At 41.2% G+C, this 144179-nt stretch overlaps 2 protein-coding genes across 2 annotated transcripts; one reads left to right on the top strand and one right to left on the bottom strand.

Moving 5' to 3' along the window:
* Positions 1 to 38091: 38091 nt before the first annotated feature.
* On the bottom strand, positions 38092 to 93584 carry LOC126185045 (spermidine synthase). Its single transcript, XM_049927799.1, has 6 exons — positions 93165 to 93584; positions 92417 to 92537; positions 92084 to 92330; positions 77464 to 77693; positions 38382 to 38537; positions 38092 to 38277 (listed from the first exon to the last, which is right to left on the bottom strand). The coding sequence occupies exons 1-5, from the start codon at positions 93293 to 93295 to the stop codon at positions 38382 to 38384; spliced, it is 885 nt and encodes a 294-aa protein (XP_049783756.1). The 5' UTR covers positions 93296 to 93584; the 3' UTR covers positions 38092 to 38277.
* Positions 93585 to 93662: 78 nt separating this feature from the next.
* Positions 93663 to 133800, top strand: LOC126185044 (zinc transporter ZIP3-like). The gene is made up of 3 exons (XM_049927798.1): positions 93663 to 93930; positions 115342 to 115421; positions 132543 to 133800. Exon 3 carries the CDS (start codon positions 132599 to 132601, stop codon positions 133598 to 133600), a length of 1002 nt encoding a protein of 333 aa, XP_049783755.1. The 5' UTR covers positions 93663 to 93930; positions 115342 to 115421; positions 132543 to 132598; the 3' UTR covers positions 133601 to 133800.
* The last annotated feature ends 10379 nt before the right edge of the window (positions 133801 to 144179 follow it).

Below are 144179 nucleotides of genomic sequence, written 5' to 3'. Positions count from 1 at the left end.
ATTGAGGAAGAGTCTTTGGTGATATTTTCCATATTTCATGATCTGTAGACCACTTTTGCAAGATTTAACTCTCTGTACGCTGTGACTGCTGCATGTTTCTTTCGATCTGTACAAAATAGTTCTTCTGCTGAAAGTCTCGTAATTTGTCCGTCTGCAGAAAATGGTGGACAGTGGTCCCACACTGGCAGCAGCAGCAGTTTGGCGGGTTAATTCAGTAAGAATCAATCAGAGTGATCCCTTCACAGGAAGTTCCATGGTGTCAGGGAGTCACAAGACATCCTTTGTGTTGGGCATAGGAGCCTCTACAGACTGGTTTGAACAAAACAGGGGCGAGGTACCTATGGGAAGTTCTGTGACATCTGAGAGTCATGAGATGTCTTCTCTTCAAAGACAAGTCCAAGCAGTCCATCGTCCTCTGGTCTGCATGGGCGGGGATGCTGTCCCGCCCTCTCACCATTGTGGCTTGAAAGCATCTCCAGATCAGCGGTTGTAGGACATCGAAAATTCGCCAAAAATTCCAGGCCTTTTTCTCGTCTGTAGGACAGTGCGTCGAATTCTGAGGTCATCAGTCCCCTAAAACTTAGAACTACTTAAACCTAACTAACCTAAGGACATCACACACATCCATGCCCGAGGCAGGATTCGAACCTGCGACCGTAGCAGTCGCGCGGATCCACACTGAAGCCCCTAGAACTGCTCGGCCACACCGGCCGGCAAATGTCAATCGTTCTGGCACACAGGCTGTTACCGCCATGCCGCAACAGGCAGAATCTTCCCAGCAAAACAACCACATTTTTTTAAACTGTACTTACAGTTAAATATTACGATTGCAGCTTCAATCTGATGAAGTTCAACAATGAACAGAGTGTCAGCAATACCCCCAGCTGATGGTTGAGGCTCTGGAAATATGAAAATCTGTACCATTCCTATGAATGGACATAATTTTCCACGTAAAATCTTTCACCCCCTTATAGTTATCACAATTTTCCACGTCAAACCCTTAATTCCCCTTACGGTGTTGCGTGCCGTTTGTGGCGAAATAACGACTTAATAAACTTTTGTAATCGTAAGTTTTCAGTGCGTTGAAGTCGTTTAGTAAATTTCGTCCTTTAGTTTTCAACTGACGTTTATTATTGTTTCTAGTGAAATATTTCAGTGTTTTAACTTCGCTTAGTGTTACAGTGGCCGTTTGAATTTTTTGGTTTTACCTAATAATTTTGTGAAGTTTTGTTGGTATTGGCTGTGTTGTAGTAGTATTAATACAAGTAGTTGCTTTCTTAGTAGGCAGAGAATTTCGAGACCATTATTGTTAGTTCTTAAATAGTTCTACTGGTGCAACTGGACTTTGGTAACATAGACGTATAGGTTTTTTTTCAGTAACTGTAAAATTTTACCACGAATGAGAAGTGTGGGCTCTGTCGTAGGTTAGTGAGTAGTGGATTACGGTGTGGGATTTGTTCAAAGTATTTTCATTGGGAGGAATGCAATGGGGAAGCCAGTAGTCATTTTAGTGAGATCCTCTCCTGGGAATGTAGAATCTGTAGTAGAAACAAGTTGATAGAGGAGCAGGAGCATAAGATCTGTGCCCTTCAGGTGCAGTTACAATGCGCAAAGGAGGAACTAGATAGGTTGAGGAGGGTGAAGGGTGGTGGGGAATGGGAACTGCAGTTGGCAAGAAGGCAGCTAGGAAGAGGAGGTATTCAGACAGTTTTACTTTGCATATATGAAATAGATACGACCAACTGTCAGAGTTGAGTGGCGAGGAGCCTCGTGTAGCTGTAGATGTAGGGAACTTGCAGCAGTCCTCAGCAATTAGGAGGCCTAGGTTAGTTGCAAAGTCTAGCAGAAAGAAGGTTCTGCTGCTAGGTAGTTCCCATGGTAGAGGTGTGGGACAGCAGTTGCAGGAAGTGTTGGGGAGTGAGTACCAGGTCACCAGCATTGTGAAGCCCAGTGCCGGGTTGGCTGAGGTGACTGAAAGCATAGGGGAGTTATGTAAGAATTTTACAAAGGAGGATCAGGTAGTGATAGTGGGTGGAGCAGGGAACAGTCTCGATAGGGACGCCGAATACGATGTAGGTGGTGACGTGGTAAAAATAGCTACAAACACTGGTGGCACTAATGTGGATTTCGTGCAACTGTTTCAGCATCATGATCGACCTCACCTTAACGCGGCTGTAAGGCGCGTTAATGTGGGGCTGGGGAGGGCACTGATAGCAGAGGGCATGGATCACATCTCAGTGGTGCCAGTTGGGTCTATCAGTAAATCGGGTTTCACTAGGCATGGCCTGCACCTCAATGGGTATGGGAAGGGGAGGCTGGCTAAGTTTATGGGTGACAGTGTAGTGGGTGGTGGTGGTGGTGTCACTCATGGAAAAATTCCTGTAGTAGTTGGGGTTAGAGCTGCACCTTTTTTAGATTGAAGTCAGGTGATAGGTATACCTGCTTAAAGGAATTCCCTCTAACTAAGGGCTCACCTTCAGAGGATGTAATGTTTCCAAGTAGAGAAGGAATTAGCATATTTCATCAAAATATAAGAGGTATTAGAAATAAAGTTAGTGAACTGATAATAGATGTTGGCTCTGAAATTATTGGTATATCAGAGCACCACTTAAATAATTTGATAATTCAGAGGCTTCCTTTACCAGGCTATAGATTAGCTGGCTGTTTCTCAAGGAGTTCCTTGGGGGTAGGGGAGTGGCTCTGTAGGTAAAAAACAGTATTCTATTTGAGTCCATAGGCGTATCATGACACTGCATTGAACAGATGTTTGAAACTTGTGCAGCATTAGTTGAATTTAGCGAAACTAAACTTCTTATTGTTGTTGTTGTTTATAGGTCCCCTAACTCCGACTTCAGAGCATTTTTGCTCAAGCTACAGAGGGTTCTTGATTCACTTTGTAGGAAGTACCAGAAAGTAGTTATATGTGGTGACTTCAATATTAATTTTTTATATGATTGTGCAAGAAAAAGGATGTTGGTAGATCTCCTAAATTCATATGATTTGATGCAAACTGTGCTTTTTCCAACTAGGGTGCAGGGGAACAGTAGCACAGTCATAGACAATATTTTTATTCATTCTTCATTACTAGATGGGCATTCTGTTAGTAAAAGCGCGAATGGCCTTTCAGACCATGATGCACAAATTTTAACACTAAAAGGCTTTTGTACTCAAACCAAAGTCATATTTAATTACGAACTATGTAGGAAAGTTAATCCAACAGCAATAGAGAGTTTTTTAAAACTTGTCAAGGAACAAGAGTGGCAGGATGTTTATAGTGCCGATAATATAGATGATAAATACAATGCTTTCCATAACACATTTCTCTTGCTCTTTGAGAGTTGCTTTCGATTAGAACATTCTAAACGGGGTACTAGCAGTAATGGACAGCCCGGGTGGCTGACTAGTGGGATAAGGATATCATGTAGAACAAAGCGGGAATTATATCAAAATGTTAGAAATAGTCACAATCAAGCTACAGTAGCTCATTACAAACAGTATTGTAAGGTGCTTAAAACGTTATTAGGAAGGCAAAAAGTGTGTGGTATGCAAATAGAATAGCTAATTCACAGGATAAAATTAAAACCATATGGTCATTTGTGAAGGAAGTGTATGGACAGCAGCACAAGTTCGGCGATAAAAAGTGAGTTTTCAATAAAAGTATTTCTTTTACTGATAAATCAGATATGTGTACAGTATTTAACAATAATTTTCTGAGCATTGCTGGTGAATTAATAAAAATTTAGTTTCTACAGGAAATCATATAACTTTCTTGGCAAATGCCTTTCCGAGATTGATGTCTGAAATACTCCTCTGTGATACAGACAAGAGGGAGATTGCGTCAATAATTAAATCACTGAAGACTAAGAACTCTCATGGTTATGATGGAGTGTCTAAAGTACTGTGCTGCACATGTTAGCCCTTTATGTAGCTATATTTGTAATTTTTCCTTTAGGAATGGTCAGTTTCCTGAGCGATTAAAGTACTCAGTAGTAAAGCCGCTTTATAAAAAGGGAGAAATGCATTTAATGCGAATAAAAGACTTATCTAAAATCTTCCTAATGGTTCATTCCTGCCCACCAACTTCCAATCCGGCTGTCCTGTAAAGAGCTATCACAATGAGAAAAACAGCACACTTACTTATACAGGAGGAAATTGACAACCATGCATAGTATACAAGGACTGCACAAAGAAATTCAAAAGCATAACACTTACAATTCATTGATATCCAATGATAGTCCATAAACATCCCTCTGTACATGTATTGGTCCCCTGTAGCAGGCATCCAGTGATCAAAGTCATTTCCACAGACCTGTGTGGAATTTTGTCGCCTGTACTGGAGGAAGACTATATCCGACAGACTATCAAACACAATACAGGTTCTTCCATTGATTTTTGTTGTAACACAGCGAAGCAGTTATGACTACAGCTGTGGACAGAGACATACATTTTGTCTTCCCATCATGACTTTGAAGTCTGTGTCCAGTGCTAATCCGACATTAACACCTTTCGATCCATTGGCTCACACAGAAAGCTGGCATGGCATGGTGTAAATTAAGCTGTTTCCACAACACACAGGATGGTTGAAATAAAAGATAGAGGCGGTGTTTCTTACTGACAAAAATGTGGAAGACATTGAAACATACACTCCTGGAAATTGAAATAAGAACACCGTGAATTCATTGTCCCAGGAAGGGGAAACTTTATTGACACATTCCTGCGGTCAGATACATCACATGATCACACTGACAGAACCACAGGCACATAGACACAGGCAACAGAGCATGCACAATGTCGGCACTAGTACAGTGTATATCCACCTTTCGCAGCAATGCAGGCTGCTATTCTTCCATGGAGACGATCGTAGAGATGCTGGATGTAGTCCTGTGGAACGGCTTGCCATGCCATTTCCACCTGGCGCCTCAGTTGGACCAGCGTTCGTGCTGGACGTGCAGACCGCGTGAGACGACGCTTCATCCAGTCCCAAACATGCTCAATGGGGGACAGATCCGGAGATCTTGCTGGCCAGGGTAGTTGATTTACACCTTCTAGAGCACGTTGGGTGGCACGGGATACATGCGGACGTGCATTGTCCTGTTGGAATAGCAAGTTCCCTTGCCGGTCTAGGAATGGTAGAACGATGGGTTCGATGACGGTTTGGATGTACCGTGCACTATTCAGTGTCCCCTCGACGATCACCAGTGGTGTACGGCCAGTGTAGGAGATCGCTCCCCACACCATGTTGCCGGGTGTTGGCCCTGTGTGCCTCGGTCGTATGCAGTCGTGATTGTGGCGCTCACCTGCACGGCGCCAAACACGCATACGACCATCGTTGGCACCAAGGCAGAAGCGACTCTCATCGCTGAAGACGACACGTCTCCATTCGTCCCTCCATTCACGCCTGTCGCGACACCACTGGAGGCGGGCTGCACGATGTTGGGGCGTGAGCGGAAGACGGCCTAATGGTGTGCGGGACCGTAGCCCAGCTTCATGGAGACGGTTGCGAATGGTCCTCGCCGATACCCCAGGAGCTACAGTGTCCCTAATTTGCTGGGAAGTCGCGGTGCGGTCCCCTACGGCACTGCGTAGGATCCTACGGTCTTGGCGTGCATCCGTGCGTCGCTGCGGTCCGGTCCCAGGTCGACGGGCACGTGCACCTTCCGCCGACCACTGGCGACAACATCGATGTACTGTGGAGACCTCACGCCCCACGTGTTGAGCAATTCAGCGGTACGTCCACCCGGCCTCCCGCATGCCCACTATACGCCCTCGCTCAAAGTCCGTCAACTGCACATACGGTTCACGTCCACGCTGTCGCGGCATGCTACCAGTGTTAAAGATTGCGATGGAGCTCCGTATGCCACGGCAAACTGGCTGACACTGACGGCGGCGGTGCACAAATGCTGCGCAGCTAGCGCCATTCGACGGCCAACACCGCGGTTCCTGGTGTGTCCGCTGTGCCGTGCGTGTGATCATTGCTTGTACAGCCCTCTCGCAGTGTCCGGAGCAAGTATGGTGGGTCTGACACACCGGTGTCAATGTGTTCTTTTTTCCATTTCCAGGAGTGTATGTTAACTGAAAGAGTATGCAGCATTGTGGAGCGTTTCCAAGCAGCTGTCTGAAGGTGATACCCTCCACATTTAATCTCATCTTCCGCAATGAAGGGGTAGCAGGTGTATCAGTGTTCTATTTTCAAAGAGACCCAGATCATTGATTCCTCATATTGGTGGTGCATATTGCACCAAGGTATACGATCGCCGCTTCGGTGTCCTACATGGTAGTCATCTTGACCTTCAAATCTTTGGGCACTGTGTCTTTCATTTTTATGACTTACAATGCATGACCAAATGTGGAACAAGATGGTGTGCTGCAGGACTTAAAGCAATAGAGCACACATAATATGCATCATCAGTTTTCAATTCCACTGGTGGAGGAATGGAATAATTTTATATGCCCAGGCAAACATTTAAGTACCCTTATCCACCCACAATTTTGTCTATTTCCGTCAACTTTACGTATTTTCAATCTATTTTCGTAAATTTACCATGTTTTCTGTAATTTACCCGCATTTTACCCAATTGCTCGAGGTCCAAACCACCACTCTCGACGAGTTGTCACGTCAGTAAAACGGCTTTTAATGTCGATCTCATGATGCTATCAGCCAATGACATTGCAACATGGTTCTGGATTTCTGCGTCGTTGCTAAACCACCCCCTCCATTACTTTACGAGGGTCATATACATGTGGACATGTCGCAAACCCTGTTACACTGTCTACATCATATGAAACAAACACTTTTTCTTAGTGTAGGAAATAGCCACCAGCTGAGAGGAGGTGCAAAAACTAAGTTTGTTAGCCAGAACACTTTATATATTCAGAAATATTTTATTACATATTTGCCATCTCACCCTAAGTGGATGGGAGTCACAAAGTATTCCCACATTCATAAGATAAAGTTGGAGAGTGAAAGATCTCACCAGCACCAACAAGCGAATCACATCCATAGCAACACTCTGCCCTGTATTTAGAAATGAGCTGCCCTTCGGTCTCCAAATTTCGCCATGTGCTGTGTCATACATGATCTCTCTAGATGCGTGCATGCTGAAGAGGCAAGTGCTCCTTATTGGTGTATAGTATATATGAGCCTGATACATTTGAGAACATCACGGTGATATAACAGACGATTAAGAAGAAGAAAAAATGTATGGTTTATGCATGAGGGATCTCCATATGGAAGGAGATGAAACATTTTACATAAATCACTTGTGCTATCAGTTGTGTAGTATTCTTGTAGTACTTCGATCCCATACCAAAAAGGTACTGGGAAGAGAGAAATGATCATAGAGCATAAACACACACTCCTAAGGCTACAAAGTTTTGCAATTAAGCCTGCTATAATGTGAAAGTTTAATTTCTGATATTTCAGTCATGTGGAATGAAACCCTGTTAATACTCCAAAGCAGAAAATATATTTCCAACGCCTGACAGATATTCACCCCTCATGTTTTCTGTCACACTCACTATGGTAAGCACCTTTAAGATGATACAACTGCTACCTTCTTCTACACCAAAGGAAAAAAATTGATTCTTTGTTATATATGCATTATACGGCTTTCCAGAGATGTATAGCACCCACTGTTCACATCCTATTATGGTTCAGAAATTGTGCAATGCTCACATCTGTCCTATAAAATGATCGTCAGAGACGGAAAATGCACGAAACAACGATATCTTATGAGGTAATAGACAAATGCATAGCAGCGGTGCTTGGCACATCGAATTACTAGCCATGCTGCACGAACTCCATGAACAGAATACAGTCCCTTCCACACACGTCTATCAGGCAGACATATACACAGGGATTGCAGTACCTCACAAATCCCTGTCACTAACTTAGAATCACCACAGTTATGAAACTGAAGACTCAAGTTATGTCCAAGCTGTGGCAGGGAAATTGAGTACCTCGCTTACATAGATTTCCCATCTGCTTGATGGACATGTTTCATTACACATGCGCTGCAAGTCCTGTGCTGACTGCAATATGGAGCGGTTTGCTATTAATGACAAGTAGTAGATAGCACTCTGAGTCACAACAGAACACAGAATTGTATATGAGTCGCAGTAGTAGGGTAGTGGTGGCATCAGGACAATTTTGATATCAAATTGATAAGCAAATTAATTAAATTGATCAGTTAACCACTCCCACCCCCCAGCCCCGGTCACGCCCACCCCCTCCCTCTGGATGACATCACATGTTTTCCCAGCTGCGTCCCCCCCTCCCCTTTCAACCTACCCTTTTGGCGAGATGTTCAAATTTTGGTGGGAAGAACGGTCAATTGGGCTACCTCCACTAACCTAAGAAAATGGCGGGAAAAGGTCTCAGCCTGTTCTGAGCTGCTGGAGAGAGGAAGAAGTGTACTTTATTTATTTTTGGAACAATTTATTTAGGGACTGATTTCACATAGTTTATTTATTATGTTGATACAAAACACTCACCATGGCCTTGTTTGGTGTCACAATATACAGTTTACAGACCTGGAGACTACTCGTAAATCACCGAAATAATGCAGTACACTGATGTACAGACACGAAAACAATTCGTAAATTACCGAAATAGTGCATGGCACAGCCTAAAGACATGTTCACCAAATAATGCAGTACACTGATGTGCAGACACCTTCCTGCACATAAAATTATCAATATAATGATGCATGTATAACACTCTGCAAGCACGCTCACAACGCTTAAACAGCCGAAGTAATGCAGTGCGCAAACACTCACTGCATGTAGAAACACTTTCGAACTATCGTTAACAAATTCAACCACAACGTATCAGCGATCTGTTTCCTACAGAAGTCCAAGGCGGAATGATGACCGACTGTGTCAGGCGCACACGCCAGCCCTGCCTGTCCACAGGTGAGACGAGTCTGGGTGTGCACACCTGAGAGGGTGGTATCGTGTTTACCTGGCCACCATGGCTGGCTCATTGATGCATCACCTTTGTACCTGTGGGTACAGCATGGGTTAGTGCCAACACTAGGAGACACGCTCCTCTAATTGCTATGCATGCCAGCCTGTCCCACAAAAAATGGTTCAAATGGCTCTGAGCACTATGGGACTTAACATCTGAGGTCATCAGTCCCCTAGAATTTGGAACTACTTAAACCTAACTAACCTAAGGACATCACACACATCCATGCTCGAGGCAGGATTCGAACCTGCGACCGTAGCAGTCGCGTGGTTCCGGACTGCAGCGCCTAGAACCGCACCGCCACCGCGGCCGACGCCTGTCCCACAGGCGCGACGCATCGTGACGAGAACGACGACCCATCGAGAGGTTCTATACGTGACAGCTCTATGACACGGCCTAATTGCCGAGTGAGATGTTTACCTAGCGACCCACCCTTGCAGTCATGGCGGAAAGGTTGTCAGTGTTATACTGACATCTCATGTCTATTTAAATAACAGCCAAGACTTCCTCTGGACATGCTACAGAAATCTCTTGCACTGCTTTCAGAAACTGTTTACAAAAATATCACAGAATAGCACAGGACCCATTCTTCCTAGCGATCCTGACGTGACAGCCTGTCCATTACATATCACCCCGTCCCATAAATCATAAAGTGCTGCAGAAATAGTTAATGATCGCTTTTGTTGTAGGAGCTTTCGTGACGTCCCAGCTTGTCTGCATGGAAATTCCTGCCTTCGAGGAACAAAAGCATGTCACTGCTAAAAGGTTGTCAATGTTAAGATGACAGTCAAATGTCCCTTTGGACAGATGCATGCTACAGAAATCTTTTGAACTGCTTTCGGAAACTGTTTACGAAAATATCCCAGAATAACAATGACTGGATTCTTCCCAATGGTACTAGCAAGACACCACGTGTTCCCTTCCTGGAAATCGTCATGTCGTGTTGTCAACATATGTCTCAGAAACGTTAAACGTTCTCACCGCTAAAAGCCTTCATAACTGTGCACGCTCGCGGAAACACCATTAATGATAAAAACATTCTTGTTACTTGTAGAGAGAGAGAGAGAGAGAGAGAGAGAGAGAGAGAGAGAGAAAGAGAGAGAGAGAGAGAGGCGATCGTCGCATCAAGCCCTTCCAGAAATAGTGACGTTAGATAAAAGCTTCTAATTGGCTGTCCATTCAAATGAAGCTCTCTCTTTGGTCGCCTCGGTCTATATATAAATCCACGACCAACCTCGATCGTCCTCAGTCCCCTGCTGTCCGCCTGGTTGTGCGTTCCATCATGTCTGTGTGTTTACTTTTTCTTTTCTCTCCACAATATGAAGAGAGGTATCTGCAAACAACGCTTGAGTGCAGCGGCAAGAGGCTTAGAGTTCTGGAGACAGGATTTCCAAGTGAGTAAATAATTTCTATTTTCAGTCTAAATTTTCGTATTTATTATAAATTCGCCTTATTAATTCCGTCTTCTTGTTATAGTAGAACTCCAGGATTTCGTCTTGGTGTGTGAGGAGAGACAGGAGGGGGCTGGTCCGCAGCAGACTCTGGAAGTCCAGCCTTCTGTGTTGGGTTCACAGCTAAAATTGCCTTGTGAGTATAATTTTCATTTTAATTTGTTCTTGTGTAGTAGCGATTCAAAATTTTCTTATTTCATACCTCTTTTTTTTTTCTAGATCACTTAAAGCAAATGCAAATTGAGCTGGAGGCAGAGCTTGGGGTTGAAACCAATTATCTACTACAGCAACAGCAACGCTACATGGAACAGCTGCCAGCTGTGGATAACCCACAACAGCAGCCACGTAAGTATAGAAAAAATTTCCATGTGCGACCTTTCAGTGTAACTCGACATTCAAAATAAATAAAATTATGTCTCGTCCTGTTACAGAAACAGCTCTAGAGGACTTGGATCTGTTGGACGCGCAGCTGGAGGCTGTTCATCAGCAGATGCAGGAAGAGCCTCCAGCAAATAATGAGTTGCCCAGGCAGCATACTTGTAAAAAGTAGTAATGATAGTAGCACAGGAATGTTTTTTTCTGTAACAAATCGGTTTATATATCTTGTTTGTTGTTGTTGTTGTAGGCGAGACAGACAAGGACCGACAAAGGCGCTCAGATCTGGCTCTACTAGATGATAATTATGATGACTTTTTTGAGGGTGCAGTGGAGACGCCCGATCAATTCTTTATGCCCTGGAGCCATAGAGAAAAAGGTAATTACTCACTCTGCTTATAACCGTGTGATCGTCAGAATTCTTACTTTCACCGCACCAGCAACGGTAAACATTGTACTTAACTATTATTTATTTTATCTCTTCTTCTACAGCGGTCGCGTCTGAACGCAGTGTGGCGCGCATACTGCTGGCGGCTAAACCGTCTTCCTCACCAAAGCAGCGCCCGGTTAGGCCGACACCGACTCAAAGGAAGGCCTCGGCGCTTGTTCGTGACGTCACGTCAGCTAGGCACGAGGCCAACGAGAAAGTCTTTCTCGTTGGCCTCGAGCTAGGCACGGCGAACGCCAGGTCTGTTGCAGACATACTCATAATGGTGGTGTCTCCCTCTCTGACACAGGAAAATGTGAAACTATTGGCGGTAGTTGACCAACACACATTGTTCTGAGAGATTTCTGCAATCAATTAATTGCGCAATTCATTGCACTTCTTAACAAATAGTGTACTCCTGAACTTAAATTTCCACCTGTTTTAAGGACTGACATACAAAAACAACTTCATGGTCCAGCAGCAACAGAATTCGTGCTTCTGTACCTTATTTGTAAATCTGAGGAAGTACGTTTGTACTGGGTTGCTTTTACAAGAAACTGTGAACATACTGGTGCTCTTCTTAGGTATCTTGGTTGACTATGGGGTGAGAAGCACTGAATGTTAATGAAATATCTTGCGATTGTACACGTTGGGGCAGGGGGTGGGGGACAGATGAAGAGGCAAAAGAGAGATACTTGATTTATCAAATAAAATTTTTTTGTCTTATAAAGTTTCTGCTTTCAGTTGCAGGAGGGGAATATTTATCTTTTCTAAGGTGCATGTTTAAAAAAGTTTAAGCTCAGCAGTATTTTCGATGTATGAACCTATTTTGTTTCCTGTTTAGAATTCCTTTCGTTGAAAACGACTGTAATCTATTGACTGGCAACAGTTGGACATTTACACATGTAAATTAGTTCACATTTCCAGTGACGATGTCAAACGAAAATAAATAAATAAATAAATAAATAAATAAATAAAAGAAACGAGTTAATTGTAAGGGAGTTGGGGTAAGTTTCGATAACAAAATGGATCTACATCTACATCTACATCTACATCTACATTTATACTCCGCAAGCCACCCAACGGTGTGTGGCGGAGGGCACTTTACGTGCCACTGTCATTACCTCCCTTTCCTGTTCCAGTCGCGTATGGTCGCGGGAAGAACGACTGTCTGAAAGCCTCTGTGCGCGCTCTAATCTCTCTAATTTTACATTCGCGATCTCCTCGGGAGGTGTAAGTAGGGGGAAGCAATATATTCGATACCTCATCCAGAAACGCACCCTCTCGAAACCTGGCGAGCAAGCTACACCGCGATGCAGAGCGCCTCTCTTGCAGAGTCTGCCACTTGAGTTTGTTAAACATCTCCGTAACGCTATCACGGTTACCAAATAACCCTGTGACGAAACGCGCCGCTCTCCTTTGGATCTTCTCTATCTCCTCCGTCAACCCGATCTGGTACGGATCAAGTAAATATAGTTACTTGAATGTAAAATTTCCGAAGCTTGCAATGGGGCAAAGCGTCTTCTCATATTGATCTACGCTTGTTTCGACAGGATTCAGTAATACAGAACTATGATCTTCATTTGTAGCTTTACGATAGTAAGAAAATCTTTCATGTAAATAAAACTGCAGAATCCAAAACAATACCAGCATTTTGTCCAAAAATAAGAGATTTCTAGTGATAAGCACGACCAGGCGTTTCTGCCTGCAACAGGCCTGGCGTTCGCCGTGCCTAGCTGACGTGACGTCACGAAGAAGCGCCGAGGCCTTCCTTTGAGTCCGTGTCGGTAAGGCACGCCTCGCCTATAATGGCGCCGCTACTCGCTGCGCCGAAGCCACTGTCGCTGCCGCCGCCCCGACATCGCCGCTCTGGCGTCCGTGTGCAGAACAACGAACCACCACACCTCAAGTCACCGGGTTGGGTCTACAACAGCATCGGGAGCCATCGCTGCAGCCTGGCTGTTCACATCGCACTGACCCGGTAACATCGTAACATCCTCCTCCGTCATCATCATCATCTTTGTATGAGCCTTGTCGTAATTGACGTACATGCAAGGTATGTATACCTAGACGCATACCCCTCCCACCTGAAGGCGCCTCATCCCCAGCGCCCTCATCCACCGGCTGGACGCAGTCGTAACCTAGTTGTAGTATTATTAAGGGGCTCCGGAAAGGCTCAAAATCATGAAAAGTTCAATTTTTACTTTTTTGCGTTTTCTGAATCTGCAGATTATTACCTTTTAATAGATATATAACTTATTTAATTCCGAAGACTACAACTATTTTTAAATTTTTTTTGAAATGTGTTCTACATGGGCGTGACCCACTGTGGCGCTGTTAAACTGCTGTCAAATGGTGTTATTATTAACGTCCGTGTTCATCAGGTACATTTTAGTGATGTGAGATAAAGTATGTGTTGTGGCTAACCTGTGATGGTTCAATATATATCGCTGGTGTGATTGTCGATTGTTTCATGTTTATTTACTCTGTCGTTATCTCGAAAATATTCGTAATTAATTCTGTTTCTTGAGTCTCTGTTTTGTTGAAGTATAATAATGAATAAAAGTAAAGTTTTTAGAAATACACAAAGTGTGGACGAAATGAAGAAGGCTGTTTGGGCTCTTTTTTTTCATACTTCTTCAACCGATGAAAATCCCCAACATAGCTTGTGTCCCAAAGAAGAAGACAGTTGGTGTAAATATAACAAAGGATTGCTAACTGGTGAAGTGTACACTCATAAGCATAGTCTGCCTCATGCAATAATGGAGGTGATAAAACCTATTTTCAGAGACTTAGCAGCACCTGAACTGTTGAAAAAGTGTATTCACGGAAAAACTCAAAACCCCAATGAAAGTGTAAATAGTGTTATATGGTCGAGAATCCCCAAGACTGTATTTGTTGGAATAGAAACACTTCACTTTGGTGTGTATGATGCTGTTGCGACTTTCAATGATGGCAACATTGTAAGGTGCAAGGTATTTAGAAATATGGGAATGAAGATAGGTTCTAACATGGTACGAGCGATGCTTGCTTTAGACAAGGAACGCCTTCGGGCTGCAGACAGGGCTGTAAAGAGTCTAGAAATACAAGCAAGAGTAAACAGGAGGAGGAACAAGAGAAAGCTGGAGGAGGAGTTTGCAGAGGATGAAGATAATCCATCCTATGGACCTGGAATGCACTAAAAAGTTAATGCAATCTTTGTCGCTCGATTCCCAAAACTTTTATTTTCTCATACTAATGACATGTTTTCTAAGGATCTTCCAAACATATTTATTTCAAACTTACAGTAAATGTTTCACAGTACCTTCTGCATAATTTAACACAGCCTTTTTCCAAAAAACTGTATATTTTTGAGTATATAAATAAAAAATTGCAAAGAAATGTTGTGAATTTTCATTACAATTGAAAAAAAAATCATCTTTAATAACTGAACTAAAATTTTGTAAAATCCCTGTGTTAAGTTGTAGCCCATATTCCAATAAATAATCTGTAAAAAGTTCAACTTCCTACCTCAAATACTTTGTGAGGAAAGATGTAATTTATAAGCGTTATTTTAACATTGCAAGTATAGGGCGTTCCGGAGCCCATTAATGATAATGAAGCTGTGGCTAGCGGTAGTGCTCTATCCCGCCCTGGTAGTGAAGGATATTAGATTAGCGGCGTCACGACCCCTCTAGAATACTCGGTGGTTTCTGGGGACTTTGAGGAGCGTATCTCATTTAACAGAATAGAGAATCCGGCTGGGGTGTATCGTGACCCAGCCAGGTTTTTAGAAGCATGCCTCCCGGTGTTAGTGGCGGCGCTCCTGAAAGCCCTAGACCAGGGGCGGGCAGGAATTCTGCACGTGTGCGGTGCACATGCACGTGTGCAGTTAACAGGTGTTCTGCGCGCACACAGGGGCAAGCTGGCCACCCGCTTCTCACCCCTCCTCACCATACCGTCTCTCCGCTTCTTCCCCTGTAATGCGTTTTGTTTCCTGGCCTGGTTTATTAAATGAAGGAATAAGGTTAGTAGGAGTGTTTGAAAGTAATCGTGGTTTGAAAGAGTACGTATTACCTACGATACGTTTTGTTTAATTATCACAGGTGCAGCTTACAATACGTTTAATGTCTGGAACAAAATTTCTACATACAGACAAACGCAAACAGTTACGTAAATTTTCATTACTGTTGTTTGCTCTTAACCGAGAGTTATTAATTTTCATAACAGAAAGAAATCTCTCACAAAAATATGTCGAGCCCAACATTGACTATCTTCAAGGCTTCACGATGGAGACGAGGAAACTCTTGCTGTGGAAAGTCGTGATAAAGATCTATTACACGCCTTGCCAAAAGGAACTTAACTCTCAGACGAGAATTACACTGTAGATCTATTAATTCCATTTGCAAACTGAGATGAATATCATCTACAGAAACCAGATTCTCTCGAGAACTATTCAAAACCTTGGGATAAGTAAGATATAGCCCCAAATCGCTTGAGAAATACCTCTTTTATTGCACTAAGAACGGCAACATACTGAAATTTTTATTATAATGGCGTTCAATATTAAACTTCCGCTCACCAGCGAGAATACTGTCACATATTATACATTTCCAATTTTCACGTTTTTCCACAGAGAACAAATGATTCTCCCATTCCTTTTTAAAAGATAGCAAATCCCCAATTCTCCGTTTCCTTGATTCACTTTGCATTTTCCGGTTATTGAAATACAACGTTCACTGCGTAGTGGTCGCTTCGCTTCAACGTCCGTAGCTTAACCTGGTACTACACTGCCGCAACCTGCAGGCTGTCGGCACTGTCCCGTTCGACGCTTGCACGCGAGCAGCACACGTGCAGCGCTGTTTGCTCATGAGCCGCGTGCAACGTTTGCCCGCCCCTGCCCTAGACGATCCGAGATATATTGCCATTAAATGTAATGCAGTGCTCTGCTGCGAATTGACCCACCCACCGAAACAGCAGGGTGCTGCTCAGGAGAAAACCTTACATTACATCTGGGGTGATAATAGCGTCGTATCTTGGAGTATATCAATCACCGAGTGGTATCGCGAATCCATCTTGGGTGCTATACTGGCCTGGTTTTCTGAGATGGAAGTAAGAGGATCAGCTGAAGCACTCAGCCAAATACCACACCTCCTCATCCATATTCATGTCTATGTTCCGTTAAATGAAGCTTTCAGTTATATCGACCTCCCTGAGGATATTAAGAAGAAGCGGACTTGCATTAACGTTCAAAATGAAAAAGATAATGCTTGTTTTGCACGGTCAATCCTGGATTGTAAAAGAAAAATTAAACAGCATACCTAACTCACATCTCGATACAGAATAGATCTTAACATTCGTGGATGTTATAACTTTGATGGTATCGAGTTCCCCATAAAGATTCAGAATGTACCAAAATTTGAGGCGCAAAATCTCGCAATATCGGTTCACGTTTATAGCCTGAAGAAGAAGCAGAAAAGCAAGCCAGATGAGCGGGACAAGCATACTAAAGTTGTACCACTCCATTTTTCGAAATATTCAGGTGGGCGTGATCTTCATATAAACATTCTATCTTCTCTGAAGCTGATAATCTGCATTATGTATGGATCAAAGACATGTCCCGCCTCCTTTACAGCCAATTGTCGAAACACGAACATTAAAAACACATTTGCTTCAGATGTCTAAATACCTTTTCAGAAGAAAGGTATTTAGAAAGACATCTGGTGGACTGTGAATCCAAGAAACCGGTTCGTGTTGTTAACCCTACAGAAGAAAACAAGTTCATTAAATTCAAGAATGCTCACCACCAGGAACGATGTCCAATTGTTGTATACGCAGACTTTGAATGTCTCCTTGCCCCTATTACCAGCTGTGAAGGGAACTTTTTAGCCTCACATACCACATTCATGTAAAAGCTCATACCATATCCAGCAGCATACCAAATTGCATGTTCGTATGATTCAAGTCTTAACCACTATGAATCTTATGTCAGGGATCGGTTGCTCACTGAGCTTCAGAAACTCTCATGGGACGCTGATAGGCTGTAAAGCACCAATATCCCCATGACTGAATTGGTGGAGAGTAAAAAATTATACAATGATAGAGTTAACTGTCATATTTGTGGGCTGCCATTAGATAGAAAAGCTGAAACTCCGCATAGAGATCATTCTCATCTTACAGGGAAGTACCGCGGTGCAGCTCACAGTGCATGCAATTTAAGTATCCGTTACCACGACACATACCTGTTTTGTTCCATAACTTAAGTAGGTGTGATGCTCGCTTTTTAGTTGAGCAACTGGTTAATTTCAGTTGGGAGAAAGGTCAGTGTCCTGCCTGAGAGTGTTGAGAAGTATATTTCATTCTCCAAACGAATGACGCCAAAAATTACGCTCCGCTTCCTTGACATGCTACTTTTTATACGGGCGCCACTCCAGAAACTCATTGAAACTCTACCTCGAGAGGATATGCACATAACCCAATCTGCTTACCCCGACAAGGAATAGTTTCAGCGTGTGAATATGAAAGGAGTTTTCCCTTGTGAATATCTGGATAATAAGGCGAAATTCGACGAATCCAGGCTACCCGACATTTGTGCATCTACCAGTACTCTCACAGGCGATGCCATAACTACTGTAGATTATTAGCATGCCGTGAATGTCTGATGGGAATTCAACATTCCAAATTTGGATGAATACGCAAGTCTATAAATGGACACTAACATGCGCTTGCTTGTGGATGTTTTTGAAAAGTTCCGGAGTTTATGTATGGCCACGTACTCTCTGGATCCTGCGTTTTATTACCACAGCACCTGGGTTGTCCTGGGATGCAATGCTCAAGAAAACGAGGTGCAACATCGAACTTTTGACTGATGCCGATATGCTTCTTTTCTTTGAGCGCAGGATCTGTAGAGAACTTTGCCAGTGTGTCCATAGACACGCCAAGGCAAATAATCCACGTATGGGCGCGGGTTTTAACGCATCTCTCGATTCAGTTTATATTCTATATTTGGATGTGAATAAATTATGTGGACACGCCATAATGCAGCCACTGCCAGTTGGTGGGTTTCAATGGGTGCCCGAAAACGAATTAGAGGGATTAGGTGGGAAAATATTGGGTCTGGCGGCTGATTCTGATGTAGGGTACCCTGTTAGTTCGCATGAAGTGACAAGCGACTTGCCGTTATGTCCAGAGCAACAAGTTCCATGAGGAAAGACTATCCCTAAACTGATGACTACTGTTTGACACAAGCAAAGGTATGTAATTTATCATCGTAATCTCCAGCAGTGTCTCAGCTATTTCCTTCAATCAGTCCCCCTGGTTGAAGGAGTATATTGAATTAAATACCGAAAAGAGGGCGGTTGCGACTACTGATTTCGAAAAAGACTTACAAATTAATGAATAATTCCATTTTCGGTAAAACCATGCAGAATGTGAGAAATGAACGCGATATTTTGATTAGGACCAAATGGGATGGGCGTTGGGGCATAAGATACTGCATCGCCAGCCCAAATTTTAAGCGTGTCACAATTTTCAATGAGAACTTTGTTGCTGTGGAGATGTCGAAGCTTTCAGTAGCGTTTACGAAACCAATCTATTTGGATATTTGTATACTGGACATCTCCAAACTCCACATGTACCGATTCCACTATTTGTTTGCTAAAACTCATTTTGTGGAGCCAAAGTTACTTTATATGGATACAGATAGCTTCATCTACTGGGTGAAGAATTGTGATCCATATGAAATAATTAGGTGTCATGGTAATGAATTCGACACATGGGGATATGCGGCCGATAATCCTTACAGTATTGTTCCTCAGAACAAGAAGGTTATCAGGTTGTGAAAGATGAGGCAGGTGGATTGCCGATTGTGGAGTTTTTGGGTCTAAGATCCAAAATGTATGCATGTTGTACAATATATGGAGCCACCCAGAGGTAGGCTAAGGGTATGCAACGTGCGGCATCACGTGCTCTCATGGTCGAAGACTACTTGCAGTGCTTGTACGGCGGAGTTCGCAGTGCTCCGCCACAACCGCCACATTTGGTACAGCAAACATCGATTGCGAGGTCACGAGGTGTACACTGTGCTGCAATCTAAAGTCAGATTATCATCTCATCATGATAAAACAGCCATTTCTGATGACAGGATCGAAACTCTCCTGTACTCACATTATTTACTTGAAGCATGAGAGGGGGTGGGGAACTCTGACAGTGCGAATGAGAGAGAGGAGTGAGTGATTGAGTGAGCTGAGTGAGAGCTTGTACCTAACGGCATGGCTCTTTTATCACAGTTTAAATATTGGATGTGTGATGTATGACATGCCTGAATGTGTGAGTGCTTATGTGTGTCTATTTGTAGCTTGCGAGTGCGCTTGAGTGTGGATATCTGTGTAAATATGTATACCTGTGTGTGAATATATATATATATATATATATATATAAATCACGGAATAATGTAGATAGACAGGTATAAATTCACACACATGCTTGGAATGACATGGGGTTTTATTAGAACCAAAAAAATATAAAAGTTCAAAAAATTTCCGACAGATGACGCTTCATCTGGTCAGAATAGTAATAATTAGCATAACAAAGTAAGACAAAGCAAAGATGATGTTCTTTACAGGAAATGCTCAATATGTGCACCATCATTCCTCAACAATAGCTGTTGTCGAGGAATAATGTTGTGAACAGCACTGTAAAGCATGTCCGGAGTTATGGTGAGGCATTGGCGTCGGATGTTGTCTTTCAGCATCCGTAAAGATGTCGGACGATCACGATACACTTGCGACTGCAGGTAACCCCAAAGCCAATAATTCCCCGGTCTGAGGTCTGGGGACTGGGAGGCCAAGCATGACGAAACTGGCGGCTGAGCACACGATCATCACCAAACGACGCGCGCAAGACATCTTTCACGCGTCTAGCAATATGTGGTGAAGCGCCATCCTGCATAAACATCGTACGTTCCAGCAGGTGTTTATCAGCGAGGCGGGGGTGATGCGATTCTGTAACATATCAGCTACCCCTCACCCGTCACGGTAGCAGTTTTGCTGTCCAGCGCCATCTGTCGGACATTTTGTGAACTTTTTTTGTTCTAATAAAACGCCATGTCATTCCAAGCATGTGTGTCAATTTTTACCTCTCTATCTACATTATTCCGTGGTTTATTAAGTTTTCAAATTTATACTGACTTTTTGATCACCCTGTATATACACTCCTGGAAATTGAAATAATAACACCGTGAATTCATTGTCCCAGGAAGGGGAAACTTTATTGACACATTCCTGGGGTCAGATACATCACATGATCACACTGACATAACCACAGGCACATAGACACAGGCAACAGAGCATGCACAATGTCGGCACTAGTACAGTGTATATCCACCTTTCGCAGCAATGCAGGCTGCTATTCTCCCATGGAGACGATCGTAGAGATGCTGGATGTAGTCCTGTGGAACGGCTTGCCATGCCATTTCCACCTGGCGCCTCAGTTGGACCAGCGTTCGTGCTGGACGTGCAGACCGCGTGAGACGACGCTTCATCCAGTCCCAAACATGCTCAATGGGGGACAGATCCGGAGATCTTGCTGGCCAGGGTAGTTGACTTACACCTTCTAGAGCACGTTGGGTGGCACGGGATATATGCGGACGTGCATTGTCCTGTTGGAACAACAAGTTCCCTTGCCGGTCTAGGAATGGTAGAACGATGGGTTCGATGACGGTTTGGATGTACCGTGCACTATTCAGTGTCCCCTCGACGATCACCAGTGGTTTACGGCCAGTGTAGGAGATCGCTCCCCACACCATGATGCCGGGTGTTGGCCCTGTGTGCCTCGGTCGTATGCAGTCCTGATTGTGGCGCTCACCTGCACGGCGCCAAACACGCATACGACCATCATTGGCACCAAGGCAGAAGCGACTCTCATCGCTGAAGACGACACGTCTCCATTCGTCCCTCCATTCACGCCTGTCGCGACACCACTGGAGGCGGGCTGCACGATGTTGGGGCGTGAGCGGAAGACGGCCTAACGGTGTGCGGGACCGTAGCCCAGCTTCATGGAGACGGTTGCGAATGGTCCTCGCCGATACCCCAGGAGCAACAGTGTCCCTAATTTGCTGGGAAGTCGCGGTGCGGTCCCCTACGGCACTGCGTAGGATCCTACGGTCTTGGCGTGCATCCGTGCGTCGCTGTGGTCCGGTCCCAGATGTACTGTGGAGACCTCACGCCCCACGTGTTGAGCAATTCGGCGGTACGTCCACCCAGCCTCCCGCATGCCCTCTATACGCCCTCGCTCAAAGTCCGTCAACTGCACATACGGTTCACGTCCACGCTGTCGCGGCATGCTACCAGTGTTAAAGACTGCGATGGAGCTCCGTATGCCACGGCAAACTGGCTGACACTGACGGCGGCGGTGCACAAATGCTGCGCAGCTAGCGCCATTCGACGGCCAACACCGCGGTTCCTGGTGTGTCCGCTGTGCCGTGCGTGTGATCATTGCTTGTACAGCCCTCTCGCAGTGTCCGGAGCAAGTATGGTGGGTCTGACACACCGGTGTCAATGTGTTCATTTTTCCATTTCCAGGAGTGTATATTCTAAATAAGTACCGTACCATAATATCTAGTCAGGACTATATATAAGCAGTATATGCTAGGAAAAAATTATAAAAAATTAAAAATGTGCAATGTATATAAAAGATTTAAAAATTGTACCAAAATCATCAAAAAAGTTAAAAAAATGTAAATTAAGGAAAAAGTATTTACCTTATTATTTCTCGCTTTTGAACTTCATGTGCGTGTGTGAGTGGATGACTGCATGTGTAAATACATTAATTTTTAAGTTTCACCTACCGCTAAGCTATCCAAGTCATACTAGTTTTAAGTGTGAGTTACACCCAGTTCATTTTAGTGCAGCTGTTTGGGATGAACATTTTAGGGCCATCTGCTTCATTGTATTATTAAATTATTTCAGCTGCTTGACGTGGAAAATGTTTAGAGCCACCCAGTTCAAAGCAAAAATTAAGTCTACTGTTTGGGTGGAATTTCACTAGTAGCAGTACTAGTGTAAGAGAAACTATGCCTCTGTAATGGCTGTAGCCAGTACTGCAATGTAAAGCGCAAAAAAATTTTCGATCAGTACTATTATTTTCTAAATATTATGAACTTTAAATTAAAAAATTCAAACAGTTACAAGAACTGTGAACTGAAAAGCAGTGTTACTTCGTGTACTGTAAAAAAAATTGTGGATTTAAAGCTGTGTTACTACTGTGAGTATTTCTGTCTGAATAAAAAATTGTTATTCATGACCATACGTCTTTGTTGTTATTTCACAAATCCCTACCCTTACAAATGAATATAAAGGCTGTGCGAGACGCACAAGACATTAGTTTAAAGCATGAGGAGGGTGACGTTTAAGATGGATGAAAAAATACATATGTGATGATTGCATGGGATTTCACCTATCGTGCTGCACGTATAGGTTTTTAGGGATAGGCGGCATGTCCGCTTCCACAGACATAGCAACCGCGGCTGAAATTATATCTCCTGTGCTTGAACAAAGCCACATACACAGGATCTGGGCAAAGCTACGTACTATCTAAGAAGAAGCTAGGTAGAAAGATAGAATGCGAGGTAAAAAATTAATTTATTTTCATTAATCCTGCTTAAAAGTAATTTTTAATTTTCATAAGCACACACAACACTATTTTCACATATCTTCTTCTTGTTGAGCTTATGGATAGCAGGGCACCCGTAGAATTCCAGGTCTTGAATAGATGCAAACTTGAAGATTCGCTGCATCCATGCGATTCTTCTGATTTCTACATAGTCTTCGGTAATGTATTCGAGATAAAAACACCTCGGAATCTCGGAATGTTGAATTTCAAAAAATGGTTCAAATGGCTCTGAGCACTATGGGACTTGACATCTGAGGTCATCAGTCCCCTAGAACTTAGAACTACTTAAACCTAACTAACCTAAGGACATCACACACATCCATGCGCAAGGCAGGATTCGAACCTGTGACCGAATCGGTCGCGCGGTTCTGGACTGAAGCGCCTAGAACCGCTCGGCCACTCCGGCCGGCTATGTTGAATTTCTTCGTAACAAAGTTAAGCAGATCTGTATTTGTAAGCGCCATGTCTGGTAGGACTGCTAGGGAGCTTTTTTTTATGAAGAGACCTAGTCCTTTCTTGTATGGTTTCAAGTATAGCCCTTTTCTGATGGCTGCTGCCACCACCATGCTGCTATGTCTTTGCGCCTCCTGCAGTTGCTCCTGAGCGCTTTGTGCATTCTTGACTGCCCTGGCAATTGTCGCAGCACCCCCAGCCAGCGAACCCACCACTGAGAGACTGGCTAAGGCATGAAGGGAATAATTCCACCTGACGTCTTGGGTTTTGGTAAAAGCCTGGGTGGTTTAATCGGTCTTTTTTTCTCACTCTTTTCTGCTTCAGGGCGCTTTTAGCTGCATACAACGCTCTTAGGATACAGTTTTTCATGCACCCTTTGGTTTTCATCTTCTTCCTTAGCGCCCTACGTGCAGCGCTCATATCTTGGCTGAACTACTTCACACCCAAACCCAACTGAACTTTACCATGTATAGTTTTTTCAACTGCAAATGCTGCTATGCGGTGACCTATACCAATTCCTTTCTCGCACACCTTAGCTTTATCAGCTAAAATTCGATTGGTGGTGTGACGATCTTTATTTGCTGCGTAAACGATGTCGTGTTCCATACACACTTCATCGAGTGGATTCATTCCCTTATCAATCGTTCTCGAAGTTTTGTTCCAGGTCCACAGTAGTTATATCCAGGAATGTATAATTCGACTGGTAGTTTGTTGGGAATTACCCCACCTCCTCTAATGCGTCTCCTATCACGCATGTTATTCTAGTGAGGTGCATGTGGTCTGCGCTCCCTGTTATATAACAAATCGTCAGCATCGATCCAGCTGCTTTGTGATGCGGGAAATCCAAGCCATTTAACCAACGCTCTATTCCTTCGATGCCGTTATGACCCTCTATGAGATATACATCTGGTTCCAGTCTCTTCTGTAACTCTTGTGTGTAAAAGTATCCTGCAATTTCCATACCACGGTTGTCCTTTAAGAGGCAGGTTCTAGTATTCGTTCTCTGAACTTTGGAAACTGTGAATATCTTGGTTGACCAGTTTGGCATGTATGATTTCTGAAACGTTGTCTTGTGTTTTGAAATACGTACTAAATCACCTACATTAAATTCCTGTTTGCTCGGGTCTACCTTTTTCATACGATTGACCACTGTATCCAGAAGTTTATTATCACGAACATCGATTGGCCTCATTTTTATTGTGCGATGTTTGATTCGATTATACTGTGCAATTATTTGCAGGAGGATATCGATCCATCTGTGTGAGCCAAGAAGATTGAATTGCATCCACATCTGGGTTTTCACTGTTCTGTTCAGACATTCCACGATACTCGCCTTGAGATGGGTGAACGTCGAGCAGTGATGTATTTCATACCGCTCCATCACAGCCTTGAAATACGAGTATTTATTGTAAAACTCACCGCCGTGATCTGTCTGAAGGTTGTCTGGGTTTCGACTCGTCCTCGTCTGCAGCAATCCATGAAACACATGCGCGACTTCCTTCCCTGTTTTTTCTTTCACAGGCAATGCCCAGGCATGTTTAGAATAAGTATCAATGACCATTAAAATATATTTGAATCTCTTACTCACACGTGAATATTCTCTCATGTAGACACTATCCGCCTGCCACAGGTCGTCCAAACCTTTAATCATAACATATCTTCGAGGGTGTTTCACTTGCTGGTTTGTGCATTTCTCCAACAACAGTCTCCATATTTATTCGATGATGCCTCTCTCCCTAAGCTCAGAAATTATTGAAACAACTTCATTGGAACGAGCTGTATTACCAGCGGCAGCTGATGCCATGAGCAGTCGTAGCCGGTCTATTAGTTTGTTGGGGTCGTCGTAAAATACATACTGCGGGAGTCGATTGCTCACTCTTATGCTTAATGTCAATACCATCACCACTGCTATTTTTTTCAAGATCCAAAACAGGTCTTATAATGGGTTTGTACTTGACATTGCTCCAACTTTTTGCATTCTTATGTAGATCAGTTAAAAACAATATTTCACGATACATTTCCAGATCTTTAGGCGAGTAATCTACAGTTTTTGCGGGTCTTAGGACAAAAAGTTTCAGTAGACCGGGTGTTCTTATAATTGCTTATCGCCTATCTGTATCGTGTTCTCATTTAAAGTTATAGGCTGTGTGCCCAACATATATGGTTTCTCATCACTGACACCAATGTTTTGTCTATCCTAGCGTCGCTGTGACGGTTAATGAACTTGGCAACAGCGTCATCGTCGTCGTTGCGAAATTTCGCTGAGAGTTCTTAGAGAGATTCAGTAACTGGTTTGAAAGTTTCTCGCAGTGTCTGTTCCCGCTTCAAATTCCGTAACCTCAGCAACCGTGACGACTTCTCGCGAACGGCCTTCCGTGTCTTGATAACTTTATGCTTAGTCGACATCTCGGTGTATACTGATCGGACTTCGGTGTAGCGCGAGGTTTTATATATCCGCTCTTCTTCTTCTTATGCTGTTCCCCCTTCTCCGTAACAGCTATTTCCCCTTCAGTTAAGTTGCCTATTTTCAATTGCGTTAACCCGTTCGTACAATGTCCCATTCTCAATTACCGCTACCCCCCCCCCTTCCAGTTAAACAGTTTATTTTCATCTCAATTGCATTAACCCGATGATTTAGTGTACTGTGCAGTCTCAGAAAGGTTTGAAAATACGTCTAGTTCCTTGCTTACACCTCCAACTTTATGTTCGAGTGTTTGAATTTTCGCGGCCACGTACAAGCGAATGTTTTGTCTATGTACACACATCCTATCAAATTGAGCTCCCAGCATGCGTGCGAATTCATCCATGGTGATGCATATACTGATATACACACGTCTTTGCATGGATATATATATATATATATATATATATATATATATATATATACACACACACACACACACACACACACACACACTCCTGGAAGTTCCCTCTTTACCTGCAATCATTCAGTTTTCTTGTTTTATCAATAACGAGAAATCCATACTGCACAGTGATTGATTCCAACAATCTACACACATCTTCACAAAATCATTGAACGACATGTCGGTTCCTACATGAGCCTGGTAAATGTGTTTTAAATTCAGATTGTCCTGTTTGAATGCTATAATTAGGTTTGCATTATCCCTCACTAGCTGTTTTGGGATTCTGGAATATGTCTGACTCAGATAAAATACATCACCAGCCATATGGCGACCGAAACAGAAATATTCTGATCTTTTTTCCACAGCGACATTGTCAAATATGAACACTGTGTATGGCGTTACTTTTTCCAGTGGAGGGATATCACTGCTCTCACTGAATGTCGTGTGTATCACACCATCTACACCCTGCAGAATCCCCTGTAATAGTTGATATTTGGGCTGAAATAGTGTTTTGGAAAATACACATACATGCTCAAAGCAGACTCCATCCGGATGTGTTCACAGCAACATGAGAAAATTTGTCCTGCCGCAGTTGGATGGACCTACAATTATTGCACGTATGTTGTTGGGAAGGAGTGCGCCATTCTTCTTCTTCTTGTTTTCTTGCGCGCCGTCACAGCTCCAGTCACTTACAATGAAGTCTTGATGCTTCACCCACCCTGCCATGATGCTATGTCAGGTACCAACGTGCAGTGGGGTTTTTATAGAAAACAATTAACGCTATGCCCTTTCCAGGATATCGACCATTTCAGGTACTGGCGAGCAAAGGGGTTTTACGGGGAATTTAGTTAAATGACAATTTTCTGCTGTTGCCTGCTTCCAGTGAAAATACTGGGCAATAGCTTTAATACTTGCAATATAATAAGAGGTAGGAAATAAAAAACACATACATCATTATACTTTTTTTATTCGGTAATCATACACAGGATGCACTACATCAACTGGTTCTTTCTTTAGCTTAGCACCAGTACAGAATATAGAAAATAAAGCCTTCTTGTACGCACAGAATTCAGTATGTATTCCTCTCAAACTTATTGGCAGTACATTAGTTTTCACTGGCACCATACTGGCCTACTGAAGTCATCTACATGCACACTGTTCGTACTTAGATACTCTGCAATGTCTCTAGACACAGCTTTAACACAAGGCAGCCATCTGTTCAGTCTTTACAACAGAATGGATAGTACCATCTGTAGGTCGAAAAAGTTTTGAACAGTGGAGTGCTGTAGATAAACGCATGTGTCACCTGATTTCACACGGAGTGCAGAGTCATTGTACGCTGTTGTAATGGATAGAGTTAGAGCAGCACAGTAAATGTCTGAAGGAGGACGGCTCGGGTGATACTCGGCAGTCAACTGCTCCACGAGATATACGCTTTTCACGACAGAGTTCATCCCATTCCACCTGCGTACACTGCACTTTAATACTTTTAGCTGCATTCTTGATCTCTATCACAATATGCCACTCTCTGTCTGTGGTCGCTTCCATACCAATACGTAAATGTTTCGAACCACTAGCAGTTAAATTATACACTGAAGAGGAGAGTAGTGGTGCACAGGGCTTAATCGGTATCTTCTCATCCACTACATCCTCACTCTGTCCATGCAGTATCACTGGAATATTCTACGATAGTGATAGCGAGTGATGGCTTGTTGCACAGCTGAATGGGGGATGGTGATGCTAACTTGACACTGGGCGATTTCACAACCTCAGAGCTGAATTTGAGGATGCATGTCTGCATGGCCATGTCCTTCATGGAGTGAGAGGTAGCAAGAACAGAACTATAAGTGTTAGACAGGAGAACACAGGGTTTGCGACTAGCCAAGAACTTGCGAGCTAATGGGTAAGGCATTCTTGCTTTACCCAGACCTTCTGGACAGCCCATTCATCAAGATATGAGGAATAATCCCAAGAGGAGGCGGCATGGCCGCCATTGCAGTTAATACAGCAGGGAGAAGGGGAGACAATCACCCTCCTGCACATCCCAACCTCAGGTTACACATTTGGCTGGGTGTCGACAAGACATTCTAGTGTGGTTGAAATGATGACACTGGTAGCAGCGCATCGGGTTCGGAATGTACGGGCGGACAGCGATAATTTCATAGCCTACCTCGATCTTGGACAAAGGCACCACTCTATCAAAGGTGAGAAAAAGACTGTGGGTGGGCACTACGGAGGAATCTGCCTTTTTCATCACCCGATGGATGACAATGACACCCTGATTAGTGAGGTACGATTGGATTTCGGCCTCAGTCAGACCACCTAGCAGTCTTGTGTAAATAACACTGTGGGAATAATTCAAAATTCTATGGGCTTCGACACGAACATAAGCGAGATGGCGAGCAGTTGTGTTTGAGAATCAGAAGTGACATTCCGTAAACGAGAGCAGGATTTCGCAGGCCAGCCATGGCATCAACACTTTTCTGAATAATAAACTGCTTTACTGTTGCGAAGGACTGACCATCTTCAGAACATGAAACCAAGAGGAACCATGCTGCAGCTGGTTGGGTCTCTGAATCATTAGCCTCATTCCATTTACTTTTTGCAGACATTGACTGTGAAGATGATTGGCTCATTGCAAGAAAATCCCCCATGATTGCCAGCGTCTCTGATGGTGACTCCTCCTAACTGGGGGCCCCCTTCACAATGGGCGCAGCCGCTTTAGGCGACTGTTCACACCTCAGGTCACACCTCCCGAACGCCTGACAGAGGGACCAATTCTGCAATTTGGGAAGATAGCAGCTCTGGCAATCACCCCTCCCTCGGCCTGGCCTGTAGCACGGGGTATGTGCGAACCCTATCTGTCGATCCGGTATGGGAATTACGAGTCAGCTGTTGTGTGTCAATGCATGAGCCGGCCGTCAGAAGCACCCAGGGTGGAAGCAGAAAAAGAGGAACCCCGAACCCCAAAGTGGAGGAACCAGATGACAAGGGAATGGGAACGAATAAACAGTGGTGAGACTGTTCTTATGTCAGTGACAGACAATGCAGAACACTGCTAATATCACCCCAGACATGTTTCCCAAGGGAGGGGAAAAAGAATAGCAAGAGGATAGACATGCAGCATGGAAGAGAAAAAATTGCTGCAAAGGCTGGGGCCCTGTGGTAGCCAAGCACGAACCCACCAAAGAGGTGGCGAGCCCAATGGGCGATCCGCAACACTGACGATGATACGCCAAACTGTACGCCAGACTCCCATAATCAAGACAGCATTTTATCAAGGCTTTGTAGAGCTGGAGAAGGGTAGTGCACCCCACCTCGTGTTACTCAGACACCAAAGTGGATAATGTACAGCCATCACTTGAGCTGAAGATGGGGAATCCGTGTCATCAAAGCATCGAAGACCAGTCCCAAAATGTGCTAAGTAGTTGTTCATTGAGGTAAAGTTCTGGTTGTGGGTCAGCAGTATGATGCCGACAGAAGTGCACGACACGAGTCTTGGTGGCTAAAAACAAAGCCATGGGTGAGTGGCCATGCCTACGTCTTTTGTATGGCAACTTGCAGTCAATATGTAGTGACACACACAAACACTAGAGGAGTAATGGAAGAGGCAAAAGTCATCAGCATGCAAGCAGAGTGAGACTAAAGACCCCATAGATGCTGCTAGGCCATTGGTGGCTACTAGAAAAAGGGACACACTGTACAGAGCCCTGCAGGACCCCATTCTCCTGGATATGGGGAGACTTATGGGAGAGACACACTTGAACCTGAAAAATCTGATGAGATAAGAAATTCTGGATAAAAATTGGGAGCAGACACTGCCCACCCCCTCTCATGTAAGGTAGCGACGATGTGGTGTCAAAAGCCTTTTGCAGGTTGAAGAAAGTGTTGAAGTTGGTAAAAGCTTTTCAGATGGCAAACTCCAGGTTATGGCCTTGACAAAAAATACCCTGGGACAGAGCCAAAAGACCCAAGACTCAAGGTGCAACACAGCCACTGGTTCATCATGTATTCAAGCAACTTACCGAGAACATCGGATAGACTAATTGGGCAATAACTGCATCTCTAGAAAGTGCGCACCCAATTTCACTACAAGAATGATGATGCTTTCTTGCCATTGTGATGGGAACTCTCCTTCGCTCCATATGTAGGTAAAGATGACAAGGATATGATGCTGACAGTCAACCACTAGGTGCTTAAGCATTTTGTTGTGGATGTCGTCTGGCCCTGAGGCTGTATCAGGGCAGTGGGCTAGGACACTGACAAATTCCCATTAACTGAATGGAGAATTACACTCCTGGAAATTGAAATAAGAACACCGTGAATTCAGTGTCCCAGGAAGGGGAAACTTTATTGACACATTCCTGGGGTCAGATACATCACATGATCACACTGACATAACCACAGGCACATAGACACAGGCAACAGAGCATGCACAATGTCGGCACTAGTTCAGTGTATATCCACCTTTCGCAGCAATGCAGGCTGCTATTCTCCCATGGAGACGATCGTAGAGATGCTGGATGTAGTCCTGTGGAACGGCTTGCCATGCCATTTCCACCTGGCGCCTCAGTTGGACCAGCGTTCGTGCTGGACGTGCAGACCGCGTGAGACGACGCTTCATCCAGTCCCAAACATGCTCAATGGGGGACAGATCCGGAGATTTTGCTGGCCAGGGTAGTTGACTTACACCTTCTAGAGCACGTTGGGTGGCACGGGATACATGCGGACGTGCATTGTCCTGTTGGAACAGCAAGTTCCCATGCCGGTCTAGGAATGGTAGAACGATGGGTTCGATGACGGTTTGGATGTACCGTGCACTATTCAGTGTCCCCTCGATGATCACCAGTGGTGTACGGCCAGTGTAGGAGATCGCTCCCCACACCATGATGCCGGGTGTTGGCCCTGTGTGCCTCGGTCGTATGCAGTCCTGTTTGTGGCGCTCACCTGCACGGCGCCAAACACGCATACGACCATCATTGGCACCAAGGCAGAAGCGACTCTCATCGCTGAAGACGACACGTCTCCATTCGTCCCTCCATTCACGCCTGTCGCGACACCACTGGAGGCGTGCTGCACGATGTTGGGGCGTGAGCGGAAGACGGCCTAACGGTGTGCGGGACCGTAGCCCAGCTTCATGGAGACGGTTGCGAATGGTCCTCGCCGATACCCCAGGAGCAACAGTGTCCCTAATTTGCTGGGAAGTGGCGGTGCGGTCCCCTACGGCACTGCGTAGGATCCTACGGTCTTGGCGTGCATCCGTGCGTCGCTGTGGTCCGGTCCCAGGTCGACGGGCACGTGCACCTTCCGCCGACCACTGGCGACAACATCGATGTACTGTGGAGACCTCACGCCCCACGTGTTGAGCAATTCGGCGGTACGTCCACCCGGCCTCCCGCATGCCCACTATACGCCCTCGCTCAAAGTCCGTCAACTGCACATACGGTTTACGTCCACGCTGTCGCGGCATGCTACCAGTGTTAAAGACTGCGATGGAGCTGCGTATGCCACGGCAAACTGGCTGGCACTGACAGCGGCGGTACACAAATGCTGCGCAGCTAGCGCCATTCGACTGCCAACACCGCGGTTCCTGGTGTGTCCGCTGTGCCGTGCGTGTGATCATTGCTTGTACAGCCCTCTCGCAGTGTCCGGAGCAAGTGTGGTGAGTCTGACACACCGGTGTCAATGTGTTCTTTTTTCCATTTCCAGGAGTGTATATGGCTCCAGATGGTATATAGTAAAAGATAATTACTTTCGCTCCACCCACTGTTTTAGGACACGAAATGCAGGTTGATACTTCTCAGACGCAGAGGCTCGAGCACAATGCAGAGCAAAATTTTCGACAGGTACACCTGCAAGTGTCTGGTATCCAGAGAAGTATCATCTTTGCCCAAACCTGCGAAGGAGAGGTATGTGGTCCAATGGTTGAAACATACCATTCCCAGCATTTTCGCTTCCATTGTTTTGTAAGGTGACAGACCCGGACACAGAGTCACTTAAAGGCAATGAGATGCTCCATTGATGAGTACCACTTATGGCGTTTGATAGCCCGCATATGATCTCTAATGACCTCTGCGATTTCTGATGACCAACAAGGTACTATTTTGTTGAGGCAGTTCCATGGAACAGGGGATCACTAAATCAGTTACTCAAAGAATAGCTTTAGTTTTATTCTGGACTGCCTCATTGATATTGCCATGTGGCGGGGAGCCAAGGTGAGAGCACCCCCAGGCACCAGCACCCCAGTCAACACTGTTGAGAGCCCATCTGGGCAGGCGTCCAGCAGACCGACTGTGAGGGAGGGACACGGAGATCAGGAAGTGGTCCCTACTACACGGGTCATCGTGGACTCTCGAGCAGATGGATGGGAGAAGGCAAGGGCTGCATATGGTAAGGTCAATGGCTGAGAAAGTTCCATGCACCACACTGAAGTGTGTGGGGCACCAATATTCAAGAAGCAGAGGTCAAGTTGGGCCAGTAAGCTTTCGAGGTTTTTACTGTGATCATTGCTCCACCCCCAAAGCATTATGGGCGTTGAAATCACTCAAGATTATGAGAGGTGGGGGGGGGGGGGGGCGGGGGGGAGCTGAGAAACCAATGCAAACAATACATTCCGAGAAACTTCGCCTTCAAAAGAGAGGTAAACACTGCTGATGGTAATATCCTGAAATGCCCCTACCTGAACAGCAGCATCCTCAATATGTGTATTAAGAGGCAAAAGTTCACTATATAGTGTGTCTAGAACATATATGAAACTCCACCCGATACCCTGTCGTATGTTTCAGGAATTACTGTCATAGGTAGCACGATTCTTGTAATATCCCCGGTATCTGTGGAGGGCAGGGTCCACTTTGCTGGAGATCATGCCTCCTGAAGGGCAATGCAAAATGCAAGAGAAGTGCTTTTAAAACATGTCATAGCTCAGCCAGTTGGTGGAAAAAGCCACTACAATTCCACAGGAGAATAATGTTGTCAATGTACAGTGAGGGCATGAATGGACCAAGGAGGCAGGTTATGCTTTAGGGTCACCTGCCACCACTGGTTTAGGGGTTATGGCATCAATATACATAGGTTCCAGGTTCCATTGTGCGGTGCAACCTGAGGCCTCAAATGTTGCTGGACTCTCTGCCTCTGCCACAGTAGTGGGAACAGGTGGGATTTGGTGGTGGTATGTGGGCCACCAGAATCTCATCCTTTGAGGACTACTATTTACCTTTCCTCTGCTTGGTGGATTACAATGATTGTTAGGGATTCTCTGTTTCAGGTAGTAATGATGATCGCAAAGCCCTGTGACAAGCAGCCTTGGCTCCTATAGCCACTGACCACAATCTGATTGTAGACTGCAGAAACCTTGGAAGGAAGTGTACCAAGGGACCCCTTCCTGGCGAGAGAAACTGGAGGAAGGTGACCGACTTCCAGCTGGTGTGTGGGGACCAATGTCCCCACTGGGTGGGGAGCAAACGACCCCAAAGTCGGTGTGGGGAAAGTAGTAAGAGGAGAACCCCTAACCATCAGGGGTGCAGGCATGGTCGGGCAGCCCTGAGGGCCCGCTGTGGGAGGTTGAATGGGTGGGAGTACAGTCGCCAAAGGGTCAACATCATCGTAGCTGTAGCATATGACACTGTAATACACGTTGGGTACAACCACTCATACTTTTTCTTGGCCTCTTAGTAAATTAATTTGTCCAGAGTACTATATTATTTTATTTTCTCCTCTGTCTGGAACAGTCCAATCTGCCAAGCAAGGAGAATGGTGTTTTCCACAGCTGACACAGACGGGGGAGGGTCACAAGGAATGTTCACATGCAGTGGTCGTCCACAATCTCTGTAGATAGGGGCCAGCATTTGCAAGAAGAAGTCATGTGCCGGAATTTCAAACATTTGAAGCACCGCATGGGGGAGGGGGGGGGGGACATATGGTTTCATATCACTTCAGTATACCATCATTCCATCACGCTGACCTTTTCAGGCAATGAATTACCCTCAAAGGCCAAGATGAAGGCACCGGTAGCAACCCTTTTGTCCTTTGGCCCGCTGTGGACACAATGGACAAAGTCCAAGTCGTCATGTACCCAACATCACATTTCAAGAGCAGGTCTCGGTGGAAAATGATGCACTGAACCATAGTTAGACTGTTATGGGGAGTGAGAGTCACCAGTATGTCACCCAGCTTGTTACATCTGAGCAGCACCTGTGACTGGGCAGGGGATGCTGTTTTGATCAAAACTGACCCATATTTCATTTTAGAGATGGTTGCCACTTCCCCAAACTTGACTTCTATGGTCTCCACAAATAATAAGAGATTTGTGGCCAGAAGGAATCCCTACTCAGTCCTTGTGCAAATCAAGTATTGGAGGGGGGGAGTATCTCTGCTTGACACTTAGCCCTACGTTCCTCCCACAGCATAGCCAGGGAAGGAACATTTTAGGGTCATATCTCTCTGCATTCGACAAAGACTTTCCTTCCATTGAGACTTCCGGGTCCGTATGGCCACCAGCGGGAGGTAACTTCATCTGCTTCATTTGCAGCTCATCCGTCATGGTGCCACCCACACTCAATGGGGACTCTCCTCATGGGTGCCACCTACTCTCAGAAATGGCTACCTGGCCAGGAATCTGTTACTCAGAGTCAACCATGCCCCAATCACAGTGGGCACATACTCCTTGCATACATGGACAGTTTTCAGCTCTGGTAACAACAGAGCAATCCCTGCATGGGCAAGGAGCTACCACTGTGCAGGTACTTGACAACCCACACCCCCTTCCCCACAATGAGATGGCTACAGTGCTAGGTTTTGGGTGTACCACCGTATTAAAGGGATAGAAAGGCACAAAGGTGGAGCATACACCACATTGGGCGACTTTCCCTGCACAATCTGCACTTCTGGAAAATTTTGAAAACTGATGGCAGGTCAAACCAAACAATGGGAACCATGTATTTATTTAATGAAAAGTTGCAGAAAAAGCCAGAAGTGGAAACTTGAGTCCTAAGTCATACACCAGCTCGAAGCAGGGTCTGCACCAAGAAAACTATCCAATGGAGAGGCACAGGGGGAGAGGGGTAGTGAAAGCGTAAGCTTACAACATGGAAAGGAAGTAATGCTGCAAAGGCAGGGTCCCTGTGGTAGCCAAGTGAGAGCCAGGAGGGTGGTGGGTGGGGGGAGGATTTAGGCAGAGAGAGAGAGAGAGAGAGAGAGAGAGAGAGAGAGAGAGAGAGAGAGGAGGGGAGGGCACAGACTAATAGCAGATGGGGACATACACATCCCCGGTCAGCGGCATGTACTCAGATAGTATTGCAATAAGAGTAAACATATGAAGAGCTCCAATTAACATATTACTCTATATTTGCAGCAATCAATTAGATTGCTATATTCATAAAAAGCGTGGAGAGCTGCATCAAACCAGTCTCTAGACTGAAGACCACAACAAAAACATTCACAAAAACAGACAAAGCTGTGTAGCCAGGTGCAGATACAAGGAAATGTATAGGTGTACTTTAAACATCTTTAACTCTATGTTTATGACAGAGAAATTATACTAATCAGATAGGTCTCTGCTTCCATAAATTCCCAAATCCCCCCCCCCCCTTCTAGTTCCTAAATTATAGAAAACATCAAAACTTCTGTCAGTGACAGTCCCTTCAAAGTTTTTGTTGGTTAGGATTTTTAAAATTGAAATAGCCTTGTGTAGTCTAGGGAAATAACTGACTATTCATGCAAGATACTGACTCAAGGTCAAGATAAATTTGGACCATATGAAGATGACATGTCTTGTATAAAGCCAAATAGTTTCTGAGAAAATCGGGAATTTCAATCCACTGTATATATTGTCTACTCAGAAAGCTACACTATTGTTCATCAGTACAGTGGCCAACACCCTCTGCTCAAACTCAAGGGAGCCTCATTCCTAATGGCGTACCAGCACAGAATGTGCTTAGCATTACAGGACAGACCTGCCTAAGACCAGAAATGGCTGTGGCCATGGTAACATTCTTATGACTACTAACATAATTCAGAGTTTTCAACATCATAGGAAACATGTGGCGACTCTGTGACTGCCCAATTATTTCCAGGTGTAGCACCAAATTTAATTCCAAAATTAACTTCATAATCCTTTGTAAGATACAACAGATATGATTTTTGTCTCCAGGGATGTCAATCTACATGTAAGTTCTCAACTATAACATTGCAAATGATATGATATAATCCCTGTTATGGTTGCGAGTGTGTTGACCAGGCACCAGTGTGTCTTTGGCTTAGTGGAGCACTCTCTTTCTATCATACAGAGGCCATGCTGTCTGTCAGGTCAAAACTCCCTGTTTGACTACTCCACTTTGCCAGCATTTCTTCTGTCTTCTTTAATTCGGTTGCTAGTGGCCAGAATGAAATTCAGCAAAAAATCATAAGAAAACCACAGTATTCATGGTGCTACTGCGAATGAATAAACAGTTTTTGAAACTTTTTAACTTCCTACTGCACCATTTGCCACAATATCAATCGGCTAAAACTTAGGTTGGTTTAGGTTCTAGAGAGAGATACCACAGAGAAACATCGATTATGTTTATTTTGCTACAGAGAACTAGTTAAATCAAACCAAAACTTTCTATGAAAATCATGTCGCGTGAAAAATAAAGAAGGTCTGCATTTGAATTTGAAAATATGAAAACTGCTCCAACACTTTCCAATATTGACCATTATCTAATGCACACCCAGCTTACAAATAATCTCTGGTAAATGACCTGTTTTCAGAAAAATTAGTTCTTGCATTACGGAAGTTATCCCTAACATTTGTTCCACTCTTAATAGAAGACTAAACCTACATTTTTAAGAATTAATCCTCTTCTAACAGCAGAGTTGGAGGAAGACGGCGGCGCAGGGATCACAGGAACAAGAACCACGTGCTACTAAGGCAGTCACTTGAAACAGAGAAAAATTACCTCCCATTGGTTTATGAAGGAGTCTCCAATATCACACTGGACTTTTTACAAACTTAAATGTCTTCTTGACACAGAAAGTAGTTAGGAATTATGGGGAAGTAAAATATTCCCAATGTTTGTAGGATGCCTTCTCACCTGCATAACTGGTAATCTAATCAATAATCAAAGAAGTAGTGTTGCTGCATGGCTAAACTATCAAAGTTAACCTGATCATTTCCGCTCAGCTAGGAAGTATGATCACGGAGTTTTGGTCAAATTGCAAAGCTTTCACTTTCATGGCTGCCGCCATGTCATTACAGGCTCAACAGATAGCTGCCACAATGTCATTACAGGCTCAACAGTTCGTATTCAGTGATTAAGCTAACTCAGTGTAAGAACCATAATGCCAGTTCAAACAGAACTTTAGAATCGGGCTATGCAAATGTGACACACGATCTGCAGGCATATATGAACTTGATATGAATGGAGATACTCAAGTCTGTACTGACTTTTCTACCCATGCCTGAAAACTGTGTCTAAATAAATAAAAAAAAATAAGAATTCAAATTTCTCAGTTGCAGTGCATACAGCAAAATGCACGGTGTGGAATCAGGAAGAAAAAAATTAAACATACACTGGGAAGTTTTCAAAACAAACAATGATAGATAATACTAGAGTTCTCCATTAATGCTTGGCAGGCAATGATGATCGAATGTAACGGAGCATTAAGGCAATATTCACAACTTTTCTGGAGAAGGAAAAAACTATATGGATGCAACAAATCCAAAGAAACAGATTACTATATTATTATATATAATCCTAAAAACCTATAAAAGACAATTTGTTTCTAATGAACTGGTAATAAAACTGAGGTGAAAACACTAATTGTTGTATTATAAGAAAATTATACCACTAAAAAAGTTGTAAGTATGGGGTGCTTCGATGGCATTTGTAGTTTAGGAAAGATTTGGGTGTCACTTATGTTTCCAGAAAAGTTTAAATAAAATTTTATTTCTAGTAAGTACACAAACACGACACAGATCTGACACCACATTTTACATGATTAAAAAAATATTTTCCAGCGAGTGTAGGACTGGATGAACCTTACAACACCGAGTATTAGCATTGCAGATGTTTGTAGAGGAATGTCTAGCCCTTTCTTAAACAACATTTATTCCTGTAACAATAACAGAAAGAAAAAAATTAAAATACAAAAAGAACCATTATCCATGGTGAAATTTTACAGCTTTAAACAGGTACAGTTATGTAACACAACCTTACCTATTCTTTTTTTGTACATATCGGCTCCAACACCTTTTGAGCAAAGCGAGGTAACACAAAAGCTGTACGATGTGCTTCAGGTGAGTAGTACCTTAGACCAAGATCATCCAATTCTTGGTTGGAAAATATTCGTAATGGCTCCTTGAAGTTTACAACCTATTAAAATTAGAAATTACAACAAAATTAGAGAAACTGCATGACAACAGCTTAATGATTCTTTCAGTGTCTATAAGGGAACATGAGACAGGACTACCTGTTTATTTGTTCATTTCTTAATTCGAGCAGCAAGTTTATGACAGTATCTTAAAATGTTTGAAATTAACACTTGTCTGGGGTTACACCGCCATGAAGAGGACTCCCAAACCTGACCACAATTTAAGCTGTCTCCCACGACCACCAGTCACTCCAACATCTCATACTTTACCCTTCCTTATTGTATTAATCAAATACATTATTGGGCCAGAGCAAAAAAAAAAGAGAACTGATATTAAGGGTCTATTCCCCAACCTGTATTGCAGACACTTTACTTAGTAAATGATTGCAATATTCCAGACAGACAAAGAGAATATTACAGACAGACTTACAGTGAAAAATTCAGTATTCACTAACCGTAAAACAATTCTTTGCTAATAACTGTCCAGCTCACACAGGCTTGGTTTTAGGGCCCAAAACTGCTATGGTCATTAGCGCCTGGTCTGCGACTTAGGAAGAGGTAAAAAAACAAAAATGGAAACCAGCAGCAATGGGAACAAAACTAAAAAAATTGGAGAAACTAAAAGCAGAAGGAAATCTTAAAAAACCACTACAGAAAGGGGTTGGTTGTTCACAAAAAGAGCTTCAAATGGCTGATGTCATCTCACTGGCACTAATAAACTCAAGAACGCGATCGGCTGAGCACGTGTCATCTGCTACAATGGACGACATTTCAGGCGACAGCTGTAGATGGAGTAAAATAGGGGCACTCAAGTAAAAGGTGCCTTACCGTCCACAGCTGAGAGCAGTGGGGACCGAGTGGGGGAGGATCGCCACTTAAAAGATGTCGATGGCTAAAAAGACAGTGCCCTATCTGGAGTCTAGTTAAATTACCTCCTCCCGACGACGCGTTCGGGAGGAAGAGGTCCAAGCACAGGGAAGAGCTTTCACGTCCCGCAATTTATTATGGGGAAGTGTCGACCAATGTGCGTGCCATAAAAGAACAACACAACGACATAAAACACTCTGTAGATCGGCGAACGGAATCGTGCGAATAGTTGGCCGAAGAAGAGAGATGCAGCCTTGGCCGCTATATATCGGCTGCCTCATTTCCACAGATACCAACGTGTCCTGGGATCCAGAGGAACGCCACCGAGACGCCCCCCAAGTGGAGCAAGGGTAGGCAATCCTGAATCCGGTGGACCAGAGGGTGGACAGGGTAGACAGTTTGGAGACTGAGGAGAGAGCTGAGAGAATCTGAACAGATAACATACTGTATCCGCTGATGGCAACAGGTGTATTGGACAGCCTGGAGAACAGCGTAAAGCTCCGCAGTATAAACCGATCACTGGTCGGGAAGCTGAAATCAATTTGGGGTGTCGCCAACAATATAGGCACTCCCTACACCAAACGATGTTTTTGAGCCATCAGTGTAAATTAATGTGGCTTCCTTTATTTGTGCACATAGAGCAGAAAATGCCCGATGATAAACAAGTGAAGGGGTACCATCCTTGGGAAACTGACAAAGGTCACGGAGTAGGCAGGTCCAGGGACGGAGCCAAGGCGGTGCTGTACCCCAAGTTGTCAAGAAAGTTTTAGGAAAGCGGAAGGAAAGAGAATGGATCAGTTGACGGAAGCGGACTCCCGGTGGTAGTAGGGAGGAAGGGCGGCCTGCATACTCTAAATCCAAGGAGGCGTCGAAAAAAATGTCATGGGCTGGATTAGCAGGCATGGCTAGCATAACGACTTAGAAGGACAGCTCACCGATTGGATAGCGGAGGTTCAGCAGTCTCAGCATAAAGGCTTTCCACAGGGCTGGTGTAAAAAGCTCCAGACACTAAACGTAATCCACGGTGGTGGATAGAGTCGAGACACCAAAGAACAGACTGCCAAGCAGAGGAGTGAACTATGCTTCCATAGTCCAATTTCAAGCGCACTAAGGCGCGATAGAGGCGGAGAAGGACCACTCGGTCTGCTCCCCTGGAGGTACCATACAGGACACTGAGAGTGTTCAGGGATCGCAGACAGTGAGCCGAAAGATAGGAAACATGGGAGGACCAGCACAGTTTTCTGTCAAACATAAGACCCAAGAATTTAGTGATGTCCGAAAACGGAAGGTTGACAGGTCCTAGATATAAGGAAGGTGGAAGAAACTCCGTACGACGCCAAAAATTAACACAAACGGTCTTACTGGGAGAAAAGCGGAAGTCTGTTTCGATGCTCCAAGAGTGGAGGCGATTGAGACAGCCTTGAAGACGTCGTTCAAGATGGCTGGCCTGTTGAGAGCTGTAGTAGATCGCAAAATCGTCCACAAACAGGGAGCCCGAGACATCAGGAATGAGACAATCCATAATTGGATTTATGGCAATGGCAAACAGTACAACACTTAGCACGGAGCCGGGGCAATTCGGAGGTGCGAGGTATTGAACGTTCCGCAGCTGTAAGAATAACGTCTGTAATATCAGTGACCTCATCGTCGATGCTAGGAAAGTGACAGTCATCAAAGGTCGCTAGAGACAAAAAAAGTGTCCAATCGGCTTGGGCAAACTTCCAGCGTCTCAGGCCCATATTTGGCAGTTGTGGCTGCAATCGAAGGACACATGGAAAGTGGTCACTCGAGTGTGTATCAGCAAGGGTGAACCATTCGAAGCGCCGAGCTAGCGGAACAGTACCAACCGAAAGGTCCAAATGAGAGAAATTTGTTGTGGAGGCAGACAAAAATGTAGGGTCCCCAGTGTTGAGGCAAACAAGATCCGCTTGGTGGAAGAGGTCTAGCAATAGTGAGCCACGCGGACAAGGACTTTGAGATCCCCAAAGCGGGTGGTGGGCATTGAAGTCCCCAACCAGCAAATAGGGGGGGTGGAAGCTGACCAAGAAGATGAAGGAGATCAGCTCGTGCAATTGATGTGGGCGATGGAATGTATACAGTACAAAGAGAGAAGGTGTATCCAGAAAGGGAAAGACTGACAGCGACTGCTTGGAGGGAAGTGTTTAAGGAGATTGGGTGATAATGGAGAGTATCATGGAGAAGAATCGTGAGTCCTCCATGTGCTGGAGTGCCTTCAACAGAGGGGAGATCAAATCGGTCTGACTGAAAATGGGGGAAAACATAGCGGTCATGGGGACACAGCTTTGTTTCCTAAAGACAGAAGATGACCGGTGAGTAGGAACGTAAGAGGATCGTCAATTCATCCCGATTGGCTCAAATGCCGCAGATATTCCAATGGATAATGGACATAGGGTGGACAGAAAATGGAAGAATGTGACCAAGGTTGCCGTCAACTCAACGGCTGCTCAGAGCTTGCGACCGACAGCATGGAACGGCACTCAGCCGAAGGCAGAAGATCCTGATCCATAGTTTGTTCAGGAGCAGCTCCTGCCACCAGCGATCGGCCGGTTGATCGGCCGCCAGCAGTGCGCCTCGGCGACACAGAAGACGGGCGAGGGTGGTTACCACCAGGTGGTGCTGTAGATGAGACACGCCGTGGCGGAGAAGGAGAGGAACTGGGTTTCTTATTAGCCTTCTTGGAAACATGATGTTTAGATGAAGGAGGAACTGATGGTTGTGAAGTTGGGGTATGTAAAAAATCTTCACGAGTATGCTCTTTTTTGGAAGTCCGGGTGTCTGACTTTTGGGATCGAGATTTAGCAGAACCTGATGAAGGGTGAGCCATAGAGTGAGCAGGTGAAAGTGGGGAGGCGGAACGGGCGATCTTTGCGCTGGCCTATCTGACGACCGTGTCATTAAAGGTGAAATCACAAGTCTGCGTGGCCGCCTCCTTTGTTGGCCGAGGAGAGGCAAGGACAGTGCTGTACTTTCCTGTCTGAGGCACAGTGTTCTTTTGACTGGCGGGTAATTTTCAAGCAGCCAAGGTCGACACCTTTTCCTTCACTCTGATTTCCTGAATGAGCTTTCTGTCTTTAAAAATGGGGCAATCTTGAGAGGAAGCAGCGTGGTCACCGATACAGTTGATGCAACGAGGGGATGGAGGTGGACAAGCACCCTCATGGGCATCCTTGCCACACGTAACACATTTGGCCGGGTTGGAACAGGACTGGCTGGTATGATTGAACCGCTGACACCGATAGCAACGCGTAGGGTTTGGGACGTAGGGGCGAGCGGAAATTATCTCATAGCCTGCTTTTATTTTCAATGGGAGTTGAACTCTGTCAAATGTCAAGAAGACAGTACAGGTTGGAACGATGTTCGTGTCAACCCTTTTCATGACTATGAACAGCCGTACGCCCTGGTCAGACAGGTAGTGTTGAATTTCCTCGTCGGACAATCCGTCGAGGGAGCGTGTACAAACGACTCCACGTGAGGAATTTAAAGTGCGGTGTGCTTCCACCCGGACAGGGAAGGTGTGGAGCAGTGAAGTACGCAGCAATTTTTGTGCCTGGAGGGCACTGACTGTTTCTAACAAGGTGCCATTCCGTAATCTCGAACAAGACTTTACAGGACCTGCAATTGCGTTGACACCTTTCTGCATAATGAAAGGGTTGACCGTGGAGAAGTCGTGACCTTCGTCAGACCGAGAAACAACAAGGAACTGTGGCAACGATGGAAGAACTGTCTGTGGCTGAGACTCAGTGAACTTGCGCTTTTGAGCAGACATAGTGGAAGATGAGGAAACCATTGCGGAAGAATCCCCCATTATTACCGGCGTCTCTGATGGCCTGCTCCTGCCTTGTGGGGGCCCTCTCTGAGGGCACTCCCGCCTTAGGTGATTGTTCACACCTCAGGTCACACCTCCTGAGAAACTGACGGAGGGACCAGTTGGCACTTTTGGAAGGTATCAGCTCAGGTAATCACCCCTCCCTGGGCCTGGCCGTTACCAGGGGTACGTACGTGTCCTACCTGTCTACCCGGGTCGGGGAATTACGCGTTACCCCGTCACCGGCTACGCATTAAAATGCGTGGGTCGGCCTTCAGACACGCACAGGGAGGAAAAAAGAGAAAGGGAAAAACAAAGAAAGGGAAAGGAAAGAAGAGATGTCTCAAACGCCTCTGCGGAGAAAAGGGTAGAGAGAAGAGGTAAGGAAAAGAGAAGGACAAAGGAAGGATGAAGACGTGCAAGCAGAGAAAGCGAAGAATGTGAGACATTGTCGAGTGTCCGTCTCCGGACGTAGGCACAAAACATACTCCCAGAGGGGGAGAAAGGGAAGGAAAGAGCCGTAGGTGAGGGGTGGGGTGGCGAAGGTGGGGGATAGGGAAGGATGGGGATAGGGAAGGTATGCAGCCCGGAAAGGAAGGAGGGCCACATTAGCTCGGGGTCCCGTGCTCGCTACGCACATATCCACAAAATAGTTGTGGACCCCCTGGGGGGAGGCCGGGACTGCAGCAACACACGCACACACTGACAATCTTTCCAACTCATTTCATAATCTTCTAACATGTAAGGGCCCGTGATGTGTATTTATCAACTGATGATAGCATATTGGGAACTCCCCCAGCATTCGTGAATCATTGGACAAAGCTTACTACTTCTGTATCCTTCTATCATAGTACACAAAATTTTAGTCGAACTAAAATATCACGTTCAGATAGTCAATCATCATCTCCAAACTGTTCCTCCACTGCAAGTAGAACACCATGCTGTAAAATGCTGTCTTATACTTCTACAGTTAGCATTTTCTAAAGCATAATTGGCAGACCACACTGTAACCAGGAAAAAAGCGCCCCACACTGTAGCACCATCACCTCCTCTGTAATTCACACTTAGCGCAACCCATGATGGCAGATAACATTTTCCAGGCATTTGCCAGACACAAACCCTTCCACTGGATTGGCACAGGGTATAACATGATTCACGATAAATCACTTGTTTCCTGTCATCCAAAGTCCAGTGGCATAACTACTCCCAACTGAAGTGTCACTTAGCACTGATCACTAAAATGTGTGGTTTATGAGGAGCGGCTCAGTCATCATACCCCATTCTTTTTCACTCCCTACATACTTTTCTTTGTGCTAGCTGGACTTCTGGTAGCACTTCAGAAATCACATGTTATTCCTTTCACTGATTTCATGTGATCTTTTTTACAACCACCCTCCACAACGCTTGATGGTCCCTGTTCGTCAGGACGTGAGGTCTGCCTGGTCTTGTTTTAGCTGTGGTTGTTTGCTTTTCCATTTCCCAATCACATTACCCAAAGTGTATCACCTATATATTAAAAAACGCAACACACAACACAAATTTCTTAACAAAAAAGAAACAGTGGTATTTGTAACTATACACACTCAATTTCGATCAGGCATATCCTCAATCAACTTAAAAGAATCCCATCAATCAAAACAACTTTAGGAGGATATAGCATGCACAAGTATAACACACGTAACAATGAAATAAGCAAAAAATAGCTGGCCAGCCAACAAAGTCAACACAACAGTCAGATGCAGCAGACACATAGGCTAAAATCAATGACAGTACTTGTTACTTACAGTATACTTTGCTGTACAGAAGGTGTTTGTGCATTTTGGCACCATATTGTATGAATAATTACAGTTTATAGCAATGTGTGTGGTTTGAGAATGGGTGTGTCAGCCCAAAACTGGTAATCACTGCAGCAGAATTTTATATCACTGCAACAGAGATGGATGAAACAAAAAATTACCCAATTTCATTAGTACTGAACAGTTGCTGACCTACCATCTCGTGGCAGCATGCCTCAAATTACTGAAAAATGCTTTACACAGGCGAAAAATTTCTTTATTGAGAAGCTGAATCACACTATATTAGTACCGGGTGGAATCTGAAATATATTAACAATCTTTTCATTGTCCTCCTAAAAGACAGAGGCATCTTTCCAGGCCAGAATTCAACAACAGCAATGAATTAATTTTCTGCAACTGGTAAGAAGACATTCCAAATGTAATACTGAAAACTATTTTATTTTTCCATATTTTGCTGCATCAATTACAAGATTTTTGCATCTAAACAGTCCTTTTTAAAATATTTGGTCCTACTTTGCTCTGATGTTCCTGAAGATAGATATTATGCTGCAGAAACAGTAATCCATTGATACTTATCACTGGTACTATAATATATCATAATATATCAATGTGTCATGGCATTGTCTTACTACACAAGCGACATTCACTCTGAACAATAAAGTGTAGTTTGCACACAGTTCTTGTGTGAAACCTTTCTACAAAGCATTTTACAAGATAACAAGAAGCTTCGTCTTCATGTCCACTACTAATTTCTCTACAGTAACACTTATTTGTGCCACCACCTCTACACATTTACTTGCAGTAAACTTCTTAATTTTGCGGCTTCCTTTTCCTGTTTAACTACGTTAAAGTACCCTGGAAGTCAGTAATGTTCACCTCATTCACAATTCAGAGAGCAAAATCTCTTGTATGTCCCTTGGTAACAGTGCATTGACTCTCGTGACCAATTCAAAATCTTACTAGTAGTTTTTCTTTCACATTTTTGTTGCAAGTTTCCCTCTTGTGCATATCTCTTACTTTATATAGATCTTTCTTCCATTTACACAATTCATGTTCAGATTTTACAACACAAAATGAAACTGGTTTTGCACGCTGCTTAAATTTACGCTTTTCTCCTTCCTCTGTTTTACCAAAAAAATTTACAGCCATTTCTTTCCCAGTGAAAGCTATTACTGCACATATTTTCTTTGGAATAGGAAGATACTGTGTTTTTGTTCTGGATTTTAACACAATCTCATGTTTCTTCTAATGTATCCACAATTTCTAACAAAAGTCTACATCATTCAAACGAATGTACAAGAAATTATCTAATACATAGCACACATGTACATCTCCAGGACAAGTAGGCAATTTCAATTGCGTACCATGTTCTTAAGTTTCATTTTAGCAAGATTGGAAACATTAACTGGATTCCACATTACTGTGAAACTCTGGAACCTGCACAAAGATGCTATTACCAATCATGTAAAAAGTTCAACTTTAATTCCATTGTTAACACTTAACAATACTGCAAAGGCAACAGCTAATTATTATAGTTGTTAAATGAGATGCAAATTTAAATGAGTAGTAACTGAACAATTGTGTCAGAAAACTGATCAATGGTAATTGAAATTCACTTTACAAATTATGATCGTGTTGGGCCATGTAATCTATTTATCGATGTGCAGTCAATCGACGATATGCACCTACATCTACATCTACATTTATACTCCGCAAGCCACCCAACTGTGTGTGGCGGAGGGCACTTTACGTCCCACTGTCATTACCTCCCTTTTCTGTTCCAGCTGCGTACGGTTCGCGGGTAGAACGAGTGCCGGAACGCCTCCGTGCGCGCTTGAATCTCTCTTATTTTACATTTGTGATCTCCTCGGGAGGTATAAGTGGGGGGAAGCAATATATTGGATACCTCATCCAGAAAAGTACCCTCTCTAAACCTGGACAGCAAGCTACACCGCGATGCAGAGCGCCTCTCTTGCAGAGTCTGCTACTTGAGTTTACTAAACATCACCTGACGTGTTGTGCCCACATCTCCAGCAACGTGGAGAGCTATAAATTTGGCAATTTTCAACATTTCTTTAATCAATACTTGCAGGTTTCTTAGCTGCTAAACTTGAGACATTGCATTTCTTTGTGTGTATTCTTCCTGTGTAAAAACATTTAGGGCACGTTTCGACATGTCTGATTGGACCACTCCCTTGTTAGACTGAATGTAAGTAATTCTGTCACCTAGATTGCAAGGCGGAGGGGGAGGGGGGATGCGAATCACCATTATCTGTGGGTAAATAAGCTATTATGTTATTGGTTACCCTACACGGCACCTTATCAGCAAGATGACGACATGCTCTAATATTATTATACACAATGGTCTGATGAATTCTGATAATTGAACACCATCATTTTAATTATCACTGACAGCCAATATAAAAAACAATACAGGAAATATCAGTAATTACTAAATTCCATAGTAACAACAGTACAGAAAGAGTGGTTGCTATTTTTATGACAACACGATAATTGCAACTTCAGTGCAGTGACTAAGTCAACTAAAGTTCACGATATATTTTCTGCTTTTCCTGGGGATATCAACTGTGTAGAATACAATTATTAGAAGATTATTTACCTTTTCCTGTGTAGGTATGAAAACAATGCAATCAACTGAGAGGTGTGCAGATTAATGTTACCAAGAAGGTGTAGTTAAAGACACTAAGAAGATGGGAGAGAATTTTCGTTTCATGTTAATGGTCATGTGAACCACAACTGCTTATGAGGGTAATCTGTGAAACAAGATTTGAACTTTAGGTTACAGCTAGACATTTGCAGGAATAGGAGGTACTGAAATTAGTTCCAATCAAGGAAACCAAAATCTCTCCCTGCAAAAAGTAAGAGGACAATGAAAGAGGAATTATGACGACTCAAACTGTCTCCTTTATGATTACAATTCAAATTCTTGCAGTAACTTCACAGTTCTAGGGATGGATACAAAAGAGAATCACTTTATAATTTAAACCACTTCACATTTAATATGATTATTAACGAACCACACCCATTGGCACACACACACCCTGCAGTGGTATAATAAAGTTTCAAGTGTAATTGGGTACTTAAAAAGAAATGAAGACACTTCTATTATCCCATCACATTCTGACTAAACCACACTGAGCACAGTCTCCATACAATATTACACACTTATGTTAGCAGTTACATAAACACTGCTTCTGTCTTGATGCTATTTACAGTACCTGGGATCCACATCACATTTAGCTGATGAAGAGGTTGGACAGCAAATTCCACAACACCAGGTTTCATGATTCATTTGTAGAAGCTGGTGTGACTTTTGAAAGACAAGTTTTATCATCTTTTTCAGACATCCTATTGGATATATCTCACATCTGACAGGTGCAACTTCCAAAGAGCAACTGAACTGACAAATGAAGGAACAGAGGCCTTCTACACATGTAATTTTTCATTTGGTTGTTCTGTCCTGGCACACTACCAGCAACTGAAATGAATGGGAAAGTATCCTATACCAGAACGCATTACCTACATAACACATTAAAATGTTTTTGGTTTTGGGTTTTACGTATCTCATTAACTGAGGTCACAGCACGTATGAATTAACTGAATTGAAACTTTTTCACTTACTTGGTGTAACTATTTCAGCAGCACCAGTTCATTTAATTTTATTTCAATATCATTTATACTGATGAAAAACTTCAAGACATTTAAAACACAAAGACATAATAACAAAAACATGGGAATGAAAGCATACTGCACAAAACTTAATACTCTGAGTGTCATTCCAGTAATATTATGTTGTCTTCACTTTTTGAAAGAATGCACTGCTTGTAATATTACGGGCACATCATCTTTGTAAGGACTACCATGGCAATTATCATGAAGGTGCTGTGACTGTAATGTTATAGGCATGGTACCGTTTACAACAGAAAAGACAGTAATATTACAGGCATGGTACTCAATTACTGATGAGCAGTAAAACCCGAAACCCTCCACTGTTAATCTAAAGTTCATCATCATCATCATCATCATCATCATCATCATCATCATCATCATCATCATCCAGTAATGAGCAGATGAGAAATGAATAACAGCCAAGTCAATTTTTTGATAGCTTTTCTAATCTCAGTTATCAGGGCTCACACATACTGTGCAGTAAGTACACACTGACATTAAGGCAAATTATGGATAGACATACGTAGTAGATAGATAGAGAGGTAGGTAGACAGAAATAGGAACAATTCTATTCTGCCACTTCCACGCTTGCGCACTAGAAGAGGTGTGTGTATGCATGCACAGAACACAGCATTTCGATCAGGCTTTCTGTTTGATGTGTGGTCAACAATAAGAAATACATTAGCTCTTGAGCTCTTTTTTTGTTATTGGGTGAGATATTCTACACATTTTTCAGTGAGTAATTTTTTTATAAATACAGTAATAAAACAAATGAAAATTCTCTTTGTATTGCCGTTTATAAAAGCCGTGTCCCTAAATATAGCTTCTTATTGTAGAAATGGAATGAAACTAAGAAGGTAGAAGTGTGCTTATTGAGGCATAAAGCTAGGAAACGTGTCCATATGATCCTATTGACAATGTACCACGGAAAGGCACGTTTACAAAGTCATAATTCTACGTTTTACGCAAATGTGCAAATAATTTTACTTTCATCATATGTAGGCCTACTCACTTTAATTGGTGAAAGTACCGCATGTGTTCGATTGCATCTTTTGCATTACTTCTGTATGCCCAGCACGATAGTGTAGACAGAATAGCCACAAAAGTTGGATCACTTACGGTGGCCACAATCAGTGAGGATTCTGAAAGCTGTTTTTGCATCTTTGGGGTCGCACCATTGTGAAATAGCTTCTCTCATTGCTTTGTCACTTGCGTGAATCCCATCATTAGCAATCGACAAGGCACATCCATGCTGACAATGTTCCTAAATTCATGTGGATCTTCACGCATCTACCATTTCATTAACAGGGAGTCGTCCCTGCCTCCACCCCTTCTTCCCTGCCAGGATCGAATTCGATTCCTACTCTTAGCATTGCATCGCTGTTCTGTCCTTCTCCTAATGAGTAAATGGGACACTGTCACACGGCAGATACTGCAATGTCCTTCATGTCTAAAATGCTGTGAAACGTAAAAACATTTCAAGCCATGTGGTCATTCGCTTTCACTGCCCTGGTCTTTTGTTTGTGAATCTGATTGTCTCACACTTATATCTGATGTGACGGTATTAATGTTAATTTTATCAACAGGGGGACTACACTGGAATATAAATGTGTTTTGAAATAATGTAACAGTGTTTCCATACAAAGTTAGACGGCAGTGTTGAAATATAAATATAAAGTAATCTGGAGAAAATAGAGGGCTCTTTAAAAGTTCTCTAACAAAATACGTGAAATGCAAACATCATCTCTTAGCAAATGTTTTCAATGATTTGCCAGGATAGTTCTTGGAAACTGTTCAAACCTACCAGTGCTATGCATGCTTTGTCTTTTAGGCCCTGTATGCAGGAGCTCTCAGAGAAGATTTGCAGATGGTATGGAGTAATTCTTTCCATTCTCTTTCCAATTTTGCGAGCAAGATTTTCTTCTAAAACTAAGCCTACCAGTAGGTGTTGTCAGTCAATGTAAACTGTGCTTGAAGTTCACTACAAAAATTAATAAATTTATCACGCACAAAACATCTAATCTTGACTTTTGTGACTAAGTGCTGTCAACACTAAAATCTGACAAATTTTTACTTAAGCTGGTCTAACAGTCCCTGGCACGGTAATCACCTATAGAGTAGGAGGAGTTGCCAATCGAGAAGTCTTTCAAACTCTGTTTAAACTGTGCTTTATTTGAAGCAAAGTTTTTAATGGTTGCTGGCAATTAATTAAAAATGTGTGTTCTTGAATATTGGGCCCCTTTTTGGACCAAGGTAAGTGATTTTTAGGTCTTCATGTAGATTGTTCTCATTCCTGGAATTGATACTACGTATTGAGCTATTGGTTGGAAATAGAGAAATATTACTTGCAACAAATTTCATATACGAATAAATACACTGAGAAGCAGTGGTTACAATACACATTCATTAAACAGGTTTCTACATGATGTTCTTGAATTTACACCACAATTGAGTCTCATTACATGCTTTTGCATGCTAAAAACTTTTTCTTGCTTTGACGAGTTATGCAGAATATGATCCCACATGATGTAATAGACTAAAGTAACCATAGTATGCAAGTTTTTTCATATTTATATCTCCTACATCTGACATCATTCTTACTGCAAATACAGACTTGTTTAAGCACTTCAGCAATTCTGTGGTATGCACTTCCCAACTGAATTTGTTATCTAGTTGTAATCTCAGAAATTTAACATTGTCAACCTCTTCAATCTGCATGCCTTTGTATACTATACACATGCTGAAAGAAAATTGTTGCAGGTTCTGAACTGCATGTAGTTGGTCTTTTCAAAGTTTAATGACCGTGAATTAGCTTTAAATGATTTAGTAACAGCACTGAGAATTTGATTAGCAGCCATTTCTAAATCTGTACTTGACTTGTGGCTTATTGTAATGTTTGCATTATCTGCAAACAAAACGAACTTAGCATCTGGCAATGTAGCGAACGAGAAGTCATTAATGTACACAAGAAAAAGCAATGGACCCAAGATGGAACTGTCAGGAACACTACAGGCAATTAATTCCCAATCAGATGAAGGCTGACTGCTTACTGTACAGGTATTTTGCAACGACACTGTTTCCTGTTAGATAAGACACAAACCATTTCACAGCACTGCTGATGACACCATAATATTCTAATTTACTTAAGAGAATGTTCTGAGTCACACAATCAAAGGCTGTTTGTGTATTTGTAGATTCATTAAGGACAGTGCAAGGAAAAGCTACTGAATCAATCCACTGCATTAAAAAAAGATGGGAAAAACAAAAATAGTAGCATATGTTCCAAGTGTTTCTGCAAAGTTGACACTGATTGAATTGCAACTTTTCACAGATGCAAAATGTAAGCTGGACTAATGATTGTAATTTTTCAGTATATAAAAACTACTCAAAAGAATCTGATGTTGGCAGCTGGTGCCACAGTAGCTGTCCATGCATTGTATATTTTACTTCAGTATTGTTTACATTTGAGATAATCCAGATATTGGCTGTTGTGATTAAGCAACAAGTCAATTATTTAAATTTTTTTCAAATGAATTCCTCTTTTTCATGCATATATTGTGCTCTCTGCTAATTTTTATGCTGGACGATTTTGTTTCATTTTGGAAACTACTGTCCCAGGAAGTGCTACATTTCTGTGCATCTGTTTTTTCTAGTGTTGCCAAAATACATTCCCCTCAATCTAATCACATCATCTCATGATAGAGCTGTTCACATTAAGGGAAGGTGAAACATTGTGTGTAAAGTAATCATGCAGCACAGGAAGAAAATGACTCATTTCAGCAGAAAAAACTGTTTCCTTAAACAGCTGAATAGTAATTTGAATTGTGTGATAAAGTCCTTGCAGAAGAACAACTATGAGAAAGATGAATATTTCAGTGCTTAAAAGAGAGCCAGGTGTAAATGAACAATTGTCATTTCAGTTTGCCAAGACAACATGTTCAATATTTCCTATCAAATATGGCTGAGCTTTGTGGTCTTTTGCATTACCACTTAACTTTTATGTTACAGCATGTGATTATGTCAGAGTTATATGCAAGTGGCATCACAGAGTGCATGAATCACCTGGTTTTACAAGTGATGCAATAAGTATGTCCACTGAATTCCATTGATTTAATTCTTAGTGAAGATGTGTGTGGAAACAAGACTCTCTCTGAACTTGAGTGGCCACATGAGCCATCAATTGTCACTTGATAATCACTTGGTATTACTGATAAAAACCATTACAGTCTATTATGTCTCGTGTTGTGAGAATGCTGAAAATCTTTGCCCAGAGAAATAAAAGCTAGATGCAAAACCTGAACCTAACTATCTTTGACAGTTAGTGAACTAGGTTTGTGATAAAGAACACTTAACTAGTTTCAAGTTCGTTTTGTTTGAAAACTGAAAGAAAAATTTATTTCAAAAAGCACTGGAGAAGTTCTCTGTAGTAATTAAAATGATTATTTAAGTGTGTAACTTATTTGTTGCTGAAATCCCCTTTTTAAGGACATCATAACTGAATGTATGTGCAGTAGTGACTGTAGTGATATGTTGAAAATCATAACTGAAATATATATTCCTGATTTTGCAAAATTGTCAAACAAATGGTTCCAGCTTGATGACTGGCAACTTAACTATTCTAGCAGATAGGCTGGACAATTGTTAATGTGAAAAGTTAGCCAATCACTTTTGTGAACCTCTGAATGGGAAACTTTGCAATGTATCTCTCACAAATAATAACATAACTTTCATATCCACTATCAGATAGGCAATCATCTAACGAATAATCTTGCTACATCGTAAGTATCAATGGTGTTGGTAAGAGAGTGTTAATGTTCGAGACCGTAGTACTTAAGGTAGGAACTACAAGAAGTCTATGCCTTCGGGTAATCTGGAGCTATGAATTTGAGGCTTACAATGAAAATGGAATTAATTCCTTAAAAATGACACTGGTTTCAACTACCAACCATATCAAAATGCAGTACTATAATATCCAACAGAGGACACTTGTCACAAGTAACATTAACGTGCCAATATTATGGATCAAATAATGAAAGTGACCAGTAGTTGCTGCATAATTTGCACGGTGTGTTAATCGAAAGCTAGTTTTTCAGGCATCTCAGTGTTTATGCTTCTTATCTCATGAAATGTGTGTCTTACAATGATCTAATTTTGATGGAACTTTCATTGGTATATGTGGATACTATCTGCAAAATGTGTTGCAAATAAAATAAGAAAGAAGTAATAAATTAAAATGTCAGATCTAATGTGGCAGTTTTACTGCATGAACAGCGAAAATGTAAGCGATAAATTTGTTTCCTTTCATAGTTTTGTGGTTTTGAGGTGGGCATTGTTATCTACATCATCATCTACGCGATTACTCTGCTATTCACAATAAAGTTATCAATGAGAAAAAGTTTTGTGAATATTTTAAATCATGTGTAAAGTTTGTTGGACATCACTCATTTTCAAATACTGGATGAATATAGTCCAGGTAATTTGCACTTCACGAATTACGCTGCCTGAAGACACAGACAGTGTCTAACTGTAATGCTTGTCTTTTTGCATTAAACCTTTAACATAAGATTACACCTCTTAATGAGGAGATTATGACAGAATTTAAAATTTTTAAATATGGTCAACAATTATTAGGTTAGTGCTTAAGTTCGTAGCATTTTTATTTTCATATTTATATTCTGGTTACTACAGGTTTATTTATTAACTGTAATTTATTATTTTTAGTTCAAAGTTGCTATTTGAGGTTACATATTGTCATTTGGAGGTAGTGAGTGGAGCTGTGGATGCTAGAAAATGGAGTGACAACTGGAGAAATCTGAACATTTCCAACATTCTTCTGTTTGGTTTCAATAGAAGGATGACAGCAGTGGAGGCAGCCACAAACATTTGCATCATGTAAAGGGATAATGCCACTGGGCAGAGCATGGCAAGAAAATGGTTTTCTCGGTCTGAGGAGGGTTGTTTTGACATTAAAGACACTCCACGTTCGGGAAGACCTTCAGGGTTTCATGATCATCATTTAAACACATTAATCCACAATGGCCCATGTCAGTGTACTCGAGAACTGGCAAATGTGGTGAACTATGATCATTCTATCATTGTGTGACATTTACATGCAATGGGTACAGTTAAAAAAAAATTCAGGTGTATTGGTACTGCATGCTCATAAAAATCAGTGCAGAGTCATATGTGCATCTCTGCTTGCTTGTCATCAATTGGCTCACGAACAACCCCAACCATTCCTATTCTGTACCATTACTGGTGATGAGAAATGGTACCTTTATGCTAACATAAAGCAAAGAAAGGAACGGCTGAGCCCAAACAAAGCAACAACTCCCCATACAAAGACCAGCATGCATCCACAAAAGATAATGTTATGCATCTGGTGGAACAGCAATGGTGTGGTGTACTACGAATTGCTTCCATGAGGTGTGAAAATCACTGCTGACACTTACTGTCAACAACTGAGATGCCTTGCACGCACAATCTACAAACAATGGCCAAGAATACTGCTTAAAGTGATGCTACTCCATAATAATGCCTGTCTGCACTCTGCTAGAATAAAAAACACTATATAGGAGTTGGGAAGTTATTCTGCACCCACCTTTTCACCTGATCTCACACCCTCAGAATTTCACTTTTCCTGCTCTCCAACAAACAACCTTCAAGAAACTTCCTTTATGGATGAAAATGCACTCTGAATGTGGCTCTATGAGCTCTTCGCCTCAAAACCGTGCGATTTCTACAGTCGCGGTATTGAAAAGTTACAACGGAGTGGGCAGACTGTTGTAAATAGAGAAGGAGAATATATTATTGACGACTAATGTGTATCTGTGGCGTTTAATAAACTTATGGAAAAGACTACAAACTTACGCACCAACCAATCCAATATACGAGATGTTCAAAATAAATTTTTTTGTTGCCCTGGAAGCCATTAGATAGGCATCCTGCGACTGGGAATGAAGACTGTGCCCCATGTTAGCCATTTAGAAATGCACTATCTGAGTGGGCCCAGCCTAGAACACAGTTATCTTATGTATAACGCATGTATGTGTATTTTTACAGTTATCTTTTATTCTCAATTGTATTCTACCAATACCCAGTGTGAAAGGCTAAAATGAAATGGCCTTTACGACAAGTATAGAAGTGACATAGTCGATTATCTGTGACAACCTACATTTCTCTTTTACTTTGAATTTCCGCAAGCTCTTGTGATTCTTTTACCATTATGTAACACCATTTTTTCAAAATATTATCCAGATAACTGAGATTAGATCTGAGTAACTATGTACACAATGGGATGGAGCCCTCATTCACAGCGGATATCTCCTCTTGCCACACTACACATCAACAACGATCCTTCCTCCTTGCGCCATTTCACCCTTCTACAATCATTATTACTTCATTTGTGTGTCCATATTGTCCGTAGTTGCTTTACAATTCTTCTGAGTATTTTTGTTCTGTCGTTTCAACTACAAAAATGCACGATTTTTTTGTCACCAGATGCGTTTCACTATACTGAGGTAAAGCATCATCAGTGGTGGCGACTTTCACTTGATTTCTCGCTTACACTGGGAAATGCCGTCTGCTAGCACATCGTTTATGGTTTTCTGCGTAAGACCCTGATAATTTCGGTATAATTTTAAGTTGTTCTGCAGCACTATGCATTTCTTATGTTTTTCACAGCATACTTTTATGCACGCCACTGTTTAGTACAAAAACAAACAGAAAACAGCGGTGTGCATAAAAGTGTGCTGTGAAAAACATAAGAAATGCATAGTGCTGCAGAACAACTAAAAATTAGACCAAACTTATCAGTGTCTAATGTAGGAAAACATCAATGATGTGCTGGCAGATGGAATTTCCCAACGTAAGTGAGAAATTAAGCGAAAATCACCACCACTGATGATGCTTTACCTCAATAAAGCGAAATGCGTCTGTTGGGGGGGGGGGGGGGGGGGGGGGGAATCCCACTTTTTGTAGTTTTAGTGACAGAAAAAAAACTACCCTCACTAATCATTATTACACTTACACCCTTGCCAATCTGACTTGCACCACCAACATGTCACTTTTCTCTAATGTGTTACCCAAACTTCTTGAACTGCCCAAACAGTTTATTTTCATATAATGCACACAATTTGGCTGGTGCTATCATATTTTTATCTTTGCATTTTCTTGTCCTTTTGGGTACAAACATCATAGTGCCACAACTAGTCAAACTTTTCATTTGTTGAGCATGTGCTTAGATGTACAATTTTTGTCTGCTATAATCAGACTCAATTGATGAAGTTACTTCATAACTGTTCATTTGATATTCTTTAAGATGTGACATAAGTAACACTCCCACCCCCTCTTTGATGCTGAACATAACCCACAGGACTGCAAATAACATTTTCAGTCATTATCTGAAATTAAAAATCATACTGAACATTTGTTCTGTTGAATGCAGAGCCCTACCTTGTTTTCTTACTACTTCACAACAATGAAGCAAATTTTGCAAAATCAGAAAAAAAAGAGCAAAGCTCAAAAGCTGATCGTTCCCACAATGGTCCCAAGATGAAACTTGGATGACAGTTTCTTTAGTAAGCAAGAAATATTACAAAAAATTTTCAATAAAATCAAAGGAAACCTTTTTATAAGTCTGTTATCAAAATTTATTTTACTTTTTTTTTTTCAACAGAATGTCTGGTGTTACTCCAGAACCTTCATCAAAAATTTATTTTTTTAGCCTTGCATGGTACCAAGATAGTTTAAACAAGATGTTGAGCAAAAGAAATGTATAGAATGCACTGTTTAGAGACTGGATGACGCGTGACAAAATGAAGTATTCATTTCAAATTGTTGCAAGAGAAAACAAGGAAAACTTAAGGCAAATCTGAGAATACTCTGGCTTGGGCACCTAGTTCATCCAACATTAAATGATGCAAATTCCTAATAAAATTAAACAACTAGGAGCTAGAAGTTATCCCAGCTGGAGCTACTCTGCCTCCTTGTGTGTCTGTCCAGTAGAATGTCTGTCCCGCCTGTTAACTTTAGTAGAATGTCGTCCTCTCGTTATAGAACTAAACAGGCTGCAGGTGAGCAGCAGTTATTCATGAACATAGTAGGATCTCTCAGGCTTGCTATGCCAGATGTCTATAGCTGGCTTGGCCCAGTGCACCTCATGGCTGTGAATATGGACACTGGTAATGAGTTTACAAGTGAGTCTGAAGGTTGAGTTGACCAGCTCTAGTACTGTTTCCCTGATTTTATCAAGTCCCTGCAGAATGCTCCCACCATGACTTGCAACAAATTATTTGTCCTCATACCAGTTAAATTTAATACATCATTTTAATTCTACCTATACACTCAATTCATTCTATTGTGGTGCATGCCTGCAATGTAAGTGAAAGAAGCACTTTACAACTGACAGATTACTAACCTTCCTATAATATTCCTCCACAATCTAGAAGGACTTCATTTCTTTAGCAAACAACTCTTTCTAAGGGCCTAACAAATGAAACTAAGATCTATTCAACCCACGCCAGAACAACAAAACACTACCAACATGGCTGTTAATTTATGGTGTTAGGTTAAGACAGTAAGTATAATGGTTATTACAATGTTCCAACATCTGCTTCAAAAGGAACGGTCTTTCTCACTACGATACTATTATAATGTGTATAAGCTGTGCAGAAATGCAGTGATATTCCAAAAGGCTAACCATCTTATTTCTAGATACTCCCATCATGTCTCTTACAGTAGGTGACAAAATTGTATGTTTTAAGAAAATAGTGACTGTGAAAGCTAGTGTTTCATGAAAACCGCTTCTGTGCACTGAATCAAGATTCAAATAAGCCCGCCCTCCCACCTCTCACCAATGCCATAATGGCAAGTGTACTGCCCTCATCTGAAATCCGTATTATTGAGTCCCAAACTTGCTCAGTGGAAGTGGGCTGATTAACAGAAGTTGAGAATGCCTTCCAGGAGTTCCTCTCCTGTCCTTTTATTGTTCACCTCACATGTGCTCTTGCAGATCTGAAGGCACAAGGATTTTTTGTAGATAGATGGTGTTTGAATTACCACAAATATGCACACCTTGCTCCGATTGCCAAGAGACATTCGTCATCCACCATGGGACAGGCCGCAATTTGAGGCAGTTGCTAGACTGGGGAACGAAACCTGTGGCAGCTCATTGCATCTGACGTGTGATATGGTCCACCATCTTCTGGGCAAAATCTCATTGTTTGAAAATGGCCCGGTGACAGTACCACAATCAATTTGCCCTTTGAACTGCCCATCTTCGTGGTCTCTTGTCGACAACCGAAAGAGTCAAATGGCAAATCCACACCAGTAAGTGGTCACTGGAATGAACACCTGTGGCCACTTCTCACTGAATGCAGTCTGCAACAGCTGGGAAGCAAACACAAAATGTCTATGGCTGAAATTACCCTGTAGCTGTGGAAAAATGTATCATCTGACCACAGTTCAAAAGGCAGATATTCTCTGAATGGGTGAAGTGCTTGATAACATGTGGTAGCCGAGTTCCACAGCACATTGTGTGTATTTAAGTCCCCTCAAAGAGGAATGGGCAGGGGTGTGCATGGAACGGTTCTGTCAGTGCATCTACATCCAATGGATCATGTGGTGGAAGATAATTCATGTGAGAAATTCCACTGTAACTGCTTGTACGACCACAGTAAGAGGGACAGGGGAGATGTTGCACCTGTCATCAACAAAAACATCCAGTCCACCCTTAGACAGAAGCTCATTTTTCTCTGACAGGTGAGGTGCACACACAAAATTGCTAAGTGTGGGGTTCTTCACCTCCTGTCACTGTGCAAAAGTTACTCTGTATGGTGAATGGGTAACCATATGGCGTGGCTCCATGGCTACATTCATCACTGGCCCATTCGTTTTGCAACAGGTTCGCACTCAAGGACCAAAGACATGCAGTGTGACTGGCAGGCATTACTGCAATATCCATCGCCAGTATGTCAAACACGTCCTACAGGAGAGAGACACATTGAACTCAAAAGTTTTCATGCAAGATGGGGGCCCAACACACATTGCCGTGAAATACACCTGCTTCTCCGAAACACATTTGGAAACAATTGAATTATCACCCAATTGTTACCAAATGCTTGGCCAGCACAATCACCTGATCTCACTCCCTGTCATTTCTGGTTGTGGGGCTGCCTGAAGGACAGGGTTTACCAGGGAAACATTCACACTTGTGCTGATCTGAAGTGCAGCATATCAAGAGAGGTAGCCAGCATACCTATGGACATGCTTTCTTCTTCTGAGAAGAATGCAATCCTGCACTTTCATACTCTTTTGGACACTGCTGGACACCATATTGAGCCCCCTTTTGTAGCAGTAATGGTACCGGTACGTAATGGTACGATGTACCATAGCAGTACATATAAAGAGTCTCAACTGAATCTAGTCTGCATTATTTCTCTTCCCCATGTTCTTGACATTAATGCTACCAAGATCATTAGTCATATGGTAATTAGTTTCCATGTTATAACATGTTAGATAGGGAAGTTTAATTATAACCACACAGTAGACAGGTGTGCGACATGTGGAAGATTGTCTGGGGAGCATGCCGGAAGTAAGGATTGCAGTCCTGGTCCAGCACAAATTTTTATGTTGCATTCGGCATATCGATACCTATTACAATTAAGTTGAATTTCAGCACTATGTGGCTGAGGTTCCATGTCCATCATCAACAGCTTCTGAACGATTTCCGGTGCGAGTGTAGCTTTTCCTCCTAAGTATACTGGCAAGTGATTGTACTCATACTTGAATATGTGGTCTGGGTTTGTTTGGAAGCATTACACTTTATGATTGGCATCTTAAGGGCCAATGCAAAAGAAGTACTAAACACAGGAGGTTGCATAGCTTTGAAAGCTCTTTTAGCTTCACTGTAGCATATTTGTTTCTGAACTTTCAACTGTCGAATTTTCCTTTTGTCATTACAGAACCCTTTACAATGTGTCCTCAAGTCCTGAACAAGGGTAATTCTTGTTATTAAAATTTTATACAGAGGCTGTCTTTTTTGTCCGATACCTTTCAGCTGGTGCGACAACAATCGGCCGCTTCATGCCAAAATAGTATTGTCTTCAGCAAAGACACCTTGCTGATCAAGTGCAGGATCACCTGACTTCTGAGACTGAGGGCTTGAAACCATGGCTGAAAAACACTCTCTCTTCTGTTCCAAGCTGTCACTTAGAGCAGACACTAAATGGTTTACTTCCTTTACCTCTGAGTTTCCCCTTCTTCCTCAAGATGGGTCTGGGGCTACAAGAGTTATCTTCTCTTGCCCCCATGGCAATACTTCATATGTAATCCCTCATGACCAAATAAACTGATGCAGTTTCCTTTTCTAAGCCTGAGTGCTGTACAATAATTACAAGCCCACATCACTTTTCAATCCTGACTACAGTCCCGAGGGAGTGTACAAGCTACCATCAGATGTGAGATGCCAAATTCATCATTTTCGGCTTTGAGGTGCCACAGACAAATTACTAAATCATGAGTGAATGCGTGAAAGTGTTGGGCAGAGTTGCACAGCTGGATGCCGTGGTGCAACGGATGCCTGCTTAGCGCACCCAGTCTGGACTGCCTGCCCCAGTCTAACCAGTGTTGCCGCTGTTGCGGGATCCCATACGACCTCGCAGAGGTGTCTGCTGCCTTCGCATTAGACCATATCATGGGTATGATGAGCAAGTGCCACTCTGATGTCGGGCACCAGGTCAGCAGCTTCTGCATACAGACTCTCAACGGGGCTGTGTAAAAGGTGCCAGTGGCTAAATGGATGCAACGATGATGGATATTATTGAGATGGCGTAAGATGGAGGGACATGCAGACGCATAAACAAAATATGTAGTCTAGCTTCGAACGGACTACGGACCGGTACAAACAGAAGAAGATGGTTTGATCTGCTCCCCAGGAAGTACCACGGAGAAAATATATGACACTGAGGAACCATGTGCAGCAGGCTGCCAGGTAAAACAAAATCCATCGTTGATGCTCAGTGAGTAAAAGTGATTGAGACACCACTGAAGACACCGCTCAATGAGACACGTGCGTAGAGAACTGCAATATATGGCAAAATCGTCAACGAAAACGGCGCTGGAGATTCCCGGTGGGAGACAGGCCATTATAGGCTCAATGGCGATAGCAAAGAGGAGGACACTCAGGATTGAACCTTGAGGCACACCGTTTTCCTGGATAAAGGTGTCCGACAAGGGAGAGCCCACATGTACCTTGGAAACTTAGTCTTTTAAGAAGTCCCACATTTAGGGAGTACGGAGGATACCAGTCGTTCAGCAGGCACCTTAGGCTTTCTCCAAATCAAAAGAACACTGTCACAGTCTGGGATTTCCACAGAAAACCATTTATGACATGGGTGGACAAAGTGATGAGATGGTCAACTGCAGAATAGCGCACTTGAAATCCACACTGTGCAGTCATTCGTAAATTGTGAGACTCAGCCACCATACCAGCAGGGCATGAATCATATGTTCCATCACCTTGCAAACACAGCTGATGAGAGAAATGGGGCAGTAGCTAGAAGGAAGGTGTTTGCCCTCACCAGGCTTAGGTATGGGTATGACAGTGGCTTCACGCCAGTGCATGATAAATGTGTCCTCAGTCCAGATGGGATTGTATTTATGAAGCAGAAAGTTCTTGCTCGCAGCAAAAGAAAGGTGCTGCAACATCTGAATGTGAACTTCATCTGGCCCTGTGGGGCGGAGGATTGGGATGAATTGAGATCATGATGTAGCTCTCTCATAGTAAAGGCACCATTGTAGCACTCACTATTCTGAGGAGAGAATAGGAAGGCAGGGTGATAGTGGTAGGAGCTCAAAATCTCCGCAAAATGGTGGCCCAAGGTGTTGGAGATAGCAATATAGTCCACTACGACATCATCTACTACTGTCAGGCCAGAAATTAGGGAACGGATCTCGGTCCTAGAGAGCCGTCAAAGGTTGACCCACACCGTCAGGTGGCTTGCGGAGTATGGATGTAGATGTAGATGGAGATGGAAGAGGGAGTGGAACTGTTAAAAGGAATAGTGTATGGAATCCAGATAGCTTTTTTTATTATCTCTAAGAACTCTAGGACACTGTGCTGCAACTGTTTATAATGAATGCAGTTTGCCATAGTCATCCCTGCATGCAAATTGCATCATGGCACAACTCAGTCAACCAAGGGACTGGGACACAGTGTAGTTAAAAAGAAGTGCGTGGAATGGAATGTTCTGCGGTGGTAATGATAACTTTTGTAAGATATTCTACCTGGTCATCACATCTGGGGAAATGATGTTTGTCGAAGGTCGCCAGTGAGGAGTAACGTCTCCAGTGGCCTTAGTCAGTTTTCCATTTGGGCATGCACATATGTGGGGTAGGAGTCAGCAAATGGTATTCGAGTATGTGTCACAGAGAACGGACTACTCAAGACGATGGGCAAGCTGGGCAGTACAGGATAGGTCCAAAGGGGAATATGTGTGCGTGGAGTCTGGAAGGAATGTGGGTGCTCCTGTTTAATTCAGAGGAGGTTAAGTTGATTTAGGTCAGCTAAAAGTGCACCTCTCTGACACGTTCTGGGCGAGTCAAAAAGGGGATGGTGCGCATTAAAATCACCGAGCAGCAGAAAGGGCTGAAGTCACTCCCCAATAAGCTGGAGGAAGTCTGCTCTAGTGATAACTGCCAGAGGGAAGGAAACGTTCCAAAGGCAAAACGTGAAGTGAGGAAGGAAAAGGGAAATTGCAATAACTTGAAGGTGGGTAGTGAGGGACATGGGTTGACTACAAACATCATCCTGTATGAGCAGCAGGAGTCCCCCACGTGATGGAATACCACCCTCGGGTGAAGGACAAAACGGACTGGGAAGAAATGCGAGAGCTCAAAGTGGTCGTGAGGATGCAGTTTTGTTTCCTGGAGGCAGAGAACAAGTGGACGCTGCAATTCTAAGGGCACCCATAAATCCTCTCTGTTTGATTGAAGGCCACGAACATTTCAATTAAGGAGAGGCATAACGAGGAAAGGGGAGGAGGGAAAAAACGAAGGGGTATCATCTCGGCAGCTGCAGAGTGCCAGCCTTCAAAGGCTCACTGCTATAGGACACAGAGGCTGGAGGATCCTGCTCCACGAGATCTACAGAGGCTTCGGCACACACACTCTGTCTATCTGCAGGGGCTGGGGCAGAAAAACAGTTGGCGGTACGGAGGTCAGTCGGCAAAGAGAAGACTGTCAGCCTTCGTTTGACTTCTTCGACCCTTCCGGCTGGCAGAGGAAGATTCAGATATTTGTTGGCTGGAGGGACATAGGAAGCCTTCACGGGAATATTCCTCTTGTCCTTTCTTGGCTGCCGGTCGGATAGTAGGCGACTTCACCCCCGCGAGGCAAAAGTTCGGTAGCTCGTCGCACAGCTGGACGAGGAGATGACGACGCTACCACGACACTGGGCAATTTCATCACCGCATTGCTGAATTTGAGGTAGCACGTCTGCGTGCCCAGGTCCTTCACGGAGTGAGATGTTGCAAGAACAGTACTGTAAGTGCCAGATGGTAGAATGTAGGCTTTGCGATTTGTTGATGACTTGTGAGCGACCGGATAAGGCACCGTTTCCTTTACCCGGATCTCCTGGACAGCACACTCATCGAGATATGTGGGATAATCTCGAGAGTAGGCAGCACGGTTGCCATTGCAATTACTACAGAGGGGAGGAGGCAGACAATGGCCCTCACGAGCATCCCTATCACGGGTTACACATTTGGCCGGGTGTCGACAGGACGTTCGAGTGTGGTTGAAATGATGACACTGCTAGTAGAACATTGAATTCTGAATGTATGGTCCAACTGTGATAACTTCATACCCTGCTTTGATCTTTGACAGAAGCACCACACTATCAAATATGAGAAAGAGAGTGAGGGTGGGCACTAAGGATGCATCTACCTTTTTCCATCAGCTGATGGACTGCAATGACACACCGATCAGAGAGGTACATTTGGATTTCTGCCTCGGTAAGACCGTCTAACAGCCTAGTATAAGTAACACCACGGGAAGAATTCAGAGTTCAGCGGGCCTCGACACGAAGAGAACAGCTGTGGAGAAGCAAAGTAGCGAGCAGTTGTGCTCGAGAATCAGAAGTAGTCTCCAAAAGCAAAGTTCCATTGCATAAACAAGAGCAGGATTTCACAGGGCTGGTGATTGTGTCAACACCTTTCTGAATAAGAAACAGATTTACCATTGCAAAGGATTGACCGCCTTCAGTAAGTGAAACCACAAGGAAACGTGGTGCAGCTGGAAGGATCTTTGAATTGGGAGCTTCATTCCGTTTATGTTTGGTAGACACTGACTGCGAAGATGATGACTGGCTCGCAAGAAAATCCTCCACGATTGCCAGCATCTCTGACGGTGTGCTCCGTCCAACTGCCCCCCTCTACCCTCAGAAGGGGGGCTCACCTGCCTTATGTTATTTTCGCACCTTATGTCACACCTCCCTAACACCTGACAGAAGGATCGATCGGCAATTTGGGAAGGTAGCAGTTCAGACAATCACCACTCCCTGAACACGGCCTGTACCAGGGAGTACACGTGAACCCTACCTGTCGACCCAAGACAGGGAATTCAGGTTATCCGGTCACCTGTTGTGTGTTAGACATGTGGGCCGGCCTTCAGGAGCACTCTCGGGGAGGAAGACGGAGAAGAAGAGGAACATAAAATGCCAAAGCTGAGGAAGGATAGGAGAAGAAGAATGAAGAAAGAAAAAAGGAATGAGAAACAGTGGTGAGGCTGATCTAATGTCAGCTACTGAAAATATGGAGCACATTCCCAAAGACATCTCAAACATGTTCCCCATGGGAGGGGGAAAGGAATAGCAAGAGGATAGACATGCAGCACAGAAGGGAAAAGATGCTGCAAAGTCTGGAACCCTTGGTAGCGAAGCACGAACTCGACAAAGAACGGTGCGCTCCCTGGGGAACCTCTTCATATTCGTACAACTGCTTTTCTTTTCTCCAAAGATCACTTTAATTTTCTTATAGGCAGCACCCATCCTTCCTCTAGATATGTATGCTTCTACAGCCGTACATTTGTTCTCCACTCTGTGCTTAATATTTATGCACGTTCTGTCTATCTCAATTTTTAAATGTCTGTATTCCCTTTTTCCTGCTTCATTTGCTGCATTTTTATATTTTCTCCTTTCATTAATTAAATTGAATATCTCCTGCATTATCCAAGGATCTCTATTAATTTTTTTTTTACCTTTGTGATCATCTGCTACCTACAATATTTCACCTGACAAATATGCCCATTCATTTTCTGTGTTATTTCTTTCCCCCATTTTGTTCAAATGTTGTCTAATGCTCACTCTGAAACTGGCTGCTTCAATTTATGTGGGCCACACTTCATAATTTCCTACCTTTCAGCAGTTTCTTCAGTTTCAATCTGCAGCTCAAAACAAAAACAAAAATTATCATCAGAATCCACATCTGTTCCTGGAAATATCTTACTGTTTAAAATCTGAAATCCACACCTCTGACTTACAATTATATAATCAATCTGAAAACTTCTAGTGATCCCAGGTCTCTTCAACGTTTTCAATGTTCTTCACGAATCTTAAGCCCAGTGCTTGTGAGATTACATTAGGGGAAAGTGGGCACAACTAGCTGGGCAGGTAAAACCCACCGCTAAACAATTCCCGTTAAGTGTTGCTATCAGCTGGTAACATTATTAACTACAGACAAGGCACAGATTACGAGCAGTTCAAGCTAGTTTTGTTTGCATACTGGCCATTGTTTGGAATGCACAGTTTTTTTTAAATTTTAAACAGTTTCTTTACCAAGTTGCGTGAAGTTTGTTTATGGTTTTGAGAATAATTATGGCAATCTGATTTACCATCAGTGAGTAAATGTAATTATTCAGTGAGTTTAGTTGTATTTTTATAGTAAACATAGCTCAACAACTAACTGTTGATTGATAACCTGAAATCATATTTCTTTTGTTACGTACTGCGAGGAAAGACCATTAACTGATTATGAGGCAAGTCCAACTAAACTACTTAGTTTAGTGTTTCATTACACTTCATAAAATAATAAAAACTTCAAATTAGTAATATTAGTGTTTCATAACATTTACTCAAACTGGAGATAGAATTTAACTTGAAATAAAAAGACTTTGGCCAAATTTTTTACTTTTTACTTAGCATAAAAGTGTTTTTTACTTGTTGCAAAAAAAAGTTAAAATCGCAAGAAATCTGTATTTTTCTGTAGGGCCGAAGTTAAGTTTCTCTTTCAAGTAAAATATTCTCTTCAAATTAATAAATTAATTTTTAATACACACACCAAAAAATGTTATGTGTAATTCTTTTATGTTCCGAAAACTAATGCACCTACAATTTCATTTCAGATAAGGTGAGGAACTAGATGCAAACTACAACTCAGCAGAGCTGATCACAAGGAATGAAGGAGGCAGTAAATGTGGTTCTTGAGAGATGGATGGGATACACTGCAGCATATGAATCTTTCAACTTACCTACCTGGCTTCTGAATAGCCATTAGGTCGCTATGTAGCTGTATTTTCTGAAGCTCAAGGAAAGGAAATAGTTGAGCACGTACTATTTATGGAGGAAAGACTCTCTGGCCTGACAGTTTCCAATTTACACTGGCTGGCATTTGATTTGGCAGAAAAAAAAAATCATAAACCATACCTTCAAAATGACATGTTAAGATTGGTATTATGGATACACTAACAGACATACTGAATTAAAACTAAGGTTACCAGAGCATACATCTTTATCTCGAGCTATAGGGTTTAACTCAGTTGCCGTAGGGAAATTGTTTGATCTTTTGGAGTCAATTTACACAAATTACAAAATTAAACCAAGTGATTTGTATAAAGTAGATGAGATGGGACTCTCACAGTCCTAAACAAACCTTCGAATGTGTTAGCCCTCCCGTGGAAAAATCAAATTGGATGTTCATCCTCTGTAGAATGTGGTGTTCTTGTCACTGTAGAAACATGTACGAGCGCATATGGGAATTTTATGCTGCCAATGTTCATATTTCCCAGGAAGAAGGGAAATCTGTTGTTAATGGATGATGATCCTCTGGGATCCTTTGCCTATTTCCATGAATTGGGTTGGATCAATAGGGACACTTCCTAATTTGGTTTAATAAATTCAAAGAATTTTCTAACCCTTCACTGGAAAAACTAGTTTTGCTCATTTTGGACAAGCATGAACCACATACTAACAGTTTGGGCCTTATTGACCTAGCTCGGAAACACAATACCATTTTACAGTGTTTTTCACTGCATACAACACAACGCCTTCAGTCCCTATATGTTTCTTTTATGGCCCCTTTGAATGCATACTATGAGCAGGAAGCATGGCAGTGGTTAACTGCCCATCCCAGGTGTTGCATCACCATCTATCAAATTGGTGAGCTTCTAAATAGGGCCTTTACAGGAGCTGCTCTTATGCAAAGTGCCATAAAGGGCTTTGAGAAGACTGGACTACACCCTTTCAATATAAATGTATTCCCCCATCACTTGGATGCTCCATCTGAAACTACCAATAAACCAGGAAACTACTAATAGACAAGAAGAATCACATTCTACAAACTGTCAGCCATCAACTTCTACAGAAGCATCAAACACTGCGCAATGTCAGAATTTACCTTCTGGTGCAACAGATGCTGTACAGTTCCAGGACTGTCTCTGCAAACCTCCTGAGACTAGAGTCTAGAAGACCTGATGACAATTTTCCTCAGCCTTCTACATCTGTAATGCCCGATGTTACATGTTCCCGAACTTCAACCTCTGAAGTGCAGAATGAAGAAGGGATTCAAACTCCCGTTTCTGGTGCAGCAAGTTCACCACATACATCATGGGCGCTAAGTCCAGTAGGCCTACAAAAAATACCATTGGAAACAAGTGCACTTCTAATATCACCTAAATTACTAATGTCACTCCCACATGGAAATGAGAGTGTTTATAAGAAAAATGGAAGGAAAAAAGGAAAGATAGCCATTCTCACATCCTCACCTTAGAAATCAGAACTAGAGGGAGAGGAGAAGAAAAAAGAAGAGCAAAGGAAACTTAAAGAAGAAAGAATGAAAGCTAAAAACAATAGAGCATTGGGCAAAGATGCTAAAGTACAAGATGTCCAAAGAGAAAGCTTTCTTTTCAATCCAAGCTCAAAATAAAATGTGAAAATAGCAAGGTAAAAGAAAAGAAAATGAATGGTGATGAAGAGGACTTGAATGAGGACAAAGAGGCTTGTATATGCTGCAATGAATTTTATTCTCTCTCAAAGAACAGGGAGAGGTGGATTTAATGTCTGAACAGTAAAGGCTTGTACAAATTGTAAAGAAGAAGAAGACAATTTTATTTGTGACTTTTGTTCTTCAAACTTAAATCTAACTCATTTGTTAATTTCTTATTTCATGTTGAAAGCTGTCTATGTTTGTATAGCTTTTTTTGAGACTTTTGGAATAAACTTTTTTTTTTTTAACATTTACACCTTGTGGGTGTCTGTTTTACACCACTTGTGGGGTAAAACTATCATATTGTCAAATCCGAGAAAAAATTCACAAAAATTAAATCACTTATCATTAATGTGTTATACATGAATACCATGCATCTTTGATAAGCACATAATATTAATAACCTCATTTTACAAAATATTTTTAGTGGAAGTCCAATTTTCATAAGATATAAAGTTAACAGGGTGCCACCCTGGTGGTTACCCAGTCACCATAAGGATGGGTAACTACCTGGATGGCACCTTTATGTTCTCTACTTGACAATAAGGCAGGTCGAAGTCATGGAACAGAATTTTGGACCACAATAGTTTGTTTTAACTGTTATCAGGCAGGATAGAATCATTGTAAGTAAAATTTATTTAGAGTTCACTAGTACCAATGATTACATCCTCTAAGTAACATTCTAACTAAATTCATTCATATTGGCTATATTGTCCATAGTTGCTGTACAATTCCCAAGAGTATTTTCAGTCACTTGTTACAACTACAAGAAAACGCACTTTTTTCCATGAGACATGTTTTGTTTTATTAAGGTAAAGCATCATCAGTGGTGTCAATTTCCACTTGGTTTCTCACCTACATCGGGAAATGCCAACTGCTAGCACATCTTTGGTGTGTGGTTTTTTTTCTTTTTCTTTCTTTTTTTTCCCATTAGATACTTATACTTTTAGTCTGATTTATAGTTGCTCTGCAGAACTATGCGTTTCTTATGTTTTACACAACACTTTTTCACACACCACTGTTCTCACTTAGAAGTGTAAAAATAAACAGAAAACCGTGGCGTGTGTGAAACATAAGAAATGCATAGTTCTACAGACCAACTAAAAAAATCAGACTACAAGTATAAGTGTCTAATGAAGAAAAACACTAAATATGTGCTAGCAGATGGCATTTCCCAATGTAGGCAAGAAACCAAGCGGAAATCATCACCACTGATGATGCTTTACCTCAATAAAGTGAAATGTGTCTGGTGGGGGGGGGGGGGGGGGGACGCGTTTTCTTGTAGTTGCAATGACAGAATGAAAATACCTTCCGAAACATCGTAACTATTTAATTGGCCAACAAAAAATCAACTTTATGAAGCCCCTTTTCTATTACAAATCACACCAATTTCATTACCTCTTCTAATAATGTTACAAATCAGACATTTCCTTTATTAATTAAATAGCCTGTAAATATGTATTGAGTAATTTTTACATTACATTCTAATTCCTGACATATGGCAGTTTCAGTTACTTGTACTCCCCAAAGCTGTCTTTGAAACCATTCATTCATCAATCTTTGTTAACACCATCACAGTCATAGTCCTGTGTCGAAACTGTAGTCACCATATGATGATGTAAATGTTACATCCAACAATAGAATTGTTAAATAAAATTTAGATATTGAATTGTTATATGAAAATCAAATATTGTTACTTCCTAGAGTTGAGGCCCCTTTCAGATTATAGAATTTCCCCGTAGGGAATTCTTTCTGGAAGGAATAGGGGAGGAGATTTACAAGGTGCCCCCAGGCACCGAATGTAGGTAATTTTTAATAATAAAAATTTACAAAGAGGCCACCTTTTTTTGTCCATCGCCGAAGCTGATGTGACAACAATCAGCTGGTTCACACTGGAATAGACAGAGCCATCACCAAAGCCGCCTTACCAGTCAAATGACATCACAGGATGTCCTGACTTATGAGATAGTGGGGTAGTAGGATCTCTGAGCTGCAGCTGAAAAATCTCTCTTCTGCTCAAAGCCGCTGCTAAATCGCTTAGTTATCTTACCTTTTATTTTCCTGTTTCCTTCACGGTGAGTCCGACACCCCCTGCCCCCCCCCCCCCCCCGGCTATCCACACCATGTAATCGGCCCCCCCCCCTCCCACCCAATAAACAAAACAAAAAAAAAAATGATACGGTTTCTATGCGATTGCACGCTTTCTCAGAATATTTCAGCTATGAAATCTTCATAAGTTACCAGCCAAGTGGCGTCGTCTTCTGGTCGGTTTCAATGGATTGCGTATCCATCATCTTCACTTTGAAGATTTCATAGCTGCTACAGTTTCTGTTTCTAAACCTCAGTACCTTATATGAACCCCAATACACCTAGATAAATTCAGTTGTAATACAACTTAATGAGCAGAAGGCAAATTGCATTCAAAGCATTTACTAAACATCTAACTCAGTGTCCCATGTCACACTGGGCCCTCTCTTCCCCCCCGAACTCTTCGGGAAGTCAGAATTGTAAGTGACCCCGATGGGCTTTGTCATTCATCACCAACTGTTTTATTAATTAATACTGAGTCATAGGCATCTGCATAAATTTTTCTGGGGAGGGGTGGGAAACTCAAACTGTCATTTTTTATATAAATTACTTTATCAGTTTTGAGAAGTGACATGCAACAAGAACTCAATTTTGTAGATGACAAAAATGTATTACATTCCAGAGAATTGATGGTTATATGCTCAATATTTATATTTCTTATAGATAGGTTACTTTGATACTTACAGGTACACATGACACAATTATATTCAATGTAAACCTTTTTCTATTAATAAAATGATTATGGGCCCGTGTGGGGTTGTTAGTTCCCCCATATGTCGCCTCCCCTGATGGTGGATACTGGAAAATCTCAATAGGGGTGGTACTGTGGTAATTAAATACCCAGGGCAAATCAAATACTAACATAGGCATAAACCCATTAGCGTCTGTTCTGGCATCCAGCGGCTAGTGGTCGGCACCTGTTCACTTAGTTGGTGCGGCTGCTACAAATGTCAATCTCAACAATCACGTCTTTAACATCTGTGATCTCCAATACATATCACCACAACCACTTTAAACTTGAAAAAATCATGATGGAACAACAAGCAAAGTATCAACTCAGCAAGTTACATGTTTAACTTTTTCTGTGTTTTCTTAGTAGTCCTGGGATGGATAGGATGTGTGCATTCTGTGTGAGGATGCAGGAGGAACTGACAAAAAATCTAAAATAGCTGAAGCTGATGTAGGTGCTTTTGACTACAGTCAGCTGTCTTCAGACTGCTGCCTCTGGGTGCAGTGGTGGCAGAGCATCTGGCATGTCCCACAGCAAACATCAGGAGCTCCATTGTTAGGCATGTTATGGAGCCTCTGAGGGAAGTAGTATTCACAATTGGAGTGAAATCTAATGTGCACTTGTTAAATCTGCCAGGGGACCTCATCCGAGATGTGGAGAAGACCTTGCCTGTAGCTACAGAATGGGCAGTGTGCTGTTGTCTATAAGTTGTGGATCACCTCACTGCCAATGACACCTGTTACTTGGGTTCTAAGGCCATCCTCAGTTCATACGGGCAGCTGGCATTTTAAGTGGTAAAGGCTGCTGGTCTCGCAAGCGTGATGCCGAAGCAGAGCTCGCAATTTGCAGCATTTCTCCCAGATTTGATTGAGGTCCTTTGGTTTGGAGCCGAGTGGAGGGTATCAACCAAAGGCTTCATCGACTCTATGATGGTCTTGGCTTCAGATTTCGGGACCTTTGTTATTGGCTTGAGATTTGTAGGACTCCCTTTGACAGGTCAGGGGTGCACCATACAAATGAAGCAGCTACTCGGGCAGCAAAGTACTTGTGGAGTGCACGTGGATTTTCTTTAGTGTAAGCAGTAGTTTTTTAGTGGTGCTCTGATGAACACTCACCAGTGACATCAGACCGTGTTCAGAGTAAAAGTATTTTGACTGTCAAAATTTTATCAGTAAATTGTCAAAGTGCTTGTAAGAAAAAGTTCCCAAATTTACTGCCCTCTAGGAAATTTTTCACACTTAAATTATTCTTGGGACCAAGAGCTGGTTGAAACCTTAAATAGAAAGCTCTGAGACATTTAGCGACTTACATCGGAAAGGCAGATTAGATGCCATAAAAGAAGAAGTGTTCACTGTAGTTGAAAAAAATTTGACTGAGTGTGACTGAAGTTATCTGGGCATGCATAACAGTTCTAAGTGGAATCAAGGATTGTCAGATGTTCTTACCACCCATCTTATCTGCTGCAACAGTTTTAGTTTTATTCAAAGGAAGTCTACACTCAGTATGGCGGAAATACCCAGACCATGCAATAATAGTTGGAGGCTACTTTAACCTACTGCGTATAGACTGCGATGGCTATGGATTCATTACAGAGGGTACAGAAAGACAATCTTGTAAAGTACTTTTGAACATGTTTTCCGCAAACTCTTGAGCAGATAGTTAAACAGCCCACATGCAATGGAAATATTTTAGACCTTGTAGCTACAGACATACTGGACCTTATTGATACTGTCAGTACAGAGACAGGGATGAGTAATCATGATATCATAACAACAATGGCTACTGAAGTTGTAAAATCAATCAAGAAGGCTAGGAGAGTATTTTTGCTAGAAACAGCAGATAAGCAGTTGCTAGCATCCCACTTAGACAACGAATTGGCATAATTTAATTCCAGTATGATGAAAGTACAGAAATTATGGGTGAAGTTTAAACCAATTGTAAATCTCCCTCTGGAGTATGTGGATTACGGACATGGAAAGACCCACCGTGATTTAATAACAAACTTTGGAAAATGGTGATGAAGCAAAGGCTGTTACACTCTTGGTTCAAAAGAGAATACACAAATGACAGACAAAAGTCAGTAGAGATTTATGCATCTGTAGAAAGATAAATGCCTGAAGCAGACAACTACTACACCATCCTACCTTAGTGAAGGGTCTAGCCAAGAACCCGAAAAAATTCTGGTGCTATGTAAAATATGTAAGCGGTTTGAATGCTTCTACCCACTCACTCTTTGACTCATCTAGTGTGGCAATAGAAGATTCCAGAAGGAAAGCTGAAGTTTTAATTTTGTGTTTAAGAAGTCTTTCATGTAGGAGAATCATACAAACATACCATTGTTTGACCATCCCACAGACTCCCGTACGGAGGACATAGTAGTATGCATCTGCATACCTGGCATACAGAACCAACTGAAGGAGTTGGAAACAAATAACTCACCAGGTCCAGATTGAATCCCAGTTCAGTTTTAAAAAGACTACTCTACAGCATTGGCCCCTTACGTAGCTTGCACTTATTGCCAACCTCTCGTACAGGGCAAAGTCTCAAGTGACTGGAAAAAAGTGCAGATGACTCCTCTATATAAGAAGGGTAATAGACTGGATCTGCAAAATTACAGCCCAATATCTTTAACATGGTTTGCTGTAGTATCTATGGACATATTCTCAGTTCAAATACAATAAATTTCCTTGAGATGGAAAACCTTATGTCCACAAATTAGCATGGTTTTGGAAAGCATCACTCATGCGAAACTCAGCTTGCCCATTTTTCAAATCACATCCTGCAAACTATGGATGACGGGGCAGATCCCATATTCCTTCATTTTAGAAAAGCACTTGACATGGTGCCCCATTGCAGACTGTTAACGAAGGTACTTTGTATGAGCCTATGGAGTATGTTCCAATAAGTGCGAGTAACTAAGATTTCTTAAGCAATAGGACCCAGTAATTTTGTCCTTGATGACAAGTGTTCATCAGAGACAAAGGTTTCATCACGAGTGACCGTGGAAGTTTGATAGGACTGCTATTATTCTCTACACACATAAATTATCGGACAGTAAAGGTGAGCAGCAATCTGCAGGTTTTTGCTGATGATGCTGTGGCATATGGGAAGACGCTGTCTTTGAGTGACTGTCTGAGGGTACAGGATGACTTATGCACAATTTCTAGATGGTGTCATGAATGGCACCTTGCTGTAAATGTAGAATAATGTAAGTAAATGCAGATGAGTAGCAAAAACAATCGCATAATGTTTGGATGCAGCATTAGTAGTGTGGTACTGGACACAAGCACATCAATTAAATACCTAGGTGTAATGTTGCAAAGTGATCTGAAAAGGAACGAGCATATAAGTATTGCAGTGGAGAAGGCAAATGGTCGACTTCAGTTTATTGGCAGAGTTTTAGGAAAGTGTAGTTCATCTGTTCAGGAGACTGCATATAGAACATTAGTGGGATTCATTCACAAGTACTGTTCGAGTGTCTGGGATCTCCACCAGGTTGGATTAAAGAAAGACATTGAAGTAATTCAGGGGTAAGCTGCTAGATTTTTTACCGGTACATTCGATCAAAATGCAAGTATTAGAGAGATGCTTCAGTAACTCAAATGGGAAACCACAGAGGGAAGGCACATTCTTTTCAAGGAATGCTATTGAGAAAATTGAAGCTGACTGCATAACTATTCTACTGCTGCCAATGTACATTTCACATAAGGACCACAAACATAAGATAAGAGAAACTAGGGCTAATACAGAGGCATACAGTCATTTTTCCCTCACTCTGTGAGTGGGTGAAAGAGGATGGGAAATAATCTGTAGTGGCAGAACACACCCGCTGCCACACACCATATGGTGGCTTGTGGAGTGTGTGTGTGTGTGTGTGTGTGTGTGTGTAGATGTACATGAACTCTTCAAGGTCCATCTCCGTTATGTCCGAGCAGGTAACCACACTTTTACAAAAGTACATACTTGGTTTAATGTGGCAGTTTCAACTAGAAGTGTTCAATTATGAAGTCATTTAACACTTTAGAGGTGAGTATCTTCCTCATGGTCCAGGCAATGAAGCCAAGGCCCCCATTCTTCGAAACACACATTGTTCCACCAGTGCATGTAATGTTGGTCTCTGAAATATGCCCAGAGTTTACGGAAGAATGGGTCTGGCAGAGCTGGCCAGTCCCCAGCTTTGGAAACTGCAGCTGCCATACCCATACCTAATCACTGTTGGCAGAGCTCCCTGGAGGGGGGATGGGGGGGAACAGCCCTTCCTTCCCAAAGTTGTGGGACACTATTCATAACGACCCTCTGCTGAGGCCTGCCCGGCTCAGGTGACCCTACCAGTAGCTATGCTACCATCAGCATAGACCTCAGCCTCATTGAGACACTCAAACTGTCCCCCCCCCCTCCCGCACTGAAGGTGCCTACAGTAAAGCGTTGCCACCCCCCCCCCCCCAAGGGGAGGGAGTCCTGATGTCCCTGGACAATGGACATTTACTACTTGGTTCGAATGGGGAGCTAGCAGCTAAAGCATCAGCAGTGTGATTCTTGTGTTGTTAGGGGGCTCAACCAAAATGGTACATACCAACCCCACCACATCAGATGGGCTACTGCGTTGGCTTTGAAGTACATGTAAGAGTCTATGCAGGTACTATGTGCAGCTGATCTTTAACACTGCGTGCAATAGTTGCTATTTAAGATGTTCTTTCCCAGTCAGTCCACACAACAGAAAAACTTGGAACATGAAGGTCAAAACCAGAGGGGAATCAATAATTACTTCAGTCTAATGGAGATGAATGAAAGAATATTCCAAGAAAGGAATGCAAAACCTTGGAAATAGCTGGGTCGACATCAAAGCTGCCACCATGAGAAAGGGAGTAAGAGATGAGAGATGGATGCACAGGAAAGGAAGTGGGTGCTGCAATAGCTTTGGGTCCCGTGCTCACTATGCACTACTCATGAAAGAGAGGGAGGAAGCATAATGTAAAGACCACGCTATTCCTTCCAGATACACATTTTAATTTGTGTAGTAAGGAAATCACTCTTGATAGATTAAGGCACGACTGCCTTGTGTGTGCATACCAATTCAGTTGTGGGTCCAAAGAATCCCTAGTAGTCACAAAGATTCACTCATTTATATTTCACTTAGTGCATACAGTAGTACGTAATTTCAATTTTATTCCAGTTTCATTTCTATGTAGCCACTGTGCAGATCTACCTACTATCAACAGCGTTTTCCCTTTCACTTCATTTATACTGGGATCAGTCATTACAAGTATTCCATCGTAAACGTACATAGCAATAAACATCCAACTGTAAACCTAATATGGATTCTCGTTGTTTAAAAGATATTATTTAATGCATGCAGTCTCAGGACTAATGGACTAAAATCTTATTTATGCCATACCAATTTAAAACTGTTGGACCTAATTTATGTAAACCATATGAAACATTTTAATAGAGTTAACTCCAAGCTTGAAACATTATGCCAATGAAATAACTATCAGTGATATTTTACTGAAAGTTCCATATAATTACTGTGAATTAGACATTGTCAAACTGCTTCCATACACCATTTCCAATACTCTAATATAAAAAGCAATTACACATTATATGAAAGATTGCTCATGACCAATTAGAAAAGCAACATCAAAACAGCAACAGACAGTCAGAGGGGAAACTTACCGGACTGCGTCCTCCAATGACAAAACTAATCTGACCAGTTGGATATGTAGGAACTGATACAGTGGCACAAGCTGCTGTTTCAAACACATTCCTACAGTGATCCAGTGTTTTGGCAAGGCAGTCTATATTTGTCCACACAGTACCCGCTTGCGAACAAACAATACCATCTGGTTTTAAGGCCTTGTACATAAGTTCAAAATACTCCTGTTGAAATAAGGACACAGCAGGACCTGTAAAAATGACAAATTTCATTTGGTGGTAATAGCACACAAATTAGCAATTTTCGTTCATTTTACTGAATTTTTAGTCAGTACACAGTAGCTCCCCTATAAATGTTGAAAAACAATTATTTCTCCCAAAGTGTACCTTACCTTATGTGACAGTTTCACATAAATAGTGCAACATGCAATTTCAGTATATTTACTATTTTTAAATGTAATACAAAAAATCAATCAAAAACTCTGTTGTTGTATAACAAAATTAATTGTAAAAAATATACATAAAAATATCAAGTACTTCTAAAACAGTATGGAAAATACCCTATCCTCATCACTACATACATTCTAATTATTAATTATTATTATTATTTCTTTCCTTTCTCAGACGTTATGTCTGGTTAAAAATGGAAAGTGCCGCAGACCTTGATCAAGCGTGACTTCCTTTTAACTGTACGGTATATGTTACATTACATTTAGGAACTTTTGGGTAATTGAACATGTATCAATAATTACAGATATCTGTAGTTGTATATATACGTTTGGATGTAGCTGTATTGCGTTGATGTACTGGTGGATATTGTGTGGTATGACTCCTGTAGTTGATAGTATAATTGGTATAATGTCAACTTTATCCTGATGCCACATGTCCTTGACTTCCTCAGCCAGTTGGATGTATTTTTCAATTTTTTCTCCTGTTTTCTTTTGTATATTTGTTGTATTGGGTATGGATATTTTGATTAGTTGTGTTAATTTCTTCTTTTTATTGGTGAGTATGATGTCAGGTTTGTTATGTGGAGGTGTTTTATCTGTTATAATGGTTCTGTTCCAGTATAATTTGTATTCATCATTCTCCAGTACATTTTGTGGCGCATACTTGTATGTGGGAACGTGTTGTTTTATTAGTTTATGTTGTATGGCAAGTTGCTGATGTATTATTTTTGCTACATTGTCATCTCTTCTGGTGTATTCTGTATTTGCTGGTACTGTACATCCGTTTGTGATGTGATCTACTGTTTCTATTTGTTGTTTGCAAAGTCTGCATTTATCTGTTGTGGTATTGGGATCTTTAATAATATGCTTGCTGTAATATCTGGTGTATATTGTTTGATCCTGTATTGCAATCATGAATCCTTCCGTCTCACTGTATATATTGCCTTTTCTTAGCCATGTGTTGGATGCGTCTTGATCGATGTGTGGCTGTGTTCGATGAGATGGGTGCTTGCCATGTAGTGTTTCCTTTTTCCAATTTACTTTCTTTATATCTGTTAATGTTATGTGATCTAAAGGGTTGTAGAAATGGTTATGAAATTGCAATGGTGTAGCCGATGTATTTATATGAGTGATTGCTTTGTGTATTTTGCTAGTTTCTGCTCGTTCTATAAAGAATTTTCTTAAATTGTCTACCTGTCCATAATGTAAGTTTTTTATGTCGATAAATCCCCTTCCTCCTACCTTTCTGCTTAATGTGAATCTTTCTGTTGCTGAATGTATGTGATATATTCTATATTTGTGGCATTGTGATTGTGTAAGTGTATTGAGTACTTCTAGTTCTGTGTTACTCCATTTCACTACTCCAAATGAATAGGTCAATATTGGTATAGCATAAGTATTTATAGCTTTTGTCTTGTTTCTTGCTGTCAATTCTGTTTTCAGTATTTTTGTTAGTCTGTCTATATTTTTCTTTTAGTTCTTCTTTAATATTTGTATCATCTATTCCTATTTTTTGTCTGTATCCCAGATATTTATAGGCATCTGTTTTTTCCATCGCTTCTATGCAGTCACTGGTTATCCAATAAGTAATCTTCTTGTTTAGTGTGTTTTCCCTTGACTATGCTAGTTTTCTTCCATCTGTCTGTTCCGAAAGCCATATTTATATCATTGCTGAATACTTCTGTTATCTTTAGTAATTGGTTGAGTTGTTGACTTGTTGCTGCCAGTGGTTTTAGATCATCCATGTATAGCAAATGTGTGATTTTGTGTGGGTATGTTCCAGTAATATTATATCCATAATTTGTATTATTTAGCATGTTGGATAGTGGGTTCAGAGCAAGGTAGAACCAGAAAGGACTTAATGAGTCTCCCTGGTATATTCCACACTTAATCTGTATTGGCTGTGATGTGATATTATTTGAATTTGTTTGGATATTAAGTGTGGTTTTCCAATTTTTCATTACTATGTTTAGGAACTGCATCAATTTAGGATCTACTTTGTATATTTCCAATATCTGTAGTAAACATGAGTGGGGTACACTATCAAAAGCTTTTTGGTAATCAATGTATGTGTAGTGTAGCGACCTTTGTTTAGTTTTAGCTTGATATGTCACCTCGGCATCTATTTTCAGTTGCTCTTTACATCCTCGTGCTCCTTTGCAACAGCCTTTTTGTTCTTCATTTATAATTTTGTTCTGTGTTGTCTGTGTCATTAATTTCTGTGTAATGACTGAAGTTAATATTTTGTATATTGTTGGTAGGCATGTTATGGGGTGATATTTTGCTGGGTTTGCTGTGTCTGCTTGATCTTTAGGTTTCAGGTAAGTTATTCCTTATGTAAGTGTATCAGGGACTGTGTATGGGTCTGCAATGTAACTGTTAAATAATTTAGTTAGATGTGAATGTGTTGAGGTGAACTACTTTAGCCAGAAATTTGCTATTTTATCTTTTCCAGGGGCTTTCCAATTGTGCGTAGAATTAATTGCTCGGGTGAGTTCCTGTTGCAAAATTATCACTTCAGGCATTTGTGGTATCATCTTGTATGTGTCTGTTTCTGCTTGTATCCACCGTGTATGCCTGTTATGTTGTACCGGGTTTGACAATATGTTGCTCCAGAAGTGTTCCATGTCTGTTATGTTTGGTGGGTCGTCTATTTTAATGTGTGTGTTATCTATTGTCTGATAAAATTTCTTTTGGTTTGTGTTGAATGTTTGGTTTTGTTTCCTTCTATTTTCACTTTTTTTGTATCTCGTAAGTCATTAGGCCGATGCTTGTAATTTCTGCTTCTTTTCATCTAAGTGCTCTATCGCTTCTTGTTGTGAGATTTTACCTAACCTTTTTAGTTTTTTGTCTGATATTTCATTTCTTATAAATTGTGTTAGCTGTCCGATGTCTTTTCTCAGATTTTCTATTCTGATCCGTAGCCTGTGTTGCCATGCTGGTTTTGTGGGTTTCTTCTGTGTGTTGGTTGGTTATGATCTCTGCCTAGTGTGTACATTTAGCGTAGTGAGTGCTCCTATATAAACCAGTAGTTGTAACTCTTTCACAGTTGTATTTTCATTTATTTTGTTGTGTATGATTGTGTTGACAGTTGTTACTGTTGTTTCGACTTGTGGGTTATTTGGGGGTCTATGCAAGAATGGTCTAATGTCTGTATTTGTGTCTTTGTATTCTATATATGTCAGCTGAAATTTTTCTTCTATATCTAACATGTGTGTCACATCGTGTTCTATTTGTGCTTGTTCTGGCGGCTGTCTTAAGATTTCGTTTCCCTCTGATTGTTTAATTGATACGTGTTGTTCTTTGTTTGTTTGCTCTGGGCTGTTTGAGTCCATTACTGTATTTTCTTCTTCTTCTTCTTCTTGCACATTATTATTATTATTATTATTATTATTATTATTATTGGGATTTCCAATAGCATCAACAGCACGATTGTTGGTGCCTTTATCCTCATAATCAATAAGCCAATAGAAGAGTTTTGTGAATAATATGTCTAAAATGGGATCAAGAGCTGTGACTGTCACAAGAAATATCCTACAAAGATTGTCAACTTAGCTGTGAAGCAAATTGGGAAAGGATATCATGGAAAGGAAAGGTCATTCAGTGTGACAAATAACACAGATTTCACATATAAGGAGATACTATTTGAGATTTGGAGTTTATACCTGCACTGGGTTGAAGCTAGGCTGGGCCTTTCCTAGTCACATTACCAACAAGAAACTGACGGTAGAAGAGGAATAAGAGGCACCAGCTCTCTGCATATTCAATAATGAACCTTACAGCTGCCGCATTAGATTCTGTGTAATTTCCCTATTGAGTGATTTGAGCTTGTTTTCCAATTCTGGACTTATTCTATTTCTATTATTTTTGCAGTCATACAGTGGTTTAACTTAAGAAATGTACCTTATATTCTTTGAAGAGGCTACTTCTGAAGAAACAGATTAGTACTCCAGCCTTCATTTTATTATCTCTCATTTCAGTGCCATCATGGTCAACATGTATGTGGAATGACAACTTTGTTACATTCATTGAGTTTGCACAGAACCAAAAATTTTAAGCTTCTTTGACAACTTAGCACGTAACATATTGCTTCTGAATTCACTGAACATTCCTTGCATAGCTTGATTTATATTTACTTTGATTTCACTCAGCTTTTGTTGTTCAGCAAAGATTCAAATTCATTTGAATGGGCTGCTTTCATACCACCTTTCTAATATTACTATTGAATAATCTGAATATCTCCCAGGGCACCAACTAATTTGTAACATGGCCTACAATACAGAGCAGAATGTTTGATGATGACTGCTCAGGAGATTTTTCAATTTTCCTATTGCATTCGATAAGCAGCAACAGTTTGTGTTTGACAACAGTGACTAATGATTCAATAATAGAATATACCAGTAAACCCTCAATTCTTTTTAAATATTTAAACTCCCCTATATTAAACAGCTTCAATCATCATCTTACTTTCTAAATGAGTTAATGTGTTGTCTTAAAGTATGTAAGTGAGAAAAACTTTAGAAAAGGTTTGAAATTGTGCTTAAAGTTTGTTGGCGGCTGCTAAGAGCTGCTAATGCTTCCTTATTTTAACAGGAATATTTTGAACTTATGTACAAGGCCTTAAAACCAGATGGCATTGTTTGTTCGCAAGCAGGTACTGTGTGGGCAAATATAGAATGCCCTGCCAAAACAATGGATCACTGTAGGAATGTGTTTGAAACAGCAACATGTACCACTGCATCAGTTCCTACATATCCGACTGGTGTTTGAGGAGACCAAACAGCTAAGGTCATCAATCTCCTATTCACCCCCAGGACAAAAGCAGTGTACCCAATCTGTCTGCAAATACAGTAAATTCTACGTACATGTGTGAGAAAGAGATCTAAATGTTTGGGTAGCAAGTGTCTGAGGAGGAATGGGAACCAGCCTGGTATTCACCTAGTGGGATGTGGGGAAACCACTTTAAAACGACATATAGGCTGGCTGGCACACTGAATCCTAGTCATTAATCCACCTGGAGGATTCGTTCCAGGGTCAGCATACCTCCTCTTCCCAGAGGCAGCTGCGTTAACACGTGCAACTACCTGGGTGGTTGCCAAGCGCTCTCATTATCAAACACTGAATGACTATAGTCGGGGGGATCTGCATTCCATTTTTTTTAAAAAAGCAAGTTTTTCAAGTATTTCAATTTTTACAATGTTACATCTCCTGAACTGTACGTCATACAATTTCATGATTTTACAGGCATATTCAGTGGTACATGTGGGTACTGTTCACAAAGTGTGTTGCTAATAGAGTTAACAGTAAACGTAATCAATTAAAAGTCATGCTAGCTGCTCATACTTTACTGCCGATCAGTGAAAATTTAGCAATCAATAAATCTTTTTTCTTTTATCATTATGTGGGAAGTGTCAGTACAAACAAGTTTTGAAAAGACTAAGTTACATGTCAGGTTCGCTGCAAGTCTCTAAGTGCTCTCATTCTCAAATACTGGATGAATCAAGTCTGAGTATTTGCATGCCATCAGTTACACTGTCTAAAGACAAACACAGAGTTTCTAACTGTATTACTTGTCTTAAACTTTTAACAATAGATATCTTTTAGTGAGTATTGTTTTGTTTCATTTTGGGGCGCAAAAACAACTGGGGTCACACGTGCCCAAGCCAAACTATAGAACACGAAGACAGAGAGAAGTTAAGAAATGAATGTATGTCAATGCCAATTGACTTAAAAGAAGATAGCTAAAAACAGGAATATGGAGAAACAGCTACAAAAGACACCATACAGAAAAGGAGGTCCAAGCTAAAAATTAAATGGCCTTCACCATATTACTTTGACAGATGAAACGTAAAACAGTCAACAGCCCAATCGTAATTTGCTAAAATGGCCAATAACTCAGACAGCAAACCCAAGTGGGAACGTAAACGATTATAAAATGGGCATTCCATCAGGATGTGGTGGACAGTTAAAACTTGGGCAGAATGTGTAAAAAGTGGTGGGGGAGCGCCACTTACCAAATGACAATTGGTAAAAAGGCAGTGCCCAATACGCAACCTAGTTAAAATGACCTCCTCCCGGAGGGAGGGCAGAGAGGAGGTTGTCCAAGCTGCTGGGAGAGGCTTCATGATGCAGAGCTTATTCCCATGAAGGGAGGACCGATGGTGATGACAAAGGGACATCACCTCCTGACAGACAGCGAGCGATCACTGGAGGGAATAGAGGAACTAGCGGACTGAGGTATAAGGTTTGGAACCTTGGTAGCAGTGTCAGCAGCCTCATTTCCTGGCAGACCTACATGACCAAAAACCCAGATAAACTTCACAGTGGCTCACCAGAGTGAGCAAGTGACAGTTTTCCTGGACCCGTTGCACTAAGGAATGGGCAGTGTACAGCGCACATAGACTTTGAAGGGTGGTGAGAGACTGCGCAGAGGACACAATTGAAAAGTCTGTGTCACCGGATGTACTCTGTGACCTGATACAGGGCGAAGAGCTCAGCTGTAAGTACTGACCAGTGTGCTGGAAGCAGATATTGAAAGACATGGGCGCCAATGACAAAGGCACACCTGACACCAAGGTCCCTCCGAGAACCATCAGTGTACACGAAGATACTATCACTAAGTTCCATGCAAAGGTCGTGAAACTGAAGGTGATAGAGCAAGACTGGAGTAGTGTCCCTATGAAGCGAATGAGGGCCAAGATGAATACAGGCCACTTCATGAAGCCAAGGTGGTGATCGGTTCACACCCATCAGTGAAGTGGCAGGTAGTGTGAAGTTAAGCCACCAGAGCAAGTGCCAAAAGCGGACTCCAGGAGGTAACAGAGAAGAGGCACACACCCCATACTGGCGATCAAAGGAATCATCGAAGGAGGCAGCATAGGATGGGTGGCCACACATGGCAGACAAAAGGAATGCATGCCTACTGAGGAGAAAGTCACAGTGGTAGGACAGTGGTAGTTTAGCAGCTTCAGCACACAGACTCATTCGGGCTAGTGTAAAAGGCACCAGTGGCCAAATGGATGCCAAGATGGTGCATAATATTAGATGGCATAAGAGGGACAGACGTGCAGGCACATAAACAAAGCACACATAATCTAGTTTCAAAAGGAAAAGGGACCGGTACAAACTGTGGAGGGCGATTCGATCTGCACCCCAGGAAGTACTGTTGAGGGCACGTACGACATTGAGGAACAGCGTACAGCGGGCTGCCAGGTAAGACACGTGGGAGGACCAAGGGAGTTTCCTATTGAGCATGAGCCCCAGAAATTTCATAGTGTCAATGAATGGAAGAGCAACACAGCCAAGATGTAAAGATGGTGGGACAAACCAATAGCGCAGCCAGGAATTCATACAGACAGTTTTGTTAGTGGAAAAATGAAAGCCATTGCCGATGCTACAGGAGTAAAGACGATGAAGACATTGCTAATGACGCCGCTCAGTGACACAGGTCCATGGAGAACTGTATTAGACGGCAAAATCGTCAACAAAAAGGGCGCCGGAGATGCCTGGTGGGAGAAAGGCCATTATAAGGTTAATGGCAATAGCAAAGAGGATGACACTCAAGATGGAACCCTGAAGCATGCCAGTTTCCTGCATAAAGGTGTCTGACAAGGTAGAACTCACATGCGCCTTGAAAATTCTGTCTTTTAAAAATTCCTCAGGTACACAGGGCGAGCAGCTGCGGAAGCCCCACATGTAGAGTACGGAGGATACCAGTTCTCCAGCAAGTGTCGTAGGCTTTCTCCAAATCAAAAACATTACCACAGTCTGGGGTTTCCACGGAAAACCATTAATGACATGGGTGGACAAAGTAAAGAGACGGTCAATGGCAGAATGGTGTGCTCGAAATCCACACTGTGCAGTCAATAGTATACTGCGAGACTTGAGTCACCATACCAGCCGGGCATGAATCATATGTTCCATCACCTTGCAAACACAGCTGGTAAGAGATGGGGCAGTAGCTAGAAGGAAGGTGTTTGTCCTTGCCGGGCTTGGGTATGGGTATGATGGTGGCTTCATGCCAACATCTGGGAAATGCGCCCTCTACCCAGATGCGGTTCTATGTATTAAGCAGAAAGTGCTTGCCTACAAGAGACAGGTGCTGCAACATCTGAATGTGGACAGCATCTGGACCTGGGGCAGAGGGTCAAGATGAACTGCGAGCATGATCTAGCTCGCTCATAGTAAAGGCTGCATTGTAGCACTCGTGATTATGAGAAGAGAAGGGTATCTCCTGAGCCTCCTCCAATCTTTACCAATGGAGGAGGGCAGGGTGATAGTGTGAAGAGCTCGAAATATCCACAAAATGGTGGCCCAAGATGTTGGAGATAGCAACAGGGTCCACAATGACCGTCTGCTACTGTCAGACCATAAATTGGCAAATGAATCTTGGTCACAGAGATCAGTCGGAGGTTGGCCCACACAACAGAGGAAGGGGTAGAGATGTTAAAAGAACTTGTGAATGAATACAGCTAGTTTTTTTTGCCATCCTGAAGAATGTGATGGCACTTTGCACACATCTGTTTATAATGAATGCAGTTAACCATAGTAGGTTGGTGGTCAGAAACTCAGATGGTATCTCTTAGTGTTCGAATGGCTTCGCAGCCTGCCTCAGTTGACCAAGGGACTGGGAGACTAACAATAAACATGCCACCACTAGTGGTACTCAGTTTATCAGTACATATTCCAGTCACAGGCAGAATTTGATATTTCACTGCTATTTACTTCTGCTTTCAAGCAACTTTCTATTCCTAGTATTATGCATGTATTGTTGTCATCAACAAGTGTCAGCAACTCAGACATTACCATGAACGATTCTCTAGTTAATTAACATTATATTTAAATTTACTTTTCTGATGTACAGTGATATTCCCCTTCAAAACAACTGCAGGTGACATACACAAAGTTTTTATTGTACTTCACGTAACTCTCATCCAGTAAACAGAGGGGTACATTTAACTTTAAAAACTCATGTGGCACACAACTCTTCTACCCTGATAGCTGCTAACCTGATACCATGGGTCATGAAATTTGCACTCAAGATCATCTGTGTTTTACATCTTCCAGCTTGCTCCAAACCGGAACACCACAGTTCGATCTGGGGATGATTCTGCACATTTAGAGCTTCACTTGTACCCCCTAAGCAAGACTAGCAACATAATCGCGTAGGCTTCCGTGGCCAGAGTCAATCGACATAGAAGTTTTATGGGTGTGGTACCGCATCATAAAGTATACAGGGCAATGGAGGGCACAGAGTATATCACAAGCCTACACATATAGGCAGGTATCTGCATGCCCAATCCTACCACCACCCAGCGCAGAACAACTCTGTCATCCATTCTTTGGCAATCCGTGTGTAGCACCTAATTGATGCTCAAAACATAACACCGGAGCTTAAAAGGCTATGCACAATGTTTCTAGCCAATGGCTACAGCCATAAGTAGATCCACACAGCCTTGTCGATGAACACAAGCAAGAAATAGACAAACTGCAGCCAACAATGCGCTTACCTTATGTGAAAAATGTTACTGATCGAATAGGCAAACAACTTCACCAGGTTGGGGTGCAGCCTGTCTTCTATAGTGGTTGCAGGATCCAGGACATGCTAGGTTCCAATCAGGACAAGGTGCATGTATTACACAGTGCACAGTGAGGCCATCGAAATACTTAAACACCCTAATAACATGAATATGGAGGATGGACTCAGGCTTGCCCCATCTTGGCTGCCAGCAATCAGAGCCCAACAGACCGCACTGTCAACATGAGGCACGAGCACTACTGGTGAGTAACTGCGGCTGCACGGCTGACATCCAGCATTTGGTAAACAGCAGCCAACTTCTCATTCGCCTGTGACCACCAATCATGGCGCATAACACAAGAGCCTATAGACAACAGAGGTTAGATTCTCCCTCCCCCGCAACCACCTATTAAAATTAAGTTCCCTTTCCTTCCTTAAGTGACCAATGAAACGAACTATCTTTTTAAAATCATGATGTAATGGCATTCACAGTGAACAGTATCAACAAAATATAAGGGACACTGCATAGCTAGAACACATCAGTAGAAGAAGGCTGCTGCAACCGTGGCCAAAACGTTGGCTTTTTTTCCAGCAGCAGTCGTTTTATACGTTATGACGCGGTACCACACCCAGAAAACTTTTATGTCAAAAGACTAGCAACCTTTGCCATTTTGGCCAGCTGCCAGAAGGAACTGAGGATGGTCTCTGAACATAGGCAACAGGCATCATTGGCACCAACAAATACCGTAACTTGCAAACCACTGCAAGCAGTACAGACAACAGATGTCACCAGATTGTCCTCCACATCTTAGATGAAACCCCTAGCAAGTGTACCAAGTTCAAACTAGGCTACCTTCTTGATGTAGCTGTTATTTCCTGAAGGGGCCCCATCACCTGGAGCTACCAACAGCAAACGGCCTCCCTTTCTCTCCATAATTTCTGACCTAAGAGGAAAGTCAACATCAATCCCAGCCATGGAGGTGAGTTACTGGCCCCACCACTATTTCAGAACTTGTCAACATCTCATATCTCTCAAACTTTAGTTTCTCCCAGCATATAATATGTTCAGACAACTTATGAAGATGTAGCTGGGTGATGTCTTTGACAACTACTGATATTTTAACAGGTGAACACTAATTTGCAAAGAAAAAAATGCAGTGAGAGAGAGTTTTGCAAGAAAATTTAAATCCTTAGTAGGAGAAGCAAGCGAACAAACACACCCCTATGCCTCTACATGGCACCAGCTAGATGAGCAATGCTAGTGCTGCATTTTAGCAGATGGTTTGGGTGGAAGTTGTGTCAAATGGGGTGGGTAGAGGGGGGAGGGAGACAGGTTGGGGGTGGGTGGCTAGCAGCTCAGTTTGCTGTGAAAGGGCGCAGAAATTATGAAACTTAAAGTATGCACAAATGTATCATACTAAAATTTCTGCTCCCTTAATGACATATATGAATGAGTAAACGTGTAGAGTTATAGCATTATTTATGGGACTATTAGATGATGATATTATGGTACTGTTTTATGTTACATGATAATATTCTGCAGACTCATGTTTACTTATGTATTTTAGATACTGGTTTCTGGTTTTGTGCACATTCTGTTTCAGGTATTCATTGGGCTATAGGCGGCACTGGGGTGCAACAGCCAATGTGACACCTGAGCAAGTGCAGAGACACCCCACAGCTCCGTGGAATACGCTGGATGGAAGATTCCTTGAACCCTAATGAACAATGCTGGAGATGAGAACATCGAACTTGGCTGTATATTTCAAGCAGTCTCTTGTCTGAAGTCTCTAGATGGACCTCTTCTGAAAGCACTGCAAAGGGACATCATATGTTGTGTGACCGAATCTGAAAATAAAGTAATTTGTTAATAAGAACTCCTGCCTACCAATTTAAGCGGAATGGGAAAATAATTTGTGTGTGTCATGTACTATGCTTTGAGAACAGTACAAGAGTACTGCATGATCGTCACGGTAACAGTTTGACACAGTATCAAAAACAAATTCATATGGCACCCCCACAGTCACCTAGGAATGCAAAGGGAGGGGTGCCAGATACATGGACTAGGCACACAATGCACAGTTATCGGAGCAGGTGGGGAGTGGTGCATGCTGTACGATACATAGATACATGGATTGGGAGCAGGTGGCAGGACGGAGGAAGGGGAAACTGTTCCCTGGAGTGTAAGGGTATACAGTGAGTAATCAGAGCTTCAGGTCAGGACAATTATGAGAGCAAAGTGTGTGTTGCAAGGATAACTCATCTGCATAGTTCACACAATATGTTGGTTGAGGGAAGAACTTGGGTGGCTTAGGTTGTGAAACAAATGGGTCTAAGCACTCTGGGACTTAACATCTGAGGTAATCAGTCCCTAGGTCGTGAAACAGCCATTGAAATTGAGCATCCTGTGCTCAATTGCATGTTTTGCCACCTCGTGGTCAACTTTATTCTTGACAACAGTTTGGTAGTGGCCATTCATCCAAGTGGACAGCAGGTTAGTAGTCATACTGATAAAAAGCTGTACAGTGCGTGCAGGATCCGAGTTGGTATATGACATGGCTGCTTTCACAGGTGACCCGGACTCTGATGGAGCTAGGATAAGCCTGTGACAGGACTGGAACAGGAAGTGCTGGGCAGGTGGACTGGGCAGGACTTGCACCTTGGTCTTCCACAGGGGTAGAATTCCACATCCAATCTGTCTTTCACAATACTCACACTAGCAAAATGTGTCTTACCCCCAAGGTGGAGTACCTCAGCTGACAAACTTTCAGGGTCTGAGATTATGTGGGCCCAATTAGCCCAGGTAAAAAGTATACATTCATGCTGAACCGGATGGAGACAACTATCAGGCTGAAGGAAACATATTTGTTTGAATTTGCTTCCTATAAACAATATGCCAAACATACCATCAACCTTCCACTTGAGCAAAAGATCATGGAAGAGAAGGCAGCCATCCTTCACCTCCACAGTGAAATGAAAATTTGGGTGGACTGAATTCAAACATTCTGAAAACTGTGTAAATTCTCACTGCCAATAAGCCAGGCAACAATAGTGTCATCTGAATCTCTCTCTCTCTCTCTCTCTCTCTCTCTCTCTCTCTCTCTCTCTCTCTCTCTCTCTCTCTCTCTCACACACACACACACACACACACACACACACAGTGAGGATTTAAATTCCCTTGTTAATTCTCTCTCAGTTTATTTATGCCTTGAAAAATGGTGAGGAGTTCACCTGTTGAAATGTTGGCAGTAGCCAAAGAAGACAGCTGCATTCCCCTTGTCTTAATCCTTCTTTTCTACTACAGCACAAAGGGGCGACCACTACAAGGATAAAGTAACAGTAGCGCTTGCAAAACACAAGAAATAAGAAAAAAAATTAATAAACAGTACTCAAAACAGAAATACGCAGCTACAGTTAGTTTCCACACAGAAAAACTTAATATAATGAATAAAATAAATGCTTTATACAAACAAAATACTATTGCTGTTGGCCACTGGTCACAATCTATGACTGGAGCACCCTAGCTCCTCCATTCCCTCATTACATTTATACCTAAATATATCTTTCAAGAACTTTGGAAACAATTATTTAGGACCCATACACATACAAAATGTCCAAAAGTCTAATTACATGTCTTCAAATTTCTGTCAGTAACTGAATGTTAATGTAACACATCGTTAATCCAAATCTGTGCTGCCCGCCCCCCTTCCTCCATTTCCTCAAATCATATTGCACTACAGTTTGCCATATCACTGAATGAACTAAAGCAAGTACTGCCCAAAGATTAACTTGACAATTTCAATGCTTTGCCATGGATTCACCTACTGAATGTGGGATGCACTTTTATTCAACTCACAAACCAGTTCTCCCAGTCAGTTATAGCCTTATCTGGTACCACAGTGGGACTTTGTATTTCATACTATGAGACATATACAAAACCTTGAAGGAATTGAAAAATCATGTTAAATCCCAAAAAAGAAAGAGGGGAGGGGACAGAGGTGCCACTGGCAAGCAAGTCTCAAACATTTTAACATACCAGTTGTGTATTTATGCTTTGTTCCATACATATCACAACTGATTAGTGTTTTTGTCATGGCACATTTGTTAATCAATTGAATTTTGTATTTTTATTGTTAAAACTTCGACACACAGCATCTAAAAACATTTGTTATTAACATCAGTAAACCGAAAAAAAAGTGGTTCTGATATTTTCTTTGTACAACAGAGCATTGATAAATATTCAGTGGAAAACTTAACCCGAAAGATGATCCTTAAAATTCAACATGGCTAAAATACATCCAAAAATTAATCATCACAAGCTGTGGTGTAGTCTAAATGCTATTATAATTTGTGAGATATTTGTTGCACAGCATGCCTCCTTACAAATTACCAAAAGACATTAAAATCTGACGAACTTTTACAGGCACAATTCAGACCTTCCTTTATAATAAAATATTATTATAAATAAAATTTCCACAACAAAGAATGAGAAAGTACACCACACAAATACATGATTGATGTTTTTGCCTTATAATGAGTAAATTTAGCAATCCTCCATTAAATACACAAAGCTAAACAGTGCAATGTGTATTACCCACTGAGGACATGCACAACTGCAGTTCACATATAAAATACACATGAATACCTGAAGTAGTTATTTCAATATATAACATACCAACAGGGTCAGAAGAATCAGTTATTATGATATCAAACTCTTCTTCATGGTCTGCCATAAATTTAAATCCATCACCAATGTGTATTTTTAGTTTTGGATGAGACAGGCCTTGCCCCATGAAAGGCAAAAATTGCTTGGATACCTCTAAAACCTTAGGGTCTATTTCAACTTGGACGATCGACTCTACAGAAGGATGCTTGGCAACTTCTCGTGCCACTCCTCCATCTCCACCACCAACGATCAAAACCTAGAGCAAACACACAAGTTAAAAGAACTAAGTTTGTGGAAAAAGAAAGAAGGAAAAGATCGTAATCACATCTCAGTGACAAATACCTTTTTAGGGGATACGTGACTGCACAATGGTAGAAATGCAATCATTTCCTGATACGCAAACTCATCAAACTCCGTGCACTGGATAATGCCATCCAGTATAAGGGCTCGGCCATGGGACTTCCTACAAGTGACAAATGTCAAACATAAAATTGAACACAATCTAAGAGCTGAAAACAAACAGACTCGACCTGAGCAAAACAGATGCAAAAGTGCAGGTTGCAATGACGGGAGAACTTTGAGCACTGCATAATGTTAAAGAAAACACAGGTTTTTGGATGAATTGTATATGTTTTTCTTTTTTTTTGCGCCGCCTTGCCTACATTTTTGCAGAACAGAGTGTTGCACATCTTTTTGTTATATTCAAATGTGTTTGAATTTATAGAATAACGCTCCAAGATTCAACACGTGTTATACCAAATAAAAATATGATATTATTAGTAGCAGCTGGTGGTTTCCAGAGCCATTGCATGACAACTTTCTATCTAAACATTTACTTTAAAATCGTGCTGGTGTTTGTGCGCAAAAAACACGACGTAACTGTGTCAGGAATATTCCTTGTCTTCACGGAGTTTACTTTTTTTTTTTTTATTATATCATTCTGAATAAAATGATACAGAATTCAATGCATCTCTGGTAAAGAGTTCCAAGAACTCATTGTGCAAGCGATAACAATTTATAACTATCAAAATACAAGGTGGCGACACTTTTTAAAACTTAAATAAATGTCTAAACAATTACTAACACTCACGTTTGTAACACAAGGATATCCTGATACTCAGAACGTTCCGAATGTAAAACCTTGTCTACTTCCAACGAAAGGCAAAAGCCTGGCCACAGGGTACACAGCTCACTAAACCAGCCTTCTTTCAGTTGATTCATAATAATTAAATAACGGCCAATGCCTACGTGTGTCTCACAAATGCAGTATATGCACGACCAACAGCTGAAATTTGACCACAAAATAACGTTACCAGCTCTTCACCACTTACTAAACCACGTGTACCACGAACAGACGCTTCAAGCAGGGCTGCCAAGCGAAACTTTCGAAAAAGTTTCCAAAGTGTCATTTTTCTTAGCTGAGAGCAAGTTAGGAAGAATAATGATTAAATAGTAGATGGTACACTGCAGTTCTCATGTTATTAAGCTTTGTTGTCAAAACTATTGGTTATAGCGAAGCACTGCTTGCATATAACCTTGAATTTGACGTTTGTGATGCGTCAAATGACCTCAAGTTTCCACACTCAAAACAGTTCATTCATTTGTTCTTATCGTTCATTCGCATTTGTTTTTGTACGTAGAGAACAGAGACAAGTTCTGAACCTGTATTTCGTTGGAAGCGCAGTGGCGAAGTCGTAAACGTAATGTGAAACGTGTTGTTTGTGCGTAATTTTGTTTCACCTGTTTAGAAGAAGACTGATTACTCTTAAGTTTTTCCCCTGAGTGGAATGTGTCTTCAGTTTTCTTCTATATTTCGCAACTCTGATGTTCAGTTGCAGTTTCATAATGGGAACGAGGTAAACCAAAAAACAGTGTTGGGGGGGAAAAATTTCATAGATTTTAAGCATCTTGCGTAAAAGGATTGAACGTAAAAGAACGGGTAAATTACTAGCCCATTCAGTGAGAGCTGTCCGCAGCGTGCCACTAACATTTTGTACAGTTTACAGGATGTATTACCGGCAGCTTCACCAACAATGCCTGTATTTGTTCATGCAGGGTCTCCAGTATTGATACAATATCGTTCGAATTTGACAAAAAAAATTGAAAACTCTGGATGCGTACATTACAAGTTACGTGAAATTGAATTAGGTTACAACCACTTGTACTTAATGCTGTATGAAATACAGGACTGAATAAATGCCACAGAAAAATTATTTTGTGGAACATACAAATGCGTTACAAACCAGACGAATATATGAACTTGCAAAAATAACGATTGCTGTAAACTAAGTTGACTTACGGAATATTTCCGTCTTAGGAACAAGATAATGCAGGCTATATACTGTAATAAATGAATCTCATTTCATAGCAATTACAAGGAGTAACATATATTGGGCTGGTGTATCTACTGGTATTAAGTAGACCATCAAAAGACAAATCTGTGCATGTCGTAGCAGGAGAGGCATTTAATATGTCTTGAAGTAATGAGATATAATAGTAATAAATAACAAGTGATGATGTTAAAAATCTTGGTTTAACCACCATGGTTTTCTCTCTGTGGCCAACTTGGGCAAAGCTGCTGGCAATAACATTTAAAGTCTCGTGTAAGTAAGTGCTTTGCCACTAGAGTTAGTATTGTTGACACTTAAAAAATCAAGAAAGAAAGAAGATGACAAAATTATAAAGCACATGAAACAGTTTCACACATCATTGTGCTGGTAATAATCTGAACCAATTAATGTGGCATGAATTGTTATGCCACATGTATTGTAGTTGTGCTATGTGTAAAGTTTACTCAAATTGTGCAGTAGTTGATTAAATTTTAAGTGATATGGATTTCCGGACATAAGAAATACACGGATAATTTGAAAATGAGAAATACGAAAATAACTTGATGTGTCTGAGGGTAATGTCACACAAAACAGTTCAGAAATTCTTTGAGCAGTTTACACAATTTTCTTTTTTGGTAATGTTCTGTATGTGCAAGTAATGCTAAATTACAATTTGATTTCAATTCTTAAACTGTAGTGCCCTCTTTTGACTGGGTAAGCTGGATCCTGACTCGGGGAAAAAAAGGCCATACTATATCAATTAGGTATGTGTCTTAACTATTCAAAAAGTAAGCTTAATTCATGAAATATACATTCTGATAACACAGCAATGCAGTTATCATTTAGAGCATGTGGCACTTGAAAGTCCATTATTTTGATTGGAAACCTACACCACTTGCTTTGGTTTTAGTTGTGAACTGGGCTATAGTGTGAAATCCCAACCACCTCTCCCCACGACATGTTCACAGACACATCTGGTGAAGCCCAAGGTCTAAGTTAATTTGAAAGTTGGTAATTTGGTTAACAGCTGGTGAAACCAGCAAATACGAATTCCAAGTGAAGGTGGTTGTAAGAGATTGCCCTGTAGCATAGCATACTTTCTGCGTTTGCATCATATTTATCACACTCTCACATCATATAAACTAGAATTGCAAGGTGAATTTAGAAAAGTCTTTGGTGAGTATTGCGATGCATATTGTGCGCTTATATTGTACATCACTACAAAAACTGCAACATGGTCCACAATGTAACTTTTCCTGTGAACTGCATATAGGCCTGTTTCAGTTAGTAACGAGCGATGGTAAAAATTATCAGACTGAAAACACAGCTGCATGTTAGATCCAGGGAGTTATTTATTTTTCTGAATGCATGGGACATGACTAGCAAACATCATTAAGATTTGTAGGGGGGACCAAAATACTGATCGAATTGGCAATTTGTGGATGGCACGTGTGTGAGAATGTTGTCAGGAACATGGAGCAGGCAATTATCACAAGTGATGAGGAGTTGGTGAGATGTTTGGTGTTGTGACCAGATAGAAAAGAGTTAAAAGATGATATTTGCATTTAGTTATTTTTCCACAATTTGAGAAACTATTCTGCTTGAAAGTGTAGGTCTATTGGGAACATGTGGCAAATTTCTATGCTGAAAATGTAATAACAAAATTTCCATAAGCCCTTAACTATATGTACAACTGTATAAGAAGTTATAGTGGAAAGTATGTACTTGCATATATAATAAATACTGATACCATTTTTATTTGTGTTTGGCTTTTATTTTTTGAGTTGTTGCTCTCAGTATGACCCATACAGTACTAAATAAAAATGTTGGTTTGTTTCTTGTTAAAAATAAAATTATTTTCAAAGCAAAATTTTACATGTGCATTTGGTAGAGAAGTCCCAAATAAATTAGCATAGTGCAATATTTGTGTTATTGATATGTATCAGTGGAGACAGTAAAACATGAAATATTACCAGTCATCTAGTAGCGACTGAGCAGCGCTGCTGCATGGCAGTAGCAGTTAGTGCAGTACCAAGCTGGTGCTGTCCCTGCTAGAGTACTGGTTATTCTTCATTTTCTACTGTCACTTTACATATTGCTTAAAATGAATATCATATTAGACTAATTTGGACTGGATCTCTGAGATGTATACATAAAATTTTACTTTAAAAATAATATTGTTTGTAACTGGAAACAGATGCTTTGGGTTGACACTAGGCATTGCATGAAAGATGTGATTAGTAACCATGTGGGCTTACTCCAATTTCATATTGGAAAACTAGACTTGCGTACGTTTGTCAAACCATCAGACAAAAAATGCACCCGACAAATCTTAGCTTTCTTCTGCAATATTAATATGTCATGCCCACGACCACCTTCCTTCATAAAATAATATCTTTTGATTGTATGCTTTGGAGAAATGGAAAATAGTGTGTTCTGACACACATTTCATGTACATGATTCGTAAGTTGCATTAACAAATAAAGTACTGTAGAAAACTTATCACTACAGTAATATATTTTACATGTTGACACGAAGATGATTTACCCAGTTCTTGCCCATTGATGGTGATGGTGATAGGATATTAGCTATGACTTTACTGCACTGTGTAGTCCTATCTATCTCCTGGATCCTCCTCGAACTTGACCAGTAATTAGTCTTCACTTGCACTTAGTCACCTATGGCCTTGGCATCAATATAAATGCTATGTTATCTGACTGATGAAGTTAGCAGTGATCAGAAAATAGTAAATACTGCTCAGTGTCATCTAATTTCTATAGATGCACTGCTCCCATTAGCCATCCCGCAAGAGTCTTCTAAGAATACATGTATAGTCCTGTTGTTGCCATGATAAATTGTAAATGTTTCAAGTTATTAAAACAAGTTTTTGGCAGGTGGTTGTACACAAAGGAGCAATTACTTTATTGTAAAGATATTGCAATAACCGTTTTCATTTCTGTTGTGGGATAATATATTTTTCTTAAAAGCATTCCTCAGCTCTTTAAAATAAGAATACGGTGGGCCATGCTTGTTAATGCTCACAATGAGATTTGTCACAAAAATACCTAATGATTGTTCTCGGTGTTGTGGAGCACTGTGGTGTTAGGTGTTTCATCTCCATTGTCATGTAAACACCACATAAGGAAACTGGCTGTTGTTGTGGTGCCTTCATTTGTAATATTTCTTTGTATTTTATCAAGGGGAGCTAGAATGGGGAAAAAAATCAAATTTTCGGACTTTTATCTCATTATAAAATTTGCACTTTTCTGAATAAAATGATTATATATAAATTACTTATAAACTCACATGGAAAGTATTTTATTTGATTTTTTAAAATATAATCTACATTGGTTGAAAACGTTAAAATTTGTACGTGCATTACTTCAAGGTCTAATAAAATCGGTAATTTTTTATATAGAAGGCTGTGGATTGCTGTGTTAAAGTTTATGTCCAGAGCAGGATGGGCACCAGGTTGAGGAAGTAGAAACAAAGTTTGAGAGACAAGAAACTTTCTGATGGTAGAACCATAAGAGGCAGGCTGACAGAGAAAATGATTGATGAACTACAGCAGTATTATGGGATGACAATTAGAAATAATACTAAGGATTTGTTGAAAATGAAGCAGGCAGAGTGGGCTACCTTCTTCCACAGACTGTCATCTGATGAAAAACCAGTACACCACCTTTGCCCTCCTGGACATGATTAATGGTGCAATTACCGCAATGCCCAGTACTCAAATAGTTCATACATCCATAAACATTCCTTCCCAGCAGCAGTCATGGATATCATGAAACCTATTTACAGAGATCTGGCAAATCCTGAATTACTGAAGTGTTTGCATGATAAGCATCAAAATCCCAATAATCTTACATGGACTCGCTTACCAAAAAAGGTTTTTTTTTGGAATGAAGACACTAAAGTGGGTGGGGTGGGGGGGGGCAGTGATGCTGTTATTACTTTTAATGATGGCACCATTGGTAGGGTGAAAGCGCTGCATCAAAGAACTTGAACGGATGGACAAGGTTCCGATTGATAAAGCAGAGTATGCTGTCCAGAAAGAAGAAAAAACATGGAAAAAGATCAAGAGGATGATATACAGTATGGTGCAGGGTGCTTCTGAGTGACTAAAAATAAAAAAATTAAGCATGTATTAAGTGAGTCACAGTCTTTTGAAACTTTAGAACCCGTTCCTGAAAATTTACATTTTCTGTTGCATTTTTTTCCCTAAATCTCGGAAACCAGGGAGTAATTACATACACATCCGGAGTCAACTGAACTAAAAGAACAACATAATGTTATGTATAATTAAAATTATTGAGGATAGCATACAAAGATAGTACACACAATTTTAACCGTGTAATTAAAAAATGGTATTTCTGAAAGCACTGGCTGAAATGCAATTATTGTAGATCAGTAGACTCAGAACATACAGTTTAATGTCCTGTATAAGTTTAATGTCGATGGCTACAGTAGTTCCAAGACCCCTTTTTAAGATTTCACAGAAAATTAACTAGCTTCCTCTCACTATTCCTTTGGCAAAGAGCTCTGAAACTGACTGAAATGGAGTAGTAGCTAGCATGTTGTTCTTGAATGTGGGAAACAGAGGTCCAAATCCCCATCCAACCAGCCAGATTTAGGTTTTGTGTATCTGCCATAAAACTCTTGAGGCAGATTTCAGGGTGGTTTCTTTGAAGAGGACACAGCCAATTTCCCTCCCCAGTCTGAGCTTGTGCTGTCTCTCCAATGATCTTATCACCAGCAGGATGCTAAAACCTTTTGTTCCTTCCTTTTGGTTTTTCTAAGAACTCTGAAATTCTTCTACCTGAAAGAATTACCACCATCCACTTAAAAAAAACTTCTGCGTTTCATTCTGTTAAGTTTAGTTTTATGCATATGATATGAAAAATAATTGCAACTACTCGCTATGATGTGGAATGTGTTAGTATGTTTACAAATAAGATAAATTTTCTTTGTGAAAGCATGGCTACATGCTAACCATTTACATAACAGGATTTTCCCTTTTGTTAAAAAAAAACTGCAGTCAACTACGAACTTTAATAAGTGTAACTCATCCACATATATACCATCTTTTCAGAAAATCATGTATGGCATAGTTGTCGAGCAGAAAGGTTTTCAATTTATTTTTTATATTTTATCTATACATTTGTACTCTGCGAGATACCATAGGGTACATAGTTTGCTAGAATGGGTCTACCCTTCCTCTGTCATTTGTGGTTGCTTAAAAGAAGTTGCCACAGACTATAGCCATTTAATTGTAACCAGTAACCCCCCAGCCTGATTCTGTAAAGAAAAGAATTACCCTGTCTAAAACATACATCAATTTTTTATATCATATCTCCTGAGTGGTCATACAGTGAAATAATTTCACAGGTAAATTGAATTTTGTGTGTGTGTGTACTGTCTGTAAAATGTGTTCTGAGTAGAGTTAGTAGTGAAAGAGTCTTCCATACTGCTGAAGTTTTATCATATGAAGAAGAAAAATGTAGTAATCAGTAAACTTTTTCCCTTTCATTATTTTGTGTGGGGGTGCCAGCAAGAAAAAGTTTTGAAAATGTTTTAAGTTGTGTGTGTAAAGTTTGTTGGAAGTCACTAAGTTTTCTTGTTCCCAAATAGCAGAGAAATACAGGGTGGTCCATTGATCGTGACCGGGCCAAATATCTCGCGAAATAAGCGTCAAATGAAAAACTACAAAGAACGAAACTTGTCTAGCTTGAAGGGGGAAACCAGATGGCACTATGGTTGGCCCGCTAGATGGCGCTGCCATAGGTCAAACGTATATCAGCTGCGTTTTTTTAAATGGGAATCCCAATTTTTTATTACATATTCATGTAGTATGTAAAGAAATAAGACTGTTATAGTTGGACCACTTTTTTCGCTTTGTGATAGATGCGCTGTATTAGCCACAAACATATGGTTCACAATTTTAGATGAACAGTTGGTAACAGGTAGGTTTTTTTAAATTAAAATACAGAACATAGGTACGTTTGAACATCTTATTTCGGTTGTTCCAATGTGATGTGTGTACCTTTGTGAACTTATCATTTGTGAGAATGCATGCTGTTACAGCGTGATTACCTGTAAATACCACATTAATGCAATAAATGCTCAAAATGATGTCTGTCAACCTCAGTGCATTTGGCAATACGTGTAATGATATTCCTCTCAACAGCGAGTAGTTTGCCTTCAGTAATGTTCACACATACATTGACAATGCACTGACGCATGTTGTCAGGTGTTGTCGGTGGATCATGATAGCAAATATCCTTCAACTTTCCCCACAGAAACAAGTCTGGGGACATCAGATCCGGTGAACGTGCGGGCCATGGTGTGGTGCTTAGACGACCAATCCACCTGTCATGAAATATGCTATTCAATCCCGCTTCAACCGCACGTGAGCTATGTGCCGGACATCCATCACGTTGGAAGTACATTGTCATTCTGTCATGCAGTGAAACATTTTGTAGTAACATCGGTAGAACATTACGTAGGAAATTAGCATACGTTGCACCATTCAGATTGCCATCGATAAAATGGGGGCCAATTATCCTTCCTCCCATAATGCCACACCATACATTAACCCGCCAACGTCGCTGATGTTCCTTTTGTCACAGCCATCATTGATTTTCCATTGCCCGATAGTGCATATTATGCCGGTTTACATTACCGATGTTGGTGAATGTTGCTTTGTCGCTAAATAGAACGCATGCAAAAAATCTGTCATAATTTCTCTTGTGCCCAGTAACAGAACTGTACACGATATTCTAAGTCGTCACCATGCAATTCTTGGTGTATAGAAATATGGTATGGGTGCAATTGATGTTGATGTAGCATTCTCAACAGCGACGCTTTTGAGATTCCAGATTCTCGCACAGTTTGTCTGCTACTGATGTGTGGTTTAGCCACAACAGCAGCTAAAACACCTACTTGGGCATCATCATTTGTTGCAGGTTGTGGTTGACGTTTCACATGTGGCTGAACACTTCCTGTTTTCTTACATAACGTAACTATCCGGCGAACGGTCTGGACACTTGGATGATGTCGTCCAGGATACCAAGCAGCATACATAGCACATGCCCGTTGGCCATTCTGATCACAATAGACATACATCAACACGATATCAACCTTTTGCGCAGTTGGTAAACAGTCCATTTTAGCACGCGTAATTTAGCACTAAGCAAATACCTTCTGCACTGGCGGAATGAAACGTGATACCACGTACTTATACGTTTGTGACTATTACAGTGTCATCTATCACAAAGCGAAAAAAAGTGGTCCAACTAAAACATTCATATTTCTTTACGTACTACACGGACATGTAATAAAAAATGGGGGGTTCCTATTTTAAAAAATGCAGTTGATCTCCGTTTGACCTACGGCAACGCCATCTAGCGGGCCAACCGTAGCGCCATCTGGTTCCTTCCTTCAAGCTAGACGAGTTTTGTTCTTTTTAGTTTTTTCATTTGATGCTTATTTCGTGAGATATTTGGCCCGGTCACTATCAACTAACCACCCTGTATAATCTGGGTAGTTCATGGTGCTTCAAGACATATACACTGTTGATCACTTTAATACATAACTTATTGCATGAAACCTTTAACATAAGATTATAGGGCAGACAAGCCCTCACAGACAGTGAAATCATCCAAGAGAAGAGGGACAAAAAGATGACCTCTCAGATGAAGGAGGTTTCAGTGGTCCTGTGCCACTGGACCCTGCTCGTTCAAACTCTGTACCACAGGTAGCGTGCCTGGTGTCCTCTGTGGCACTGGATCCCCCCACACAACCTGTTTCAAAACCAACGTGTATTGATACCATATCCTCATAACCAGTGGCAGTAGGTGACCCTGGAGCATGATCTATCTCCTTGGTCCCTTCACGCCCCTAGAGGATACTGATAGTGTGATCCAGTAGAGGAACTGTTGTGGCAATTTTTCCACCACATGGCTTAGCTGCAGCCTCTCTTATGCATTTCCCATACTTTCTGCATTGCTCTCCAGGAAATGTGGTTCCCAGCAGTGAAAACCTGTACTTTCTGCAGCTTTCAGCGTTATTTTACAAGCTGACTATGACAGTGTGTCGGACATAGTTTGCGTGCACATTCTGGACTCTGTCTACAGGGAACACATTTCACTCAGTATGACTTTGGAGGCTGTGGTTGTTTGTGGAGGACGTCACTGGATTTTTACTGCCTGTAATGTGTATCTTCCTCTTGATAGTGAAGTGTTTCAGAATGTGTTGTTTGCAATCATTTCTCAACTCCCTCCACCCTTTCTCATTTTAAGTGACTTCAATGACCACAACCCTTTGTGGGCTGGAACTGCAACCAGTGGCCATGGTAAAGTTATTGAAACTCTGCTCGCAGAGTTCAATCTTTATCTCTTGAATATTGATGTCCCCACACATTTTAGTGTGGCATGTGGATCTTATTCATCTATCGATCTTCCCATTTACAGCCCTGGTCTTCTCCCCTCCGTCCATTGGAGAATCCATGATGACATGTGTAACAGTGATTATTTTCTGATTGTTCTGTCCCACCCTCAGCATCACTCACTGGTCATCTACCCAGATGGTTTCTCAACAGTGCTGACTGGGATGCCTTTGCTCTACCATCGCCCTTATCACCCCCCCCCCCCCCCCTCCCATGTGGAGTTATTGATGCTGCTGTCCAGAGCACAACCACTCTATTAGCCAGTGGACTTAGCGATCCCGCATTCCTCGTGATCTCCCCATCAAAACAAAGTACCTTGGTGGACTTCAGAAATTGTCGTGGCCATTGGAAATCACAGATGGGCTCTCCAACACCATAAGAAACATTCTACATCTACATTTATACTCCGCAAGCCACCCAACGGTGTGTGGCGGAGGGCACTTTACGTGCCACTGTCATTACCTCCCTTTCCTGTTCCAGTCGCGTATGGTTCGCGGGAAGAACGACTGTCTGAAAGCCTCTGTGCGCGCTCTAATCTCTCTAATTTTACATTCGTGATCTCCTCGGGAGGTATAAGTAGGGGGAAGCAATATATTCGGTACCTCATCCAGAAACGCATCCTCTCGAAACCTGGCGAGCAAGCTACACCGCGATGCGGAGCGCCTCTCTTGCAGAGTCTGCCACTTGAGTTTGTTAAACATCTCCGTAACGCTATCACGGTTACCAAATAACCCTGTGACGAAACGCGCCGCTCTTCTTTGGATCTTCTCTATCTCCTCCGTCAACCCGATCTGGTGCGGATCTCACACTGATGAGCAATACTCAAGTATAGGTCGAACGAGTGTTTTGTAAGCCACCTCCTTTGTTGATGGACTACATTTTCTAAGGACTCTCCCAATGAATCTCAACCTGGTACCCGCCTTACCAACAATTAATTTTATATGATCATTCCACTTCAAATCGTTCCGCACGCATACTCCCAGATATTTTACAGAAGTAACTGCTACCAGTGTTTGTTCCGCTATCATATAATCATACAATAAAGGATCCTTCTTTCTATGTATTCTCAATACATTACATTTGTCTATGTTAAGGGTCAGTTGCCACTCCCTGCACCAAGTGCCTATCCGCTGCAGATCTTCCTGCATTTCGCTACAATTTTCTAATGCTGCAACTTCTCTGTATACTACAGCATCATCCGCGAAAAGCCGCATGGAACTTCCGACACTATCTACTAGGTCATTTATATATATTGTGAAAAGCAATGGTCCCATAACACTCCCCTGTGGCACGCCAAAGGTTACTTTAAAGTCTGTAGACGTCTCTCCGTTGATAACAACATGCTGTGTTCTGTTTGCTAAAAACTCTTCAATCCAGCCACACAGCTGGTCTGATATTCCGTAGGCTCTTACTTTGTTTATCAGGCGACAGTGCGGAACTGTATCGAACGCCTTCCGGAAGTCAAGAAAAATAGCATCTACCTGGGAGCCTGTATCTAATATTTTCTGGGTCTCATGAACAAATAGAGCGAGTTGGGTCTCACACGATCGCTGTTTCCGGAATCCATGTTGATTCCTACATAGTAGATTCTGAGTTTCCAAAAACGACATGATACTCGAGCAAAAAACATGTTCTAAAATTCTACAACAGATCGACGTCAGAGATATAGGTCTATAGTTTTGCGCATCTGCCTGACGACCCTTCTTGAAGACTGGGACTACCTGTGCTCTTTTCCAATCATTTGGAACCTTCCGTTCCTCTAGAGACTTGCGGTACACAGCTGTTAGAAGGGGGGCAAGTTCTTTCGCGTACTCTGTGTAGAATCGAATTGGTATCCCATCAGGTCCAGTGGACTTTCCTCTGTTGAGTGATTCCAGTTGCTTTTCTATTCCTTGGACACTTATTTCGATGTCAGCCATTTTTTCGTTTGTGCGAGGATTTAGAGAAGGAACTGCAGTGCGGTCTTCCTCTGTGAAACAGCTTTGGAAAAAGCTGTTTAGTATTTCAGCTTTACGCTTGTCATCCTCTGTTTCAATGCCATCATCATCCCGGAGTGTCTGGACATGCTGTTTCGAGCCACTTACTGATTTAACGTAAGACCAAAACTTCCTAGGATTTTCTGTCAAGTCGGTACCTAGTATTTTACTTTCGAATTCACTAAACGCTTCACGCATAGCCCTCCTTACGCTAACTTTGACATCGTTTAGCTTCTGTTTGTCTGAGAGGTTTTGGCTGCGTTTAAATTTGGAGTGAAGCTCTCTTTGCTTTCGCAGTAATTTCCTAACTTTGTTGTTGTACCACGGTGGGTTTTTCCCGTCCCTCACAGTTTTACTCGGCACGTACCTGTCTAAAACGCATTTTACGATTGCCTTGAACTTTTTCCATAAACACTCAACATTGTCAGTGTCGGAACAGAAATTTTCGTTTTGATCTGTTAGGTAGCCTGAAATCTGCCTTCTATTACTCTTGCTAAACAGATAAACCTTCCTCCCTTTTTTTATATTCCTATTAACTTCCATATTCAGGGATGCTGCAACAGCCTTATGATCACTGATTCCCTGTTCTGCGCTTACAGAGTCGAAAAGTTCGGGTCTGTTTGTTATCAGTAGGTCCAAGATGTTATCTCCACGAGTCGGTTCTCTGTTTAATTGCTCGAGGTAATTTTCGGATAGTGCACTCAGTATAATGTCACTCGATGCTCTGTCCCTACCACCCGTCCTAAACATCTGAGTGTCCCAGTCTATATCTGGTAAATTGAAATCTCCACCTAAGACTATAACATGCTGAGAAAATTTATGTGAAATGTATTCCAAATTTTCTCTCAGCTGTTCTGCCACTAATGCTGCTGAGTCGGGGGGTCGGTAAAAGGAGCCAATTATTAACCTAGCTCGGTTGTTGAGTGTAACCTCCACCCACTGATGGAGCACTCATTTCCATTAAACAGCTCCGTGCCCATGGCCACCACCTAATAAAATGACATTAACAAGAATGCTGGAAACAATATGTTACTACCATTGGACCGCGTACTCCTCCTCCACAGCTTTGGGCAAAGGTTTGATGCTTCTGTAGACACCCGTCCCTCACAGGTGTACTTCTTGTTTCCTTGAACAGTGGTGTGTACACTGATCCATGGTGACATATTTACAATTTGCTTTTGTTAAATTAGAACATAAATGACATTATGAAAAAGATTTATTGAGGTTATGAATAACATTAGGAAATCAATTTTATAAGGTTATGGAGTTTGTATAGTTTTAATAAAATATAATCCAGTTTCTAAGAGAATTTTCCGCATTGTTTCGATTACTTGCCTATTTTTATAGTCTAGGCCCGTATTAATTTACTTTGAAATGTATAAAAATTTGCTTTTGTATCGTAATTTAATACACATAAATTGAAAAAAATTATTAAACCATTTATTAGAAATTTAAAGTACAAAAGGATGATGATGGTATCTTTGTTTTACCATATCACTGCATAAGTGGAATGCTGCATGTGTTGGTGACTACCAAATTGAAATTGTGAGCTGCACAATGAGAATATACGGCTGAAGGGTAGTCTTGTATGAATGCATGAGCCTCACAGGCTTTTCCCAACGTGGGCACACCACCATCATAACCCTGTCCTTGTAAAAATGATGCATCAAGCACGAATTTTACTAAGTTTTCAATTATAGATCCAGTTAATCCTTCGCCAGTCACATTAAACACTGGAACAAATTGTAGGAAATCTTCATGAATCTTGAGATCCAGGGAAAAATATTGGGCACAAAGAGAGAGTTGTTCTGTTCCATCAAAGTCTGCAGTTTCATTCACAAGACCCACGATACCTTTCCAGGTGTTGATTATTGATGCAACTGATGATCTGATTTTGGATTGGGGCACCAATGTTCTTGTTCCATTTACCAGTTCCTTCCAAACTTGTTTCTAGGGTTTTATCACCTTTTGCATGATATTTGTTCTTGTTCCATTTACCAGTTCCTTCCGAACTTGCTTGTAGGTTTTTATCACCTTTTGCATGATATTTTAGAATGACGCAAAAACTACCCATGCTCTAGTCATCTTGTTTATCAGTTTATCAACTTAATAGATCCGAAGTTCCCGTATCCCCTTAATGGAATCTCTTGACATCCACAAAGTGTCACCGCCTTGATGACAGGGACTGTGTGTTTTCCACTTTTTTCCACCTGCTCCGCCAAGCCTTGGTCCAGACAGTGTTTTTTATCTTTTGTCTTGTTCATCATCATGTAAACGAAATTGTCACCATCAATTCCAGCATGCTTCCATTTTAAAAATTTGGAGGTTACCTGGCTGAAAATGTCTTACAGTTCGTGGCGCCCTCCATTGGTAATGCTGGAATTCAATGTGTTGTTGGCCCACCCTTAGCCTTAATGACAGCTTCCACTCTCACTGGCATATGTTCATTCAGGTGCTGGAATGTTTCTTGGGGAATGACATCCCATTCTTCATGGAGTGCTGCACTGAGGAGAGGTACAGATGTCAGTCGGTGAGGCCTGGCACAAAGTCGGCATTTCAAAACATCCCAGAGGTGTACTATAGGATTCAGGTCAGGACTCTGTGCAGGCCAGTCCATTACAGGGATGTTATTGTCGTGTAACAACAACGCCACAGGCCATGCATTATGAACAGGTACTTGATTGTGTTGGAAGATGAATTGCTCTTCAACAGGGGGAAGCAAGAAAGTGCTTAAAACATCAATGTAGGCCTGTGGTGTGATAGTTCCACACAAAACAACAAGGGGTACAAGCCCCCTCCATGAAAAGCATGGCCACACCATAACACCACCCCCTCCGAATTTTACTGTTAGCACTACACATGCTGGCAGATGGCATTCATCGGGCATTTGCCATACCCACACCCTTCCATTGGATCGCCACATGTGTACTGTGATTCATCACTTCACACAACACTTTTCTACTGTTCAATCATCCAATGTTCACACTCCTTACACCAACCGAGACGTTGTTTGGCATGTACCGGCATGATGTGTGGCTTATGAGCAGCCGCTCAACCATGAAATCCTAGTGTTTTCACCTCCCGCCTAACTGTCATAGTACTTATAGTGAATCCTGATGCAGTTTGGAATTCCTGTGTGATGGTCTGGATAGATATTTGCCTATTAAACATTATGATCTTCTTCAAATGTCAGCAGTCTCTGTCAGTCAACAGACGAGTTCGGCTTGTACGCTTTTGTGCTGTACGTGTCCCTTCACATTTCCACTTCATTATTACATCAGAAACAGTGGACCTAGGGACGTTTAGGAGTGTGGAAATCTCACATACAGATGTATGACACAAGTGACACGCAATCCCCTGACCACGTACAAAGTCCGTGAGTTCCACGGATTGCTCCATCCTACTCTCTCACAATGTCTAATGACTATTGAGGTTGCTGATATGGAGTACCTGGCAGTAGGTGTTAGGACAATGCACCTAATATGAAAAACATATGTTTTTGCGGGTGTCCGGATACTTTTGATCACATAGTGTATTTTCATTACTTATCAAATGGTAGAAATCCACACCTAAAAGACTGACAGAAATAATATTTCTTATTGTGATTGCTCTCATTGTTTTTAACTACTTCCTCTACTGTCCGCATAGCATTAATTAATGAAAACACTCTCTTCTAGTGCTTAAAAAAAATTGGGATTGCTGGAGAGAGTACAAACATACGTCTGACATTCCTGAGACACACGTTCCCTGTGAAAATAAGTACAAAATTCGTACCTTTTCCATGCACATTAATATCAGACTTAACTTCTCATGACACTTCCTGAGAAACTCATTCTGTTAACATCTCATGATCTCATGATTGGGGTTCACGCTCATATAATACTTTTTAAAGGACATCATAGTCACCATTGACTGTAGAAATTATTTATTTTCACTATTGTAATATCAGCCCTCAGGCCATTATCAGGTGTATGTTGGGAAAAAACAAGAAAAAAAACTGTGCTTTAGCACATGTCAAACTGAAAATTACACATCATCATCATAGCTGACCTTTTTATCAATGTCAACATTTTAACATAAATTTGAATAAACCTTTTTTTTTTCCACAAGCTTTTGTTTGAATTTATGTTAAAGATGATAATGTTGTTGAAAGGCTCGGATACGACACGTGTACATATCGGAGGAGTTCTGAAGTCTTACAGTATACCACTTGACAATAGCCTCAAGGCCTAAATTGCAGTAGTGAAAACAGATAATTTCTACAATGAGCTGTCACATTTTTCTGAATTGTACTTTGTCCAACAGCACATTAATTTCACTTAAGAAAACCATGTGTTCAGAGAAACCACAGCTCTGAATTTATGTTTTGTGAAATGAAAACTGGAAACGGCTGTACATAAGATCTTTTATTTGGTTCCAAATAAATGATCACACATACAGCTGTTTGCAGTTGTGTTAGTGATTTTCATTCCACAAGATGTTCATTTATGACTTCAGATATGTTTGCATTCACTTTTACCATAAGGAGGGTACTGCTGGAGAAGATAGCTGCCTGGCTTCAAAGGAACTGAAGGATAACGAGGGGATAGAATCTTAGAAAAAATGTTCAGGATGAGTAAAAATATCAGTGACTCATTTAGCAATTTGCACGAGAGCTAATCACCTGGTTATGCCTGTGGCTTACAAGTTCCTTGTAATTTGACTGAATCCACAAAATAAATTTTGTTTCTTAGCACATGCAGCATAAACATGGAAATGTTGTTAGATTTTCCCAGTTATCAGCTACATATAAATAGGTGTGATTTATGACACGTTCTGCACCATTGGAGATCTTTTCTCTTTGGATCTGTGAAACAAAACATGTTTGTGATGTAATCTCGCTAAACAGTCTGCAGTTGTCTGGACAGTGTTCTGCATAATATAACCATTCATTACATGCTATTTTTGCCTTTCCTTTTCTTCCATCCATATTTGATAATGTATTTGTGTTGTCAATTAAAACTACTGCTTTTTTGTACAAGTTTTGCAAGACATTTAAGATAGAAAATGATATACAATTATCCAGATGGGAAAAACCTAAAAAATAAAGGAAACAGTTCGAAACTGATGTGACTAGAATAATCATCCCTTGATGAAATCCATTTTGCTGCTTTAAAATCCTTGATTAGTTGATCCATGGAAAATAGCCTAGGTACATTAATGATAACTGTTGTTATATACATTTGAGAGCCTGAGATATTCTTTGCCGACCTAAATCTCTGGTTGTGAATCAAATTGTATCATGGAAATGTAGCTTGTTAAATTTCTGGTTGTTTTCATGAAGTATGTAAATTTTTTCAACAATAAATCATAATCTTACCCTCCAGGAAAGCTATTCTGCTCAGATTCTACGTGGAACCTAGAGCTGATTAAAAACTGAAGTAGAAAGCTCAGAAATATTTAACAAGACATGGAACACTTATCAAAAGTCAGGTTAGATATCATTTGAGGAGGGTTTGTTGCAGTCGACAAAAATATTTCTATCGACGTCAAAATTGAGTATTGTTGCGAAGTTATCTGGACATGAGTAGTCAACCTAGATGAACTCAAATTAGTCGTCAAATGTTTTTATGAGCCCGACAATTCCTCTGTAACAGCTGTAGGATCATCCAGGAAAGTATTCGCTCAGTAGCGTGGAAGTAACATGATCATGCAATATTAATTGGAGTCAACTGTAATCTACTAACCATAGACTGGAAGTCTATGGATTCATTGCAGGTGGTATGGACTGACAGCCTTGCAAAGAAGTTCTGAAAGCTTTCTTCACAAAATGCCTTGATCAACTGGTGCAACAAACCACATGCAATGGAAATGTTTTAGACCTCGTAACTACTAACAGGCTTAACATTGTCACTAATGTTGTGTAGAGGTGGTGAGGTTAGTAGTTGCTATGCTATGATAACCATGATGGATACTAAAATTAATGAATCAATTCAGAAAGCTAGGAGGGATTTCATGCTGGAAATAAGCAGTTGTTAGCAACCTGTTTTTACAGTTATAGGTATCATTTAGTTCCAGTACAATGGACGTAGAGGAATTGTGAGCAAAGTTGAAACTAATTTTAAATAACACTCTGGAGGAGTAGGTACTTAGTAAGTGGATTAAGTGTGGAAAAGATTCATGGGTAGTTTAAAATAAAATTTAGAAATTCTGATAAAATGAAGGTTGTTGTAGAACTGCTCCTACCCACAAATCAGTACAGATGTAGAAAAAAAAGCATCATTTATGTGAAACTCAGGTTGCACTTTTCTTACATGATATCCTTCAAACCGTAGATGAAGTGCAACAGCAGATTCCATGTTCTTGGCTTTCCAGAAAGCATTCGACACATTGCCATCCTGAAGACTGTAAACTAACATCTGAGCATACTGAATACGTTCTCAGATAAGTCTGTTGAAAACTTTTTAAATAGCAGAACCCAGTATGTTGTCCTGGATGGTGAGTGCTCATTGGAGACAAAGGTATTGTCAGGAGTGCCCCAGAAAAGTGTGATAGAACTGCACTTGTTATCCAGATACATAAACAATCTGTCAAATACGGTGAGCACCAATCTGCAATTGCTGATAACACTGTAGTGACATCATTGAGTGACTGTAGGATGGCCTGAGAAAACTGTCTATTTGTTATGATGAATGGCTGCTTGCTCTAAATGTGAAAAAAATCTGAATCACGTAAATGAGTAGAAAAATCAATCATGTGGGAATACAGTATTAGTGGTGTGCTGCCTGACAGTCACTTCAGTTAAATATCTAGGAAAGCAAATTTGACACACTCTGAGCCAAGACAGTGTCCCAGGAGGCTTCCCATCAACTTCAGATCATCTGAATGTGGTGTACAAGACATCTGTGCGAATTTACTATTCTGCTCCGCAAATCACTGTTGCACGGTCAAGGTCTTTCGATATGGACAGTTATCCTGCTGGAAGGTGTCATCACCATTGGTGAAGACTTCGATCATGAAGGGATCTAGGTGGTCTGCAATATTATTTGTGTAGTGCACAGCTATCATGGTACCTTCAGCTATTATCACAGGGTCCATGAAAACCCAGGTGAATGTCATTCATAACATAATATTGCCGCCACCAGCCTGCATCCATGGTATGGTGCACATTTCGAGCATTTGTTCCCCTGGATGACAGTGTATCCTGACCTGGTGTGATACCAAACATGTTTCACCCAACCACGTGACACGCACCCATTGATCCACTGTCCAGTCTTGAGGACTGTCCTAATTCACAATGTTGGTTCAATATGGGACACACAGGGATCGTTGGATGTGGAACCACATGTGCAAAAAATTTGTGCTCTGAAACACTTGTGCCCACACCAGCACTGCCGTATCCTGTTGTCAGATTTGCCACAGAGCATAGCTTATCCTGTGTTACAGATTGGGCAAACCTCCGACATCCATTTTCGCATACTTGGGGTTTCATTGTCCTTCAACCAGTTTCTATAAATGCTCACAACTGTAGCATGGGAACTGCCGACCAGCTTCATTCTCTCTGAGATGCTCATTCCCGGACATCGTGCCATAACAATATGCCCTTTGTCAAGGTCACTTGTGTCAGTGTTTCCCCCTTTGTGACCCTTATCGACAGTAGAATAATTCCCCAGTCATCTATGCTCAACATAAATACATTCCTTAGTCCATCACAAGCCCACACTGCCATCAGGTGGCTTTCAATGCCATGGCAGTGTATATACACTGAAAAGCCAAAATATTGGATGAATCATGTTTCTTGTTACATTAGGTCAATGGTTGTGTTCTGATACACCATTGTCAAGGGTAATGGCTGCCCAAATCACACACTTAATAATAGATGTCTGCTGCCACATACCTCCGGAAAAACTACCAAGGACTTGTTGAATCCATGCCATGTGGAATCGGCTGTAGTGTGTTTCCAACATGGTACTAAGCAGTGGTAATAGTGTTTTGGTTCATCATTGTATATGTCATCAACACATCATTGGTTGAGTATTTAATATTACTGTTGTCATCTTTTGCATTATTGTTTATGAAAAATACGGTATAAGAACAATAACAACATTTAATTCTCAGCCTGTAGACATGATGACATTATGTATGTCAGATATAATTTTAAACTTATGACACAACTTTTTCAGTGCTCTCCGAAGCTGTGATAGTAGATTTTATGAATAAATAGATTTTGCAATCAAATGAGCAATGATTTTTTTAAAAATTACTGTTCTCTTTGCACTTACATTCCCCCTTTACTAACACAGGAAATATTACAGTATCACTTATCAAAATCACTGCTTCATGTTCTGGAACCAAATTTTCAATTACCATATGAAAAACTGGTTATCTTGACCACAATCTTTAGCCCTTTATAAGTGGTATCTTTAAGTCCCGTTACAAATGTTGAGGGCTTGTGGTGGGGACTGAGTAGGTATCATTCGGTGTCCAGAAATATGCAGTTTTCATGGTACGGAAAGAAATGTATAAAGTAATTTATGTATTCCACTTTCCCCACATTTTTTTTACAAGGGCAATAGTAAATTACTGTGATTTTGGTGATTATATGTAACCAACATAGTTAATGTGTTTATTAATCCCAGTGCTAAGGGTAAAACAAAATATATTATATATACTCTTGTTGTCTCCCTACACTACAATAACAACAGAAATTACCAGTTCATAATGTTACTATTAGATAAAGGAGACTCCTTAGAAATACATATTGAGACCCAAAGCAAAATAGTTGTGTCCACCATCTTGTTGAACTAAGATTTTCAACTAGATGTTTTTGGACATTGTCGCGAAGTGCAATAGCCACATTGAGGCGGCGGCTTGTATTATTATTAAGATGTGACCAGTCATTGTAAGACTGGTGAATGTACTATCAGACATTGTTCAGGCACAAAACATTGTTTCCATTAGAAAAAAGTCACATAATTCAGAAAGATCAGCAAATTGATTGACACTTGATGTATGACAGTGGATACTCGATGTAGACAGATGTAATGTAATGTCATATATAAATGGCAGACACAGACACAGGACCAGATACTTATTATTAGATCATCACTGAATGATCAATGGAGTTACATTTCTAGGCGTATCCATCCAGACTAATTTAAGGTGGAAGAACCACGTCAATCTACTGCAGGGAATGGTAGATACCAAACAGAGATTTATTAGAAATGTAATTTACTTGTGAAGAAGATTGCAGAAGACTCTTTTTCAGACCAATTTGAGAGTATTGTCCACCAATCTAGGATGTTGTACCATTTACTCAGCTTGAGAGCATCACAGGAATGCTCAACACACTCCAGGGGAAGATGCTACAGGAGAGAAGTTGAAACTTCCTGTCAGATTAAAACTGTGTGCTGGACCAGAACTTGAACTCGGAACTTTTTGCCTTTTGAGAGAAAGTTGGTAGAGCATTTGCACATGAAAGGCAAAGGTCCCAAGTTCGAATCTGGCACACAGCTTTAATCTGCCACAAAGTTTCATATCAGTGCACACTCTGCTACAGCGTAATAATTCATTCTGGAAACAATCCTCCAGGCGATGGCAAAGACATAGCTCCACAATATACTTTCTTCCAGGAATGCTAGTCTCGCAAGTTTTGCAGGAGGACTTCTGTGAAGTTTGGAAGGTAGGAGATGGGATAGTGGTGGACATAAAGCTGAGAGGATGGGTTGTGAGTTGTGCTTGGGTAGCTAAGTCAGTAGAGCACTTGGCTGTGAAAGGCAAATGTCCCTAGTTTGAGTCTTGGTCCAGCACACAGCTTTAACCTGCCAGGAAGTTTAATACCAGCATACACTCTGCTGCAAAGTGATAATTCATTCTGGTGGAGAGAAGTTGTGTGTTGTGTATATCATGGAAAAACTAATTTAAAATTCAGAGTGTTTACATTTCAAAATGTGCCAAGTAATAAATCGCTCCTTTCCACATTTATTTTGTGTAATAATCGTAATTGTAAAAATTAGGTACATCCAGGCATATGTACTGCCATTCTTCCTGCCCATTGTTTGTGAGTGGAATAGGAAGTGTGTAAAATGATTGGTTCACCATGTCACTTGTACCACATTTTACAATGGCTTATACGATGTAGAATAGGATGTTCAATCAAGAAGAAGACTACTGTCGGCAGTTGGTTAATTAAGATGACAAGATTGGTAAGACAGTGGACTTAACACTGCAAGAATGCGGCCCAAAACTCAGCCCAGACATTCTCCCTAAATACTTTGGATAATAGTAGCATACTAGTATGACCTTGTCCCATTCCTTTTCTTTTCCATGGAAGGTTGAGCTAGTGCTTTGTGTTGTTTGATAATACCACTTACTTGTGAAATTTATGATTTTAAAATTTAGGCATGTTACCTAATCTATTAATCTAATATATGTTTTAGTATGTTACAGTTGTTCTAAGTAAGCTGTAATAATCTTCACTATTATCCTTATAATGTCTTTAAAAGATATTATATTACCACCTCTCTTTTTCAGATGGACCTGTAGTGATTTCTGCAGTCGGTATAATCATTCTTAACGAGAACAGCAATTCACCAGTATTCAAGATCTGACAGGTACTTGTGAAGAAAGAATATTTAAAAACCAAGTTATGTCTGAGTTTGTATAAGATCAATCATCATATGTGACAATTCCTCACAGGTGTAACAAAATAGTGGGTTGATGTGATGAAGTGTCAAAGGGGCAGAGGAAACTTTAATAAATGTGTACTGTGTGGCTTACCTTTATATATTTTTTTAATTGTTCAGAGTTTTTGTTTCATGGGACTTCTCTAACAATGTCAGATGATTATCCAACATGTCATTACATTATGGTACCTGTATTATTATAATTACATTAAGTAATGCTAATAATAATGTTAATAATAATGTGCTGCATAGAATTACTAAACACATGGTTCTTGAAGAGGGCAGCAGCCTTTCCAGTATTTGCAAGGGCAACCATCTGGATGATTGACTAATCTGGCATTGTAATGTTAACCAACATAACCTTGCTGTGCCAGTACTGCAAACAGCTGAAAGCGAGGGGAAACTACAGCTGTGATTTTTCCCAAGGGCACACAGCACATTTGTATGGTTAAATAATGATGAAATCCTCTTGAGTGAAATATTCTGGAGATAAAATAGTCCCTCGGTCAGTTCTCTGGGCGTGGAATACTCGGGAAGATATCATCATTAGGGAAAACAAAACTGGCATCGTGTGGGCCAGAGTGTGGAATGCTAAATCCCTTAATCGGTTAAGGAAGTTAGAGAATTTTGAAAGGGAAAGAGGTATGCTGAAGTTAGATATAATGGAAATTAGTGAACTGTAGCAGCAGTAAGAACAGAATTTCTGGTCAGGTGACTAAAACATTATAAGCACAAATTCAAATAAGGGCAAGTCAGGAGTAGGTCTAATAATGAATAAGAATGTGGGTAAGCTACTATAATCATCATAGTTAATTGCACTATTATAGCTGAGGTATAGATGTGAAGCCAACACCCATGACAGTAGTAGAAGTTCATATACCAACTAGCTTTGTGGATGATGAAGAGATTGAAAGAATGTAAGATGAGAGAAAAGAAATTAAGGAATGAAAAGGAAGCCGTCTTGTAGAACTTTGCACAGAGCAAAATTCACTCACCGTTACACTTAGTTCATGAATCATAAATGAAGGTTGTATACATTTACGGGACCTAGGGACACTGGGAGGTTTCAAATTGAGTATATAATGGCAAGGCAGAGATTTCAAAAGCAGATATTATACTGTAAGACATTTCCAGGGGTAGATGTGGACTCTGGCCATAATTTATTGGTTATGAACTGTAACTTAGAACTTAAGGCATTGCAAAAAGATAGGAAATTAAGGAGATGGGACCTGGATAAATTGAGAAGACCAAACATTATTGAGGGATTCAAAGGGAGCATTAGGCAATGTTTGAAACGGGGGAAGGGAATACAGTAGAAGGTGAATGACTAGCTTTGAGAGATGAAATAGTGATGGCAGCAGACAATCAAATAGGTAAAAAGATAAGGTGTAGCATAAACCCTTGGATAACAAAGAATATATTGAATTTAACTGACAAAAGGAGAAAGAAGCAGTTAACAAAGCAGATGAAGGGAATACAGATGCCTAAAAAATGAGACTTGTGAAAAGTGCCAAATAATGAAGCAGGAATGGCTAAAGGACAAATGCAAGGCTGTAAAAGTGTGCATAACCACGGGAAAGGTACAAGGTGTCCATAATCAAAGTTTCATTTTCAAACTTCTGTAGAAAGAGAACCACTGCTCAGAATAATGTCAAATTTGAGCAGCATATTATTGACACAAGATGTGTTCAGTATGCTGTCCACAGTTTTCTGCCACTAATTGAAATTGAGAAACAACAGATCTGTGTGTCTCGGAGGTCACATTCAGATTGTGTAGAGCAGTGCGTGCCTTCAATTTAGCTACATTCATAATTGGAGCACTGAACAAAACATCTTTCAGATAACCGCACAGCCAGAAGTCATAGAGATCAGGTGATCTGGACGGCCAGGCTCGAGAAAAATGACGTCTGATAATACTAGCATTTCCAAAATACCTCTGCAGCAGCCATTTCACTGACTGTGCAATGTGTGCATAAAAATGACCCTATCCATGCTGTTGAAGGACTGGAATGACAGTGGTGCACAAAAAACTCTCACCGTGTTTACCAGTGACAGTGTAGATGACAGGACCTGCAGGATGCGTCTCCTCGAAAAACATGGCCCTAGAATAACCAGTGCCATCAACCTGCACCACATAGTCACCTTTGCAGAATGAAGTGGTACTGGTTGAGATGCGACAGATTTTGTGTTGCCCATTTTCTGCAATTCTGCATATTCACATATCCTTGGAAATGGGAATTGGCTTTGTCTGTCCACAGAATGTTCCGTGGCCATTCGTTCTCCACTTTCATGTTAGCATGACATTACATAGGGAACGTTTGTCTTGCTGACAGGTCAGCAGGAAGCAACAATTGAACGTGGGTGATTTTGGTATGGTTAGCAATGCAGGACGTTTCACGTTATTTTTTGTACCATGCAGTGTACCTGTGCAGTTCATCTTAGCACACCAATGCTTGGCCCCTCCTGCAATGTTGTGGCCACATCTCCAACCGATGTCAGATCAACTGCTTTCCTCCCTCTGCCACATTGCAATAATTTTCTCCAGACCCTTAGCAGACATCAGAACAATGCCTTTTCTCATATCCTTGAGTGTCCAGAACTGCTGCAGGGCTACTGGCATACAGTCCCCATTCTTGTAAAAGAGCTTTTCCAGCAGTGTGTGGTCCTGCAAGGAGACAGTCATATTGGGCATCTCGGATGCAAACTAAGGAACAGCCATGTGCTAAGCGTCCATTAGTGGGCATCTTCTGACGTTTATGATCCCATCCATTGATCAAATTTTTGTTAATTTTTGTTTGTTTTATAAAGTTTCCTCCTGCGCCAATAAAGTGCTGTTCAGATTTGACGTCATTCTGAGCAGTGGTTCTCTTTCTACTGCATTTTGAAACTGCAATTTTAACTATGGATACCCTGTAGATAGGCAGATTAAAGAAACCTTTGGGAAAAAAAGAGAAGCAACTGTACAAGAATCAAGAGCTCAGATGGCAAGCTAGTACTAAGCAAAGAAGAGAAAGGTGAAAGGAATATCAGAGGGCCCTACAAGGGAAATCAACCTGAAGACAAGACCTTTGAAAGGAAAGAGTAAGTGGATGAAGGTGAGACAGGAGATATGATGGTATGGGAAAATTTGACAGAGCACTGAAGTATCCAAGTGAAACAAGGCCCCTAGAGTAGACAGCATTCCCTTAGAATTATTGCAATTCTTGGGAGATCCAGCCATGTCAAAAGTATTCCTCTTGGTGTACAAGATACATGAGAGAGGCAAAATACCACCAGACTTCAAGAAGAATGTAGTAATTCCAGTTCCAAATTATGCAGATGCTTATTAAACTGTCAGTTTACAGAAGAATGGAAAAACTGATAGAAGCTGACCTCAGGAAAGAAAAGTTTGGATTCTGGAGAAACATAAGAACATGTGAGGCAATACTGGACCAATTACTTATCTTAGAAGATACGTTAAAGAAAGGCAAACCTATGTTTACCGTGTTTGTGGACTAAGAGAAGTCTTTTGACAGTGTTGACTGGAATACACTCTTTGCAATTCTGAAGTTGTCAGAGATAAAACACGGGGAGCAAAGACTATTTATGGCTTGTACAGGAAACGGGCACAGTTAGGAGTCAAAGGATACGAAAGTGAAGGAATAGTTCAAAAGGGAGAGAGAGACAGGGTTACAGCCTATCCCTGATGTTATTCAGTTTGTACACTGAGGAAGCAGTAAAGGAACCCAAAGCAAATTTTTGAGGAGGAATTTAAGGTCCAGGAGTGGAAATAAAAACTTTGAGATTTGCTGATGACATTGTAATTCTGTTATTCAGCAACGGACTTGGAAGAACACTTGTATGGAATGGGTAATATTTTGAAAAGAGATTATAAGATGATCATCAACGGAAGAAAAGCAAGGGTAATGGAATATAGTTTATCAAATCAGATATGCTGAAGTAATTAATTAGAAAATGAGAGACTAAGCATACTAGTTGAGTTTTGCTATTTGGACAGTAATATAACTGATGATGACTGAAATAGGGAGGATATAAAATTTAGACTGGCTGTAGCAAGAAAATCATTTCTGAAAAAGAGGGTTTTAACACCAAATATAAATTGAAGTGTTAGGAAGTCATTGAAGGTATTTTGCGGAGTGTAGCTTTGTATGGAAGTGAAACGTGGATGATAAGCGTTCAGATGAGAAGAGAATAGAAGCTTTTGAAATGTGGTGCTATAGGATAACATTAAAGATTTGCTCGGTTGATTGCATAATTAATGAGAGGGTTCTGAATAAAATTGGGGAGAAAAGAAATTTATGCAACATGTTGCCTAAAAAGAGGGCACAGTTGAAAAGATGCATTCTGAGGCATCAAAGAATTGTCAGTTAGATATTGGAAAGAAATGTCAGGAGTAAAAATTGTAGATGGAGATCAAGATATAAATACAGTAAGCAGGTTCAAATGGGTGTAGGATGCAGTAGTTCAGAAATGAAGCAGCTTACACAGGACTGACTATCATGGAGAGATGCATCAAACCATTGCACACCAGTCTTGGGAATGAAGGCAACAACAACAAAATTGCTAATACTAATGGGCAAAGAATGTTGTATCAAATATTATCTTGAGCCTAACAATATTTTATGATGTAAAACTCATAGACAGAAAACAGGATTTCAGGTTAATGGATAAACATTGTGTGTCCCACATTGCAATATGAATTACTTCCTCTGCATAAGCTAGTAATACGTGTTGTGGTGGACTCTTACTTTTGTTAGCATTTTCATTTTTCATTTATTTACTGGTTTATGCTACAAACTTTATTATTTTCAGTCAGTGTTGTATTTGTTTTTTATGTGGTTCATTATGTCTGTACAACTGGTGCACTGTTAATGACAATGTACTGTTCATAAGTGCAGTCCTGTAAGAACATGACAAAAGAAATTGTATCCTACCCGATTCATAACAATACCGCACTGCGCATACCCATGCTGCAGTTTACCACATGACCACAGATGTTCTTGAAAAGTGGTAATTTGATCTACGCACAGTTTTGGAATGTGCAACACCAGACATACCCATCTGAATGAATGCAAACTGTGTGGATACACAAAACTGTGTACTAGTAAAAAGTGATTAAAATTGTGGAGGAATAGCACATCACTGCCCTGTATTGTCGGCCTTAAAAGGTCAACTGTAAGCCAAGCTCATTCAGTGAAAAGCTATCAGATAAAGTAGAAATGCGAAAACAAGTTTAATTGTATCTCATCAACATCAGAGAGCACAAAGTCAGCTTGGGAGTTGCAAGATCACTCTGTAGTACTAAACCTCCATAGTTATCGCTCAGTAAAGCAACAAGTCCATAGAAAGTGGTGCAGGTGACATACCGTACAGCTGGTTCTTCCATCACATTTGAGACTGCAAAAGTTAAAGTAACCCTTTTGAGGATCAACTTAGTGAAGCAACACTTAGAATTCCTCTGTACCAGTTCTATGCTCCCCTACCCCCGTGGGTCCAGGGGTTAGAATAGGCCTGAGGTATTCCTGCCTGTTGTAAGAGGCGACTACAAGGAGTCTCACATGTTTCGGTTTTTATGTGATGGTCCCATGTAGGGTTTGACCTCCATTTTTCAAAATTTTCCCAAAGAGTGAGCCAATTGGGGAAGGGCACCTTACATGGCGTGTTGTGTCCATCGTGCCTTGAGATCTTTAGCCCACTTTCTCGTCATCACACTGCAGTCCAGCTCATTCTCCATCTCTTGGGCAAGGATACCTTCCTGGGTGCGTTTTTCACCATGCACTACGATGTGTCGCTTTTTGCGCCGACGATGACCATGGACTTCTTTGCAACTCGTATCCAGCACGATAGCCGATCCGTTTTGGTGGGGCCGCCATGTACCCTGTTGGTTGTAGCCCCCTGACAACACAAGGATCGCTCTGCTGGTGCCTGTGCCGTTAACTCCCCACGTATGCCAAGGAGTAGATGCCTGTCACCTTGGGGCATCGGGACTCCCAGCAATGGCCATCCTGCCAGGTGGCTGTTGCTGGGGCTGGGTTACATGTGTGGGGAGGGCCCCTGGTTGGAGTGGGTGTCATGAAGTCGGATGACGTGCGATGCAACGTGCCATGTCGTCACTTGCTAGTGATCAAACACCAGCAGTCTCTAAGCATTCCAAGTCTCAGTACAATGCAAAGAAGTACAACCCTAAATCATTCCCCTCCCTGGCCACACCATGGGAGGAATGCCAAGCTAAGGATGGCAGCAAACCTTATTCACCCCAGTACCTTGTATGTACAAGAACTGATGGGGACTCCTTTGTTTCGATGAAGCCACAGTTTTTTTGTAGAGTATTTAGAGGACAAGTTTGGGGAGGTGGAGGGTGTGTCCAAAATGCAACCTGGGTCAGTCTTGATAAAAACAGCATCCTCTGCCCAGTCACGGACTTCTCACTTGTAACGAGTTTGGGAATGATTCTTTTACCATCACGCCTCATAAGAGCTTAAATATAGTCCAGGGCATCATATTCACAGGGATCTTCTTTTGCATTCTGATGATGAGCTGTGCGCCAATTTAGAGCGGCAATGTGTTCATTTTGTGTGGCGCGTTCATCGGGGTCCGAGGGATAATCAGGTTGTCACCAGTGCCTTCATCTTGGCCTTCAAGGGTGACACCGTACCTGAGAGGTCAAGGTGTTGGTTTACCGCTGTGATGTCAAGCCATATATCCCTCCCCCAATGTGGTGCTTTAAGGGCTGGAAGTTCAGCCATATGTCTTCCTGCTGTACTTCCAGTGTCACATGTCGAGATTGTGCACGTCCATCACATCCCAATAATCCATGTGCCCTGCCTCCCATCTGTGTCAACTGCGAAGAGCATCATTCACGTTGCTCACCATATTTCAGGATTTTACAAAAGGAGAGGAAAATCATGGAATACAAGACCCTGGACTGACTGACCTACACTGAGGCTAAGAGAAAATATGAGCACCTACATCCTGTGGCTATGACCACCTCATACGCTGCCGCTACGAGAACAGTTGTAGCCCCATCAGTTCCGTTAATTCCAGTCGGCTCTGAGAGCCAGAAGACTACACCTGCCCCCTTGATGGTGGGGGGCACTTCCCTCCCTGTTGCTCCCACACCACCTACCTCGGGAGCACTGCCCCCCCCCCCTCCCCACCCCCCAACCATCAGGGACACCAGTCCCCACAGTCCCCACTTCTCAGCCAGAGAAATGTAAGACTTCTTCAGCTCCTCTCACCACGAAGGGGTCCCTTGTGTCACTCCCTTCTCAGGTTTCTGCCAATGTGAAAGATGATGCCTGCCAGTGGCTAAAGTCCCCAAAAGCAGCTGGTCGTAGGGCTTCACGATCATCCTCAGTCCTGGAGTAGCAAATTTTTAATGACCTTTAGGCTTCCCTTTGAACTTATTATGTTCAAGATTGCTTTTAACAATTAATATTGAATAAAGGAAATGTCTTAGTTTCATGTCTAAATGTTGGTGGATCCCCATTGTTTAGAATCATTGAGTGGGATTCACTCTCATAGCTTACCCATAGTTCCTCACACTACTGGTGTACTTCTGTACCATACGGCATGGCCAGTCTCACTGCCTGTGTTCCAGAAGTAGGAACTGCTTCTTACTCACCACTATAGTGCTGCTCAAGATAGCAAATGATTCCTGTTAACTGCGGCTTCCTAGTAGAATGTTAAAATTACCAAATAAAATGTCATCCAAAATAAGAGAACTGCCACAGAATGCATATGAATAGTGTGTAATGATTGGTCTTCAGGAATGATGTTTCAGCTCATACTGCAGTGATTTGTGTATGGAATGGGGAAATAGAAAATAAGGCTGTTCCAACACTGCCCCATGCAGGCATGGGCACATGTGAGAGTCCACCAGCCAATCCATGAGAAAATGTCGGTTCTATACAAAATTGTGTTGAATATTAATGCCTATTACTCAACCATCTTTTCACTTTGCTGATGCAAGTTGCAACCCTCTATTTCTAGAGATCTCCGAATTGTAGTGCGTAACATGGTGGTGTATAACTTAACTTTGTCAATGTATGAGAAACAGCATGCTGCAATTGAGACAGACAAGGCACACCCTTTCCTACAACATGACAATGCCAGACCACACACGAGCACTGCGACATATCTGCAACAATCCGACAGCTGGAGTCTATTGTCATTGATCATCGTCCATACTCTCCCGACTCAACACCATTCATTTTTCATCTGTTTCCAAAACTTAAACAATGCCTTTGAAGACTTCACTTTGATTGTGATGAAGCGATGTAAGCAGAGGTTAGGTTGTGGTTCAGTCAACAAAGTCAAACATTCTACAGTGATGGTATCAACAAACTGGTCTTCTATTGGGAGAAATGTGTTCTTCGCCAGGGTGACCTTGTTGAGGAATAAATATGTAGACGTGAAGAATAAAGATGTAGAATGTTTTGTGTAAAAAGCTTTAAGAGTTTTTACATTAAAAATTTGGAGGTGTTACTTTTTGTCGCACCCTCATACGATATACACCAGGTGTCCCTACCGCACATGTTCTGCACACATGCGAGACACTTGGCCATTCTTGTCATTGTTGCGGTACTATTTCGCAGGCTGTGACCTGACTTTCTTGTCTCCTGTGTGTCAGCTGTTTGTTGACCACTGCTAATAGGCACCCAGCTCCACGTGGGTGAGAACTTGAGCTGGAACAACCTGGCATAACTGAACCAGTACTAACTCGCACGTTGTGCCCATAGCTGGACCTACCATTACTCCTTCAGGCAGCTGTACATGACTTATTTTAGCAGTGCAATGAGCAGACACATATGGAAGATAATATCCAAGCATTCTGAAAGATCTGTAGATACTAATGCTTTCGTGGCCTGCATATTGTCCTCCAATCACGTCTGGAATATGGTTAATTGTTAATTTATTGATTACAGTCCTTGAGCAGCAACTATTGATATTTGTTAGACTTGAATATGTAGTACATGGAGTGGAGCATTCCTGGAATGCACACAAGCCTCCTCTGACTCTTAAGTCATAAGGTATATAGGCTCAGATTGCAGCATGTGTGGGCTTCATACTATATTGAACTACCAGATTCAAAAATCATTTAAACTTCTGTAAACCTTATTTCTGTTCTGCAATGCACCTAATCAGTGCTATAATGTTGATTTCAGTCTGGCATTTCTTCCTTGGTGTTGTGATTTTCACCAGTTTTTAGCATTATAAAGCAAACAGATGAGTGGTAACATTTGTTGTTGTTGTTGTTGTCGTTGTTCAGATTAAAATTATGTTTTGCAGTATAGAAATCATCTGCTTAAGTATGATTCTGTTTAAAATTAGTTGTAAATAATGCAGAATGATAGAGCGGCAGTTGTTCATGATCTGTCTATTGCAGCAATTGGAGATACTTAATCTAGGATTAAGCGTGTGTCACATTGAGTATGATTTGTAAGTTGACTTGCACAATGGCTCTGAAGCAGGTGATGTCAGCTGCTAAGCTGTTTGCTTGCAGGAGGCTTCATATGTTTTTGGGTGATAACTCTGAATGCTATTTTCCTTGTGAGATTCTTTGAATACTCCTTGCATAGGCTAATCAGGAATCCTGTCAGAATCTGACATGACTGCCAGTAAGCATGCCACATGTTAAAGAACTCCCAGCAGCTACAACTAAAATATGTGTTGAATCTCTGAAAAGAGAGTGCTGTGTGTATCTTGAGGCCAGATACCTCACTAAGTACATCTTCTATCCTATTAGGAGAAAGACATGTCTTATAGTCATTGTAAAGATATTTAGAATATCAAACTGTAGCAAAATATAGTACTCATTAATATGACACATCAAACTGAAGAAATAAGTGTTAACCTCAGTTCTTGATGAAGCATACAGTGACCACATACTTTCCAGTATTTTTCTCTTTATTTATATTTTCATTCTTTTTCCTCAGATCATTTGCCTCTGCTGTGTATCACTCAGTACCAAACTAGCTAGTAACTCCAGTATCTTGTGAACATCTGCACGGGAAAAAGACACTTTGCTACCAAAGTGCTTGCTGCAGATCTTATCTAGGGTAACACTGCCTGCTAACCCATTCATGTGCACCATACAGAAAACTTACAGCGAAACTTGTTCTGTGTGACAGAGGCTTTAGGCAATCTGGTATTATTGACATGCTGAATAAATAAAATTCTGTCCATGCCATGAGCAACTCGGTCAGCATGATTCCTGGAGATACATGAAATTTTGTCATTGGTATTGTTTGCTGTTACAGGACAGTATTCACTTTTTACAGGAATTCTTTCTCCAGTGATATTATATGTAGGCACTCTGAAAATGTAGATTTAAAAAACTGTGCAGTATTGGCCTTGGACGTGCTGAACATTGGAGGCTGTAGAGTATCCAAAAGTGGTATATTCCAAGTTTCTTAGAGTGACACCTATTTCACTGAGAGAACTTTAGCAGGTAACAAATACAGTTTACTTAGTAATGGAAGATTGTGGGTGGAGTGCAGACAGTGATGATTGGGGGGGGGGGGGGAGTGTGTGTGTGTGTGTGTGTGTGTGTGTGTGTGTGTGTGTGTGTGTGTGAGAGAGAGAGAGAGAGAGAGAGAGAGAGAGAGAGAGAGAGACAGTAACTCAAGATACAGAGGAAGTGCTGAACAGTAAATAAGCATGTAAACAAGATGTCTGTCTCTCTCTCTCTCTCTCTCTCTCTCTCTCTCTCTCTCTCTCTCTCTCTCTCTCTCTTTCTTTTGCATGCACGTGTGTATATGTAATGCTCTTTTTAAATTCTGAACACTGGGTTCTATTTTTGTACTGTGGGATTGTTGTGTGATGAATGGGTCAAATTTCAAAACCCAACTTATTGTTGTACACTGTATTCCTCTCTGTTATTCAGTGCTTACTTTGCACAGAAAGAGATTGTTTAATAAATTCATTTAGTTCCTTCATAGGTGTTAGAGTGGTCATAGATGAAGTAGCACTTTAAACACCCAGATAGTGGTATCATGATGGATGCCAAGTCCACCACTTTTGCAACTGATGTTGTTTGGTTGTTAGATAGTGAATGGAAATATTCCCAGGCTGTAGATGAATTCCCCTGCTTTGTTGATACTGGACTTCTATTAGATGACTGCCAGAAGTATAAAACACTGCATCTGCTAGACTATAGTGAAATTGTGAACGGAATCTTTCTGTTTGATCAATTGTCTTCAAAGGAGAGAAAGTACTTAAACATTGCAGCTGATCCTGGTGAAATTCCTTTCACACTTCGAACTAACTGTCCATAGTTATACTTATAAATTTTTTTTACTTTGGCTTATGTTTTCTCTTAATGTAAAGTGCATTTTACTTTTAGAAGTGGAAATAGGAAACTTGTTTCAGTTCATTTAAATGCCAGATTTACATTTATATGCTAAACTGTTTGCTTACTTTGATCATTTCCCAATTCTGTTCAGGCTGTGACATTTACATTTGTTATGAACTCTGTCACAGTGACAGTAGTATATGTAAGACCTACCTTGGTGGATTAGTTTTGTTATCTATAAGTTTTTAATAGTCTGTATTACATTTCTCATCACTGTAGCTCTAGTCAATAAAGTCTGACCAGCAGAAAATGTTTACTTCTATCTCTTTCCATGAAAGTACCTAAGGTAATTTAGAGTTTCATGTTGTAGTATATTTTTTTTGGTCACCAACCATTATGAAGGCAACAACTATTGTAATGTTTGTAAATCATGTAACAGTAAAGCACAATTATCTATTGATTTGGAGCAGTTTTGCAAATGTTTTCTTTCACCTGTGGATATCACAAAACCATAAGAAAATACTCATTCTTGGCATTCTGGAGCTACGCATTGTGTAAATTAGATATTTTCAGTGAGAAAATTGCCTTCAGTTTGATTCTGAAGGTGCTGCTTTGTTAAAAACTCGTTTCAACATTTTTTTTACGCTATTCGAGCCACTACTATTTTCATTTTTATTTCTCATTTATTACTCTTCACTTTAATAATGTAAGGAGTAAAGCTAACAACTCATCACATAATAGAGGTGCCGAGTTGTCAGAAGATGCATTAACAAGACTGACAGTTTTACTACCTTTAGGACAAATCCTTTTTTGAGCTAGAGCATGCCGGTGCATCTGCCAATGTGCTACAGCTGCAACTAGACTAGAGTGAGGGTTTGTGTCAGGTGGAGCGGGTGAGAGAAGAAAGGAGCCAGGGAGCAGGAGAGAGGTTTTGGATATGGTGACTGCACGCTGGGCAGGAGAGACAGCCGGTGCATGAGATATGAACGCTACGAGGTCACCGACGCTGATGAATTTCTGCGGCATACAGTGACCAGCACGTGGGGGAGTGGATTTGGAGGAGGAGACAGAATAGAGGAAGGGAGAGACTGTGGGGAAGAGGGTGTGGGTGCTGGATTCAATGAAGTTCGGATCCTAGGGCAGGTGGATGTGGGACAGGAGGCTCACAGGGCTCGAGGCCAGGAGGATTACATTATCAAATGGCATATTGCAAGGACAACTGTAATCCAGATAAGCTGTTGTTGAGGGAAAGAATCCAGATGGCAAGGGTTGTGGAGCAGCTGTGGAAATTGAGCATGTATTCTTTTGCTTACTCAGTCTGCATAATATCCTAGTCCATCCTTGGGCCGTTCCCACTTCCAACCCCTTGCCCACATGCGAGACTGGTCTGATACATTCTCCCAGCATATTCTGCTGCAGTCCTATCACAGGATTATCCATCCCATCAGAGGCAGGGCCACTATTGAAAGAATTCGTGTCATATAGAAGCTCTTCTGTAATTTATGCGCAGTATTTTATGTGGATGTGACCACCAACCAGCTGTTCACTCAAATCAATGGCCACCACCAAATTTTGGCTAAGAGCATAGTCGACCATCCAATGTGATGGTACAAAGTGCTGAGCACAACATGTTTCATTTCAGTAGCTGGTTTGCAACCCTTGCCATTTGTGTGTGTGTGTGTGTGTGTGTGTGTGTGTGTGTGTGTGTGTGTGTGTGTGTGTGTCAAATATTGAAAACAAAAGTGTGCTAGGCAAATACAACATTCTGAAAAGTTCACCCAAGAGAAAGTGAACAGAAGTATTGCTGGTGCACAGTGCCAGTTGCCACCCATAAACTTGTGCATTATTGACACAGCAACAGTTACTTCCTTCATTTTTGATAAAAGAAAATATGCTCCCCCGTACTATATTATTACTACAGAGACCAAGCTACGTATCTTACAGTGTGTACTCTAAGTTAAAAAAGGATTTTTTCAAAAGCTAGCAAAGTTCTCTGTCTTGTGTATGTGCTTTGTGATGACTTAACACTTCTACTATTCAGTTATTGTTACATCAGGACTTCCATTATCGTATTTACTCTTCACCTTATTATTTTGCGTGTATAGGATTCACTGTATACACAAGAAAGTGAAGCAATTATGAACGTAGTGGTTGATTGGAACACCACAGTTTGTTGCAAGGTTGGCAGTAGTACCATTTACAAGAGTAAGGTCATCAACATGAACTAGCAGTTCACATTGAAAGCATGTTTATTGAGGACATACAAAAGTACAGACAGAGCTGAAATTTCCTGACTCACCTGGCAGTGTTCTGTTGATGCATATCAAGAATGTTCTTGCAAATTACAGTATTTGGTAAATAAGTAAGTCCCAGAACATTGCAGAAGTCAGAAATGTTTAATTATGAATAAATGCAGGAGGTGGGACTGAAAATTGTGACCCACATGGCACAAGCCAGTGATTTTTAACCAGTACACCACAGCATACAAGACACAGCATGTGGCATCATTGTGCCTCCTCACAAAACACTGACCCACTATTTTGGAGTGGACAATAGCTTCCTGGATGAGTAGATTGTCGGTGATCATTTGTACTGCATTGCTGGTCAATCCTAATGTTCTGATTGTACTGTCATGTCCCCATGGTCACTGTGACATTCAAATGAAGTTACTTCCATTGAGGTGTTTTAAGAATCACAGTTCTTATCAGGATCCGAGATCTGTATGAGTGCCAGTTCAGTTCTAATGATGAGCTGTTTGGTGTAATCATTCTCAGCAAAGTATCAAGTGTTCTCTCAACCTCTTACCTGTGGATCAAGCAAAATGATGAGAAACCCTTAGTGTCTAGTTGCTGTGTTGTATGTGAATTTTACTACAGGCTGTATAACATGCCAGTCTTCCAGTTTGACATCAGCACACATTCGGAGCAGCCAACATCTTATTAAAAGTTCCCTTGAGGCCAATCAGCTACAAGTGTCAGGCAGTTATCATACTTTGGATGATATTGCATTATGAAATTACTTCTGACACCAGTTAAGATTGAAACACTTTATCACAATCAGAAATTGTAACATGGGTTGCTCCATGCTTAAAAGTTACATTTTCTACAGGTAATCTGGTGAAATGGAGAAACTGCAGGAGTGGTTTTAACAAATGACCTGGGATAACTAAGCACAACCGTCTATCAATTGCACTCTTCAGAGTGGCTTACACAATGTCTGATAGATCAGTAGAGACCTAAGCACAACCGTCTATCAATTGCACTCTTCAGAGTGGCTTACACAATGTCTGATAGATCAGTAGTGACCTGGCCAATACCTGCTTCATATTCTATAAAGGTTCATCACGAACATAAGATGATCTAATGTCAGTGTCATGAAACTACTGTTGAACTAAGTAGATGGGAGTTATCCTTGCAACACAACCTTCATACTCATAATCGTCCTGGCCTCAGTGTCCTTCATCCCCTGAACCCACAATCTGTTCCATCACCCCCTCCCAATCCACTCTACCACATGTCCATGTCCATTTTTCTAACATCTTCATTTCTGACGTGGTCTAATCTTGAGACCACAGCACTTCATCTCCAGTAATCCATTTCCATGGATAGCAGTTGATCGTATTCTCTTTCCTTTATTTTCCAAACCTCTGAGCCATATGTAGATGTGCTTTCTACTACTGTTTTGTGTATAATCTTATTCAGTTTTTGTGATATTGCTACTCCAAAGGATTGCCTTTAACTTCCACTTGACATTTGTCCTAGCTATTGAGCTTTTCCTCATTGTTCTCAAACCATTGCAGGGCTGTACCATTGAAGTAAAAGTAGACATTTGCAGTACAAGTAAAAAAAAAATCAAATGATTGTGTGGCATTATTAGCCAGGAGGCCCTGTCTGGGGTTGTTCAGCCTCCTGGTGCAAGTCTTTCTACTTGACACCACTTATTATTGTGTGTCTTTGCGATGAAGATGAGACAAAATGATTTGGACAACACAAACACCTAGAAATGGTTAGAACAATGCAAGCACCCAGTCCCTGAGTGAAAAAATAATAATAATAATAATCATTGTCACCTGGTCAGGAATTGAAACTGGGGACCCAGAGACATAGAGGCGGCAATGATAATCCATGAAGATAACACTAGAAAATTGAGTGTGAAGTATATACAAGGGGAAGTGCAAATCATGTCATCCCACCTGTTGTATGTAGTGACATGGTCCAGTCCATACAGCCATTTTGTTAGATCCCAGCCAACGTCTCCTAAAAACAGTGCTGGATGCAGGATGTGTGTCTGAGCCAGGGATGCAGGATGTGTGTCTGAGCCACCAGAGCTTTTGTATCCTCTGGTACCTTGACGGTATAAACCTTAGGAGGACTGTACTGTTTGTATTCTCATTGTCATCTGCAAAGGCAAACATAGCTTTGTGCAAGTTGGGATGATGCCAGATTACAAGATTTCCGCTGTCTCCATCAAACTGTCAAGTAGAACCTGGAACTGAGCACCAGTTATGAGAGCAGGGTCATCAAAAAGAAGTAACACTTAACAATGAAACTATGTTTATTGAGTACACACAAATGCACAGATAGAACAGATAGTTAGTTGGTTAAATTTTCCGTAGATAATTTGAATGATTCTTCTATCGAAATGATGTGTAACAAGTCAGTTTCTTGATCAGTGTTAACATCAATGAAATAGTGCCCCAATTTATACATACATAGATACATATTATGTTCTTGAAAATTACAATATTTGATAAATAACAAAGACACAGAACCTTACACAAATCAGAAATTGTATGTCATAAATAATTACAGGAGGCTGTGAATCGAACTAGTGACTTGCATGTCACCAGCTGTTATTTATAACTGCTACACCATGACGTATGATTTTTTATTTTATTTTTTTTTCTGTTACCCATTGCTTCCTTGACCTCTGTCAATTGTTTCTTAATTTGAAACATGACAAATCTCCCTACGGTTTTTGGAGTCCCCATTCAACTGTGGTTCCTCTTGTAATTAATGGGTGACTGTTCAAAGTTCTGAGTTGTGTTCAGACGTCTGAGGAAGGCAAGTACATACCACCTACAGTTGTACCACAACTGATAAAGTTCTAGAGTCCTCATACCAACCTTTGTGTTGATGACAACTTTGTTCATACTAGTCTTTAGGCAAGTGACAGCTTTAATTTTACATTACTCTGAATGTGAATATTTCATTTATCTGTCAGCACTACTGCCGTGCCCCTATTCTTCTGAGTCACAACATTACTGTAGTTAATTGCTAAAATAAAGATAACAGTAGAAAAATGAGTATGAGGTATATACAGCTGTCTGAGAATCGAATATCTGGAAAGAGATATGAACACATGTTACTTTAAAAGATATATACACTCCACGATACAGCATGTGAATGAGTTAAACAAATAGATTTCATTTTTCCACACCTGTGGTTAATAAATATCAGTGAATCAGTTAATGAGAGGAACATTGTGTGGAGAAATATTTTGTAAAAATAAAAAAAAGACAGAAACTGTCACAACTAACCATTCTAAGCATGTCTCTTTTGTTCTTATAAAAACATATAAGGTATTGCTTATAAGTAAGAAGCTAGTCAGCAAAGGGGAAAACATGTTTGAGGTTCAGATAGATTTGTGGTATCAAAATACATATTTTGCAGGAGGTGGAAGCATGGAGTACTTAACAGTTTCAAATTCATTATGCAACAAATCTGAATTTATCATTTTTATCTCATTTTCAGGTTGCTGGAAACTTCCGTCCTACATATTTCATTACTGTGGATAAAGCAGTCACAACATGGAAGTAATCATTTTTCAGTTTGTTTGTTTGGTAGTTCTTTTTGTCATTATGACTGTAAGTGGGTCAATACCTATAGTTATTATATGGAGGCGCAAGAATGCTCAGTTAAGTGACATCGCTGGCACATTAATATCTGTAAGCAACTGTGTTGCTGGTGGTGTTTTTATGGGGATGTGTTTTTTAGGACTATTTCCGTTTGTCAAGGAAAAGTTTAGAGATGTTATGGAAAAAATGAAGCTGTCAACCACTTTCCCAATAGCAGAGTTTGTCATTGGCATTGGCTTTTTCCTTATTCTAACATCAGAACAAATTTTGATCTCTAAAAAGAAATTAAACTCAGCTCCTGTTAAGAATTCAGCTCACACGTTTGTTGCTAGTGATGATGATAAACATGAAGATGAATCTCATCTTGGACTTCTGGAAGCAGAGGCCAATGAAAAACAAATTGACCATGAGTTGCAAAATGATGATAATACGGAGCTTCAGCTAAGTGTAAATGGTCATTCACATCTGGACACAATACTTTTGACAGACAACACTTCTAATCAGCGTAGTTGTATGTTGTTACTCGCTGTTAGCATACACTCACTGTTTGAAGGGATTACCTTAGGCTTACAAACTGACATGGTGAAACTCTTGCATTTGTTCCTTGCAGTTTTAATTCATGAAGTACTCGTCGTACTCGCACTGGGTGTTAACATAGCGAAACGTAATCTGGGCATAACAAAAAGCTTTAGGTATATTCTGATGGCCACTGGAAGTATACCTGTTGGAATGATTGTAGGACTCCTTATTGGAACAGCACCAGGCTTATTTGGCAGTGTACTTTCAGCCTGTCTGCAAGGCATTGCAGCAGGAATTTTTATACATGTAACATTTATGGAAATTATGCCAGAAGAGTTTGTGAGGAATAAGTATCAACTGTGGAAAGTATTATTTTTTTTCATTGGATTCATGTTAATGGCAGTAGTGAGTTTCTTTTTAGATAGTTACAAATAAAGACCCATGTTCATTTCGGATCTTGAAGAAGAGGAATAATTTTCCGTATATTTGTCATATTTTGACAGTCTGCTTTCAGTGTGACTTATTACACTTTGATTTGATGAAGACTGAGGAAATAGTTCCTTGTTGTTAATATGTTGAAAAACAGTATTTATTATATATTTTGTAATTGTAAAGTAAAAGCAAATAAACCAAAATGCAAGATAAAGTTAAAAATCTGTGTGAATTCAGAATTTCCCAACATAAACTACTGATGCAAAGCTCTTGGATTTTCAGCTTGGTGAGTGTTGAAATACTTTAATGTTTCAATTAGTGTCATACTCACCTTGTTTTGGTGAAGTCACTTTGCCAGAAGATGCTGAATATAACACTCACTGAAATGTAATGCGGTCTCAACACTGCCACCTGATAGCTATTCATCAAAGTAAATGATAGTTCTTTTAAAGATGCAGCTAATTTTTTGGAACATGGCCTTTATATGAAAGTAGTGACTTCCAGCACTAATAACTATTCATTTTCAGTGTTTAAGAAATGCATGTTAAAATTAGAAAGTTTGCAAAAACAATTTGAGTTGTATGCATTGTATTATTGTCAGAACAATTTTGTGAGTTATTTCTCTTATGCAGTCTGGAAGTAACAGAGCACTTACATTTTTGTACAGTAGTAATAGTGTACAGAACATGCATGGTGATTTGGGGAGACAGATTCATACTTTATGTTGGTGTTATTAAGAAAAGTACAGAAAAAATTGAAGAGAGATAGAAAGGTGGGCAAGAAATCATTTGCAAGGGGCACTATTTCTGTACTGCCAATAGGAACTCTAAAACTAGAAAATAATGTTCCTAGATTTTTAAACCATATGGTCCTCCTTCATGGAGGAAAGAGGGATTGATTGAGGAAGATGAGGATAGCTGGGCAGGGCACTCATACACTTGGCTGAGATGCTTGGACAACATGGTTTTGGAGTAACAGCGATTGATATAAAATTGCTGCTATTGGTGGCGTCACTTCTACCAAGTTGTGGCAGGAGACTGTCAGACCTTCGTAGAAATGACGTCACCAGCAGTGGACCAGGGGTATGTTCACCCTGAAGATGGCCCCTGCAATGGGCTGAAACTGGTTGGCACTAAATAAAAAAAAAAAAAAAATGCGATTAAGACTGTTTTCTTAATACTAACTTGGCTGAGATGCACTCACGTGTAAGTATGGTAGGGGTGGGGGGGGGGGGGGGGACGTGGGGGAGAGGAGCAAAAATAAAACATGGATTAAAAAAGGAATAGAAATGAAAAGTGGAAATAATCGAAAGAAAATGGAAGAAGTGTGAGTGCAGGAGGGGGGGGGGGGGGGGGGGGAGAGGAGAGAGAGAGAGAGAGAGAGAGAGAGAGAGAGAGAATAAGTCCTTACCTCCCATGCTTGGGGAAACTAGTGCTGGGTGGGAAGATCCAAATAGCCCATATGGTATAACAGGCACTCGGGTCTCTTGAGTTATGCTGTAGGGCATGCTCAGAAACTGGATAATGGACAGTTCTTTTGTGTGCATTCGTGTATTCAGTAAATTTTGTCATGATCATTCCTATATGGAAAGCCATTCAATGAATACAAAAAAGAGCCAGAGTGAAGAGCAGAATATAATTCAAAAAGAGCAATTGCTAAATGAGAATGTAAAAAGGCACACACAGCAAGTTGAGGCAAATATATAAGTAATGTAGAAAATGACAATCATGGACAGCGAGCAGCTGCCTATAATGCAGTCAGGCTTTTAAACAGACAAAAAAATATACGTTAAGCATTAACACAATCAACAGAAAACACTGGGAAGATCATTATAAAAAGTTGTGGTATGACTGAAACTTGATGGAACAAGCATAAATGTATGAATGTGGGAAAGGGGTGAATATGCTAACATTAACAGTACTACAAGATGTTTTAAAAATAATGACAAACAGAAAGGCAGCTGATATAGGTGTAATTAATATTTTATTCCCCCCCCCCCCCCATGAACCATGGACCTTGCCGTTGGTGGGGAGGCTTGTGTGCCTCAATGATACAGATAGCCGTACCGTAGGTGCAACCACAACGGAGGGGTATCTGTTGAGAGGCCAGACAAACGTGTGGTTCCTGAAGAGGGGCAGCAGCCTTTTCAGTAGTTGCAGGGGCAACAGTCTGGATGATTGACTGATCTGGCCTTGTAACACTAACCAAAATGGCCTTGCTGTTCTGGTACTGCGAACAGCTGAAAGCAACGGGAAACTCAAAAATGGTTCAAATGGCTCTGAGCACTATGCGACTTAACTTCTGAGGTCATCAGTCGCCTAGAACTTAGAACTAATTAAACCTAACTAACCTAAGGACATCACACACATCCATGCCCGAGGCAGGATTCGAACCTGCGACCGTAACAGTCACGCGGTTCCAGACTGAAGCGCCTTTAACCGCACGGTCACACCGGCCGGCCAACGGGAAACTACACCCGTAATTTTTCCCGAGGGCATGCAGCTTTACTGTATGATTAAATGATGATGGCCTCCTCTTGGGTTAAATATTCCGGAGGTAAAATAGTCCCCCATTCGGATCTCCGTGCGGGGACTACTCAGGAGGACGTTGTTATCGGGAGAAAGAAAACTGGCATTCTACGGATCGGAGCGTGGAATGTCTGATCCCTTAATCGGGCAGGTAGGTTAGAAAATTTAAAAAGGGAAATGGATAGGTTAAAGTTAGATATAGTGGGAATTAGTGAAGTTCGATGGCAGGAGGAGCAAGACTTTTGGTGGCAGGAGGAACAAGACTTTTGGTCAGGTGAATACAGGGTTATAAATACAGAATCAAATAGGGGCACTGCAGGAGTAGGTTTAATAATGAATAAAAAATAGGAGTACGGGTAAGCTACTACAAACAGCATAGTGAACGCATTATTGTGGCCAAGATAGACACCAAGCCCACACCTACTACAGTAGTAAAAGTTTATATGCAAACTAGCTCTGCAGATGAAGAAGAAATTGATGAAATGTATGATGAGATAAAAGAAATTATTCAGGTAGTGAAGGGAGACGAAAATTTAATAGTCATGGGTGACTGGAATTCAAGAGTAGGAAAAGAGAGAGAAGGAAACATAGTAGGTGAATATGGATTGGGGCTAAGAAATGAAAGACGAAGCCGCCTGGTAGAATTTTGCACAGAGCATAACTTAATCATAGCTAACACTTGGTTCAAGAATCATGAAAGAAGGTTGTATATATGGAAGAACCCTGGAGATACTAAAAGGTATCAGATAGATTATATAATGGTAAGACAGAGATTTAGGAACCAGGTTTTAAATTGTAAGACATTTCCAGGGGCAGATGTGGACTCTGACCACAATCTATTGGTCATGAACTGTAGATTAAAACTGAAGAACCTGCAAAAAGGTGGGAATTTAAGGAGATGGGACCTGGATAAACTGACTAAACCAGAGGTCGTACAGAGATTCAGGGAGAGCATAGGGGAACAATTGACAGGAATGGGGGAAAGAAATACAGTAGAAGAAGAATGGGTAGCTTTGAGGGATGAAATAGTGATGGCAGCAGAGGATCAAATAGGTAAAAAGACGAGGGCTAGTAGAAACCCTTGGGTAATAGAAGAAATATTGAATTTAATTGATTAAAGGAGAAAATATAAAAATGCAGTAAATGAAGCAGGCAAAAAGGAATACAAACGTCTCAAAAATGATATCGACAGGAAGTGCAAAATGTCTAAGCAGGGATGGCTAGAGGACAAATGTAAGGATGTAGAGGCTTATCTCAGTAGGGGTAATATAGATACTGCCTACAGGAAAATTAAAGAGCCCTTTGGAGAAAGCAGAACCACTTGTATGAACATCAAGAGCTCAGATGGAAACCCAGTTCTAAGCAAAGAAGGGAAAGCAGAAAGGTGGAAGGAGTATATAAAGGGTCTATACAAGGGCGATGTACTTGAGGACAATATTATGGAAATGGAAGAGGATGTAGATGAAGATGAAATGGGAGATAGGATACTGCATGAAGAGTGTGACAGAGCACTGAAAGACCTGAGTTGAAACAAGGCCCCTGGAGTAGACAACATTCCATTAGAACTTCTGACAGCCTTGGGAGAGCCAGTCCTGACAAAACTCTACCATCTGGTGAGCAAGATGTATGAGACAGGCGAAATACCCTCAGACTTCAAGAAGAATATAATAATCCCAATCCCAAAGAAAGTAGGTGTTGACAGATGTGAAGATTACCAAACTATCAGTTTAATAAGTCACAGCTGCAAAATACTAACACAAATTCTTTACAGACGAATGGAAAAACTAGTAGAAGCCGACCTTGGGGAAGATCAGTTTGGATTCCGTAGAGATATGGGAACACGTGAGGCAATACTGACCCTATGACTTATCTTAGAAGCTAGATTAAGGAAAGGGAAACCTACGTTTCTAGTATTTGTAGACTTAAGAAAGCTTTTGACAATTTTGATTGGAATATGCTCTTTCAAATTCTGAAGGTGGCAGGGGTAAAATACAGGGAGCAAAAGGCTATTTACAATTTGTGCAGAAAGCAGATGGCAGTTATAAGAGTCGAGGGACATGAAAGGGAAGCAGTGGTTGGGAAGGGAGTAAGATAGGGTTGTAGCCTCTCCCCGATGTTATTCAATCTGTGTATTGAGCAAGTAGTAAAGGAAACAAATAAAATTTGGAGTAGGTATTAAAATCCATGGAGAAGAAATAAAAACTTTGAGGTTCGCCGATGACATTGTAATTCTGTCAGAGACAGCAAAGGACTTGAAAGAGCAGTTGAACGGAATGGACAGTGTCGTGAAAGGAGGGTATAAGATGAACATCAACAAAACCAAAACGAGGATAATGGAATGTAGTCGAATTAAGTTGGGCGATTCTGAGGGAATTAGATTAGGAAATGAGACACTTAAAGTAGGAAATGAGGTTTGCTATTTGGGGAGCAAAATAACTGATGATCGTCGAAGTAGAGAGGATATAAAATGTAGACTGGCAATGGCAAGGAAAGCGTTTCTGAAGAAGAAAAATTTGTTAACATCAAGTATAGATTTAAATGTCAGGAAGTCATTTCTGAAAGTATTTGTATGGAGTGTAGCCATGTATGGAAGTGAAATGTGGACGATAAACAGCTTAGACAAGAAGAGAATAGAAGCTTTCGAAATGTGGTGCTACAGAAAAATGCTGAAGATTAGATGGGTAGATCACATAACTAATGAGGAGGTATTGAATAGAATTGGGGAGAAGAGGAGCTTGTGGCACAACTTGACTAGAAGAAGGGATCGGTTGGTAGGACATGTTCTGAGACATCGAGGGATCACCAATTTAGTATTGGAGGGCAGCATGGAGGGTAAAAATCGTAGAGGGAGACCAAGAGATGAATACACTTAGCAGATTCAGAAGGAAGTAGGCTGCAGTAGGTACTGGGAGATGAAGAAGCTTGCACAGGATAGAGTAGCATGGAGAGCTGCATCAAACCAGTCTTAGGATTGAAGACAACAACAACAACAACAACAACAACAACAATATTTTATTAATAAGGTATTAAAAACATGGTGAAATTCTCTTGAAAACAAGATTTTTGCATTTCTTTAATTTCTACTGGAAGAAAGCAAGAATAGTGGAAATCTGATCAACAGCTGTTGTGTACACAGTTTTTAAGAAAGGAGATCAAAAAGGCTAATTCTATGGTTATAAGTGTTTAACAACTGAATGTAAAATATATGTAAAAACTTTTGACTGTAAGATTAAGACCAATAGGTGAAACAATTTTAATTGAAGACCAGAGTGGATTTAGATGTGGACAAACAACAGTGGAACATATATTCACTTAGCAGATATCTATACTAATGATAAAACTGTAAAACCATTGTGTCAGCTTGTTTGTTTGTCTGTTCAAATACACTAATCTCCAAAACTTCTAGACAAATTTTCATGTGTTATCACAGGTAACTTGAGCATAGTTTGGAGGACCATATAGGCTTTATCACGTCAAAATCGGATCATGGAAAAAAAGACATAGTGATTTAAAGTCTTATCTGAAACTGTTGTGTGTGTCCGTTTTTCTGTTTGAACAGGCTAATCTCTAAAACTAGATGTTTTCACAGATAACTTAAACATAGCATGGGGCAACATATAGGCTTTATTTCATCAAAATTGGAATCTGAAGAAAACAGATATTGTAATTTCAAGTTTTATTTGAAATCATGTGCTCAACTTAATTGTGTTGACCTCAGTGACCTGATCATTGTGGTTTAGTGCATCAAAGAACCAATAGACAGTGCTGTTAGTATTTTAAATCAGTAACAAATATATTTTCAGATGTGTACATCAGTAACAAAATTTAAGCCCACCAACATAGACAACAATTTATTGTACTCAGGATAAATTTGAAACCAATGGTATGGTACTGTTTGGGATGTGCATAAGGAAAAGTCTGGCCAGCCAAAAACATCAAGTAGTCCACCTTCCAGCACTGCTGCATTGCAGTGTTTTACTAGATCACCTCAAAAATGTATGAAGCAGGGTGCACATGAAAGTGAGGTGAGCCAATCAAGCATATGACGAATTCTGAAGGTTGCAATGTGAAAAGTGTACATTCCATGGTCACTGCACACTATGAACAAGGACAAACTGGATTGAAAGATGAAGTACTGCAATATGTTTGCAGGCATGCTTCACGAGGATGAACAGTTTGCAAGGTTGGATATTTGATCTGACAGGATGCAATTCAAACTGAACGGTGCTGTAAACTGCCACAACTGCATATTGACTATCAAAGAGTTCCACATTTTTCTGAACCCCTCTGTATATGTCAGTTGTGTAGAGGATTTAGGTATGCTTTAGTGGAGGACTGTGGTTCAGAATGAGTCAGAAGCCACTCGGAAGCTGTATACTTCCTTTATTACCTGAAGTAGTTTGTAGTACAACTCGGACCCACATTCGGTGGTGCTGGAAGGTGGGCCTCGACCTACGGGTCGCAGCAGTGAAACATTGTACTAGGTCTCTGGCTGCAGTTCAGGTGCGGTGTGACCTTCAGCAGTCAGTGGTCCTGGCCATGGCCAAGCAACATCAGGGTTGACACAACAGACTGACTCATCCTACTATCTGTGGCACTGAGTCCCATCCAGCTGTGGCTGTGGACCTTGGATAGTAACCAACTGGGCAATTGGTAGGTGGATGATGATATTTAGTGAGCGACATGGTGCAGTCAGCAGTAAATGACCTGCTTTCCAGCATGGAGCTCCTCTGCCTAGCTTGTGTTGTTACAGTTGTTAAACAATAAATGGTTTCACATGTTACTCTGTCTTTAATATAGTATGATTTCCCAGTGACAGAGCTGGAGTAAGTGCTAATGGGTGGGTTCATTGAGCCAGTTCTACAGTGGAAATGATTGCAAGGTTAGGAACCTCACACTAAGGATATTGGTATAAGAATGTCATATGGTTTGACTGGTTGTTGTGATGGAAGGCATTTGACACAGTGCTATGCTGCAGACTGTCAATGAAGATCAGAGCATACAGAATAGGTTCTCAAATATGTGAGTGGGTGAAAGACTTTTTAAGTAACGATACTCAGCATGTTGTGAAGGGATGGTGAATATGTGTCAGAGAAAAATGTGTGCCCCGAGGAAGTGTGATAGGACCGATCTAGTTCTCTATACACACAACCTATCCTTTGGGTAGGCTGACTGGCAATTTGTGACTGTTTGCTGATGGAGTTGTAGGGTATGGAAAATTGTCATCTTTGAGTGACAGTAGGAGGATACATAAAGACTTGGATAGAATTTCTATTTGGTGTGATGAATGGCAGCTCGTTCCAAATGTGTAAAAATGTAAGTTACGCAGATGAGTAGGAGAAACAATAATGAATGTTCGAATACAGTATTAGTGGTGTGCTGCTTGACACAGTCGTGTCAATTAAATGTCTGTGTGCAATGTAAAGCAATATGAAATGGAAGAAGCACATAAGGTTGGTTATAGGAAAGATGAATGGTTGACATAAGTTTACTGGGAGAATTCTTGGGAAGTGTAGCTCGACTACAAAGGAGGCTGTAAACGAAACACTTGGGTGATCACTCCTTGATACTGCTAGTGTGTTTGGGGTCCCCACCAGGCTAGATTAAATGGAGAATTTGAAGCAATTAAGAGGTGTGTTGCTATATTTCCGACTGGTGATCACCATGTGAGGATTAAGGAAATGCTCTGTGAACTGAAATGGTTATCCCTGGATGTAAGAAGACATTTTTGTAAAACACTATTGAGAAAGTTTAATGAACCATCATTTCCTACAGACAGGGGTTGAACCAATGTACATATACTGTAAGGACTGCAAGGACAAGATAAGGGAAATCAGGGCTCACACAGAAGCTTATAAATACTCGTTTTCCCTATTGCTCCATTTATGAGTGGAAAAAACTGGAAATGATCATATGGCATTGTTGCCGGGAATGGGAAAGGGGATGACTGCCAGTGGTAAAAAGTACCGCCCACCATGCACCATATAGTGGCTTGTGGAGTGTGTTTGTAGATGTAGTATGGAAGGTGTTAGTAGGTGGTCAGGGAAAGATAATCTCATTGTAGGTCTGGACTAGAGAAAGCCGTAGCATTAGTAATATACTGAGGCAGTTAAGATCTGCATGGTGAAAGAGGTGCTCCTGGTCTTCTTGGAAGAGAGATCTATTTTAATCAGAGGAGGAGAGTACTTGCAAAATAAGTTTGTGGATAAGGTCAGTGGAGTAGTTGCAGGGGAGGAAAGTCTGTGAGAGGTTACTGTTACAAGTGCTGAGGGACTTGATCCTGTAGGAAATATATTCATAAAGGATGCTGATAACTCTACAGTGAGACTCAGTTTTGACCTCTATGGACACAATATTTTCGTTGACTGTAATGAAAACTACTCATATGGCATCTAATATTTTTGATATACCTTACTAAATATTCTATTTCGTGTTTCAACCAACTCTCGGTCCTGAGAATAATTTGAGTGCAACAACTTTCATGGAGGACAGTAAGTTCAGGAACTTTTTTTGGATACTTTGACAATTTACTCTTAAAATTTTGGCAGTGTCTTTACTTTGTACACAGTTGGATTTTGCTCTCTGCATATCGACCAGCAAGCATTCATCAGAGGATGTTAAACTACTACCTATCTTAAAAACCCATATGCACTCTACAAGTACCCAAGTGGATGTCACCAGCACTACGCCATCGAATATACTGTCCATTGATCCATCAGTTCTGGCTGCATTATTAGTTGATGCATTGCCTTTGGGATGCACAGACAGCTGTATTCCTCCCAAGAGCTACTCGGGGAACTGATAACACGACCTGCCTTGCAAGAACACTGAATACTTCTGCAACTCTAGAGCGAGTCATATACTCTAGTATCCACAAGCGACATCCAGTGACATTCTATATTTTGCTCTGTGGAACCTTTGCAAAAGATTGTCAATTGAACCCGGTCTGTCACTGTCTTTTTCCACAATCTCATTAAGAATTTGTACCTCAAGAGCAGGACTTACACTGCACCTCATTTTGGAACAAACAAACAAAGCGTTGCAAATACTCTTCTCTGGTTTACCGTGGGATCATATGGTGCCAATCCCACAATATTTCATTGATACAACTATTTGACATCTTCGAGTGGTGGTAGTTGCTGTTGTCACTGCTGCAAGATGCAAATGATGATAACTGTGCGACAGCATCTAAATTTATCAGACCAGGAGTAGGCAATACGCGTGCATGGGAAGACACTCACAGTTCAAGGAAAGCCATGCTCATAGTGTCCCCTCCCAGGAGCCTCGGAAAGGCCTTGTGTGTGCTCTGTGGGCAATTACTGTGCTGCTGGACGCTCCTGTGGTTAAAAGCTGGATTAAATCTCAGCAATATGCTGTGTTGGGTCATCAGTATGAAACTTTTGTTCCTCCTGTTCCAATTTAATGACAGCCAGTGCTGGATTCCAGGCTGTGGTTGGTTAAAAACCTGCATCCCTGTTGATAAGATCTTCCACTGTATGGATTTGTATGGCCTCCTTAAAAACACAGTTCCAGGAAGATGACGCTGAAGATAAAAATTGTGATAAAACATATGATACCCCATGTCCACGAAATGATCCACTACCACTGATTTATCAGGCTGTGTATGACGATGGTGTTCAACACAATGTTCTTGCACAGTGAGCGATGTCTGCCCAATATAAGATCTCCCACATTGGCATCGGTTTTTATATATGCCACATTTCCTAATGCCAAGATCGTCTTTGACCGAACACAACAAATATCTCAATTCTCTCAGCAGCCAAAAAACTTGATGTCGTGTCTCTTGAAGATTCTTTCTATTGTTGGGGGAAGACATGGTGCCAAAATACGGCATGAACACCATTGCAGTGGGGGCTTCTGCATCTTCATTTACATCACAGCTTTGAACTTGCTTAGAACAAAAAACAAGGCATATTTGTCTATCAGAATAGCCATTCTGTTGGAGCACCATTCTTAGATGCTTAGCTCGCCAGGCGAACTGTCAGTATCTGAGACCTCGACTGTAAGACACTACCACTTTGTGCAGGATGATG

The sequence above is a fragment of the Schistocerca cancellata genome, chromosome 4 (genome assembly GCF_023864275.1).
Source record: "Schistocerca cancellata isolate TAMUIC-IGC-003103 chromosome 4, iqSchCanc2.1, whole genome shotgun sequence".
Classification (NCBI taxonomy): domain Eukaryota; kingdom Metazoa; phylum Arthropoda; class Insecta; order Orthoptera; family Acrididae; genus Schistocerca; species Schistocerca cancellata.
Note: the sequence above shows the minus strand (reverse complement) of the source record. Positions and strands in the feature narration are given on the sequence as shown.

What these genes read in the sequence shown, in the direction of transcription:
- LOC126185045 (XM_049927799.1), bottom strand. Translation starts at nt 93,295, where the DNA reads ATGAATCAACTGAAAGAAGGCTGGTTTAGTGAGCTGTGTACCCTGTGG. An exon ending in GATATCCTTGTGTTACAAAC is followed by an intron (nt 92,538 to 93,164) that starts GTGAGTGTTAGT and finishes TGTCACTTGTAG; the next exon opens with GAAGTCCCATGGCCGAGCCC. An exon ending in TCATTGGAGGACGCAGTCCG is followed by an intron (nt 38,538 to 77,463) that starts GTAAGTTTCCCC and finishes TAATTTTAATAG; the next exon opens with GTTGTAAACTTCAAGGAGCC.
- LOC126185044 (XM_049927798.1), top strand. Translation starts at nt 132,599, where the DNA reads ATGGAAGTAATCATTTTTCAGTTTGTTTGTTTGGTAGTTCTTTTTGTC.